This window comes from Vulpes lagopus, chromosome 7 (assembly GCF_018345385.1).
Source record: "Vulpes lagopus strain Blue_001 chromosome 7, ASM1834538v1, whole genome shotgun sequence".
Classification (NCBI taxonomy): domain Eukaryota; kingdom Metazoa; phylum Chordata; class Mammalia; order Carnivora; family Canidae; genus Vulpes; species Vulpes lagopus.
Genome location: NC_054830.1, coordinates 5,344,777 through 5,470,374, shown reverse-complemented (window position 1 = coordinate 5,470,374; position 125,598 = coordinate 5,344,777). Strand labels below are relative to the sequence as shown.

The following is a 125,598-nucleotide window of genomic DNA, read 5'->3' as shown; positions in this document are numbered from 1 at the left end:
AATGGTCAGCACGCCAGGGCTGTGGGGACAGGACCCGGGTTCGAATCCCGACCCCGACGTTTCCGCACTACGTGCCGTTGGGAAAGAGCTGACGTCACCTCGCCGGGCCTCAGTTTCCTTATCTGGTATGGTGAGGAGGTGGAGCATGAGACGTGGTCAGCCTTACATCCGTGTTGACTGTTGGAGCTAGCGGGTTCCCAGACCCTCATTAAAATTTTATTGAGCGTCTAGTATATGCCAGTCATGTGTATTGGGCAGCGAACGGGCCACAAACATTAGCCACAAATGTTAGGTGCATAATTTAAATTTTCTAGAAGCTGTGTTGCAGAAAAGTTAAAAAAAAAAACAAACAAACAGTGATGTTGCTATTAATGATACGTTTTATTTAACTCAACGTGTCCCAAATGTTATTTCTATGTGTAATCAATATAAAAAGTTATGAGATGTTTTACATTCTTTACCTTCACCCCCCCCTCTGATATCTGGCATGTCTTAGGCTCACAGTGCATCGCAGATTGGACTGGCTACATTTCAAGAGCTCAGAGGCAGAAGAGAATTCCACATCAAGTAGTGCAAAGGGGTAAGAAGGAAAGTAAATCGGAGACAGGGTGCCTGGGCGGCTGGGTTGGTTAAGCATCTGTGTGCCTTCAACTCAGGTCATGATCTCAGGGTCTTTGGGATTGAGCCCCAAGTCGGGCTCCCGCTGAGCGCTGAGCAGAGAGCCTGCTTCTGCCTCTGCCGTTCCCCCTGCTTGTGCTCTCTGGCTCTCGCTCTCAAATAAATAAATAAAATCTTTTATTTTTTTATTTTTTATTTTTATTTTTTATTTATGATAGTCATACAGCGAGAAAGAGAGAGAGGCAGAGACACAGGCAGAGGGAGAAGCAGGCTCCATGCGCCGGGAGCCTGATGTGGGATTCGATCCCGGGTCTCCAGGATCGCGCCCTGGGCCAAAGACAGGCGCCAAACCGCTGCGCCACCCAGGGATCCCTATAAATAAAATCTTAAAAAAAAAAAAAAAAAAGTAAGTTGGAGAAAGGGTATGGGGAATGTGAGGGTTGCAGGTTGAAAGTGGGAGATGGGGGATCCCTGGGGGGCTCAGTGGTTTAGTGCCTGCCTTTGGCCCAGGGCGTGATCCTGGAGTCCCAGGATCGAGTCCCACATTGGGCTCCCTGCATGGAGCCTGCTTCTCTCTCTGCCTGTGTCTCTGCCTCTCTCAATAAATAAATAAAATCTTTAAAAATAAATAAATAAAAATAAAGATTTTATTTATTCATGAGAGAAAGAGAGAGAGGCAGAGACACAGGCAGAGAGAGAAGCAGGCTCCATGCAGGGAGCCCAATGTGGGACTCGATCCTGGGTCCCCAGGATCACGCCTGGGCTGCAGGAGGCGCTAAACTGCTGTGCTGCCGGGGCTGCCCTAAATAAAATCTTAAAAAAAAAAAAAAAAAAAAAAAAAAAAGAGGGAGATGGGGAAGGTTGAGAAGATGGCATTTGCAGAAGGAACTGAGCAAGTCACTATGCCATTCATCGTTCAGTGCAGCGTTTGTCTGGTAGGACTTCCTGCAATGACGGGTGTGTTCTTTATCATCGCCGTCTAATTTAGTAGCCACCAGCTCCATGTGGCTTTTGGGCACTTGACATGTGGCTGGTGCCACTAAAGAACTGAACGTTTAACGTACTTAATTTTTACTTCGTTTGAAGTTGGTCACGTAGAGCTTGTGACTCCCACAGTGGATGGGATAGATTTAGTAGAATGGTGGCCAGAGCTCTAAATCCAGTGTGTACTTCATGCTTCATATTTTATGCGCGTTCTCCTGTGAAATCTTCACGGTAGCTCGGTGAAACAGGAACTATAATCGTCACCATGGGGAAAAATGAATTCCTTCATGTATTCGTCTATACTTTATTATTGTTCTCCTTAATAGACTTTGTCTTTTGGAGCACTCTGAGGTTTACAGAAATACTTGAGGGGCACCTGGGTGTCTCAGTAGGTAAAGCATCTGTCTTTGGCTTGGGTCATGATCTCGGTTGTGCTGGGATCAAGCCCCATGTTGGGCTCCCGGCTCAGCAGGGAGTTTGCTTCTGCCCCCTCTCCCTGCTCCTTCTCTCTCTCTCTCTCAAATAAATTATTTTTTTTAAGAGAAAAATATTTGAAAGAAAGTACAGTTACCATTTTCCCAGTTTTTCCTATTAGTAATATCTTTCTTTAGTATGATCTGTTTGTTATAATTAATGAATCATTACTGATATGTTATGAACCACAGTTCATAGTTTATTTAGATTTCCTTTGCTTTTACTTAATGTTCTCCTTCCCTTCCAGAATCGCATGCAGGATGCCACATTACCTTTAGTTGTCCTGGTTCTCTCTCTGTGTCTGTCTGTCTCTTTCTTTGAGATATAATTGACATGTACCATGTTAGTTTTAGATGTATAGCATGATGATTTGATATACGTATACGTTATATTTATTTTTTTTAAACATTTTTTTAAATCTTTATTTATTTATGATAGTCACAGAGAGAGAGAGAGGCAGAGACACAGGCAGAGGGAGAAGCAGGCTCCATGCACCGGGAGCCCGATGTGGGATTCGATCCCGGGTCTCCAGGATCGCGCCCTGGGCCAAAGGCAGGCGCCAAACCGCTGCGCCACCCAGGGATCCCCGTATATGTTATATTTAGTACAATAATTTAGTTAACACCCGTAACCACTCATAATTACAAATACTTTGTGTTTGTTGTTATGAGAACTTTTAAGATCCACTCACTTAGTGGTCCTGTTTCTTTAGGTTCTTCTCAACTGTGGCAGATTCTCAGACTTTCCTTGTTGTTTTGCTTTGTTGTTGTTTTTTTTTATTTTTTTATTTATTTTTATTTTTTTTATTTTTTTACTTATTCATAGAGAGAGAGGCAGAGACACAGGCAGAGGGAGAAGCAAGCTCCATGCAGGGAGCCCGATGTGGGACTTGATCCCAGGTTTCCAGGATCACACCCCAGGCTGCAGGCGGCGCCAAACCGCTGCGCTACCAGGGCTGCCCTGTTGTTTTTTAAAGGTTTTTATTTATTTGAGACAAGAGTGGGGTTAGGTACAGAGGGAGAGGGAGAGAGAGAGAAGCAGACTGAGCAGGGAGCCCAACATGGGGCTCGATCCCAGGACCCTTGGATCATGACCTGAGCTGAAGGGAGTCATTAACTCACTGAGCCACCCAGGCGCCCCAGACTTACTTGTTTTTTATGACCTTGATGGTTTTGAGAAAAACTGACCAGGGATTTTGTAGAATGCTCCTCTATTGGAACTTGTCTGATGTTTTTCTTTTGAGAAGACTGGGATGATGGGTTTGGGGGAGGAAGACCCCAGAAGTTGAAGTGTTACTCTCACCACCTCTTATCAAGGATACATACTAACCAACATTATCTATACCTGTTGATGTTGACCTTGATTGCGGGCTGAGGTAGCATTTGTCAGGTTTCTCCACTATAAAATTACTTCCTTCCCCTTTATATATTGTACACTTCGAAAGGAAATCACCATGTGTAGCGCATACCTAGTGAATGAAGATGTACGTTCTCTTCCTTGAGTGAGATGTCTTTGTAAATTGTGTGGAGTTCTTCTCCATGGGAGATTTCTCTCTTCTCCCTGATTTATTAGTTTACCCATCTTTTTTTTTTTTTTTTTTAAGATTTTATTTATTTATTCATGAGAGACACAGATAGAAAGGCAGAGACATAGGCAGCGGGAGAAACAGGCTTGCCACAGAGAGCCCAGTACGGGACTCCATCCCAGAACTCTGGGATCACGCCCTGAGCCGGAGGCACTCAACCACTGAGCCACCTAGGTGTCCAGCTTACCCATCATTTAATTATAGAAGTCTGGCTGCTGGATATTTATTTCATGCTCTAGGTTATAATCCAATACTACTTTTATCTTGTTATTCGAATTGTTCTAGCTTTGGCCATCGGGAACTCTTTCGGTTGGGCTCCTGTGGCCCTTTGACATACCCCCACCAATGTGTTTGGTTTGAGGTTTTTTGTTTTCTCGGGAGCACTTCCTTTCTGGTACTGTAAGATGCTCCAGGCTCATCTCATGTATTTTCTGTCCCAGTTCTAGAATCAGCCATTTCTCCCTGCCTGGTTCCTTTTATTAGAGAGTAGTGTTAGAAACCAAGATGTGGGCACTCGAAGCACTTGTTGCTACTGGGGTGTCATTTCTTTAGGTCATCAGTACTTCTTAATCAGCCCCAGCATGCCCGGTACCGGTGCTCAGCCCTGGGGATATAACAGTGACTATGCCAGATGGGACATCTGCCCTCACAGAAGTCACGGTCAACCTGTGAGAATGGGCTTAAGAGGGCAACTCCAATATTGATGAGGTGCACAACCTTGGGTAAGTTATTTAATCTCTCTGAGCTTCATTCTCCCCATCCATGAAATGGTGGTGATTATAATACTTCATGATGGCACTGGGAAAAATAAAGGAATTCACCCACCTTCAGAACCTTTGGAACATGAGGCATGAAGTGCTTATTAAATTTGATTCTTGTTTTTTTAAGATTTTATTTATTCATGAAAGACAGAGAGGAGTAGAGGCATAAGCAGAGGAAAAAGCAGGCTTCCTGCAGGGAGCCCAATGTGGGGCTGAATCCCAGGACACTGGGATCACAACCTGAGCCAAAGGTGGATGCTCAACCACTGAGCCACCCAGGCGCCCCTAAATTTGATTTTTGTTAATAGTGATCAGAAATTGCACAATTGCAATAATTATGAACTAACAAAATAGTAACAGTCTGCGGAGATTCAGAGTGCCAGCAACACATGTAGCAGGAGAACCTGACCTCATTTTGGAATAGCCAGGAAGGTTTCCCGAATCAGTGGGGTTGCCACTGAGGCAGGAAGGGTAAGTCACCAGACGAAGGAGGGGAGGGCAGAATGTTTCAAGCAGAAAGAACAGGAAGTGCAAAGGCTCTGAGGCAGGCAGGAGCCTGGCACACTTAGGAACTGAGGAAAGGCCAGTGGTGGAGATGGGCAGGAGAGGAGACTCATGGGATTGGAAGGGGCAAGTCACACAGGGCCTGGAGGGCCATGGCGATTGAAACTCAGTCTTTTTTTTTTTTTTTCTTTCTTTTTTTTTTAATTTTTATTTATTTATGATAGTCACAGAGAGAGAGAGAGAGAGGCAGAGAGGGAAGCAGGCTCCATGCACCGGAAGCCCGACGTGGGATTCAATCCCGGGTCTCCAGGATCGCGCCCTGGGCCAAAGGCAGGCGCCCAACCGCTACGCCACCCACGGATCCTGAAACTCAGTCTTAAGAGCAAGAGAGGTGACTTGTCCAAGAGCATATGTCTAGTAAGGACTGTCAGGATTGTAACCCAGGTCTGTTTAGTCTCAGAGATCTTTATTTTCTTGATCTGAATTTGAAATAGGAAGTTCTTGGATTTCAGGTGGGAGGTGGTTGTTTTGTTTTGTTTTTGGCAAGAAGCATAGTTTTAGTTCTTAGGGGTTGGAATCCGAGTACACTCCAGTCATCAAAATTCTAGGTGTTCTTGCTCTCCCTCTAAGCAAAAGCTCTAAGGGCCTGTGAGGTCAGGAGACACAGAGACGACTTAGCCTGCATTCCCACTCTTGAGCGCATCACTCCCCGAGGGAGAGGAAGACATGTAGACACATAAATCCAGCCAGGGTGACATGGGATAGGCACAGAGCACCGTCTCTCACGGAGGGCATTGTCCAATCTGGAATACAGCGGGATCAGGTGGGAGGTAGAGCTGCTCGACATAGGGGCCCAGCAGAGCGCAGGCTCGGATTTGTCTCAGGGGATCTGTTAGGAACCAGGAGCCATCAGGAGTGCTGGATGCAGATTGTGAGGTAGGACTTGCGAGATGTCTGTCTCCGGTTTCAAAGGGCCCTGGAAAATCAGGCAGAGATGCTGGGATTTTATCCTATAGACCAGGAGCTGGCAAATTACAGCTCGATTCAGCCCATACCTGTTTTTGTACAACCCGTTAGTGAGAATGAGGTTTGCTCTTTTTTTTTTGAAGAGTGTGTGAGGGGCACCTGGGTGGCTCAGCGGTTGAGCCTCTGCCTTTGGCTCAGGTCATGATCCTGGGGTTCTGGGGTTCGAGTCCCGTATCAGGCTCCTGCTGAGGAGCCTGCTTCTCTCTCTGCCTGTGTGTCTCTGCCTCTGTTTCAGTGTCTCTCATGAATAAATAAAGTCTTAAAAAAAAAAAAAGGAAGAGAGTGTACGAGTGCAGGTACATGAGGGGGCAGAGAGAGGCAGAGGGAGAAGGAGAGATAGTCTCAAACAGGCTCCATGTCTGGTGTGGAGCCCATTGGGCCTGATCTCACAACCCCTGAGATCATGACATGAGCTGAAACCAAAAGTCAGGTGCTTAACTGAGCCACCCAGGTGCTCCTGGTGTTTACATTTTTAAGTGGTTGAAAAAATAACAAAAGAAGGGTGCCTGGCTGGCTCAGGAGGTGGAACACAGGACTCTTGATCTCAGGGTCGTGAGTGCAAACCGCATGTTGGGTGTGGTGCCTACTTCAAAACAAAAGCAAAAGCAAAAGCAGAATAGCATCATGTGACATGAGAAAGTTATAGTTTAGGTGTCCTGTCAAGTTTGATAGTGACACAGCGTCATCTGTTGTCTGCATATGGCCCATGGCTGCATTCTGGCCACAGCGGCAGAGGCAGATTGCTCGGGCAGGGCCTGCTTCATGGCTGTGCACGCTGTGTAGTCTCACCAAGCCTTGCACTTCTGTCACCATTTTGAAATTCTTAATAATCTATGAATGAAGGCCCCCTCATTTTTTATCTTGCATTGGGCCCTGAAAATTACGTAGCTGGTCCTGGTGAGTAGAGGCCATATGGCCCACAAAGCCTACAGTATTTACCATCAGGCCTTTTTCAGAAAAAGTACGTGAGTCCTCTTATGGGGGACAGAACAGCAACCCCTCCAAACTGTCCATGTCCTAATCTCCTAGCATCTATGGGTCTGAGACCTTACCTGGCAAAAGGGACTTTGCACCGAGTATTCAGTTAAGGATCTGGAGGAGGGAGGATTGTCCTGGATGATCCTCATGGGACGTGTAATCACAAGGTTCTTGTAACGGGGGCAGGAGGCCCAGAGTTGGAGAAGATATGAAAGAGGTGATCCCATTGCTGGCTTTGCAGGTGGAGGAGGAGCCGTGAGCCATGGAATGCAGAAAGCCTCTGGAGGCTAGAAAAGGCCTGGAAACAGATTTCCTCCTAGCACTTCCAGAAGGCCTGTAGCCCTGCTGACACCTGACCTCTAGGGCCATAAGAGCATCGATGTATGGTGTTTCAGGCCACCAAGGGGGTGGTCATTTGTCACAGTGGCCTCGAGGAACTAACATACCTGCCGTGGGTAATGAGCACGTAAAAGAATTTGTCTTGAACCCAAAGAGAATTTTAGATGAGAGACTGATTTTGTGTATTTACTTACTTACTTACTTACTTACTTATTTATTTACTTGCTTGCTTGCTTGAAGGAAGAGAACCAGAGGCAAAGGTGGTGTACACACTTCAAAGGATGGAGACATATCGGCAGGAGGCTGTGAAGACAACCCGGGGCAGGGGATGGGGTCTGAAAATGGAGAGGAGGAGTCCAGATGTGTATGAGGTGGGATCAGTGGGAACGGGTGACCAGTCAGATGTGGAAAAGGAGGTGCCCTGATTTGTTAGACCCAGTGACGGAGGTGGAGGAGGGGGAGCGGCGTGGCATTTGAACCATTTCCAGGGCTCTGAATATGGGTGGGGGCTCTTCTGGGGGACACAAGAAATGGGCTTCACTGTCAGGTGAGCCGTTTGCTGGCCAGCTCCCAAACAGAGCTGAGGCATCAAAGCAGACGCTCATTATGAGGGCAGAAGCCGGGCGGGCCTGGACAAGCCCAGAGAGCCTTCTGGCACTCATGCGCTTTGCAGTCTGAGCTGCAATCTGATTCCATCTCAAGTGCCCAATAGGTCAGTTGTGTCAAGAAACAGGAAGCTTTATTTATTTTTCCTTAGGCAGAAACATGTATTTTCAGGGCAGCAGTTTGGAGTTCCTGTCCCCATGCCAAGGGGACTGGCCCCTTCCAGGTGTGGGTCACCTTGGTTCCTATTTGTGCACATCTCCGACCTGAAGGACCCGGCTCTGGAGGAGACATGGAAATGCAGGGCTTGCTTTCAGGTACTGCTGTGCTTATAATGTCGCTGCGCCTCTGTCTGCCTATTTGTGAAAGGCAGGTGGCACCACCACCTCAGAGACACGTGTAGAGCCGGCACCGAGCAGAGCGTCTAACGTGGTTAACACCCCAGAGAGCAGGAAGGGCTCCGCTTTTTTGTTGTTGTTGTTTTAAAGTTGTCTCTGTGCCCATTGTGGAGACCAACATGGGGCTTGAACTCACAACCCTGAGATCGATTGCTGAGCTGAGATCAAGAGTCAGTCGCCAAACCAACTGAGCCCCTAGGTGCCAGGTTCGCTTCTTAAACCCATCGCTCCTGGAATGCCACCACCAGAGATAACATGGGTCACTGACCTGGACAAGTGTGGCAAATTTTGCCTTCCAGGATGATCTTTCAGCAACTGACCCATAACCATTCCACGGCAGTATCTTGCTGGCAAGAACAGCACTGGGTGCTTTTATCTCTCATCAAGTCAAAGGTTAGGAAAGGCCCTGCTGCTCTGTTTCCTGGGGTCACAGAGTGGCCTGGCTTTCCTGGTCATCCTGGAGGATTATCAGGAGCCATCACTTTCACTTCCAGGTGTTCCTTCACTCTGTCACCCTCATTCTTACACTGACTGTAGTTGCCGCTGTCACTTTTAATTTTCTTTTTTAAAGATTTCTGGTTTTTCCATTTAATGACCTACACGTTCCCTTTCGTGTTTTGCTTATAAACATTTCACTGTATTTGTGGGGCTTTCTGCAGTGCTGTTTTTTAAAAGTTTTTTTTTTTTTTAAGTAAAAATTCAAGGGTTTCTAATATATTCACATAGTTGTGCAAACATCACCACTGTCTCATTCCAGAACTTTTCTTCACCCCAGAAAGAAAGAAACCCATGCCCATTAGCTGTCAGTTCCTAGCCTTTGATGATTCCATGGCTTTGCCTATTCTGATCACTTTGTGTAAATGGAATCATATAACATCGCCTTTTGTGTTTGGCTTCTTTCACTGAGCATCCCATCAGCAAGGTCCTCCGTCCACGCTGGAGTAGGAATTGGTACTTCATGGCTGAGTAATATCCCCTATAGGGCTATACCCCATTTTGTTTATCTGTTCATCATGTGCTGGATGTGTGGGCTATTCCTACTTCCTGGCTGTGGTGAGTAATGCTGCTGTGAACATGTCACAGACAAATTTTGTTGTTGTTGTTGTTTTAGAGATTAATTAATTTTGGGGGGGGAGATTTTATTTATTCAATCTTGAGAGACACAGAGAGAGAGAGAGGTGAGACACAGGCAGAGGGAGAACCGGGCTCGCTGCAGGGAGCCCGATGTGGGACTCAATCCCGGGACTCCGTGATCATGCCCTGAGCTGAAAGCAGGCGCTAAACCGCTGAGCCACCCAGGCGTCCCAAGATTTTTATTTATTTGAAAGAGACAGAAAGCCTGAGCAGGAGAGGCAGAGGGAGAAGCAGACTCCCTACCGAGCAGGGAGCCCAATAACAGGGCTGAATCCCAGGACTCCAGGATCTTGACCTGAGCCAAAGGCAGACACTTCACCGACTGAGCCACCCAGGTGCCCCACGGACAAGTTTTTATAGGAACATATGTTTTCCATTCTTTTGGGTCTGTAGCTAGGAGTGGAATGGGTGGGTCATATGGAACCAGTAGACTGTTGTCCCCAATCTTTTCTTTAGAAATGGCTTCCTGCTCATTGGTCATTGGCAGGCCATCAACTTGCTGTGACACTTATCCAGCCTTGTTCTTTATCCAGCCACTCACAGGAAGCAGGCCAGGGACTCCTGGATTTGCCGTGGTCTACTTGCAAGGTGGCTCCCACCTGCCCCTGATGTGCTGGGGCAGGAGCACCAAGGCCGAGTATTTGTGTTACCAGGTCCTGCCCCACCCTGCAACACCCATGCTCCCTGGATCGCAAAGGCTTCAAACCTCCCAGCTCCCCAGACAAAATAGCCAAAAGCACACCCAGCAGCATTTCTCAGAGCGCCTTGTGCACACTGAACTCTGCACATGTGCAACCGAGAACAAGTTGGGTAGATGGAACAAGACAGGTGTTATCAGTTTCTTAAGAGCTCACGCAAATTGATAAGAACCAAAGGAGCAAAGATCAGAAACAGTCCTCAGGAGGAGAGAGTCAACAAACCTCACAGTGGGTCTACCGAGTCATCAAGGAGAGGCCCAAGGGTAAGGGCTAGCCAAGGTGTAGATCATTCCAGTGCTGCTGGAACCCCCAGCACTGGCTTTCCTCCGGGGTGGCAGATGTGTTAAGTTGGAAAGACACCCATCAGAAGACACCTGCCCAGCACAGAAAAAGGTTCATCATGGTTGTACCACTGACAGTAATCCTGAGCCACCCATGGAGGGGCTGTTTGCTGGCAGATGTTTCTCACAGTCACCTTCAGTTTAGCACTGATCTAAATGCCCAGAGATGAGGCTGGCTTAATGAATCGCACATCCGCTAGAAAGGATGGGGAGGAGGTCACAGCCATATGGAGTAAGAATGGCTCCCAGCCTCCAGGCTGACCACCATGTGGATGCCGTTCGTGTTTTTAAGATTTTTATTTTTATCTTTATTTATTTATTTTTTTTAAGTAGGCCCCACTCCCAGCACGGAGTCCAGCACAGGGCTTGGAACTCACGACCCTGAGCTCAAGACCTGAGCTGAGATCAAGAGTTGGACGCATAACCAACCGTGCCACCCAGATGCCCCATGTTTGGGTGCCGTTCAGTCCTCATGGTAAGCCTCTGAGCTAGCCTGTTAGCCCCATTTTACAGGAGGATCAAGTGGGCCCAAGGTCACACATTCTCAGAGGATGGCAGGGAGGGGCCAGGGGATGGGGCCACAGGGCCAAACAGCTCCCACGGGCCCAGAATTGCACCTACAGGGCCCTCCCCTTGAGGGTGAAAGAATGCAGGGGGAGAGTGGAGAAAGGAGCACCCTTGCCAGCACTGAGAGGCCCCAGCTCCAGCCCCAAGGGGGTGGTCAGGAGGAAATAAGATGCAGATAAGAACTGTGGGGGTGGGTCTAGGAGAGAGGAGTGGTCCTAGGAGAAGGTTTGCATGGACCACTCTGGAGAAGGAGAGCCTGGCTGGCTGGGGGGTCATGGGTTCATGGTGGCATCTCTGGGGTGTTATTTCCACTCCCCCGTTCAACCCAGGGCCAGTGGTTTCAGATGGCTGACTTTGGAGGCAAGGGGCCACCCTCAGTGTGTAGTGGAAGCACTAAGTCCACATGAATGAGGGGAGAAACCAAGGTCATGTCTTGATCTTTGTTCCCTCCCCAGGCCCCTAGGCATCCAATACGCTACTATCTTACTCAGCTACATCCCTGGACGTATTAGTTTGCTCTGGCTGCCATCACAGAGTGGCCTGGTCTAGGTGCTTTAGGACAACAGAGATCTATTTGTTTCCTCACATCAAGGACATCAAATAAATGTTTGTTTATTTAAATATTTTGTTTTTAAGTCATCTCTGCACCCAATGGGCTCAAACCCACAACCCCTGAGATCTCCAGAGTCGCATGCTCCGCCAGCTGAGCCAGCCGGACACCCCTAAATAAACGTTTGATATTATACATATGTAAGGTACATTTTAAGTAAAATCATTTTTTTTTATTTAAAAAAATTGTTTCTTCATGGTTTGTTCTGGAAGCAGGGAGCCCAAGATCAAAGTGTCAGCAGGGCTGGTTCTTTTGAGGTGTCCCTCTGTGACGCGCAGACGGCCACCTTCTCCCCGTGTCCTCACACAGTCTTCCTTCTGTGTGCATCTGTGTCCTAATTTCCCCTTTTTATAAGGACACCAGTCATATTAGATTAGCCCCCCCCCCATGGCCTCATTTTAACTTGATCACCTCTTCGGAGGCCCTGTCTCCAAACACAGTCACATCCTGAAGCCCTGTGTGTAAGGGCTGCGACACATGAATTTTGGAGAGGACACAGAGTACAGCCCATCACGCTAGGTAGGTAAGCGTGGGATTTTTGCCACAGTTTGCAGAATTTCAGCAGGGGTGGGCCCAGGAGCTCTGGTGGCCCTCGTCACCCATGGGCACTGTCCAGCCTTCCGCAGTTAAGGAGGTAGGATTCTGGGCTTTGAACACCCCATTCTTTGGTGGATGGGGCTGACCTGGAGCCCTGATGGGAGCCTGGGGAGCCATACATCGGGGTTCAGGCCCAGGGAGGGGCCACATGAAAATCCACAGAAGCTGGCCAGATAAACTAGCCCGCACAGGGGCAGGAGAGGGGGTCCAGGAGCAGCTGCAGGGACTGGCCATCTTCCCAGAGCAGCCCTCTTACCCCCAGGAGCAAGGGTCTTCCTGGGCTCACCGAGGGCAGCCCCACTGGAGATGTGTTGTCCTGCCTTCCTTCTACTGCTGCACCAGGGCTTGCTCTGCCCAGACCCTTGCTTCCCTCCTTTCCCCTGGCCGGCATCCCCGGTCCCTTCCCCCAGAAATGCGTCAAGCCCCTTGCCACAGAAGAAAACGGTGGTGTGATGAGGAAGGTGGGGAGACCCCCGCCACAGGGTCTGGCTCAGTTCAGCAGTCGGTAGCATGAACCCTGCTCTCCCGAGTCACTGTGGCTGCTTGAGGGGCTGGTTGAGGCTTGTCATCCCCAGTGGCCAGCACAGGGCCTGGCACCCAGTAGGCGTCAAAGGTTTGCTGGCCACATGAACAAGAAGCAGGCCCTTCTGGGGAGGACCAACAGTGCTGAGACCCCAGCGTGGGTTTTTGGCATTCGGCAGGACCTGCCCCCGTCGCCCCCACCAGTGAATCAGACCACCTGTGCTGGGGTCTCTTCCATAGTTGGTGAGCAAGAAGGGTACTCCACTCCTGCCCCAGCCCAGTGGCAACGTAGCCGACTCCAGGGGTGTCACTGACATGGCTGTTGTAGGGCAATAGCAACAAGAACCTGGAGGGGGTGTCCCACTCCCAACTCCCCCCTCCTGTCATGGGTTCTGTCCCCTGCTGCCCCATGCTTTGTGAGTGAGCTAGCTTAGTCCCTGCCCTGTGACCAGTGTCCTTAGCATGCCATCTGCCTCACCTTTCCGGTGTGGGGACCCAGAGGCCAGAGTGGTCAGCCTTGGGCAAGGTGGGGCGGGGCAGGGTCAGGAGAAAGCACAGCTGTGTTTCCAGTCATCTCCCTAGGCCTTTGCATTCCCCAGTTAGGAGTGTTCAACACCCCCAGATGTACCCAGAGCAGGCCAAGGGTCAGGAGAAACTGAAAACTGCCTTTCCCAAGGAAGGCGGGACTCGCACAAAAGGCCAAAGGTCACTGAGCAGAAACCCTCCAAGGAGGTGGCGGGGAGCCCCTCAGGGTTTGGAGAGACAAGGCCAGGAAGCAGCTGTTGGGAGCTCTGCTGTAAGCAAGGCTTCTCGCTCTCAAGGCTGCAGACCTTTGGGCCGGAGGAGTCTTCCTGGTGGGAGGGACAGGACATTTAATAGCACCTCTAGCCATCCCTCCTCCCCTGCTGTGACAACCAGTTATGTCTCCAGTCTTTGCCAGGTGTCCCCTGGGGGCAAAATTGGCCCAGGTAAGAATCCCCCACTTTGTAGAGCCAAGCTTTGGAAAGGGGACTCCCTTGCCTGGATTCTTGGGCTCATGTCAAGGGCCTTCAGATCACATCAGGTCAGGTATTCAGGGAGCCTGCTGTTTGATATGCCCTGGTCCCTGGACCCAGAATTCTCTTCCACCCCCACGGTCACCCCCATGCCCTGCTTTCCAGAACTGGGTCCACATATCCCTTCCCCCCAAGATCCTATGCTATGGCAGGTAACAATGCCCTCCCCCCCAAGATGTCCATGTCTTCATCCCCAGAGAACATGTCACCTTACAAAGCAAAAGGGACTTGGCAGATGTGGTCATGTTAAGGCTCTGAGATGGAAGGTGATCCTGGATTATCCAGGTGGCCCAGTGTCATCACAAGGGTCCTTGGAGGCAGGAGGGTGAGAAGCAGAGAAGGAGAGTGCAACAGTAGCCGGGCATAGAGAGACTGGAAAGCACTCCACTGCTGGTTTTGCAGGAGGAGGACAGCCTTGAGCCAGAGAGTGCAGGCCGCTCTGGACTCTGGAGGGGGTGAAGGCAGATGGCCCACAGAGCCTCCAGAAGGATCTTGGCCCTGCCAGTAGCTTGGTTTTCAGACTTCTGCCCTCCAGAATGGAAAGATCATAACTTTGTGTTGTTTTAAGCCACCATGTGCTTGGGTGATTTGTTACAGTGGCCGCAGGGACCCGACACAGGCCTGAGTTGGGGAGGGCCCCTGGGCTCAGGCTGGCCTCTGGCTCTTGGGTCAAGAGCCGCAGGACTCTGTCTCTGTGGTCATCTGATCTCAGCCTGACCCCACAGAAAGGGACCAGGGACAGGACCGTGAGAAAATGCTCTTGTCTCAGAGATGACAGAGAGGAGAAGGGAAGGACCCAAGGCGGGGAGTGTCTCTGAAGCAAACGGAATTATCTCTGAAGCAAACACAGGCCGGAGCCACAGGGGAGCCACCAGGGGCCAGGGCAGCTGTCAGGCTCCCATGAAGCCAGTGGAGGAGAGTTCAGGAGCAGGAGGTGACTGGGACTGTAGGCAGGAAGGGTCAGGGTTGACAGGTTTTTTGGGATCAGGGAAACTGGCGAGGCATCCTTGGCACTTATCCACTGCCAAAGGGGGTGGCCACAGAACGAGGCAAGAGAGAAGAATGCATGGGGAGGGCAGAGAGGTGAGGAGAGGGTTGATTGTGGTTTTTATTTCCTACACTGATGCTTTGACATCATGGGGCTCTTGCTGCTGTGGGAAGGACTGCCCCTCCCAGGGCTAGTTGATTCCTAGAGGTAGGACACACCTTGCCTGCCCATGCTCCCACTCTGACCATCCCGTTAGCAGGCTGCCATGCTCCATGAGGCAATGTTCCCTTGCCCTGATGTCCCCCAGGGCCAGAGGGCCAGACAGCTAGGCCCCTACACCCCAAAGCCTGGAGAGATTATTCAAACTAGCCAGTCCTGAGCCTGCTGACCCCGCCTTTCTGTCCTGTAGAAACCACAATATGGGCTCCTGCCCACATCTCTGTCTTGCCTCTGCCTCTTGACCGACCCTGGTGCTTCCTCGTGTGGCCCCACATGGTGTGACATGCTCCCTCGTCTTGGGATCTGTGAGTAACAAACTAATGGCAATTGTCTCCTGATCTGTTAGCCTCACCATCCCTGAATAATAAAATCTACATCTTAAAGCACTGAGGGACAGATCTGTGGCTGGGGATGGGCAGAGAGGAGAAAATGTGGTACAAAAGAGGTGGCAGGAGTGGATGCATGGGTCTACTTGTGTGGTTATACCAGAAGAGGAGGGACTGATTGCTCAGCTAAAAGCCCACAAGAGCTCACGTGAACAAGAGGTGACCCACCAGGTCCTTTCATCTAGACTTGGCATCACAAGTTCTGCAGCACCCCGCTTGAGTCCTGCAAGGTAGCTGGCATTACCACCATGCTGGCTGGCACTGGTTGGCACCAGCAGCCCAGGATAAAGCCACAACTCCCCTCCAGATACAGCCCCTCCCCACAGCACCCAAACACACACCTGGTGACCAGCTGCCACCACTGCTCTGGCTTCCAGAGCCAGCGTGAGAGAGACGCACAACAGCTTTGGGCCGAGCACCACGCCACCCACCTAGTCAGCCCTGACACCCTGCTGCTGTCAATTTGGGTACAGCCTGGGGCCCCATGGGGCTTTCAGACTCCTCAGCTTCCCCATCCCCTCCTTTTTTTTTTTTTTTAATTTATTCATGAGAGACAGAGGCAGAGGCACAGGCAGAGGGAGAAGCAGGCTCCCACGTAGGACTCGATTCTAGGACCCCAGGATCACAACCTGAACCAAAGGCAAATGCTCCATTGCAGAGCCACTCAGACATCCCCATCCCTTTCTTTTAGCAGAGGCACCCCATAGCCCAGTGGTTAAGAGGTGCAAGAGTCCTGCAGTCAAGGAGGAATGTCACCACTGATTTTCCTCACCAACCTCACGAGGAGAGGGATGGTGCTGAGAAACTGCAGGACCCACAGGAAACCTTGGGGCAGCCTGGGTGGCTCAGCAGTTTAGCGCCGCCTTCAGTCCAGGGCCTGATCCTAGAGACCTGAGATCAAGTCCCATGTCAGGCTCCCTGCATGCTCTCCCTCTGCCTCTCTCTCTCTCTGTCTCTCATGAGTAAATAAATAAAAATCTAAAACAAAACAAAACAAAACAACAACAAAAAAGGATATCAGGAAACCAGACTGCAGTGGCTGGGAGAGCAGGCCAGATACAGTGGAGCATAGGTTATGCTGGGAGAAAAACATGAATTGGTCACAACGGGAACTGTACCAAGTGTCCACTGACAAAAATGGCCCAGTCATTCATGTAACTACACCGAATGGGCAAGTGAAATCCGTCAAAGAATTGGGTGACTACGTAACCAGCTCGCACAAGATGGGGTCCCAGAACCCCTGGATGGCAGAGTGTCTTTTTGACAAGGACACCTGGGGCCAGTGATGACAGCTGAGCCTTCGGTGGGCTTCCCCACCACCACAGGAGTGACTTCCGCACCAGGTGGTGCACACGAGTTGTGTTCACCATTCGCTTTTCTCTCAGTTGTGTTAGGACATCCACTTCACTTCTTTCACTTGTGCCATTGCTTCAAATAAAAGTCAGTTGTTAATGTCTTCCCCCAAAACCAAACGAAACAAAAATCCCTTGTTCCTGAGGACTTGTGTGCATCTGCTTTGACCTGTCTGGGGATTCCTTGATGGAATGATGCAAGGCACTGGCCCCTGTTTTGCCCACGTTGTAACTCTCAATGCAGGAAGGGACTAGTCTAGGGCATCCCTAGACTACAACTGGAAGGCAAATGAACAGGGTGCTGCCATGTGGGGAAAAGATTACAGTTGGGATAAAACAGTAGACCTGCTGAAAGTCTGAGAGGAGAAGCTGGGGGAGGAGTTACCTGGAGGAGGAGTTACTTTGGGGAATAATGACTTTGAAAAACCTCCCATGCCTGCGGCAGAATGCATACTCAGAAGATTTTAGAAGCCCCTAAGTGTTCACCTCTGGCTGATTTTTAGGCGTACCACAGGCAGGAAGTGAAGGCCAACACAGAGTTGTAAACAACCTGGCTTGGCGTCATGGAGTGTCCAACACAGTCTGCAAAGACTAGGAAAGTACTTTGTCTCCTTTCTTTCCTTCCTTCCCTCCTGCCTTCTTCCTCTTTCTCTCCTTTTTCACCTTTTTCATTCTCTTCCCACTCCTCCTCGCCTCCTTCTTCCTTCAGGCATTTAAATGTCCAACAACTACTGATCAGAAGCTAAAGGAACCGACACGTAAGAGACCACACACAAGAAAACAGTTTTTTAAATATTACAGAAAAGTCACTCAGATAACTGCAACCCACAGCCAACAACAATAGCAACAAACCCAGAGGGGGACAAATCTGATTTACAGAATTACTACATTTTTAGTAAATTAGGCATTATCCAAATTGCCTAATTTTCAACCATAACAAAAATGAAGCATGCCAAGGAACAAGAGTATGGCCCATTTGCAGGAAGATAAGAAACAAACAAGTGATCCCTAAGGACACACACACATTAGACTTGAAGACTTTAAATCAACTGTGTTAAATATGCTCAAAAAGCTAAACGGAACCACAAAGAACTAGGGGAAATTAGGAGAATGATGTGTCATCAAATAGAGACTGTCAATAAGAAATAGAAATTATTAGAAAGAAACAGAAATTCTGGAGCTGGAAAGTAAGACAAGATGAAAATTTCTCTGGAGAATTTCAACAGAAGATTTCAGTGGGCAAAAGAAAGAACCACTGAACTTGAGAATTGGTCAAATGAAATTATCCAGTTTGAGGAGCCAAAAGAAGAAAAAATGAAGAATAAACAGAACCTGAAACCCCTTTGGGACACCAGCAAATGTATAAGTGGATGTATAATGGGCATTGCAAAGGGAGAAAAAAAAAGTATTCGAAGAAGTAGTGGCTGAAAATGATCAAATTTAGTAACAACCATGAATCTATACATGCAAGAAGCTCCACAAACACCAAGCAGAAAAAATCAAAGGGATCTATACCAAGACATTAAAACCAAATTATTGAAAAATAAAGACAAGGAGGGGCAACTGGGGTAGCACATTGGTGAGGAATCTAACTCTTGGTTTCGGCTCAGGTAGTTATCTCAGGATCATGAGATCAGGCTCTGCACTCAGTGCAGAGTCTGCTTGATTTTTTTCTCTTCCTCTGCCTTTCCCCCCTCTAAAATAAATAAATCTTTTTTAAAAAAAGAAAAAGGAAGGGCAGCCCCAGTGGCTTAGCGGTTTAGTACCACCCTCAGCCCAGGGCGTGATCCTGGAGACCAGGGATCAAGTCCCACGTCAGGCTCCCTGAATGGAGCCTGTTTCTCCCTCTGTCTGTGTCTTTGCCTCTCTGTCTCTCTCTCTCTTTCTGTACGCATGTCTCTAATAAATAAATAAAATCTTAAAAAAAAACTCTATAAAAAAAAAAAGGAAAAGGAAGGCAAAAAGAACCTTTATAAAGCAGCAAGAGAGAAGTGACTCATTATATATAAGTGATCTCCAATGAGCACAACAGCTGATTTCTCATCACATATCACAGAGGCCAGAAAACAGTGAATGTTATTTAAAGTGCTGAAAGGAAAACCTTTCAACCAAGAGTTCTGTATCGGGTAAAACTAGCCTTCAGAAATGAAAGAGAAACTAAGATATTCCCAGATAAACAAAAGTTAAGAGACTTTGTAACTAGTACACCTGCCCTACCAAAAAAAAAAAATACTAAAGTCCTTCTCAAGAGCAACTCAAAGCCATATGAAGAAATAACACTGGAAAGGTAACTACATAAGTGAATATTAAAGCCAGTATTATTGTTTTGCAACTCATTTTCCCCCCAAGTATGATTTCAGAAACAAGGGCATAAAGTGAGAATTATAAAGGTATGTTAATGGCAATACAGTGTATCAAAATGTAATTTGTGACAGTAACAATATAAAAGGGAAGGGATGCAGCTATATATGAGCAGAATTTTGTATGCTGTTGAAGCTAATCTGTATTAATTTAAACTGCATCGTCACAAATTGAAGATATTAACTGTACTCCTAGGTAAATAGTAAGAAAATAATGAAACGTTATTTTCAGAAAATGAAATAAGGGAATCAAAATGGTATGCTATAAAAAATCAATGGAACACAAAAGAAAACCATAATGAACAAATTAAGGAACAAAATAGGTATAAGACATACCTTTATTTCTTTTAAGATTTTATTTATCTATTCATGAGAGACACAGAGAGAGAGGCAGAGACATAGGCAGAGGGAGAAGCAGGCTCCCCACAGGGAGCCTGATGCAGGACTTGATCCCAGGACCCTGGGATCATGACCTGAGCCAAAGGCAGACACTCAACCACTGAACCACCCAAGTGCCCCAAGACATACCCTTAAAACAAATAATGAAAGAGCCGAAGTAAGTCCTTTCTTATCAGTAATTACTTTAAAGATAAATAGATTAAACTCTCCAAAGAAAAGGCAGACAGACAGTGACAGGAGAGATAAGAGACGTGATCCAGCTGTATGCTTTCCACAGGAGACTCCCTTTAGATCCAAAGACAAATAGATTGAAATGAAAGTGAAGGGAAAAGATATTCCATGTAAATAGTGATTAAAAGAGAGCTGGGATATCTATACTAATATCACACAAAATAGACTTTATGTCAAAAATTGTTATGAGAAACAAATAAGAACATTACCTGTTTATAAGAGGGTCAGTCTATCAAGAAGATACAAAAATTATAAACCTATACCTACCACCACCTGGCCGGCTCAGTGGATGGAGTGTGCAACTCTTGATCTCAGGGTTGTGGGTTTGAGCCCCATGTTGGATGTAATTGCTTAAAAAAATTTTTTTCTTAAAAAAAAATTGGTGGGGGGAACGCTGGGTGGCTCAGTGGTTTAGCTCCTGCTTTCAGCCCAGGGCGTGATCCTGGAGTCCCGGGATTGAGTCCCATGTTGGGCTCCCTGCATGGAGCCTCCTTCTCCCTCTGCCTGTCTGTGCCTCTCTCTCTCTCTCATGAATAAATAAATAAAATATTTTAAAAAAATTTTTTAGAAGTATAAACATATATGTACCAAACTACAGAGCCCAGAAAATAGGAATCAAACATTGGCAGAATTGAAGGAAGAAACGGATTCTGTTACGGTCGTAGCTGGTGGCTTCAGTACTCCATTTTCAACAGCAGTCCTAACCAGACCTACTCTATATATTGGGAATATTCCAGCAAACAACAGCAGAACACACATTCTTCTCAAATGCATGGAGTACATCTTCTAGAAAGTAAATCACAACAAATATTAAAAGGTGGAAACCATACAAGCCATCCTCTCTGTCCACAGTGGGATAAAGCTAGAAATGAGTGACAAGAAAAAAAAAGCTGGAAATTTCTCAGGTATGTGGAATTTAAACACTACTTTTTTTTTTTTATTTCAGTTAACATACAGGATTTTATTAGTTTCAGGTATGCAGTATAGTGACTCAGCACTTCCCTACGTGACTCAGTGCTCAGTGCTGCAATTCCCTATGAATTTTAGAGTCTCTTATTCCATCTCTGCAGAAATGGGCATTGGTACTCGGAGAGGGATTGTACTGAACCAGTAGACCATGCTGGGGAGTACTGCCATCTTAAGAGTGTCAAGTCTTCCACAAGCAGGGAGATGCCTTTCCATTTCCTTGGGTTTTTAAATTCCTTTAAGCCTGTTTTGCAGTTCTCTGTATTTTATCCTTTTTGATGCTATTGTAAATGGAATTTTTTTTTTAATTTCCTTGTCAATTGCTCATTGCTATTTTGTAGAAATGCAACTGATTTTCTTGTGTGTTGAACTTTTATTCTGCAAACTCTACTGGCTTTATTAGCTCTTATTGTGTGTGTGTGTTCTTCAGGATTCTCTCTATATATATAAATGATCATGTCATTTGTGAATATCATTTATTCTTTCCCAACTTGATTGCCTTCTTTATTCCCTTTTCTTGCCTAATTGCTCCCACTCCAGCATTGAGCACAGTGTTAAACGGAAGTGGTGAAAATGTTAATCTTTTTCTTGTTTCTGATCTTAGGGGCACAGCTTTCAGCTTCACCACTGAGTGTGACATTCACTGTGGGCCTTTTTGTCTTTTTTTGTCTTTGTTTTTTTTTTTTTTTTTAAAGATTTTATTTATTTATTTATTTATTTACTTATTTATTTATGAGAGACACACACAGGGAGAGAGAGAGAGGCTCAGAGACACAGGCAAAGAGAGAAGCAGGCTCTATGCAGGGAGCCTGATGTGGGACTTGATCCCGGGTCTCCTGGACCATGCCATGGGCCAAAGGTGGCGTTAAACCGCTGAGCCACCCGGGCTGCCCACTGTGGGTCTTTTTGTAGGTGCCCTTTACCATTTGAGGTTGAGGAAGTTTCTTTCCGTCCCTAATTCGTTGAGTGCTCTTATCAAGAAAGGGTGTTGGAGGGATCCCTGGGTGGTGCAGCGGTTTGGCGCCTGCCTTTGGCCCGGGGCGCGATCCTGGAGACCCGGGATCGAATCCCACGTCGGGCTCCCGGTGCATGGAGCCTGCTTCTCCCTCTGCCTATGTCTTTGCTTCTCTCTCTCTCACTGTGTGCCTATCATAAATAAATAAAATTAAAAAAAAATTTAAAAAAAGAGAAAGGGTGTTGGATTTTGTCAAATGCTTTTTCCTGCATCAGTTGAGGTGATCGTGTAGTTTTTCCTTCATTGTATTAATGTGCCATCTTAAATTGATTTTCAAATATTGAATTATCCTTGCATTCCCAAGACACATCTACTTGTTCATGGTTTGTGATCCTTTTATTTATTTTTTTAAGATTATTTATTTATTTATGAGAGACAGAGAGAGAAAGAGGCAGAGACAGAGGCAGAGGAAGAAGCAGGCTCCATGCTGGGAACCCGATGTGGGACTTGATCCTGGAGCTCCAGGATCCTGCCCTGGGCCAAAGCCAGGCACCCAACTGCTGAGCCACCCAGGCATCCCATGTGATCCTTTTAATATACTTTTGGATTTCGCTTGCAACTCTGTGTTGAGGATTTTTTAAATTTAATTTAAATTCAATTTAGTGAACATATAATGTATTTTTAGTTTGTGGGGTATATGTTGAGGATTTTTGCTTTCCTATTCACTAGGGATGTTGGTCTATAGTTCTCTTGCCATGTCTTTGCTTGGCTATGGTATCAAGGTACTGCTGATATCATAGAATAAAATGAGTTAGGATGTGTTCCCTCCTCTTCTATATTTTGAGAAGAGTTTGAGAAAGATTTGTGTTCATTCTTTTGATGTTTGGTAGAATTCACCAGTGATGCCATCTGGTCCTGGATTTTCTTTGTTGGGTGGTTTTTGATTGCCGATGCAATCTCTTTACCTTCAATAGCCCTCTTCAGATTTTCTATTTCTTCCTGAGTCCATTTTGGTAGTTTGCTAGTTTCATTCAGATTATCTAATTAATTGGTATGCAACTGTTCATAATAGTCTAATCTTTTTAAAAAATTTCTGTAAGGGCAGTAGTTATGCCTCACATTTTAAAAAAATATTTATTTATTTATTTATTTATTTATTTATTTATTTATTTATTTATTTATTTTTAAGTGATCTCTCTGCCCAGTGTGGGACTTGAACTGATGACCCCAAGATCAAGAGATGCATGCCCTACAGACTAAGCCAGCTAGGCATCCCTCCCCCATTTTCATTTCTGAGTTTAGTTACTTGTTTTTTTTCTCTTTCCTGGGTCCCTGTTTCATGTCATCTCAGCATTCATCAGATGCTATTGTAAGCCCATTGTTAGAAAAATAAAACTAAAATATCTCCATGACAGTAGGGACTAAATCTGTCTTGTTGCTGTGTTGTAACTACCCAACCTGGCACATAGTAGATCTTGGTAAACATTTCCTGAATTATTTCTCGTTGCTGTAGAGCATGAAAGGGACTAGAAAGGACCTTCCAAAAAAAAAAAAGAAAGGACCTTCCTCACAGCCCCCGTAGGAAGACAAGCTACTATTCTTGAGTCTTCTCTTGTCTGGGCTAATGTCCCCACACTGCATCTTCTCATGACCTTGGCAGAGCTCAGATACAGACAGAACTGACCGCAACCCTCCCCCAGCTAACTCCGTCAGCAGCTCCCTAGCGCCCTTTTGATGAAGGTCACCCTTCTTGGCTCAGTAGGTGAGGCCCTGAATAGACCGTCTCTTCCCACCCCATCTTCCGCTACCCACCCCATCTCCCGCCCTAGCCATCCTGCACTTGGCAGTTCCCTCTGGCGTCGTGCTCTGTCTGACGTCTGCCTAACACCTGCTTGCCCTGCAGGTCTCCATTCAGTAGCTCTTCTCTCTGGAGACCTGGTGGGGTGCCCTCTGCATCCCCACAGCCTGCGTGCAGACATCCCTCTAGAATGTGGACCATGTATCCTGTGATTGTCCTCCCACCATCTGTGAGCCTCGCATGGGGAGTGGTACGTCGATTATCTGTTCTCTCTCCAGCTCTCTGCATATCCCATGGCACCCGCTTTAAAGCATAGCTTTTATTCCCTTTCAGATATGGTGAGGCTAACAGATCAGGGGGCGATGGCCACTAAAAAGATAGAATGCGGGGTGTGTGTGGGGGGGAGATAGAATGCGGAGGCGCCTGGGTGGCTCAGTCACCTGAGTGTCTGACTCTTATCTCCGGCTCAGGTCATGATCTCAAGGTCATGGGATCAAGTGCCACATTGGGCCCTGTGCTCAGTGTGAAGTCGGCTTGAGATTCTCTCTCTCTCTGCCCCACCTCCTGCTCACATGCGTATGCTCTCTCTCTCAAAATAATAATAAAAGGATCGATTGCTACTCTCAGATCTCAAGAGGAGGGGGCACACCATGCCACACAGGGCCACATGGGGACACAACAGAGTTGGTCAGGAGGCAGAAGGGGTGAGGAAAGAATGTGGGTGAGAGCCTGTACTCTGTATTCTGTGAGAGGGAGTGGGTGAGGCAGCACGTGCCGGCTCAGGCCTGGCTGGTTCGCATGACTTCAGCAGGCTCTGGGGTATAGGGGCCGTCCCTCAGTTGTCTAGTCTCTGGTTCTGGGATGATCAGGTCAGGGGACATCCATGATGTGAGTGAGTGAGGACATCCTATGAGTGAGATCCATAAAGGAGGGCGCTCAGGCGTGGGCTCTGGACCCGCTGGTTTGCATATGGGAGGCGCACTCATGAGACAATTACTATCTCTAGGAATCTGCTAGCCCTGGGAGGGGCAGTCCTTCTATCATCAAGTGGGCCCTGGCTATCAAAACATCATAAAAAAGACATGCTTGGAGCACAGAGGATTTTTAGGGCAAAATACTCTGTATGGTACCATAAAGATGGATGCGTGTTTGTTGAAACGTACTAACAGATCAGGAGACGATGGCCATCAATGGTACTGTAGAATGTACAGTACCAGGTGTGGACCGTGAGGTAGACTGTGGACTTTGGATGATAGTGATTTGTCAGTCAGGTTCACTGATAGTAACAAATGCACCATCCAGTGTGGGATATTGATAACGAAAGCTGTCCATATGTGGGGCAAAGGGTATGGTGTGAAATCCCTGTATCTTCCCCTCAGCGTCACTGGATGGATTAAACTGCTCTAAAAAAATAATAATAAGTCTTAATACAAAAACAAAACTGAAAAGAATCAGTGTAAAATTATGAACTGACAGGCATCTGTGGCGAGAACTGGCCAGCCCACCAGGTTAGACACTAGCTGCCACGTGTGGCTAATGGGCTGCAAAATGTACAATCAAGATTTACTATGCCAAAAAGGGTCAGGGCATCTGATTAACTGTTCTTATTTGATCATAATGGATCATATTAACATGTGGAAATGATAATATTGTTATAGATAGGGTTATATAAAATAGAATATTAAAAACTGTTTTAAAGACATGCTTTTTAAAAAAAAAGTTATTTATTTGACAGAGAGGAAGAGCAAGGGGGAGAGGCAGAGGGAGGAGCAGACTCCCCTGCTGAGCAGGGATCCCCAACTGGGGCTCGATCCCAGGATCCCTGAGATCATGACCAAGCTGAAGGCAACTGCTTAACGGACTGAGCCACCCAGGTGCCCCAAGACATGCTTAATCCAGCCCCCGATCAGTACATGCAGAATGAAGGGGTCAGAGCTGAGCTTGGAATCTGGCCCTGCTTACTTGGGGAGATGACTTAGCCTCTCTGAGCTGTAGTTGGTTGTGCTTTCCCTGTAAAATGGGGATGAATATTAATCCTATAGGGCGGTTGTCATCTCAGGCCAGTTTCTTCTGAGGAACCCAGCCCATCCCCAGTGTTTTCCTGTCACACCAGGATTTATAGCAGTGTTCCTAATCTCAGGGTATCTTGCTTCATATTTGCAGCTTGTCTTGTCTCTTGTACCCTGGGACCATCTGTCTCCTTCACTGCTTTTCCCTGGCTCCCAGCCCAGTGCCTGGCATACAGTAGGCACTTGCTAAGTGTTTCCTGAATGAATAAGATAACAAATGGCCCCCAACAGATGTTCAGTGAGGATATCTGTGACATCACTGTCATCTTTCATGGCTGGGACATATCTGCTTACTCACTGCTATCACCCCGGGGCCTAGCAAATGGCTGGCATGGAAGAGGCACCCAGAAAATCTGTGTGGAAGAGGTGAATGGAGTTCGGCAGCTTCACAGAGGGTCTCCTGGAGGGCCCTGTGGGCCTCTCCCCTCAGAGCCCACCACCCTTTCCATACCACCTCTGCCTCAAGCCCAGCCTGACAGGCTCGGCAATAGGCCACATTCCTAGCTGGGGCAGTCCAGCTGGCCTGTCCCCCACACGTCCAGTAGGAGCAGGAGGAGCACCAGGACAGAGGCCAAGGCTGCCCACAATCAGTACTGATGGTCCAAGTCCCTCTAGAGGGCCTGGCCCCCATCTGGATAGTCACTGCAGCTACCCCATGGAACACAGAGACCCCTGGTCAGCCTGAGAGGGGAAGCCCTTCAAAGCCAGCTTTCCAGGAGGCAGCAGGGTCAACCACATCAGGAACACAGCGAAAGGGGTCACACAGGGACAGTCTATAAATTAAGTCCCTGCAGGCCAGCCAGAGGCTTGCAAGACATCATGGAAAAACCCCTTTCCTCCCTCCAGTTGTCTGGTAACCACTGTGCATCTGGGCCAGAGGGAGAGGCCACTAGGCACAGCAGGAGTCCAGGCCTAGCACAACCGCAAGGTGTGGGGCAGTGGGGAGGTGAGGGGGAGAGGGCCCCTGGCTGCTGCTTTCAGAGGCCACCTGAGCAGGGACCTGGAGGCACCAGAGGTTCAGGAGAGCTGTAGGCAGCACAGGGATCTAATACGCGACAGCAATTGCAGGAGGAGCCTGCAGCTGGTGGCACTTGGCCAGTGCCCCTGTGCCTTCTGATGACTCTCAGAGCTTCCCGGACCCCCTGTCTCCTCCTCTGTGAAGCGGGCCAACGCTGGACACCTGGGAGGGTTCTCCAGCAGAGAAATGGGAGTCGGCCTCCAGAGGGCCTCACTCGGTTCCCCACCACAGAGCCCATCCTCCCCCACCCGGTTCTGCCTGGACCACCTGTGTGCGCTCACTGGCGGTTCCCTCCCGAGGAGGACTCCCCCAGAGCTGAGCTGGGCTCACGGAACGAAGGCTTTCGCGGGCCCTTCCAACCTGCAGGCCCTGGCAGGTGGTCAGTCCCTCAGCTTGGCTCAGCTGCAGGCTGGAGACCACCCCCAACGGCCCTCGCGGTCGGGGCTGGGGACCGGGAGTCCCCGCACCCCGGCGCGCCCCAGCTGCGCTCGCGTCACACCTGTAGGAGTCCACCCCTAGCGCCTCCAGCAGCTGGAGGAACAGAGGGGCGCCCTCCTTCCCGGTTCAGCCCCGGTCGTGAGGACCTGGCCGGCACACGCGGCAGCTGCGGTCGTCAGGACCCAGGGCCTGAGCGTCCCGTCCGCCTCCCTGACACCTGCGCCGGCCCCAAGACGGCGCCAACACCTGTCCGCCCGCGCCCCGCCAGGTCTGGGTCACGCCACGTCTGGGCGGCTGCGGGCAGGCCGGGGCAGTGGGCCGGAGCGGAGAGGCCGCCGGGCCCGCCACGCCGCGTCCCCACGCCCCCAGCCACGCGGAGCCGCGTCCCACCCCGCCGCCCCCACCCGGAGCAAGAGGTCGAGGGACTGGGGTCGCGCGGGGGCCCGGAGGGACCGCCACGGGACCGCGAGGCGCGGGAGGGGCGGGGCCAACAAGCCCCGCCCCTGCTTAGCCCCGCCCCGCGCTAAGGCCCCGCCCCCAGAGCCTCGCGATTCCGCGCCGCGGAGCGGGCCGTGGATATCCGAAGCGTCTAGCTACGGCTCCAAGCGATAACAAGTTACAAGTTCAGAGCCGTCGGCTGTGAGGTCTCTGCGGAGCCCCCTTCCTGCTGCGACAGCCCACTCCCACCCGCGGCGCCCCTGGCTCCGTGAGCCACGCTGACCCGGGGGAAGGAAAACCGCGCCTGCTAGATGGGTCGAGCTTTGCTTCGTGCCTCCGTGCTTACCCGGGGCGAGCATTTCTTTGTTGGGGTGGTTGTTAGCATTTTTCTCAAGAGAATATTGGAGAAAATTCACATACCTTACACTGCACCCCTTGGAAGTCTAAGGTTGTGGGGGCCCCCCCCGCCTGGCTGGCTCAGTGGGTGGGGCCTGGGACTCTGGGTCTCAGGGTTGCAGATTCAAGCTCCATGCTGGTGGGTTCCTGGCTGGCTCAGTCAGTTAAGTGTCAGACCCTCGATTTCAGCTCAGGTCATGATCTCAGAGTCTTGAAATCAGCCCCACTTGGGGCTCTGTGCTCAGTGGGGAGTCTGCTTGAGGATCCTCACTCTCCCTCTGCCCCTTCCGCCACTTGCACTCTCTCTCTCAAATACATATATAAATTTTTTTAAATAAAATATTAAAAAGGCAAGAAGAAAGTGGGTGCCTGGGTGGCCCAATCGGTTAAGTGTCCGTCTGCCTTTGGCTCAGGTCATCATCCCAGGGTCCCGGGATCGAGTCCTCCATGTGGTGGGAGTTGTGCTGGGTAAGAAGTCTGCTCCTCCCTTTCCCTCAACCCCTCCCCACTACTCGTGCTCGCTCTCTTTCTAAGTAAATAAAATCTTAAAAAAAAAAAAGAAAGGGTAAGGTTTGAGCATTTACTATATTCGCAGTTACAAACCCCTGTTCTCTCCCCTCCCAGCCCATGGCAAAGACTGATTTTATTTTCTGTTTCTGTGGATTTGCTGGTTCTCAAAACCAGGGCATTTCTGTAGAGCTGTAAGGCTTCCCATTGTGCAAGGCAAAGGGTCTGGGCAGCCTGGGGCCTTTGGCGCAAAGCAGATGTAGGCCCTGGTATGCAGCAGGAGAGGGAGTGAAGGGAGGTGAGAGGGTGCTCTGCGGAGAAAGCAGGGGCGCTGAGAGGACTGGACCAGGGAAGAAGTCAAGGGGAGGGGGTCCTCCGGCAGCCAGCCTTCAAGTGGCCTGGGTCTGTCTGTCTGTGTGGTTTTGCCTCTAATCACCGAGGGAGCCAACCCTTGTCTACATCCAAGCACTGGAGAGAGAAGAGAGCCAGTGTTTCCTGCCAGCTCTTTGAAGTAAGTCCCCTTGTCCCCAGGTGCCTACAACTCCCTCCAGGTGTACCTTGACATCTGAGAGAGGAGCTAGAAAGAGAAAAACCGGAGAAGCCCAAAGCAAAGGAGGTGGGAGGAGGGAAGGGGGAGGGTGGACGAGGGAGGGTGGAGGAGAGCAGGAGGCCACAGGGTGGGGCCCCATCTATAAAGGTTGTGAAGCCTGTTGCCCTGCTGGGCTGGAGAGCTTGGATATCCCCAGCAGGCACAGCTCCTGAGACCCCAAGAGGCTTTGGTGAGTCCTCCCCCAATCTTGGCTTGAGACGAGCCGTGCGCCCCACCAGCATGACTTGACCCTATTCTGTGCTGCCCATCTCCTTTGCAGAGGGCCCTGGGGTTGGACTTGAGGCAGTGGGGGTATCCCCACTGCCTGCTGCTGTCCATCTGGGGTCCTCATCACCCCTACCTCTCCCATATTCCTCAAGACACCCGAGGAGGAGGATCAGTCTGCGCTATGAACTTGTGGCTCCTGGTTTGCCTGGTGGCCAGCCTCATGGGTGCCTGGTCTACTGTCCACACTCAAGGTAACGTCTTGAGCCATACCTACCCTGCCTCCCCGGAGCCCTCCTCTCCCCATCCATCCTTCCTGCCCTCCTCCATTTGTCCCTCCTTTCCTCCAGAAGCCTCCCCCATTCCGTCTCCACTACTGAATTCTGGTGGACAACCCCCCCCCCACACCCAGGGATGTAGAACCTCCTGGCATTTGTGCAGCTCCCTGGGGATGCAGACTCCCCCTAGTCCCTTCTTCCAGAGACCCTGTGATGCCTCTTGCACGGTCCGTGACCCAAGGCCTCCCTGCCGGGACTTAGCCCAACCAGGGACTGTGGGGAGCAGAGACAGCTCCCAGGGGTGGCATAGCCGGGTACGGCCAGGGACACACTGCAGTGATGTGACCCAACAGGAGTAAGTCCCCCTCCACCCCCATAGACTACCCTGTGGTCTGGCTGAAAGTTACTACTCAGTCTTTATGAGCCCCGGTTTCCCCATCTACAAAGTGGGGCTCTGAATTCCCGCTGCAGAGACGGGACATGAAAATCCAATGGGCTGATATTTGCAAAATTCTTGGCCTAGGGCCCAGCAACAACAACGATAACCATTACTGTTATTAACAGGGAGTCTCTTCTCTTCTCCCTCTATTGGGCATATGAGGATTTGGTGACCAAAGGCCAGTTCTTGGTGTCTATCAAGAGCCCTGCCACTGTGTCCTATGTGCCCAGGATGTAGGACAGGGTCCCAGGGGAGGCAGCTGAGCCCCAGCACTGGCTGAGCAGGGTCCCTGGCTTGGTCAAAGCCCCATAGCCCACCCCACCCCCACCTGCCCTGCCTGCCCCACCTGCCCCTCACCAGGTCTGAGAGCCCTAGCCCTGCTTCCAGCTAACCTTACCTTTGCCCAGGATAGGGCTGGGCTTTTTTCCCATTGTCCTGCTATCAGAGACCCATCCCAGGAGCCAGGCCCAGCCCGGGGCCCTTTGATCCTGGGGGCAGAGTGGCCCCCTGGCCTGCCTGGTAGTGCAGCCCAGGGTCCCTCTGACACCACTGCCCCTTGCCCTCTGGGGCCAGGGCTTAGAGATGCAGGGGAGTGCTCAAGCCCTCCTGCTCCCCCATCCTTGCCAGAACTCAGGGGTCAGCAGAGGGATGGGTCTCAGAGAGCCCTGAAGGCCTCTGCACCACCTGCCACTTCAGGTTCACTTGCTTACCCTGCCGGGGGGTGGGGGTGGGGGTGGGGGGGGGCTGCTGACACCAGCAGCTCCTCCTCCAAGCATACCCTGCTCTAGGTCCCTGCTCTTCCCCCTCCCAGCACAGATCGACCTCTGGGTCTCCCCACCAGGCTGGGAGATCCCCATGACAGCCCTGGGTCCAATTCCCCTCTGAGTCTGTCTACACATCTAGCACCCAGCAGGAACTCGAAATGCTTTCTTCGACCAATGCCTAAAGGAACAGAGACCTCCTGGTTTCTGGCCTGGTGACTGAGTGGTCACTCTGATGGGGAAGAGAGGCAGAGGCAGATGGTTCATTTTAGAAGGGCCTGGGTGGGGAGTGCTGGCCCCTGCCCCCCCCCGCCAGGGGGTTACATCTATGCTCCTTGCCCTAGCACAGGAGTGGGAGTGGCTTTGGCCCCTCATTCATTTTGTGGTCCTGGGCCCTTCCCAGCCCATGGATCCCCTCCAACTCCTGCCAGCTGCCCCCCTATCAGGGGCCAAAGGTGAGCCGAATTGGCCTCCTTATCAGCTGGGCTGTCTCTTGGCCTCCGCTGGGCCTGGGAGGGCTGTGGTATGTCTGCGGGTGCCTGCGTCTGTGGCCGTCCTCGCGGAGCGCACGTGCACGTGCACGCGAGACACAAGCCCATGGGTCGTGCTTGCAGGTGTCTCCGAGGACTGCTGCTTAGCCTACCACCACCGTGCTAGGCCCCGCCTGCTCATGCGTGCCCAGGGCTACCAGCGCCAGGAAGTGAGCGGGAGCTGCAACCTGCCTGCTGTGATGTGAGTACGACTGTGGGAGCCCGTGTGGAGGGGGTGGGGTTGGGGTGTGTGTCTTGTCCACGACTTTGCTCCCTGCTCACACCCTAACCTGGGAACCCTCTCGCCCCCTCCCCCCACAGATTCTTCTTCCCGAAAAACAAGATGCTGTGTGTGAACCCAAGAGTCAACTGGTTGCCAGATGTGTTTAAGATTCTGGATAATCGGAACAACACCCACTCAAAGCAGCACCTAGGCTCCCGGAGAAACTTCCAAGGTGGGTGACACCCACACCCAGCATCTAAGAGGCCAACCCCTCCCTGCTGTGGGCTCCTGGGCTTCTCAACCCCCAAGGAGGGGACTGCAGTCCAGCGTGCCGACAGCTGCCTCCACCCCAAAGGGGGCCAATGGCTGGTGAGTGGAGACTGAGTGCATGACCGACTTTTTTAGCCAAGACTTTTTCTTAATCGTTAGAGGTGGCAAACTCAAGCAAATGGGAAACTCATCGGCTCAAGTAACCAGCCAACGGCTTCAGGCTTGGGTGGATCCAGGTGCTCAAAGGGTATGGGTAGAGCTCTCATCTATTTCTTTCTCTCTTGGACAGACTCCCATCTGGGAGGTAGGAGGTCGAACACTGGAATGTCCAGGCTAGCACACTCCAAGTCCAAGTCCAGCAGGTCCACCAGAAGCAACAAGAAGAAAACTTCCTTCCTGAACATGGCTAATCCAGGTAAGGACTCTGATCATCCCTGCTGAGGAATGAGAGCTTCCGATCAGCACAGACTGGGTGAGCACCTGGACTCCCTTCCAGGACCAAGGAGGTTGGGTCTGGGGTCAGCCCTGCAAGCCGACACTTGGGTGGCTGTTCACTACCCTAACCCAGCTTCACTGCAATCCCGGTCACCTGCCGGCCTCTCCAATCCCCCCTGCAGGACCGTGAGCCTGTGCGTCTTCAGGATTAGCCCCACATGAGATGGGCTGGACCTTTCTCTACCGCATCTGTTCTCTGGGGCTCCGGGTACCCCAGCCTCCCTGTCATTCAGGCCAGATCTCCGTGGCCTGTGCCTGAGCCTACAGCTGGCTCCCCCTGCTGTCACCCCTGGCACATCCTGCTCCTTGGGCAGCTGGAAGGACGGAGCTGACCTTACTTACCTCAAGCCTGCTCCAGGAACCAGTCAGCGCAGGGCAATTGGGTCTTGCCGTGGATCATCGGCAATACATGGCCCACCTGTAGCCCCTTGCCACCCACCCTGGGCCACGCCTGCCTGTGTCCCTCTCGGTCCTTGCAGAGCACCAGTCCGTCCAGGGTTTCTCCTCCCAGGCCGTGATTTTTTATGGTTTTTAAATAAATATTTGGTGAGATGCCACTCCTGTCTGTCGCGTCTCATTATGGGGTGTGAGGTGCTGCCCCAGTCTTTGTTGAAGCCCCCGGGACCATCCCACCCCTGGACCTGAGCTGGCAGTCCTCACAGCTAATGGCTCCTGGGGGGCATGCTGGCTGCAGGCCCAGGTGCAAGTCCAGCTGGTGACCCTGAGCAAACTGCTCACTCTTCTTGGTGCCTCTTTCCTCGCCTCTAAACCAGGGGTCCCTGCGCTTGTTCTGCTCAGATCCCTGGGCTATATATAGTGAGACTGGCTGCTGCAGAGGAGCCCTCTGCAAGCTCCTGACAGGAGTCCAGAAAAGCTCCTGTTAAGTCAAGTGGACCAGAACTGGGCTGAGAATAGAGCCCCGGCACCAGACTCTAGTGACCAGTCTGCAGGGGGAGACAGGGCCACACTTCAGGGGCCAGATCACTGTCCTGTCCTCAGGCAGCCTGTCTCCACCACAAGAGAACATTCCAGATGAAAACCAAATGCTCCATCTCTAAAGGACAAGAGGCGGTCTGGGGTCACTGGGTCACACCTGCGCCCCACTGGGCTCTGTAGACGACTCGGGCTGATTCTACAAACTCTCTAAGCCTTGCTTCCACCCCCTGTGAATGGGTGTTATTTCTCATACAAGTTATTGGGGACTAAGTACGCTAGTATCAGGGTGCACCTGGCTGGGTCTGTAGAGCATGTGACCCTTGACGTCCGGGTCGTTAAGTTCCAGCCCCACGCTGGGTATAGAGATTATTTTTAAAATGAACTAATTATTATTATTTTTTAAGTACTACCGTCTGTGCCACGCACAGCATGCGCATGCGTGGACCACACATCAACGGTTTCCTGGCATTGAGCTGGGCCGCCGGGTCAGGTAGACGCAGCCCAGCTGGGAACCGGGCAGGATGGCCCGGGCAGGATGGCCCGGCCAGGGGACAGCAGCGAGGCTGGCGCAGCTGCCCTATTTTGAACCCCGGCTCTGCTACCTGCAAGCTGTAGTCCCCTTGGCCAGCTTGCTTAACCTCTGCGAGCTGGTTCTCCAGTCTGTAAAGTGGGGATGAGCATACCAGCCCCTATTCCCCACCGTTGCGATGACAACTAAACCAGTTCGGCAGGAATGGTGACCTGGCACGTCGTGTGTGGTCAGGCAGCAAGAGCTGAGAGCTGTTGTCGTTGTCGTCAGTACTAGCAGACCCACGAGGGCTTGCGGTGGTGGCCACCCGCAGCCTGGCTCTGTGCCACTCATGGGTGGCAAGTCCGCAGAACCCGCCTGCACCCTGGGACCGTGTCCCCCACCTCCTCAGGTGGAAGGTGACCTTCACCTGTGTCTTACCTGCCCGCTTTCTCCTCAGAGCCCCGGGCTAAAGTCCAGCCTTCCAAAGCTCCCACCCCTGAGGCCTCTTGCTCCCTGACCCAGGGGCCCAACCTGGCCCTGCTGATGGCAGCGTCTCCTGACTTCCAGAATACGCCAAAGAGGCCGACGTAACCCAAAATAACTTTATTGTCGTCTCTGCTTCTGATATAAAAGCACCCTGGCATCCTAGCCCACCTGACCAGGGGCCTGGGGAATGACTGTGTGTCACCAACCCCAGCCGGGGCCCCACGGGCTCTTTGGCTCGGAGGGTCCAGCCCCAGGCCCACCCAGCCGCCCGTTCCCGGGGCCCACTGGCCCCTGCGGAAGAGCCACGGCGCAGTGCAGAAGTGAACGCCTGAGATTGACAAGATTTAGGGAATCTCAGGCCCCTCCTTGCCCCTGGTTGGCGGGGGAAGGTGCATGCTGCAGCTTCCGGCGGTCTCCAGGGAAGACTGAAGGTCGGGGTCCCCCTGGGCAGCGGCTGGGTTCGCCTGAGGTCGCAGAATCGTATGTTACTCTTCCTGAGTTTTGGGGTTCCACCTGGTCAGCGATCCCATTGCCGGTGGGATCAGTCCCTCCACTCCAGAATCTGGCACTCTGGAGGGGAGGAGGAGTAGGGGCCCTGGGGCACACCTCCACACCAGATGTGCAGCGAGCGGAGTGACCTCAGTTTCCCCAAAATCCCGCCGGAAGAGGCAAGGATGGGGCAGTGCCTGAGCAGGAAGTCCAGAGAGGGGGCTGCGGGAGGGACCTGGGTCCGGTGGCAGGTGCGGGCTCCTTTCAGCTACAGCAGCTGCAGCTGTACCTTTAGCCGCAAGGCCCCGCCGCTGGGCACCCGCTGCCCCTCCGGCCAGGTGCCCCAGGGCCCTGCCACGCTCACCACCTCCAGCCGGTAGGTTCCAGGCCCGGGCCTGCGACGCCCCAGCTGCAGGGAGCTGAGGCCCTGGAGGTGATGCATGCGGAAGAAACCTGGCCCGTTGCCACGGGCGATGACATAGTGGACCCGTCCTCCCAGGCTCTCCAGTGCTGGCCGCAGCTCCAGGATGTGCCCAGCGGGGCTCAGGCGGGAGAGGTTCAGGCCCAAGGTCAGCGGGGCCTCGGAGTCAAGGCTGGCCAGGCTCACCTGTGGGCAAAGACCAGGCAGGTGATGGTCACGCGGGGAGGATGGGAATGCAGTGGGTAGGGGCCACGGGGTCACGGCCAAGGGGAGATTTCAGCCAGTCTCTCAAGTGGAGGACAATCTGGAACCCTCTCTGCCCTGACTTCTGTCTAGGCCTCCATCTGCAGGCCGAGCCTCAGCTTGGGCCACAGACAGAGGCATGAGGATGGTGGAGGCTGGTCCCCCAGTGGAAAGCAAAGATGGGCAGGTAGATGCTCAGGCCTACACAGTGAGAGAGACCAGAGGAGCTGCTCGATAGCTTTCCGGTTCCCGGGGTGGGGGAGGGGGTGGGTTACTACGCTTCCTGCATCTGGGCTCTTTGAGAGCACCCTGTGTGTAGATGACAAACCCCTCTTTATGCGAGCGGCTCTGAGTGCGCTCCTGGTCCTGGCAGCCAGACAGGGCCCTGAATAAGCCAGTGGCCTCAATGGCAGGCCGGCCCCAGCCTGGGTGACGGGCTGGGTGACAGGCTGGGTGACGTAGCCAGTCCTACAGGAGGTGATCTGTTTTCTCCTTGGCTCTGGGCAGGGCTGGGTTTGTTCCCTGCCTCATTTACATGGTGAGGAGTGCTTGGTGTTTGGGCTCCTGTGAAAGCTCTTCCTCTTACCCTGCCCCTGGGTTCTAGGGCCTAGGCCCTGGCCCCAGGGAGTGTTGCTCAGACGTGTGCTCTTGCTGACACCTGCTGGCAGTTCGTGGGTATTGCAGGCAAAGCCCCAGGGCCAGCCCACCTCAGCCCAGATTCGCTGGGGGGGGCGCCCATCCCAGGACCCCCCACAACCACTGCATTCACTCACTACAGACACAGCTTACAGAAAACAGTGGTAACGATGGGGTTACAGATACGGCCACTCTTTTCCAGGAAAAGGGAAAAAAAGCAAAAGTAATAAGGAAAAGAAGGCAAAGTAATAGACTCATATTTCGTTAATAATGAGAGCTCCTCAGACCCACCATTCCTGTCTCACTCCTGCCTTCATTCTGCCCCACCTGGTGGTCACCATGGGTGCTGCGTCGTGGCCGGTCACGAGCAGGGAGGCCATTGATCTTGCATTCATAGCAGGCTTCGGATGAGAGCAGCTCTTCCTCATCCGGGGTCTCCTGGGGTCTGGGGCTGAAGCCCAAGCCAGAGACACAGTGCCTGGGCCAGGACAAGGGGTGGTGGGTCTTCAGGGGCAGGCTGGTGGGGTCTCCCCAGCCACCCTCTCCGACCCCCACTCTCCATTCAGAGCCACACTGCTTGTGGGGACGGGTGCTGGCGTGTAAATGAGCAGGTGTGCCTTTGCATGCACCGACACAAGAGATGTGTGTATATGTGCATGAACCCCTTAGCTTACTGGGCACAGATGTGAACCTGCAGGCACCCCAGGATGCGGATGCATGCCCACTGAGAGTGCCTAAGGGTGCCCAGGCGTGTTGGCATAGGTGTGAGTCGTGCATGTGCTCAAGGGTATTGCAGAGAAGTGTGCATCTACCACTGTGCACCTGCAAGTATACAGGAATACCATGAAGGCCATGACACCAAATTGGGGTGTGAGCCTGAGTGTGCACCGATACAAGTGCCGTGAGGCTCTGTGCTCAGGTCTCTGGGCACATGTGTGTAAATGCATGAGTACATGGGTTCATGTGTGTGTGTGCGTGCTCTCGCAGGGTTTGGGAACCCGTGGCCGCCCTGCTCAAGCCCCTTACCCTTGCCCAGCCCGGAAGTAGCCTTGGGGGCAGCCGCACAGGAAGCCGCCAGGGGTGTTGGCGCAGCCGTAGCTACAGGGGCCGCCCCGTGCGGCACACTCGTCTACATCCTGGCAGCCCCCCAGGGCCTGGTCAAAGTCAAAGCCAGAGGGGCAGACGCAGCGGAAGCCACCCAGCGTGTTGTGGCAGGAGGCGCTGCCGCAGGCCGTAGGTGACAGCACACACTCGTTTTCGTCTGTTGAGTGGGAGAGAGCCACAGAGAGAAAACGTGGGGTGCAGGAGGGTGGCCTTTGCACCCCCAGAGCCCCTTCCCGCAGCTCAGTCCACGCTCAGTTAACTCCGGCTCCTCCTTCAGAGCCCTGGGTCATCATCAACCTCCATCAGGTTCTCCACCAGCCTGGGGGGGTCTAGGGCGGACTAGGTCGGCTTCTCCCCCTACACTCCTTTACTCCCCCAGCCTTATAGTTGTCCTTCAAAGCATTTCTCCAAACTTCCCAGAAATCTGAAATGGTGGGACGATCTGGAACGCGGTTTCTTACTTGGCACTAGTGACATTTGGGACCGGGTCATTCTATGGTGGGGGCTGTCCTGTGTACCATTCAACATTGCGTGGCATCCTTGGCCCACACTCACTCAGTGCCTGGAGCACCCCCCCTCCCCGTCGTGATGAGCAGAATGTCTCCAAGATACTTCAACGTGTCCCCAAAGGGGCAGAACCATTCCCCGATGAGAACGACTGGCCTGATTAACCCCTGTCCCGGCCACTAGGGTAGACACCCCAAGAGCAGGGCTGGCGTCTGCTGCTTGGCCCACTTCTGCAGCCTCAGGGCCTGATGCAAGGCGTGTCCCAGGCAAGCCAGAGCTGACGGAGGGAGGGATGAGTGTGCAGCAGGGGAGGCCTGCCCACCAGAAGGGACGGGCGTGGAGGCCAAGGTCTGGTGGTCCCCTCCCCGGGGGCCAGACGCCAGAGGGCAAGGGAAAGACGGACAACTTAGCCTTGGACCCACCATCGGGGCAGGAGGAGGGACCAGAGAGAAGGTGGTGTCAGAGAGGCGGCTGGAGGGCAGGGACAGCTGCCCCAGAGAGGCGGAGGGAGGAGGGTGTCCGGGAGCAGCAGGCAGCGGTGGTGCCCGGGGCAGGGGAGGGGGGGAGGTCTCCAGAGAGCAGGCCCCACAGGGGCAGAGAGTGAAAGCCAGACTGCAGGGGAGGAGCAGAGAGAGGTGGTATGGATGAGGCTGCCCTCGGGAGGGCCCGGAGCACAAAGAGAAGCATGCGATGGAGAAGACGGGGTGCAGAAGGCCAGTCCCCCAGGCTGAGGGCCTCTGCAACGGCCGTGGCAAAGATGGGCACGCACGCTCCCGTTGCCCACTGCCACGCTCATGGCAGGCATCGCTGATCGATCCTGGCGCTGACTCAGAATCCTTCGCAGCTGAGCCCTCCGGGCCACCACTCCCTACAAACCGGACTTGAACTTTGCCATTGCCCTGCGGCCCCCGGACTCCCCAGCAGTGGGCTGGGGGACGCACTACCTCCCAGGCCGGCCCATCTGTCCTCTAGGTAGTTGTGCCTGTCACGGGGTCCTGGGTGGGAGTGGATCCCAGTTGCCTGCCCCGACAGATTCTGATGCCCGCCGCCTGCCCCCGCCCCCGGTACCTCCCAGTCCTGGACACTCACCCACACACTGGCTCCACTGGGAGTGCGGGGTGAAGCCCTGGGGGCAGCCACAGCGGTAGCCCCCCAGCTCATTCTGACAGCCGTGCTGGCAGCGATGGGGCCCGTCACACTCGTCCACGTCTGTGAGACACAGACAGGGCCAGCGGGCTCGCCGGGCGGCCCCCCACCCTGGAGCGCAGCCGGGGGTCTGGACCCCACCCAAAGCCCAGCTCTACCTTCACAGCCACGGCCTGAGCTGTCCGGGGCGAAGCCTTGGTGGCACTCGCAACTGAAGCTGCCTGGCGTGTTGTGGCAGCGCCCGCGAGGGCCACACGGGCCAGGCTGAGCCAAGCACTCGTCATTGTCTGCAGGGGACACAGAATGGGCAGGACGGCCTGGCGGTTAGGGGATTTGTGTCTGGCCCATTGCCTGATGGATGGTGTGGCTTTGGGCAAGTCACTGATTCTCTCTGTGCCTCGGTTTCCCCTTCTGTGAAATGAGATCCGTAACTGTCCCCGCCTCACGGAACTGCCCTGAATGGGTGAGATGACGCACATTGAGGACTTCACGTCTGAATCGCTCCTGCCCGCCTCCAGAGCTGTGTGAGTGGAGGGGGTGGGGGTGGGGGGGCTGACTGGCCCTCTGCGGGCCTGCTGCCCCAGCTACGGCTTCTCCTGGCTGCGTTTCCGTGACATTGACGTCATCGCATAAAGGACTTGGGATGGCACCGAGCACAGGAGTAAAAGATGAACAAAAACCCCTTTCCTGGGGTTACCAGTGCCCTCTGTCCTCCTGGAAACTCAATAATCATGAGATGTCGACCCGAGTTATCGATGGAATGTGGGCGCCCCCCCCCCTTCGAAGGCCTCGCAAATTCGTATGTTGAAGCCCTAACCGCACAGTGATGGTATTTGGAGGCGGCACCTTTGGGAGGTGCTTTAGAGCAAGTTTAGGGGAGCTCTTGAGGGTGAGGCCCTGAGGATGGCGTGAATGCCCTTGTAAGAAGAGACACCAGAGAGCTTGTGCGCTCTCTGCCATGTGAGCACACAGCGGAGGGCAGCTGTCTGCAAGCCAAGAGGAGAGCCCTTACCGGAAACCCACCGTCCTGGCCCCCTGACCTTGGCCTTGCAGCCTCCCGAACTGTGAGCGCTACGTGTCGTTGCTTAAGCGCCCCGGTCTAGGGTGTTCTGTTCCAGCCGGGCAAGCAGAGACAAGGCTGGTTACCCCACAACGTTGCTATGGTGGTAACGGCCCACGCTGGGGCTTGCGGGGGGGCGGGGGGGTGCACCACACATTCCTGGCGGGTGACCCTAGCTTTGGCCTTCTAGAGTATGAAGATTCCTGACACTAGACACTTCCCGTTGGGGACCTCCTGAAATCTCTCTTGGGTACAAAACACTGGCGTGCGGCTTCTAAGCCAGAGGGGTCCTGTATCTGCTCATGGGTTCATCCCTCCTGTCTGAGCTGTCCTTTGAGGGGCCACAGAGACCAGCATCTGGCTCTACTGTGGTTTCTTTCCCTTGCACGCAGCAAAGCAAACCAAGCGTCAGGTGGCCGGGTGCCTCCGGTGGTCCTGTCAGTTTGATCTTCTGGTTCAGTCATCAGCGAACAGAGGCCCTGAGACCCAAGTCTGGCCCATTGGCTGTTTTTCGTAAATAAATTTTATTGGCACGTGGCTACGCGCATTCATTTATGATGATGCACTGTCTATGGCTGCTTTTGATCTACGAATGCAAGGCTGAGGATTTTCAACAAAGGCTGCATGAATCGCAAGCCCGAAAATATCTACTGTTGGCCCTTTTATAGAAAAAATTTGCCGACCTCTGAGCTAGTTAGCCCAAGCCCACCCACGAGGAGTGCAGGCTATGCAGGTGTTCCTTATGGGTGATCTGGAGCCTTCGATCTGTGGGAGAGGAGACCCACGTGAGCTGGCCGGGTGCATGGGGTGAGTGCACACGTGCCAATGCCACGTTAGATGTGCTCCTCTTCGGAGACAGGGTAAATAACTTTACTGCGCAGAAAAAGGGAAACGCATCTCGTTTCAAGGCTCAGAAGGCTCTTCCCCACATGGACACACCGCTCGCTTCCTCACTTCCTTCAGCCCTTTGTAAAATGTCTCTTTTGATGAGGCTTCTCCTGATCCCGGGGTGAAAAATTGCAGCCTTCCCAATCTCGTTGCTCCGCTTTAGTTTTTCTTTCTGTCACGCCACACGTCACCTTCCAACACGCTATAGTGTAACCTTGTTGTCTGCTTCTGTCTGGATTCCCTGCTGGCGGTGACTGTCCGCGACAATAGCAAGCTTGCCTCTTGCTAGAGGGCAAGGCAAATGGCTTCTAGAAAGGGACAGCTAGGGGATCTCTGGGTGGCTCAGTGGTTTAGCGCCTGCCTTCGGCCCTGGAGTCCCAGGATCGGGTCCCACATTGGGCTTCCTGCATGGAGGCTGCTTCTCCCTCTGCCTGTGTCTCTGCCTCCCTCTCCCTCTGTGTCTCTCAGGAATAAATAGATAAAATCTTAAAAAAAAAAAAAAGTAGAAAGGGACAGCTAGGAAATATGTGTGACTTTGTTCCAACTACTTGGCTCTGGCTCTGCTGTTGTAGCGCAAAAGCAGCCACAGACCCTATGTGAACGAATGGCCGTGACTGTGTACCAATAAAACTTTATTAACAAAAAGCAAGTAGGGGGCTGGGCCCGACCTAGGGGTTGGAGTCTGCAGACCTTTGGCCTAGAGCCCTGCCTAGTGCACAGTAGGTCTCAGGAAGTACTGACTGAGTGGGTTAGTGGGAGCCTGAGTGGGGCCACCCGTGGCTGTGCTTGGCCCTCAGAGGAGATCTGGTTCTCTGAGGCCACCAGACACTAAAAAGCGATGGGAGTGGTTGATGCCCCTGTAGCCTTGGCTTCTGAACCAACTCCCCCTCTGGACCCTGTGAGCCCCTGGGCTTTCGGGAGCACCCTGGAGAGACCCTAGGAGAGAGACCCAGCAGGGACAAAGGTAGGTATCCTGGGCCAAGGTCAGAGGGAGTCCTCAGGGCAGGGCCCCATGTCCCCAGGGTAAGGAAGGAGATTGCTACCAGGACATGAGCACCAACAGAGCAAGGACTTTGTTCTGATCACCCCTGTGTCCCTGATGTCTGGCACATGCCAGGCACTTGCTACTTATTTGGGAAACTAGTGAAGGCCAGTGCCACGTGCCAGCTGCTGGGAGCGGGGAGGGGACTCACCAAGGCAGGCCTGGCGGTGCTGAGTGAAGCCGGGGGGACAGTGGCAGGTGAAGGAGCCGATGGTGTTGACGCAGAAGAACTGGCAGTTATGTTGCCTGGAGGAGCACTCGTCCAGGTCTGCGGCACAGACGGTCCCCGCGGGCTCAGGGCAGGGCCTCCCGGGGCTGGGGGCTTCCCAGGGGAAAGACCCCAGGGATGGTGTCCGACGCCACGCAGTGGGGAGGGGGTGAGCATCTGGGGACGCGCCTGGGGCATCCCTGGGGGGCCGGAGCCCCACAGGGCCTGGGGGGGACATCACCTCTGCAGGTCCTGCCATCCTCCTCCAGCAGGTAGCCTCGGGGGCAGGCGCACAGGAAGCTGCCCTCGGTGTTTTTGCAGATGAAGGCACACGGCGTGGGGGCCTGGGCACACTCATCCACATCTGGAGGGTCGGCAGCATGCAGGGGGTCAGACAGATGTTCCCAGAGGCTCAGGGCCTGCGGTCTCCACTCAGGCCCCGCCGCAGCCTCCTTCCCACGCCCTAACCAATCAGACTCTGTGGGCTTCCATGAGGAGTTGGCACTTTTTCCGTAAAAGGCCAGAGAATAGACACGTTTGGCTTTGTGGACCACGTGGTTTCAGTTCAAACTACTCAACTTGGCCTTTGTGGCAGGAAAGCAGCCGCAGAGGGAAGGAAAACAAGTAGGCAGGGCCATGTGCCAATAAAACTTTATTAACAAGAACAAGTGGAGGGCCAGACTAGGCCCCTGAGCGGGGGCTTGCTGACCCCTCACCTGGATGAACCTCTCTGACCCAGTGTAACTGAAAATCTTAGGAGGCACAAAATAACAGGAGGAGAGTTGCCCAGGTAGGGTAGGGGCAGGGGCAGGACCAGGGATGCTCTGTTCCAGTTTTGCAGGCTGCACAAAGGGGGCGGGGCCGGGCCAGGGATGGGGGTGGGGAGGCTCACCCAGGCAGGCTGTGGCAGCAGCGTCCGGCGTGTACCCCGCCTGGCAGCGACAGCGGAAGGAGCCAAGGCTGTTGATGCACTCGCCGTGGGGGCACAGGTGAGCGAGCATGCGACACTCGTCCACATCTGGGGATAAGCGGGGCTCAGCCACGCCGGCTGCCTCGGGTCACTGGGGCACACCTCCACCCTCCTGCCCACCAGCCCTCTGCATGGGGCAAGGCCAGCCTCGACTTCCCCTTCCTGACCTCGCAGCCCCCACCCTTGGGTGTGAGTCCTAGCTCTCCCGGCAGAACACACTAGCAAAGCTCCTTCCACTATGTAGAGAGAACACCTGCCAGGCAGGGAGGGGGGACACCCTCCCCACAGTCCCACCAGGGCACCCATGCACAGGCGTGGAAGCACAGACAGAGATACACACGCACTGCACACCAGTCACACAGTGACGCACAGAATCACAAGGACACACGCTCACGGGCTCCTCTGTCCCCCCAGACACAGCCTCACAAAGGCACTTCCTCCTCAGTCCTTGATGTCATGGCGGCTCACTTGGGATGACCTGTCTCACCCCCACTGACACGCTGGATGAGACGCACTCATGCAGAGAGACACTCACTCTCCCTCACACACGCACCTACCCTGGTGGACACACTTGCTAGATTCCAAAACACGCAGGTGGGCTCAGTCCCCCTCAGCCACGTGGCATGTACCCCTCATGCAGCCAGCACGCACAAAACACACACCAGCCCCTCCCCTCACTGGCACACACACACAACACATGCTCACTAACACGCTCACACACAAGGAGGACGCACACCGGCTCGCACACCTGCTCACCCCTTCACCCAAGTTCATGCACACGCAGGAACGAATGGGCTCTGGTTCACACTGGTGTGCACACGCCAGCCTGCACAGAGGTGCACACGGTGCGCACACTCTAGCACCCTCTGGGACAGGACACGACCGTGAACAAACTCCCCCCTCACCTTGGCCTTCGGCGGTGTAGCCCGAGCCGTGCGGGCACAGGGCCCTGTGGACAGAGGTGCCGGGCAGGGGACAGAGCTCGCAGCGGGGCCCCCAGGCCCGGCCGCCCCCACAGCAGCACTGGGCCCTCGTGACGGCCTCCCCGCTGCTCGACGGAGCCTGGCACACGGCCTGCAGCACCTCGGAGAAGCAGGGCCCCTGCCGGACATCTGCGAAGGACGTGTGGGGGGTGGTGGGCGGGAGAAACACGCCGTCCAGGGCCCCTGGCCCCTGGCGTCCGGCGGCACTGATTGTCTCCCGAGGGCTCCCACATGTCTCTGACACGGCTCTGCGGGGCCCTGGGGTGAAATCCTCCAAACCACCGTCACCCGGCCCTGCTAGATGCCCTCTCGGGGTCAGAGACAGGCCCTGTGGCTGCAGAGCCGGGCGGCTGCCTGAGGTCAAAGGGCAGCGGGGGAGCCAGGGAACACCGGGGAGGGGGCACGGGGTGCTGGTATGCCGGACAGTGGGGACAGAGCAGAGGGACAATACCCAGGGCCGGTGGGAAGCAGAGAGGACAGGACGGGGTGCAGAGGAGGCTGCTGGTGACTCCAGGGGCCTGGCCTGTGGCCCTGCCTGGCGCTGGGGCATCGCGGAGACAGGGCTTGTGGGGCAAGAGGCTGAGCTGGCTCTGGGGTGAGCTGTGTGGGGGGCTTGGCTTCGGAACTCCTTGGCAAGTGGGGGTGGCTGTGCCCGCCGTGCCTGGCCACACTCACCCTGGCACTCAGTGCCGGCAGGGCTGAGCTGGAAGCCCTCGTCGCAGTCACACTGGAAGCTGCCCACGGTGTTGACACAACGACCGTTGGCACACAGGCTGGGCTGGGTGTGACATTCATCCTCATCTGCGGTGGGAGGGATGAGGCAGGGTGCCGGGGAGGCCAGACCTCCCCGAGCCAGCCTCCCTTTGCCCTGGAGAGTCCCCTCCCGCCGCATTCTCTTGCTTTGACTTCCCTCCCCGCCCCGGGGGGGTCCCTGCACCCCCAAAGCACCCCCATACCTGTGCAGCCGTCCCTGGAGTTGGACTGCGGCCGCAGGCCTGGGGGGCAGACGCAGGCAAAGGTGCCGATGAGGTTCTTACACAGCATGCCCCGTTCGTGGCAGTCCTGCTGACCGTCCGCACACTCGTCCACGTCTGTGCATAACCAGGGATAGAGGGTGGCCAAGGTCAGGCGCCCCATGGCCTGGCCCTGGGCTGTGGGGCCTGGATCCCACCTCCCTCTGGGGCCTCACCTGGGGCTGGGGTGAGGTCCACGCAGCACTGCACATGCCTAGCCACCCCCCGCCACGCCCGCCCAGGCGTCTTGAGAGCTGAGGGGTCAGGACTGTCCACACACCCGCGTCCCCTGCCCACATCAGGGTCTGTGAACCTGTCCGGTTCACCACGGTCCCTGGAGCACAAACCCCAAAGGAGCCCTGGAGGGCCGAAGTCCCAGCCCAGAGCGTCTCAGCTTTGACACTAAGGACATTTGGGCCCCAAGAACCCCTCGTGGGGGACACCATTCCACGCTCTGTGGTGTATTTAGCAGCATCCCTGGCCACCTGATGCCTGTAGCAACCCCCATCCTGCACCCAACTGTGACAATAGGAACTGTCTCCAGACATTGCCACCTCCCCTGGGGGCCACAGTTGCTGTCCTCACTGTCCTACTCAGCTCTGGAGGGGCCACCTGACCTGTTAGACTCGGGACCCCGTTTTCAACAGAAGCACCTGTCACAGAAGGGCGCCCGCTGCACCTCACGGGCCTCAGGGCTCCGCTCACTTCATCTCACCCTCGGGAGACCCCTGCTCTTATGTCCCTGCCTTCTCCAGGATGGGGAGCCCTGGGGCCTGCCCAGCACCCACTGCTGCCCCTGCCCCTGCCCGTCCTACCTCGGCACATGGCCCCGTCCTCTCGCAGGGCGTAGCCGGCTGGGCAGGTGCACACATAGGAGCCCTCAGTGTTGCGGCAGCGGAAGGCGCAGAGCAGGGGGTTCAGGGAGCACTCGTCGATGTCTGGGGAGGCCAAGGCAGAGGCCAGCTGGGCCGGTCGGCCTCTGGGGTCCACGCCCACTGCCCCCCAGGCCAGCCCCCGGCGGGGCCCCCCAACCAGTGCACAGCCCAGCTCCTGGGCGGGCAGGGTCTTACCCTCGCAGGTCATCATGGGGCCAGGCTCAAAGCCATCAGCACAGGCACACTCGAAGCCTCCGATGACATTAGTGCAGGTGCCTTGGCCACAGGGATGCCCGACGGAGCACTCGTCTGTGTCTGGGGTCAGGGGAGGGTGGTCAGGGCCCACAGAGAGCACCCCCAAAAATGATGCCCCTGGCTTCATAGGACCAGGTCCAGTGGCCCTCTGCACTGGATGCAGGGTGGGCACCCCAATCCCTCCTTCCAGAGGACGCGAGTTGGTTACGCACCGATGCAGCGGATGCCCGTGAAGTCCAGGCTGTAGCCAAAGGGACATTCGCAGCGGAACGAGCCATCGGTGTTGACGCAGAGGCCGTTGGTGCAGACGCTGGGGCTCTCCGCACACTCGTTCACGTCTGCGGGAGGCAGGGGTTGCAGGCACGACATCTGTCACACCCAGCCACACCCAGGCTGCCTCCCTTCCCTCCGGGGGGCCCCGTGCGGTCCAGGGCCACCCACTGGCCAAGAAGGGAGCCTGACACTTGGGAACGGGGGCAGAGTACAGACAGGGCTGGGTGGCCGGGGAGGCAGGTGTGGTGGCCGGGAGGGGCCCTTAGCACATGGGTGAGGGGCTCACCTTCCCGAGAGTCATCCGGGCCTGGGACGGCCCCATGGCCGAAGGGGCAGAGCTCCTGAAAGGCAGCTGGACATCAAGAGGGGAAGGGGGTGAGGGCTGGGAGCCAGTGCAGCCCCCAGGAGCCCCCTGAGCGGGTGTAGGAAACCAAAGGGATGCAGGCAGGCAGGTAAAACCCAAGGGGAGACTAGACAGGCGGGGCGGGGCGCTCACCGCTGCCCTCCTGAGGACACAGCTCACAGGGGTCGTCCCAGCCCTCGCCAGGCCTCTGGCTGCAACAGCACCGGGTCTTGGTGGTGTTGAAAGCTTTGGGCACAGAGCACTTCCCAGCCTCAAAATGGGTGAAGCAGAAACTCTGCCGCGTGTCTGTGGGGCGACCCCCGGGGAAACATTTGAAGGTCACCCGGTCCCCGAGAACGGGGTGCCCCGACCCTACCAATGGCCAATCAGAACCAAGTGCAGGCCCTTGACCGTGGTGACTGGCTCCAAGATGGACGTGTGACCCACCCTGGGCCAATGCGGGTCAGTCCTCGGGGCTTCTGCTGGACCCCCAGACACCCCTTCCAGTAACGCCCCACATCCACAGCTGTGGGGGTGCCCCCGAGGCAGGAAGAGCAAACTCAGCCATGGTTATTCCTGGCTCAGTAGCCCCTTTGTGGAGAGATGAAGCATCTGATCCTAGAGAGCCAGAGGACCTGGGACTTTGGACCCCAAATCCTTGTCTTGAGCCCCCGGTCCTCAGCCCGGACCTCTCATCAACCTGAGAAGTCCTCCAGGGTAGGTTAGGGTCTGAACAACAAATACTGGTGGAGTTACCCTGCCCTCCCCCGCTGTTGCCTCTAACCTGGGAGAGAAGAGGCTGGCTCGGACTGGTGGAGGCTAACCAGGAGACGAAGCCAACCCAGGTAAGGCAACTGCAGCCACTACAGGGCGAGCAAAGCCCAGGGGACCAGGTTAGCCCAGACTGGACCGGGATAGCCCTTTGTAGAAGTGACGAGTCTGGCCAACAGGTTGCCTGGACTAGACTAACCCCACTAACGCAGAGAAGCATCTCAGCCCAGACAGAGCTCTTGGAGATCCATACAGGAACCTGCAGCCCCCCGTATCTGGGTGACCCGACTCTTCTCTCCCTCTCTAAGCCCTGTGTGCTTCTTTGGGCCACACACTCACCAAAGCAACGGTGCCCATTGTCCGAGAGGACAAAGCCAGGTGGGCAGAGGCACTGAAAGCTCCCGGGGCTGTTGGTACAGGTGCCAAAGAGGCAGAGGTTGGGCTCCTCCAAGCACTCGTCGATGTCTGGAGGGGCAGGGACATGAGCTGGGTGGAGGGCACGCAGGACCTCCGCCAGAGTGGGACAGCCTCGGCTGTCAGGAGGGGCAGACAGAGCGGGGGCCGAGCCCGGGAGGGTCCAGCAACTGAGGCAGGACAGGTGCCCTTGGGACTCAGCATGAGCTGGAGCACCAGGTGAGTTGTGTCGGAGTGAGTTGGTGGTGGTGGTGGTGGTGGTGGTGGTGGTGGTGGTGGGGGTGGTGGGGGTCTTTCCTAGAAGGTATCTCCAGGTCAGGGGTCATGGTCAGGGAAAGTTCATCTTTATTTTTATTTTTATTTTTGGAAAGTTCCTCTTTAGAGACCAACTTTGTACAAAGCTAACCAAGATTGGATACACTTAGCTTACGCTGGATGAGGTTAGCTCCAGGTAACTGGTAGCCCAGAGAGAGCAGACCAGGGGAGGCCAGGCCAGGCCGATCGAGGTTAGCGCACCTGGTCCCGGGCCAGCCCATCTGCTCAGGCCAGACTGGTCCAGGTTAGCCAACACAGTACAAAGTCACCCAGATGCGCAATTACACCAGCGGAGCTCGGGCCAGACTGGTCCTTGACCATCATTCATTGAGTAAAGAGTTCTAGATTCACCACGACCCCACACCCATGCCCCTTTTATAGGAGTCATGAGGAAGCCTATGGGCCCCAGAGAGTGGCCAAAATGATCCTAACAGCAGTAATCGTGTATGGAGCCGTGTTGGGTGCTGTGCTGAGTACACCTCCACCCTCACCATGACCCCAGCTGGCCTTCCCATATTACAGATGGGGAAACAGAGGCCCGGAGATGTCTCCCCAGCCCCAGAGTGGGAGTTGGGGCTGGACACTCACCGACACAGCGGTCATTCTGCACCTGGAAGCCAGGAGGACAGATGCAGCGGAAGGAGCCCTCGAGGTTCTGGCAAGTGCCTGGCAGGCAGGTTCCTGTGAGGCTGAAACACTCATTGGTGTCTGTGGAGAGGAAGAGGAGGGGTCTCAGCACCCTCACTTCAGAAAAGGTAGGTTTTTAAAGACAGCCTTACCCCTACACCACAAACCCTGTGAAAGCCTGGGTGTGACGCGCTAGTTTTCTTTCTTTTTATACCTTAAAATAAATGCACGATTACGAAACGGAACCGTGAGGACTTGGAAGTACCAACCGCAGGTAAACTCGGAGCAAGTGCTGGCAGAGACGGCTCCCACTGCAAGGCGGGACTCACCCACGCAGTTCTTCCCGTCGGCCGTGAGCTCGAAGCCATCCTGGCAGAGGCAGTGGAAGGAGCCGGCTGTGTTGAGGCACTGGCCAAATCGGCACACCTGCCCCGCCAGAGTGCGGCACTCATCCATGTCTGCAGAGGGGGTATGGGCAGGCGGGGTCACCCACGGTCCTGGGGCTCTGAGCCTCCCTTGCCCTTCCACCCACAATGACCTGACGTTGATGGTAGTGACTTTAATTTATCATATACCCATGTCCTAGGCTCTGTGCACTAACTATCCAAGGAGGCAGATACCAGTATTGTCACACTTTAAAACAATTTTTTTATTTGAGAGAGAGCGAGAGAGCACAGAAGGAGAATAAGAGGGAGAAGCAGATTCCCTGCTCAACAGAGAACCCAATGAGGGGCTCGATCCAGGAACCCTGAGGCCATGACCCGAGCGGAAGGCAGACGCTTGACCGACTGAGCCACTCAGGCGCCCCAGCCAGTATCGTAGCACTTGATGCTATGAATTTGCCTCTGGCTACTCCATTAGCTGAACCCCACAAATTTTGCTGTTTTCATTTTCATCTAATTCAAAATATTTTCTTTTTCTTTTTTTTTTTTAGATTATGTATTTATTTATTCATGAGAGACACACACACACAGAGGCAGAGACACAGGCAGAGGGAGAGGCAGGCTCCCCGCAGTAAGCCCGATGTGGTGCACAATCCCGGTATTCCAGGATCATGCCCTGAGTCAAAGGCAGATGCTCAACCCCTGAGCCACCCAGGCGTCCCCCCCCTTTTTTTAAGAAATTCAAAATATTTTCTGATTTCCCTTATGATTTCTCCCTTGTGCTCTGGATTCTTCTATAGCAGTATGTTTTAAATCTTTTTTTTTTTATTTTTTTAATCTTTATTTATTTATGATAGTCACAGAGAGAGAGAGAGAGGCAGAGACACAGGCAGAGGGAGAAGCAGGCTCCATGCACCGGGAGCCCGATGTGGGATTCGATCCCGGGTCTCCAGGATCGCGCCCTGGGCCAAAGGCAGGCGCCAAACCGCTGCGCCACCCAGGGATCCCTATAGCAGTATGTTATTTAATTTCCAAATATTTGGGGATTTTTCTGGATGTCCTTCTGTGACTCATTTCTAATCCCCTTACATTCTGAGGACCCGCTTTGTGTGACTTCAATTCTTTTAAATTTGTTAAGGTTTGTTTTATGGCCCAGGCTATGGGCTTTCCTGGTAAATGTCCATGTGCACTTGAGAAGGACATGTGTTCTGGAATGTTCTATAAATACTGACCAGGTCTTACGTGATTGACAGTGTGGTTCAGATCTTCCCCAGCCTGACTGATTTTCTCCTTGTCCCTCTCTTATTGAGGGAGGAGTGTTGAAGTCTCCAACTATATCTGTGGGCTTATCTGTTTCTTTTTATAGTTCTGTCCATTTTTTATGTCATCTGTTTTGAAGCTCTGTTGTTAGATGCATATGAATTTATGGTCGTCATGTCTTCTCAGAGAACTGCCCCCTGAGTATGTGATATCTCTCTTTGTTTCTGGTAATATTCCTTGTTATTACAGTCTATTTGGTCTCGTATAAATTAGGTGGGTACTACTACTAATCTCCCTTTTTGAAGAGGAGGAAACTGAAACCTAGAGAGTGGATGACTTGTCCGGGGTCACGAAGCTGGCAGGTGCCAAAGCGAGGATTTGGAGTCTCGCTGCCTGACCCTGGAATGCATGCTTTCAACCACTGCACTCGACTGCAAGCATCACCCAGATCTTTGTCGCCCTCCTTGCACTGTCTACCTGCTGCCACCAACCTGAGTGTGAGAGACCCCCTGGCAGCTGACAATTGAAGAGGTGTGGGAACTTTTGTGGTTGACGCATTTTTTAGAGGGAGCACCAACCGTTGGGGTTGTTTTACTGAAGGGATCCCTGAGGCCAGATCCTTTATTTCAGAGAGGGACCCTCAAGACAAGCCAAGGACACACTTTTCCCGCCAGCCCAGGGGGCTCACCCACGCAATCTCCGCTGTGCGTTGCCACAAAGCCGGGGAAGCAGAGGCAGGTGTAGGAGCCGACTATGTTCTTGCAGGTCCCGTTTCCGCACGGCTGCCGGTCACACTCGTCGACGTCTGCCGGAGCAAAGCCCGCAAGCCCCATCCAGCTCACCCAGGGCATCGGGCAGCGCAGGGAATGAAGGCCTGGCTGGACCCAGCCTGCCTCCCCTGCATCTAGCCCTGGCCAAGTGGATGGGCAGCGACACCCAGGGTGGGGGGTGTGGGGGTGTGGCTAAGAAGTGCCCCACAACTATTTATTGCTATTTTGCAAACTTAGGCTTAAGGAGGTGAATAAGGCATTTACCCCACTTACCCTTAAGTGCACGGACTCAAACCTGGTCTGTCTGTGAGCCAGGTGGATGAAAGCACTGTCATCACCCCAGGGGAGGTGTAGACTGTGCCCCTCTCCCCCACTTCGCAGCCTGGCTCTCCGGGAGGAAGCAGGCAGGGACTCTCACCTATGCACAGGGTCTGGTCCGTTGAGGCCCGGAAGCCACGGTGACAGAGGCACGTGTAGCTACCCTCTGTGTCCACGCAGTCACCGTGGCTACAGACGTTTGGGATCTCCTGACACTCGTTCCGTCCTGGGGGAGGGCAGGCAGTGTGGCGTCCCTGGGACCCCACCTCCACACACACACACACACACACACACACACACACATACATACACACTGTGTTTGCTGAGCCCTTCCGTGCTGTGATGGGGAAGCCAGAGCTGCCTGGAAGCTCCGTATTCAAGCTGCTGCCAGCACATGATCTCATTCCTCTCCCAATCCCCATCAACAGGTGCTCGGCACCCCCACCACCCCATGGATGTGGCACCCCACAGCCACGGAGAAAGGCCCAGACAGAGCCATGCCCTACTCAAGTCACAGGGGACAGGGCCTAGCTTTGCCCCAAACCCCACACCCTCAGCCCCCTACCTGCACCCTGCTGGGGTCCCCACTCACCCACACAAGCCCCGCCGGGCGATGGCTTGTACCCTCGGGCACACACGCAGCGGTAGCTGCCAGGGATATTGATGCAGTCGGCATTCTGCTGGCAGGGGCTCTCCCCGCTGGCACACTCGTTCATGTCTGCGGGACACAGCCAACGGGCAGGAGTGCAGTGGAGGCTCCCCTGCCGGAATCCAACCCCAAACCCTGCCCCAGCCTTTGAAAGCAGGGAGTCTCTCTGGGAAAAGCCGGAACTAGAGGGCGAGCAGTTATGTGGGAAAGGCATTAGCCCCATTGTACAGAAAGGGAAACTGAGCCCTATGGCGCTGAAATGATTTGCCTAGAGAGCACGGGGTGGGGGAACAGCTTCCCATCCAGGGCTGGGGAGGCCGGGCAGGCGGCACCTTCGCAGACCAGCAGGACGCTGTTGTAGCTGAAGCCTGTGGGGCACTCGCAGCGGAAGCTCCCGATCTGGTTGATGCAGATGCCACTGGCACAAATGGCCGGGATCTCTCCACACTCGTCGATGTCTGGGGAGGGCGTCAGCCGTCAGCAGGACAGCCCAGCCCCAGGGAGCATCTGGGGACACTGAGCCAAGGGGCCATGCAGTCTGGCCGCAGACGAGCACCTGCTTGAGTAATTCTGCGGTGGCCAAAATCTTTCTGACACCAGGGAAGAGATGGGGATGCGGGACGAAGGGCAAAGAGCAGAGGGAGCGGGCGTGTCTCCACTGCAAACCCACTGGCTCGGCCCAGCAAGGCTGCCTGTGCCTCGAGGGGTCTGCTGTAGAGCAGGGAGCCGCGTGGAGGGTCCTGGGACCACGCGGAGCAAGAAACTGGAAGGAGAACAGCGGTCGTCAGGGGCGTGACTGCTCACGGGGGACCGGGTTTCTTTTTGGGTGATGCAGATGCTCTCACTTAGACTGCGGGGATGGCTGCAGCCCTCCGTGAGCACACGAAGAACCACGGCATTGCACCTGAGCCGGGCGGAGTGTGTGGATGTGAGTTAGATCCCGGGAGAGCTGTTATGTAGACAGTTGACACTTAAACAACGCAGGTGCGAATTGCAGGGGGCCACTCAGGCATCTATATTTATTTTTTATATAAAAATATAAATACTTTCCTTAGGTGTAGCTTCCCGATGATTTTCTTAACGTTTTCTTGACGCTAGCTTACTTTATTGTTAGGAATGCAGCCTCCTATTCACACAATGTGTAAAATTTGTGTTAATCTACAGTTTGCCTTTTCAGTAAGGCTTCTGGCTGCCAGTAGACTACTAGTTAGGTTTTGGGGGAGTCAAGAGTTTTATGCAGATTTTTTGACCGTACGGGGTTTGGTGCCCCTAACCTTCATGCTGTTCAAGGGTCAACTGTATAAAAAGGGAATCCAAAAAATCAAAAAATCAAAAAATCAATAAATAAAAAGGGAATCCAGGGGCGCCTGGGTGGCTCAGGTGGTTAAGTGTCTGCCTTCGGCTCAGGTCATGATCCCGAGGTCCTGGAATCGAGCCCCAAGTCGGGCTCCCTGCTCAGCAAGGAGACTGCTTCTCTCTCTGCCCTTCCCCACCACTTGTTCTCTCTCTCTCAAATAAAAAAATAAAATCCTAAAAAAAAAAAAAAAAAGGAATCCAGTGTCCAGCCATAGGGGACCAGGACAGGTCCACATGCGGTACATATACTATAAAGCAAGGCAAGAGGGATAGCACGGCAAGCAGTAACCTGCCTGGATCTCCACAACCTGTTGCTGGCTGAAAAAAAGAGGAGTTGCAGGCCAACGTGTAGGGAATTAGAGAATTTTAAAGTTTCAAACTCCTCAGAAAACAGTGCCATACGTTTTCAATAGGCACCTCTACATGTACTGAAATGCACAAAGAAGGATCCAGAAATCCTTGGGACAGCATGGGAATCTTGGGAGAGTGAAGGGGACTTCAGTTGGACACGGTGACTGCAGGGGGAGTAGATCTTAAGTGCTGTGCTTGTTTATTTTATTTTTATTTTTTTTTAAGATTTTATTTATTTATTCATGACAGAGAGAGGCAGAGACATAGGCAGAGGGAGAAACAGGCTCCCTGCAGGGGAGCCTGATGCAGGACTCGATCCCAGGACCCTGGGACCATGACCTGAGCCGAAGGCAGGCACTGAACTGCTGAGCCACGTAGGTGCTCCCCCTTTTTTCTGCCATGCTTTTTTTTTTAATTTTTTAATTTTAATTTTTTTTTTTTGCCATGCTTGTTTTAAAGAAGGAGAATATGCCCGTGAGGGGAAAACACCTGGAAATGGGTTCTTTAGTTCAACGCCACCGGCTGAAATGTGGCACACAAGGATCAAATCGAACAAAACCTTGCTTAGCTTAGAACGGAAGTGTTCTGACCCATGTTGCAACACGGATGAACCTTGGGAGACATCTCGCTCAGTACAAAAAGCCAGACCCATAAGGACACCTCCTGCAGGACCCCACTCCCAGGAGGTCCCCAGAGGAGGCCCATCCACAGGGACAAAGAGGAGATGGTGGGAGCCAGGAGTGGGGCAGGGGGTGGGGGGGTCAGTTCTTCCTGGGGATGGGGTCTCTGTGTGGGGAGATGGAAGGTTCTGGAGATGGGTGGTGGGGGTGGCTGTGCAACCACATGAATCTGCTCAATGCCACTGAACTGGACACTTAAACATGGTTGAGATGGTAAATCTCACGTTATGTGTATTTATCAGAATTTTTAAAAATGAATGACAACTTAATAAAAATACTTTTTTTAAAAAAATAAAGCAGAAGTGTTTGGCAACAGGACTCCTGGACCAGTCTGGGGAGTTGGAAGTGCCGGAGCATGGGGTGGGGGTGCACGGAACGGAGAGGTCAAGGCTCTGGGGACAGATGGACATGGGGACATGGTCACTCACCAAGGGGCTTCCCAGTGTGGATGTCAATGACGAAGCCAGGGGCCTGGTTTCCGCACAGGATCTGGTAGTCCACTGGGCAAGGAGGAACAGGGCAGAGGGTGCTGGGGCTGCAGACTCCCGGGGAGGACACCTCCTCCTCTTCTTGGTCCCCACTCATCGCCTCCTCCAACCCTCGCAGCCCAGCCTGCATGTGGCCTCCCGATAACTAGTCCCTCTCCCTCCCTCTGCTTTGACCAGCACCGGAAGGGCTACGGGCAGCCCATCCACCTGGACAGCGTGATTTTCCAACACAGAGACACAGAGATGCAGCCTCTCTCATCTCTTGGCTACACGAGTGCCACCAACCACTCGTGCCCTCACCATAATAGGTAGACTCCTCACTTTGGACCTTGAGACCTTTGCCCCCTGGCCCTACCTCTCCGGCAGTCAACTCCCGCCCTCACCTTACACCGATTTCATTATATGTCTGGAGAGGCCCTGCTCCATCCTGTCACCAGAACTTCGCATATGCTGTTCCCTTTGCTATTTCCTAGCAGAGCCCGGTTCAGCCTTGAGGACTCAGAAGCCCACGGGGAAGGCCCCGTTGGGCTCCCTGCTGACCCATCACACTGCTACCAGAGAGTTGATGCCATCACCCTTGGGGTCCTCCGGGGCACCTCATGCTTGTTGCATCCCGTTGGCTGCAACTGAGAGGCTGCCAGGCAGCCCAGGTGTCTCCAGGCACACAGGACAGACACAGGCAGACATTCAGGCAGTGCCCCCTTGTCACCTTCCCCAAGGTGCCTGCCCTGGCTCTCACTTGCTCTTCTGTCTGCATCGTGATCAGAATGGCCCCTTGGCCGGTGTGGATTTCCACCTTGTCATATTCTACATGTACCTCAGATTCAGGTACATGAGATCTGGGCAGGTGCCTAAGTCCCAGCGTCCAGCCCAAGGGTGACATGTGATCTGTCCCGACAATCTCCTGGCCAGAGCTAGAGGTTTGTGGCTTCCTCCCAGCCTGCCCAAGCTTGGGTCTGTCCAGTTCTGTTTCCTAGAACCCAGAACAGGCTCACCTGTTCCCCCAGAAAAGCCCAACAGTGATCCCTGCTCCATCGTCCTGCACCGGATGGACGCTCACCACCCCCTAAGCTGGGGTCCACCCAGAACCACCGAGTGTGACCGTTTGGGGGAAATAGGATCTTGGCAGACGTCATCAAGAAAAGATGAGGTCATCCTGGATTAGGGTGGGCCCTGAATGCAATGACCAGTGTCCTTTAAGAAGAGACATGCAGACACTCGGGGATAAGCCCGCATGGGAAGATGAAGGCAGAGATTAGGGACAGAGCTGCAAGCTGGGGGACACAAAGATGGCCCAGAGCTAACCAGAAGCTGGAAGATGCAAAGACTGATTCTAAGCTAGAGACTCTGGATGGAGCATGGCCCTGCTGACCCTTTGGCTTCTGACTTCTAGTCTTCAGAACTGGGAGAAAATTAATTTCTGGGGTTAAAAAGCCACCAAGTTTGTGTCATTTGTTGCCGCAGCCCTAGGAAACAAACTGTCCTAGCCAGCTCGGGCGCTATAACAGAATGCCACAGACCAGGGTGGGGGTGGGGGTGGCTCTCATGCCTGTTCCTAGCCTGGTCTGGGGCTCAGTGCTGCCTCCAGGCCTTTGCTCATGCTGTTCCCTGCCCGGAACCCCTTCTTCATCCCAAACAACACTTTAGCTGTCCTCCCCAGAGCTTCCCGAGTCTGCTCCTTCCCCTGCTCATGGGGCCCCTGGTTCCTCTGACCAGTTTTGCTTTCCTTCCTGGCCCCAGGCACTCACTGACCCTGCCCCCCTCCCCCAAAAAAATCCGTGAGTCTTCAAGGATCTTTACCACAAATACAAGCTTCGCTGACCCACTTTGAATTCCCCAAATCCACAAAATAGAAGAAAGGGAGCTTTGCCCACCCCAAGAGTGATGATTTCCGTACATCGACAAGGACATAACTTCAGCCCCTCAGACCTCACCAGAGCAATGTAGGATGAGAGCTCATCTGGGTGCCCTGAGCAGGGTGTACCTTCTTAAATATTGCACTAAAAAGGACCAAGCTGGAAAGAAGGTTGGGGGGGTGCACTCACAGCTGGCAGGGGTGGGACAGGCCTCGCAGGGTCTGTTCCAGGCCTGGCCGATGTTGTACGAGCAGCAGCACATCTTCCGGGTCACATTAAAGGCCAGCTCATTCCGACACGTGCCGTTATAGTGCCGGAAGCAGATGCTCTTCCTCATGTCTGCAGTTGGGTTAGGAAGAGGAGGGAGGATAAAAGATAGTTAGCCAGAGGAAGAGAGAGCCAGATGGATGGGAACTCATTCATGTAACCACTTGAAAATAATTGGCTTGATGATTCCGTCCCAAGACACATGGGGTGCCATCTACTTTCAAGTTTTTGTTGGGCAGTGCACATCCTGAACAACCATTCATGGCAGCCCTGAGTCCCCGAATCCTGCATCTTGTTCTCTACTCTGACCAGCAACTCAAATACATATACCCTCCCTCTCTCTACTCCCCTAAACACGCCCCTCCACATTCTTCCAAGGCACGGAGACCCCTAGAAGTCCCTTCCACACCCAAGTGCTTTTCCCACAACTGTCTGTCTCCCCAGTCACCACACTTCATACCCATGCAGTTGTTGCCACCGTTGACTTGCAGGTACTCTGCAGGGCAGACACAGGTGTAGTTCCCCAGGGTGTTGTAGCAGGTACCAGGGCCACAGATGCCCGAGTGTGCAGAGCATTCGTCGATGTCTACAGGGGAGGGAGGGGCAGCATCCAGGAGTTGTCTGGATAACTCCCCGCGGGGAGCCTGCTTCTCCCTCTGCCTGTGTCTCTGCCTCTCTGTGTCTCCCATGAATAAATAAATAAAATTTTAAAAACATGCAGGCATCTCAGTGGCATGGAAAGATCTGACGTGGAGCTAAGTGGGGGAAAATTTACTATGATCTCACTTCTATTAAGAAAAAAACATAGGGATCCCTGTGTGGCGTAGTGGTTTGGCGCCTGCCTTTGGCCCAGGGCGCGATCCTGGAGACCCGGGATCGAATCCCACATCAGGCTCCCGGTGCATGGAGCCTGCTTCTCCCTCTGCCTGTGTCTCTGCCTCTCTCTCTCTCTCTCTCTGTGACTATCATAAATAAATAAAAAAAAAAAATTTAAAAAAAAAAAAAAAAAGAAAAAAACATGACCTCAGCCCATGAGTCAATTACATTATCACCAGGAGTGGGGCAGCCATGTGGTTCCTAATGTGAGGTGACAGGAAATGTGAAGTTCATGTATTTTTCACATATTGCAAAAATCTTCTTCTTCTTTTGATTTTCTTCAATCATTTAAAAAATGTAAAAAGCATTCTTAGCCAGTGGGCTGCACAAAAACAGGTGGTGGGATATTAGCGTGCTGGGAGCGGCATCACCAAAAATGGCAAAGTAAGGAACGCCAGGCTCCATTCCTCCACAAAAACTACTGAGCTGGCAAAAACTGACAAAAATCAACTTTTGCAGAACTCTGGACTCCAGTCAGGAACTTAAAACAACTGTGGAATCTGATATGGGAGGTTTCCTAAAGGATGCACAAGACAAAGGGGCGCCTGGCTGGCTCAGTCGGTAGAGCACATAACTCTTGATCTCGGGGTTGTGAGTTCGAGCCCCATGCGGGGTGTAGAGATGACTTAAAAATAAAATCTTAGGGGGATCCCTGGGTGGCTCAGCGGTTTCACGCCTGCCTTTGGCCCAGGGCACGATCCTGGAGTCCGGGGATCGAGTCCCACATCGGGCTCCCGGCATGGAGCCTGCTTCTCCCTCTCCTCTGCCTGTGTCTCTGCCTCTCTCTCTCTCTATGTCTATCATAAATAAATAAAAATAAATTTAAAAAAATAAAATAAAATCTTAAAAAAAACAAAGGAATCCACAAAACCAAAACTGTTAGAGCCAATTAATAAGTGAGGTCAGCATAGTTGCAGCATAAAAGACCAACATACAAATATCAGCTGTATTCCTGTATCCTGCCAGTAAGCCATCAAAAAGAAACTTTAAAAAATTGTGCTTAGGACAGCCCCACTGGCTCAGCGGCTTAGCGCCTGCCTTTAGCTCAGGGTGTGATCCTAGAGACGCGGGATCGAGTCCCATGTCGGGCTCCCTGCATGGAGCCTGCTTCTCCCTCTGCCTGTGTCTCTGCCTCTCTCTCTCTCTCTCTCCCCCCCTGTGTCTTTCATGAATAAATAAATAAAATCTTTTTTAAAAAATTGTGCTTATAATAGCGTCCAAAAAATTAAATGCTCAGGAAGAAATTTAGCCAAAGAAGTGCAGGAGTTGAATACCAGAAACTAAAAACATAACTGCAAAAAAAAAAAAAATTTAAAGAAACCTACAGAAGTGGAAAAACTGATCCTAAATTCATATGGGATTGCAAGGGAACCCGCTTACCTAAAACCATCTTGGAAAAGGAAAAACAACGTCGGAGTGCTCACACTTCCCAATTTTGAAATGTACAATGCTCCAGTAATCGGGACAGTGGGGTGCTAGCAGCAGGGTAGACATATAAATCAATGGAATATAATTGAGAGTCCAGAAATAAACCATATGTCACATGAGCTTTGGCACGGGAGCCAAGACCAGTCAATGGGGAAAGAAGAGTCTCTTCACCAAATGGTGCAGGGACAACTGGATGTCCACAGGCAAAGGGACGAAGCTGGATCCCTCCGTGACACCCTACACAAACAGTAACTCACAATAAATAGAAAACCTAAATGTAAGAGCTGAAATGATAACATTTTTAGAAAAAGACATAGGGGTAAATCTTAATGATCCTGTATTTGGCAATGGATTCTAGATGACACCAAGGGCGCAGCTATGGAAGAAAAAAAAAAGATAAATTGGTCTTTATCAGAACTAAAACCTGTTGGGCATCAAAGACCACTATCAAGAAAGTGACAGGAATGGGAGGCACTATCACAGTCTGATAAGGGTCTTGTATCCAGAATATATAAAGAGCTTTCACAAATCAACAACAAAAAGACAAACATCCCCATTTAAAAATGGGCAGAAGATATGAACGGACACTACTCCAGTGACATACAAATGACCAACGAGCACGTGAAAAGATGCTCATGAGTCATGAGTCATCAGGGAAGTGCAGATCAAACCCTAATGGGATGCCACCTCACACCCACGAGACAGTATAACTTTGAACAACGGAAAATACTATTGTTGATGAGGATGTGGAGAAACTGGGACCCTTGCACACCACTAGTGAACACATAAAGTGCTGTAGCTACTGCAGAAAACAGTTTGACAGTTCCTCAAACAAAATAGAACAGTCAAGAAATAGCCACACAACCCAGCGATTCCAGCAGTGAAACAAGCCATTCAACAAGGATCAGCGACCGCTACAGAATTTGCCCAGTGCCAATGAAGACTGGGGCTTCCTTATTCAAGATACGTGAAGACTTTCAAGATGGTAACAGCAAAATATTGAGGCACAGGTAAGCCCTTTGGAGAACAGGGTCCTATGCTACTGTACAAGTCCCATCCCCAGAGTGACTGCTGGGAAGGGCTGAAAGGACTGCAGCCCTCAAGAGCACCGCTGGTCCTGAAAGGCTGCTCATCCAAGGTCAACATTCAGGTTGAAGTCTCCCTACCCTGTGATCTGTATTTATTGATAGGACCTGCTCTTTCTCCCTTGATATCCTAAGAGGTGGGGGAGGCAGAGAGGAATCTTTCAAGTATCTTTCAAGTATTTGTGTTCTGATTCTGGTGCGAATGCTTCCACCTCCATGTACAACAGAAATCGGTGTTTTGATCTGAGATCCCTCTCTCTTCCTTCCCCATTTCCTTGAGTTTCTAAATAGTGCTGCTCCAAGGAAAAGATTCTGTCCTTGTGTGTCGGTGTCGGTGTCTGGCTGCATATAGGTGTTCAATTAACAATGTTGAAAGGGGGAGAGAGATTGAATTTATGGATGGATGAATGGATGGATGGATGGATGGATGGATAGGTGGATGGGTGAATAGCTGGAAGAATGGATGACTAGGTTGATGGAGGATGACTAGGTGGATGGATGGATAGAGGAATGGATGGATGGATGGATGGATGTGGATGGATGGACGGGTGGACAGACGGACTTGGTATAGTGCATTGGAAGAGCTCAGACTCAAGGACCAGAATGGCGGGGTTTCCCTCACTTACTACCTGGTGCCTCTAGACAAGTCACTTAATCTCCCTGAGCCTTACTCTGCATCTGAAAAACCGTTTCTTAAAAGGAACAGGCCCCTCATGGGGCTGTTGTGGTGAATGAACAGATGAGAACGGAAGGTGCTTGGTGCAGTGGTGACAGTCACAGACACCAGGAACTTGTTGGTTGTAACCACGATGCACAAAGGAGAGCAGGAAGGAGGCACGTGAAGCGCTGCTTGAAGGAACGGTGTGGCTATTCCCTCTGTGTCTGTCCCTTCCCATTCCCAGCATGGGTCCTCGAGCAGCATTTGCCCAAAGGAGGGAGAACGTGGCTTCTCTAGCAAAGCCAGGCCATTTCTGAGTGGGGAGGAAGTCAGAGCGAGGTAGTAGAGCAGAGGGCAGCCAGAGAAGCCTTCTCTGCCCTTCTGATGCACCCCCTGCTCGCCCCCCACAGCAAAGCAGATGGGCTGGCCCCTAGGGGCACGTCAGGCCCCAGTACCTGAAGAAGAGGTGCAACTAGGGAAGAAGGCAGGGGGGATGGGCCAGGTACATACTCACCCTCACAGGTGCGGGTGTCCCCATTGAGGTGGTAGCCGGGGGGGCATGCACACTGGAAGCTGCCAAAAGTGTTGCCACAGTCGCCCCCCTGGCACAGCCCGGGCAGCTCCTGGCACTCATCAATGTCTGTCAGGAAGTGAGGAAGCCGTGCTTAGAAACAAAGCCCCAACAGAGGACTCTGGGAACACGGACACTGCCCTGAGCTCTCCAGGGTCCCGGAGGGGCCAGTCCTGCTTCGTCGAGAATACCTGAGAGCTATTGGCTATCTGGAGGGTTCAGGAGGGCCTACCTTGGAGGCTGTACCTAGACTCTTTGGGGCCACCCTGAATTCATCCCCTATCTCTTCATTTTCTAGTCCATCCTCCCATCCATCCATCACATAGTTCCCTCTGAATGGATTCTCCAATCTTACTACTCCCTGTACCTAAAAGGATGGAGGGATGAGGGGCACCTGGCTGGCTCAGATGGTAGAGCACTGACGCTTGATCTCAGCGGTCATGATTTCAAGCCCCACTAGGGCATAGAGCTTACTTTTAAAAAAGGATGGATGGATGGATGGGTAGATGGATGGATGGACGGATAGGTGAGTAGATGGATGAACAGATGGATGGGTAGATGAGTGGATGGATGAATGTATGTATGCATGGAATACAGGAAGGGGGAGAGGGAGGGTAGAGGGAGAAAGGAAAGGAAGGAGGAAGGAATAGAGGATGGAAGACTTATGAGTGGGATGAGTGGGGAATGGATGGATGGATGGACAAACAGATGGAGGGAATTATGTGTGTGGATGGATGGAGGGAAAGAAGGGTGGATGGGGGATGGTGGACAAATGGATGGATGAGTGGGTGGATGGATGAGTGACGAATGGATAGACGGGTGGATGGGGGATTCATGAAAGGATGGATCAACAAACCAACAGATGGAAGAAGAGGTGGATGAAAGAAAAACCAAAAAATTCAGCACATACTAAGAACAGTTTGGTCTCACTGCCTGGCGTCTGGGCAGGAAGATGTGAGCCCCCCGCAACTGCGCTTTGGTGAGGCAGGGATGAGAGAAAGCTCAACCAGTGGGTACGCAGGTGGATCGCCTGCCAGGGACTCACCTTCCAGGATGACAGTGATGGGGTTGGGCCGGAAGCCCTCACCACCCGGGCACAAGGTTCTGTACTCGGCTGCAAGGGAAACAGGCTCTTCTGAGGGGCCGGGGGTGCATTTAGGTAAAGCCCAGTGGAGGCAGGTGGATCGAGGTCCCCTAAAAAGGCTCCAGGATGGGCCCTGCATCCCTCTACCACACCAACCACATCCCCTTACCTCCTCAGCCTCTTGGGGCCAAGAGACCTTGGCCAATCTGGGAGGAGGGGGCAGTGTGTGTGTCTGCGTGTGTGCGTGCGTGCGTGCGTGCGCACGTGCGAGTAAACATGTTCACATTCAACATGTGAATAGATGGACTGTGCGCTAGTAGTTGGGGGTTGAGAAGGGCAATTTCTTCTATCCTCAAACCAGACCAGTGTGACTGCAAATTTCCCCCACTGAAAGAAAGACCCTGGACTTGACACACCCACAAAGACACACACACCTGGATAGGTCACAGGTGTGTGAACCTGAAGCCTTTGCACATGCTATTCCCACTGGAATCACACAACCATCCCCTTGATCTGCCTGGAAAACTCCTACTCATCCTTCAAAACCTCATTCAAGCCCTTTGTCCCGGGAAGGCTTCCCTTACCCCCTTCCCCTCCACGGCCATCACTGAGCCTCAAACAAACCCTTAGGGCCGCTCTTCTCCCACAGTCCAGGGACCACTGGTTTATGGGTGAGAGGCAGTGTGCAGGGCTGTGGTTCATCCTTTTCTGGGCCCCCAGCGCCTTGCACAGGGCACAGAGGAACTCAGTGTTTGCTGACTGACTGAGGAAGGGAGTGATCGGAACACACCGAGAATGTGCAGGAAGGGATGGCAGAAGGAGACCCTCAGGCACAGGCAATGAACTGCCAAGAATATGCTGTGTGACCCAGGGCACCCCCTCTCCCTCTCTGGTTCTCAGGCTCCCTCCCATAGCAAAGACGATTCCCCGAGTCCTGGGGAGTGCTTGCCTGTGTCCCCCCCACCCACCCACCCAGGGACTCACTGGTGTTGGCCATCGGGCACAGTTCACAGGGGTTGCCCCAAGCACGCCCCAGGGAGCAACAGCAGGATGCTCGGGTGATGCCAACCCCGATCTCAGCAGTGCAGGAAATGCCGCCGTCCCCTCGGTCATGCGTGTCCAGGAAACAGTTCCCGACCCGGGTGTCTGAGCAGGCAAAAAGGGGCGGTTAGCAAGTGGCAGGAGAGAAATGGTACGTGTGTGTTTGCACCTGCGTGTGTAACTGTGGGGGTAACTGTGTGTGTGGCCGTGTGCACGTCTGAAACCCTGTACACACGTATCTGTGTACACATGGGACTGTGTGTGTCTGTGTGTGTAGCCTCGAGACAGAAGGGTGCGTCCGGGGAGACGGACAGGGAGGGGAGCTGTGGGTGTGCACCCCGAGAGTCGAAGGGTGTGCAAGAGCACTGAGCACAGCGTCCCGACAGGCAACAGGCTCAGCGGCTCTGACCAGGGACCAGTGCGCGTCCTGTTTGTCAGGAACAGGTGACTGTGAACAGGCCACAGCTCCGCCCATCACCTGCCATCAGAACCCCGGCTGGCGCCGAGGCTTACTCACCCACACAGCCCACCCCGCTGGGGTTCAGCTCAAAATCCTGGGGGCAGTTGCAGAGGTAGCTGCCGGGGGTGTTGACACACAGGCCATTGATGCAGTTCACGGGGTCTGCACACTCGTTGACATCTGTGGAATTGGGGGGGGGGCGCCATCAGTGGGGAGCCTTCCCTTGACCCACTTCCCTCCCGCCTTCTTCCTGGAAAGCTGAAGCCCTCAAGGTTGGATGTGGGGCCTGGGGTGAGGCCATATCCTCCCCTGGGAAGACACCCAAGGGGGCAGCGGCCTTTAGGGGCGACCCTGCCCTGACCAACCCCATCTCCTCCGGGCTCTGTTCCACTTGGCACAGACGTCTGCCCCTTGAAAGTTTCCCGGGCCCTGGGTTCCATGCAGCTATCACACAAAGCCAACATTTAGGTCGTGCTTTCAAACCAGGGGTTGGTTGGCAGACTCTTATCTGTGGGCCAAATCTGGCCCCCTGCCTGTTTGTGTAAATAAAGTTTTATTGGCACACATCCACGCCCACTTATTTACATACTGCCTGTGTCTGCTTCCAGGCTACAAGGCACTTGCGTACAGTAGACTGTGAGGCTGGAAGGCCCTATATTTTCTATCTGGTGCTTTGCTGGAAGAGTTTGCTGACCCCATTTTATTTTTATTTTTATTTTTTCCTGACCCCCATTTTAAATACGTAAGTAGATCATTTTGACGATCGTACTGGAGGGAGCACAGCTGCATTCATTCACCGCATTTATTCAGGAGATGATAGACGATAAGAGCGGAGGTTGAGGGGAACAGGGATCAATGGGGGTGCGGCTGGAGATGGGGGGTCAGACAAACCCCCTACCCCCTGGAATGGGGCATTCGGGAAGAGGTCCAAGGGCAGGGGGCCACGAGCCTGGTGCCCTCCCGTACCCACCGCCCTGCCCACACACCTGTGCAGTTGCCGCCGCCGCGGTCCAGCTCGTAGCCCCCACTGCAGACGCAGCGAAACATCCCGGGCAGGTTCTCGCAGCTCCCGAACACACAGAGGTTCCCGAGAACACACTCGTCCACATCTGTGGGGACCCCAGGTCAGCCCGCCTCGCCCGGCCGCCTGCTCCTGCCGCGCCCCCCACCCCGGGACCCACCTGCGGCGTCCCCCAGCCCCGCAGCCCCAGGCCTCACCCCGGCAGGCACGGTGGTCCTCCGTGGGGCCAAAGCCCATCTCACACTCGCAGCGGTACCCGCCGGGGGCATTGAGGCACTGCCCGTTCTCGCAGAGGTCCACGTCCTCAGCACATTCGTCCCTGTCTGCGGGACCCCAAGAGGCAGGGGGCTGGGGGCCCCACTGGCCAGGACCCGCGCAGGGTGGGTGGGTGGGCAGTCAAACACTTCGTGACCACCCAGGGCTCCAGGGAGCGGGCGAGCAGCGCTGGCAACTCAGACCCCGACTCGGGTAGACAGGGGACCGGGTGACGCAGGCCCCGGGTGGAGGGCCCCCAGGAAACAAGCAAGCGTTCCTGCTCCCCAACTCCAGAGCCCAGGGGAGAAGCCTGCCCCCACGCTCTGGGCCTGGCCTGTGGCCCCGCGGGCCAGAAGTGCATCCTCTCCAGCACCCCAGGGTGTGGTGTGCGGGCTGGATCGGGGCAAGTCGGGAAGCCAGCTGACCACCATGACCACCTCGGAATCCAGCCCCCGGGGTGTCCCTCTCGGGCCCTCCCGCTCTCACCTTCACAGGAGAAGCCGTCCCCCATGAAGCCCTGGCGGCAGACGCAGCGGTAGGAGCCGGGAACGTTCAGACAGTCGGCTCTCAGGCTGCACCCGTGCTCCCAGAAGGCACACTCATCCAGGTCTGCAGGACACGGAGCCCAGGGCCCCCAGGTGTGTGCATTGGGGGGCTGCAGGGAGGCAGACCCTCCGATCTCGGCCCTGACCGGCGCCCACCCCCACCCCCGCAGACACCCCTGGGCCCGGCCACCCCCACCCTGCCCCCCACCTGCCCCCGACCTACCTCAGCTGCTCTGCCCAGGCCGCCTGCCCCCAGGCACTCACCGTGGCATGCGAAGCCATCCCCCACCCAGCCTGGCTGGCACCTGCAGCTGAAACTCCCAGGGACGTTGAGGCAGGAAGCGTGACTGTCACAGCTGTGTCCCCCAAGCTCACACTCGTCCACATCTGCAAGGAGAGGACCCCGGTCGCAAGAAGGGTTGGGAACAGGAGAAGGAAGGCGGACACAGCATCCCCACAAGGCTGGAGCCTAGCAGAGATGGGGCCCCAGGAGCAGAGTGGGGAGATAGTATAGCCTCCTGGGGGAGGGCTGGCCCAGAAAGCCCCCCCCCCTCCAGTAGCTTCCACCTTCACCCAGGGCCCAGGAGAAAACCCCCACCCCCAACCCCAAAAGGCATGACTCCCAGCAGCCCTCTGAAGTGGTCTGAGATAGCAGCAGGAGAGGCTCAGGGTAGACCTTAAGCATAACCGTCCTAATGCATATGCCCTTGCTCTGAAAAGCGGGATTTCTCCTAAACCTGAGTTTCCGATCCTCAGGCGAGTCTGAAGTCGGCTTCACCCTTATACCCTCTGCAGTGCCCACCCACCGCCTAAGTGAGCTACTGGGCACTGCGCATTTCTTCACACTACTTCCACTGTTACTCGCCCAAATGTTATTTTACAAGCTAATCTTACGTCAATGACAGTCTCTAAAAAGTCATGGATCTGAGGCTGTCTTGCGACGTATGACCCTCACACCCATTAAAATAAACCGCCTAACTGTATATTTGCATCCTCCAAAAAGGTCATGCTCCAGCCCTAAATCCTGGAACCTGCGAACAGCACCTTATTTGGAAATAGGTCTTTGTGTCTTTGTGGATGTAAACCAAGTTAGTTAGGACAGGAGCCTCCTGGACTATGGTGGCCCTAATCCAATGGCTGGCATCCTTGTAAGACAGGAATTGGGACCCAGAACCCACGTGAGGACAGAGTGGAGTGACACATTTACAAGCCAAGAAGTATGGAGGACTGATGGCCCTGTCACCAGAAGGCCGAAGGACAGATTCCCACTCTGAGCCCCCGGGAGGGAACCCATCCTGCCCACACACCCTGATTGCATTTCTGGCCTCCAGACCGCTCTGGAGAGGAAATACATTTCTGCAGTTGTGAGCCGCCAGGCTGGGAGGAATTTGTTATGGCAGCCCTAGGAACCCTAGCCGACGACTGCTGAAATGTTCAGCCCCGTATCACTTAAAGCCATCAGGTTGGCATGCTTTGGGGACACTGCCATGGATGCCTTGGGGTGCAGAGGTCTCGCTGCGGAGCTGTGTGCTGAGAGGAGCCCCAGCGGCACCTGACGGGGTCCTGTTCCCACTTTAACACAAGACCCCACCTGTGGAAATCTGGAAGAATGAGGTCTGGCTGTGTTCAGCCTTGAGGGATGGGGCGGGCCCCAGGACCCCTGAGTTGGCTCCCAGAGCCCCCTGCACCAGCACCACACCGCCGACCGCCAGCTCACCAGAGCAGCCCGTGGCCCCCTTCCTGATGACGTAACCCTGCTGGCAGTGGCACACAAAGGAACCTTTTGTGTTCTCACAGTCCCCGTGGAGGCAAATGTGGGGGTTCAGGTCACACTCATTCACATCTGTGGGATGACAGGGGAGGGAGCAAGTGAGGGTGGAGGGGATGTGCAAGCGAGCATGGCTCTCGGCCCTGCAGTGCAGGCACCCCACATTGAGGCTCTCTTTGCCCAACTCCAGGACGGGGGAAGCTCCTTCTGGTTCCACCACGGGGCGACCAGGAGCATCAAGTCAACATTTCACAGCCCATATTCTGTGGTATGTATCAGGCATGTGTTCCCAAAAGGATGTTGAAGCTGAATGCATTTAGACCACATGGAGCTAAGCGAAGCTAGCCAGGTTTTTCTCTTACAGACCTTATCTGAGCCTTTATGCCAATGTGGATCTGTAAGAAGGGGATGGAGAGATAAAGCAGCTCCCTATTTGATCTGATCTGAGGCGCTGAGCACTCACTCCCTCAGACTCCTGCGGTTCAGAAGGCTAAGCGTCTCTGGAGTTGGATACGTCTTTTGGGAGTCACGCTTCTACTTCCTCGAACTTCCCCACTCTGGCCCCAGCTCTGCCCTGATGCGGCACCCAGCACACATCTGCTCCCTGGGCCTTGTGACGCCCTGCAGCCAGGACAGGACAGTGACCATGGCCTGAACATCCCAGGGTCCCCAAGCAGGGCTCAGGTAACACAGTCCAGAGTGCCTTTCCCGTCTTGCTCAGCCTCTTATGCAGAAAACACCTCGGCGTGCAGTAATCTTAACATGTAGCCCTGGGAGCAGGGTGTGAATCTGTGTGTGCATCAGGTACACGGTGAGCGTTGGGTGGACGTGCTTAAAGAACAAGGTTCAGGGCATCTGCCGCTAAGAATTAGACCCCACAGACTCTGGCACATGGCGGTCCGTTCAGGGCACTGGCGGCCATGGGCGGACTGCCACACTGCTGCAAAGCCGGTCTCCCTCGCCCACGTGTGACAGGGAAGGAGCTTGGTGTCTGTCTTGCCCACATGCCTCCTTGCAGAAGGTCTGTCGTGTGAGTTCAGATGCTGTCACCCCCACCCCACAGTCCCGGCTCCTCACCAACGCATGTCCTTGAGTCCGGCGTGGCCATGAAGCCATCATAGCATAGGCAGTGGTGACCCCCTGGCACGTTGGCACACTGGCCCCCATCGCAGATGTCTGGGTTCTCTGCACACTCATCCACGTCTGGGGGTAGGGGGCAGAGGAGGAGACTGGGCTGTAAGCAGGCAGGGACAGAGGGGGAGCCCCAGGGACCCTGCCACAGGGTCAGTGGCCTGTCCCAGGTCTGGGTGGCTTCACCTGGGCCAGGTGAGGTTGGTTCCCCCATCCCACACACCTGCACACGCCCTCCCATTGGGCATCAGAGAGTAGCCGTGTCCGCAGCCGCACCGGTAGCTGCCCTCCGTATTTGTGCAGTGTACGTCACACCCACCGTTCCCAGAGCGGCATTCGTTTATATCTGCGGGGGGCAGGGCAGAGGTGGAGAAGCAGGGCCGAGGGGCAGGGCCGGGCCAGGCATGGGGCTGATGGGGGCAGAGAGGATGAGCCACTGAGGCTGGGGCCCCCATCAGGATTAGGGGACGGCGGGCTGGCCCCGTATGTGGCAGGGGGGCGTGGGCTCACCCATGCAGCCCTGGCGGTCAGGTGTGCTCTGGAAGCCAGCATGGCAGGAGCACTGGAAGGCCCCAATGACGTTGACACAGTGGCCGTGGGGACACAGGCTGTCGCTCAGGGAGCACTCATCGACATCTGTGGGGGGAGCATGTGGATGGTGGGGGACGGGTGTGAGCAGGCGGGTGACAGGGACCCTTCTGCCATCTACGTGTCCCTGAGACACTCGGACACACATGCACACCGATGCATTCACACACACACACACACACACACACACACACACACACACACACTCAAATACACACTCACATCCCTCTGTCCACTCACCAGACTCACAAACGCACCCTATACGCACACATTCACCCTTGGTGGACACACATCCACACCCAGACACACACGCCTGACACTCGCATACCAGTTGCACACTCACCCTCACAGGCAGTGCCCTGGGCTGTCAGCGCATGCCCGGGAGGGCACTGACACTTGTAGCTCCCCTCCACGTTGATGCAGGTACCTCCCCGGCACAGCAGCGGGTCCCGCACACACTCGTCCACATCTGGGCATGTGGAAGAGAGCAGATGTAAAGACGCTGGCCGGGGTGGCTGTGCTGTGGCTCGTGTGGAAGCTGCTCCCTGCGGTCCCCGGCCTGTCCCCCTGGCTCCACTCATGAGAGCCTGGAGGCTTGGGGCTCAGATGACCCCAAGGAGCAGAACTTGAGCTGAAAGGAGCAGGGACAAGTGAACCCAGGAAGGAAGCTGGAATTCTCAGGGGAATCAGGGCCACCAGGCTGACGCTCCTGGAGTCACTGAGGGAGCCCCTGAGAAGCAACCCTGTAGGACACAGGGGAAAGGCAAGGTCCAGCCTCCAGGCATCAGTGTGGGGAGCAGGCTGTCCCAACACCCTCTTCGAACTCATGTCCTTCACTTCCTTCCACCCCTCTGACCCACCCTAGGGCCTTTGCACCTGCTGTCCTCCCTTCAGGCTGACCTTCCAGCCCCTCTGCACCACATAGACTCCCAGTCCCTCAGCCACAACCTCAAGCCCCCCAGCGCAGGACATCCCCGGGGACCACACTCCACCCCTCCACAAAGCGTTTCTCACAGTGACCATTTTGCATTACTCTGGGGATTAATCTTACTAACGCCTGTCTCCCCATCAGGTCATGAGCTCAGAGGGACTGGTCATCTGCTAATGAATGAGCTCTTGGCGGTTCCCTCAATAACGGGACACAAAATGTTTGCTGAATGAATAAAAAAAGGAAGGAAGGAAGGAAGGAAGGAAGGAAGGAAGGGGAGCTCCTCTCTCCAAGGCCCTTCTCTTCATCTACCGCTACACCTACCCTGGGAGAACTCACCCAGACCTTGGTCCCTAGGCCTCCATTCTGCAGGACAGACCTGACGTCCGGCTGCCTTTGGGGACACCACCCCACAGCACACGGATTTGCTGGGTCTCGGCTTCTCCCCACACCTGCCCCTCCAACACCGTCCATCAAAGCAACATCCCCACCACCCCTCCCCTCAGCCCCAAGACCCACCAGGCATCACCCTGCTGGGGGTCCCCCACACAATGGCCCAGTGGTCACCTACCCATGCAGTTCTTCATCAGCATGAAGCCGCTCTCATAGCCACGGAAACACTCGCACTCAAAGCTGCCTGGGGTGTTGACACAGGTGCCCTGGCCGCAGAGGTCAGGGGAGATGTGGCACTCGTCGATGTCTGGGGAGAGAGGGGCAGGGGTCGGCCTCCACATGTGTAGACACTTCAAAGGAGCCTGAGATGCCGAAGTGGGCAAGGGGTCAGGGGTAGGGGGCAGGGGTGAGGTGGGGAGGCAGGGGGCGCTGAGATGCTGTGACTGCACCCCAGACAAGAGCAGGGAGTTTCTCCCTGGAGGTCACCTTTGTCAGCCCCTCCTTTTACGGTAGGGGTCCCCTAAGGGGCAGAGAGGGTGGCAACCTGCCCTGGGTCATACAGCCGGCTGGCAGGCAGGACAAGACAGGCCCGCGGAACAGGTCTTGACTCCACGTCTGCTTCGAAGCCCCCGTCCCTTCAGGCGCCCCCCCAACCAGAGGTCAAGGCGGGCCCATACCTGTGCAGTTCCTGCCCTGGGTATCCGGGGCGAAGCCCCCCGCACAGGAGCAGCGGAAGCTGCCCACCGTGTTCCGGCAGGTGCCATGCACGCAGAGGCCGGGAAACGCCTTGCACTCATTCACATCTGCGGCAGGAGCAGAAAACGCTGTCGGTCAAACGCGTCCGCTGTCCCTGGGTCTGCTCCCCAGGTTTCACACCTCGAACTGCATGCACACCCTCCGCTCTCCCCCAGACACACTCCCCGCCTCGGGGCCCCGGCTGTGCTGTGCCCTCTCCCCGGCCTCCAGGCTCCCAGCGCCCCAACACACCTTTGTAGAAGGGCTGGCCAGACAGGAAGTCCCGGCTGGCGAAGCCCAGCCCCCGGGGACACAGGCTGGCAAATGCGGGGGACCCAGGCTCTGGGCACGCCTCACACGCGGCCCCCCAGGCGGCCCCCACTGAGCAGCAGCAAACGTCCATCCGGTATTTGCCGGGCAGGGCGGCCCCACACTCGTCCTCATCCCAACGTAGGAAACACGGCTCCAGGCGCATGTCTACATGGAGGGACAGTCATCGGGTCGCCCCCTCCCACCTTGCCGTGGTCTCCCTCAGCAGCATCTGTCCGCACCGCCCTCCCCAGCAGGAAGGAGCACGAGGGGAGTGACTTCCTCGTGCTGACACTTGACGTCACCCAACAGTGACAATAACTCGCCCTGTTGAGGTGCTTGCTAGGTGCCGGGTGCCATTCTAAGCTCCTCAACCCACTTCATCTTCAACCCACTCCACTCAAGACTCCCTCAGAACAACCTGATGGCAGGGGCACCTGGGTGGCTCAGTGGTTGAGCATCTGCCTTCCGCTCAGGGTGTGATCCCCGGGTCCTGGGATCGAGTCCCACATCAGGCTCCCTGCCTGGAGCCTGCTTCTCCCTCTGCCTATGTCTCTGCCTCTCTCTGTGTGTCTCTCAGGAATAAATAAATAAAATCTTTAAAAAATTTAAAAAGATGTTAACAGTGGCAAAACCAGGGAGCCCTCATCCAGCAGGGAAAACATCTCAGATCTCTGAGCCTGAGGGGAGAGCCATTCGGAGGGAATGTTGGAGCCCCAGATGCTGAGGGAGATTCCCGGGCATGCTAGGGGTGCTCGGTGAGCAGATCCGCCCCGTGTCAACACTCTCCACTTAATGAGAAGGAATAAATAAAAGTCACAGACGCGGCAGCCCGGGTGGCTCAGCGGTTTAACGCCGCCTTCAGCCCAGGGCCTGATCCTGGAGACCCGGGATTGAGTCCCACATCAGGCTCCCTGCATGAAGCCTGCTTCTCCCTCCGCCTGTCCCCCCCCCTCTCTCTCTCTCTCTCTGTCTCTCATGAATAAATAAATAAAAATCTTAAAAAAGTCGCAGATGCTGTTTCACAAGCTCTTATTGTTTGCAACGAGCCTCATTAAAGCGAAGTGAAAGGGTGAACCCCCAAAACAAACAAGGCCCTCTTTTGAGACATGTCAGCAAGAAATGAGTGCAGAAGTAGAGAGGCTCCCAGAGGTCTCCCCAAATCCCTTCTGTCCCTAGGAGGGGTCTCCAGGCACTGGGGCAGGGGCAGTGGAGGGAGGGCGAGGTGGCCCCGCGGACTCACCCACGCACAGCCGGCCCGTGGTGTCCAGCGTCAGGCCCTCGGGGCACTCACAGCGGAAGGAGCCAGCCGTGTTGAGGCAGCGTCCATTGGGACAGACCCCGGGGAAGACCTCGCATTCGTTCACATCTGGGCAGGGAGAGAAAAGGAGACTGTTGTCCTTGGGGAGGTGGGAAGGAACGGTGCCAGCCCCAGAGGCCGGGGAGTCTCAGGCATGACCCGGGTATCAGGGAGGGGGATCTCTGTCTCAACCTCAAAAGACTTCAGGACCCCAGGCATCCCCCATGGCATGCACCTGTCCACATGCAGCTCAGAGGGAGGAGTGAACCACAGAGTGGGGCAGGGAGTTACCTTCACAGGTGAGCCCCGTCATGCGAGCAAAGCCACGGGCACAGGCAGGATCTGGGGTTGAGAGAACCAGAGTGGGCACAGGAGCCACGCTCTCTGTTCAGACCCCCGTCCTCTCAATAGGCGTCCAGGCAGCCGCAGTGGCCAAGCCTGGGAGGTCCCCCAGAGCTCACCGGGGAGCTCCCAGGGCATTACCGGGCTCGCAGCGTTCGCAGGGGCTCCCCCAGGCAGCCCCGAGGGTGGCACAGCACTCGGACCGCAGGGAGGCTCCGGGCAGGTTCGCTTCACAGCGGCCATCCTGGACCTTCAGCCAGCACGTGCCCTTGATGCTGTCTGCAGGGGAGGGGGTCACCCGTGTCACCTCCAGCCCCCACATGAGCGCTGGCCCACAGAGACCCAGCCTTCCCCAGGGCGGGATGCAGGGCTGGGCAGCAGGGGCCCTGCCACTCCGTGGGACTCGGGGCCCTCTCACCTAGGCACATGGTGCCGGAGGGCCCCAGCCGGCTGCCCGGGGCGCATTCACAGGCGTAGGAACCGGCCAGGTTCCGACACGCACCATTTACACATGGGTTGGACAGGCACTCGTCGATGTCTGCAAAGACAGCCCCCCACTGGGTCCTGAGCTGTGGGAGGGGGAGCCCCAGCTGACCAGGGCCCCCTCCTCCCCAGGAGCTGTTGGGGTACAGTGGCAAAAGTTGCACACAGGTGTACACATATATCCACGCGTGTACTTGACCAGACAAGGCATGTACACGTGGGCCGGGTGGATAGGAGCGGAGTGGGCAGATGGGCACGCACATGTGCTTGCACGGAGTTGTGTTGGGCACCCAAGCAAGTGCACTGACACACAGGATCCTGTGAGCATGCACACGTGGCCAATGTGGGGGGGCACAGACACAGTGGGGAGCAGTGACCCTCAAGGGGGTCACAGTATGAGAGAGGGTGAGAGTGAGAGGCAGGAGGGAAGCCCAAGGAGATGGAGGCCTGGATGTGGCTGGGGAGCGGGCGGCAGGCAGCTGCAGGGCCTTGACCAGAACAGGGCCTGAGAGGGACACGTGGGGGACAGAGGTGGCTCAGGAGTAGGGAGCGGTGGGCGTGAGGACGGTGCTGTGGAGAGCCTTGGCCGTCACGGGAGGGAGAGGTGACAAAAGGCCCGGGCAGAGGTGGAGTCATGCAGAGGGAGCAGCGGTGCCTGAGTGTTGGGGAACAAGGATGTTGCTGCAAAGTGTGTGTGTGCCTGAACACGTGTGTGCATGTATCCATGGATGTGCAGGCACAAGGGCACAGGTGTGTGAATACACATCTAAGTGTGTGGCTGTGAGCTTAAGTATGAAAATGTGAGAATGTGGGCACACACAGTTCTTTGGGGGTGTGCTCCTGAGTGTGTGTGACCATGTAGACATGTCCGTGAGTGTGAATATGGGGGTGTATGTGTGTATTGAGTGAGCACCAATATGTGTAACTGAGTGTCTGATCGTATGCACACACGTGTGAATGGCTGAAGGTCTGAATGCATGAGTAAGTGTGTGACTGTGTGTGGCTGGGAGTATGAGTGGGTAAAGTGTAAGAATAAGTGGGTGTGGGAATGTGGGTATATGTGGGTTTGAGCGCACACGCTGGTGAGTGTGCACAACCGTGTGAGACCAAGTGTGAATAAATCTATGTCCGTGAGTGTGAATGTGTGTGTGAATGAGTATACACACCACACGCAACATGCGCACGTGTCTGCCCGTGCAGTACACAGCACGTGCAGTGTGCAAGGTGTGTGTGTGCATGTAACATGCACTGTGTGTGCACACACAGCATGCATGTGTCTAAGAGTGCAAGTGTGTACGCAGGGTGCAGAATGCATAAGTGCTGGAATGTGTGTGTGCCTGTGCGGGGACAGCACAGGTGTGTCTGTGTGCACGCCCGTGTGTGTGCGTGGGACCCTGTACCTTCGCAGGTCTCCATGTCCTGCCGGAAGCTGAAGCCCTGGGGGCAGGAGCAGCTGTAGCTGCCCGGGCTGTTCCGGCACCACCCGTTGTCACACAGGAGGCTATTGCGAGCACACTCGTCCACATCTAGAAGGTGGGGGTGGGAGAGGGGGGTGAGGGCTGTGCAGGGGGGCGGCCCGTGCACCTGCTGGGGTTCCGCTGGGCACGCTCACCCACACACTCCTTGCCACCGGCTCCCGCCTCGTAGCCCGGGCTGCACACACAGCGGTAGGAGCCACGCAGGTTCTCGCACAGGCCGTGGGTGCAGATGTCGGGGTCCAGTGCACACTCGTTGATGTCTGCAGCAGGAAGAGGGTGTAGGCGGGCTGCCGAGGCTCCAGAAGCCGGGTGCCCCCTGGGGCCAGAGCTCAGGCCCAGACCCTGCCCCATTTCCCTCTAAACCCACCATCTGGGCACAGTGGACCTTTGGGGCCATCCTTTGCCGTGGAGTCCGTCCTATGTACTGTAGGATGCTGAGCAGCATCCCTGACCTCTACCCATCAGACGCCAACAGTACCCTTCCCAGTTTTTCTCCAGACATTGCCAAATGCACCTGGATGGGGAGGGTGGCTGCAAAACTGCCCTCAGTTTGGAGCCCATGGAATAAAAACTGGTACAGCAGCAACACAGTAAAAATAAGAGCCATCGTAATTGCTAACATTCCATCTTTACTCCTCTGATCCTCTAACACCCCTGAAACAGGTCCTCTATGATCCCCACTTCACAGACAAGGAAGCGGAAGCAGAGAGGGTGAGTTGCCCCAGGTTATTCAAGCAGTAAACAGTGGGACCAGGATTGGAACCCAGGCGTCTGGCTCCAGAACCTGTGCCCTTAACTGGGTGAGGGCGTGGTCGTGCCCACATCTGTCCTCCCCTGATGGCCCAGCAGTCAGTGGAAAATCAACTGCATCCTAAGTCCTTTTGTTTCCACTCAGGCAGAAAGGCTGATTGTGTGTGCGTGTGTGTGTGTGTGTGTGTGTGTGTGTGTGTGTGTTCAGCCAACAAATGAGGAGATGCACACATGGGGAATTTCCTTTCAAGTTTCAACTGTACAGATCAGGCAATTTGGGCCGAGACCCGGTGGCCACAGGAGACCAGCCAGGGATCCCACGGTAGGGACTGTCTGGTCATGGGGGGCTGGCGGGGGGAATGAAAAGAATCACAGAAAAAAAAAAAAAAGAATCACTCAGGTTGCAGAGTGAGTGGGGCCGAAAACGCAGCTCGGGAGGGAAACGGGGCGTGGGAGAAAGCACAGCTTTACACGTCCACCATCTCTAGCTCTACGGCTGGAAGGGGGTCCTCCCCAAAGTCATATGTTAAAGTCCTAACCACGTGGCCTCACGTGGAGATCGGGTCTTTACAGAGCTGATCCAGTTAAAACGAGGTCATTCGGGGAGCCTCCCGACCCATTCCGATACGACGATTGTACACTTGTAAAGGGGGGGAATTTGGACGTACACACACGTGTACACACCGGGAGGGCCCCACGTAACGATGGAGGCGGAAATCGGGGAGACACTTCTACAAGCCGAGGAACACCACCAGAAACTGGAAGAGAAGCAAGGAATGGCTTCTCCCTCGCAGCCTCAGAAGAAACCAACCCTGTCTACACCTTGATCTCAGACTCCGAGCCTCCAGAGCTGCGCAAGAGCACATTTCTGTTGTTGAAGTCTCAGCAAACTGACACAGTGCCCGCCCCCCGCACCCCTGCAGCCCTCTCCTGACACTGGCTGCCACTCACCTCTACCATCCGCGGTGATGCCCAGACCGCTGCTGCACAGAATCTGGAACTCGGCTGGGGGCGCAGGGACGGGGAGAGGAGCGGTCAGTGGGCATTGCGGAGCCTCGGCCACTCCCAAGGATGTGGCTGGCCCCTTGGTGCTGAGCAAGGGTCTAGGACCAGGATCCTCCCTCCCCCAGTGCAGAGAGCGATTTTCCACGGTCCTTTCTCGAGGAGAGTCACCAGCGGAGAGATGCCCCCCTACCACCCCATGGGAGCCAAGAGCCCTGTCCCTTCCCACCCCCAGGGTGATGAGCTGGAGGGTGTACAGGACAAAAAAGGCAGGTAGGGCCAGGCAGCAGGACGCTCACCAGAGTTCTTGGCAGGACACGGCTGGCAGGGCTCCCCAAATCCGTGGTCTGGGCTAGCACAGCAGCACTCGGATTTGGTGACCGCGCCAGGGAAGGGGCGGGCACAGGAGCCCAGCTCCAGGGCTCCATAGCAGGTGCTGCGCACGTGGGTGTCCACGCACACTCGGCCGTCCGTGCCCACGGCCAGCCCCCCCAGGCAGTGGCAGCGAAAGGAGCCTTCAGTGTTGGTGCAGTGGCCGTTCACGCAGATGCCTGGAGTCTGGCACTCATCGATGTCTGGGTGCGGCAGGACACAGGGGCTGTGCAACAGGTCCCAGCGCCACCACCCCCGCCCCTCCCCTCCCTGCCCATCACCGTCCCTTCCATCCCACCCGTCCTGTCCAGCCTCTGGCCTCACCCACGCAGTAGCGGCCACTGGGTGCCAGCAGGAAGCCAGATTTGCAGAGACACGTGAAGCTGCCATCCTCGTTGATGCACACCCCGTTAGTGCACATGGTGGTGGTGGCACACTCGTTGTGATCTAGGGACACCGGAGAGGCTGGATCCCATTCCGGTCCCTTGCTGGGCCAGCCCTGCCTGCAGACCAGCCCCTTCCTCTCACTTCTACAGGGCGCAGCAGAGCGAGGGACCGGGGGCCTGACCACCTCCATTGAAAACAAAGAAAAGGGGAAACCAGCTGCCAAGAAGATAGTCTAACTGAAAGGAAGTGGTAGGGCACAGAAATGAGTATCAAAATATCAGTTTTGCACTAAAAAGTCTGCACCCAAAGGAGGAAAAGAAATGAATGAATGAATGAATGAATGAGGGGCATCTGGCTGGCTCAGCGGTTGAGCATCTGCCTTGGGCTCAGGGCATGATCCCGGGGTCCTGGGATCGAGTCCCTCATCGGGCTCCCCGCGGGAAGCCTGTTTTTCTCTCTGCCTGTGTCTCTCATGAATAAATAAATAAAATCTTAAAGAAAAAAAGAAATGAATGAATGAATGATGCACATAAAAATCTGCACATGAATGTCCATGGCGAGATTCTCCATAATCGCGAAAAGTGGAAACAGCCCAAACGTCCATCGGCCGAGGAGTGAGGAAACAAGATGTGGCCCTCCAGCCACCGTCGGGGAGTCCTCGGCCACCAACAGGGGCGAGGTGTCCACACATGTTGTGCGGTGGAAGACCCCAAATCCCGCAGGGAGCCTGAGAGGTCACCCCCACCCCCCACCTCCCGCGGTCCTGATCCTCCTACACGCTCGGCCACACTCTCGCTGTCCTGTGACAGTTCCCAGGACGGGCTTAGGTCCCGGGTCAGACAGCTCTTGCTGGGATTCATGGCATGAATTCGGGGGGTGGGGTTCAGGGGGAAATGAAGGAGTGAGTCCCGCCAACAAAGCCCCAGAAGATCTCAGGCAGGTGGGCTGGCTTCAGGAGAAGGAGCAGAGGCTTCATCTTCGGGAGGGAGGTGGGTGATGCCGCAGCGGAGACGGGCAAGGTGGCCCTCAGCCACTGGGCACCCCCCCGGCTCCCTGCACGCCCACCCCCCCAACTCACCCACACAGTTCTTGCCGCCGGGGCCGAGCTCGAAGCCCGCATTGCAGACACACCGGAAGCTGCCCTCGGTGTTGGCGCAGCGGCCGTGATGGCAGAGGCTGCTGCCCACGAGGCACTCGTCCACGTCTGCGGCGGGGGGACGAGGGCAGTCGGTCGGGGGGGATTCAGGCCGTGGATCCGGCCTGGCAGCCCGGCGTCCCCCCTCTCGGATGCACAGCCATACCCACGCACTCCTGCTTGGTGGGCGTCGCCTGGAAGCCGTCGTGGCACCGGCAGTGGTAGGAGCCAGGTGTGTTGACACAGTCTCCGTGGTGGCAGGGACTGCTGGCACATTCGTCCACGTCTGTGGGCAGAGGACCCTGAGCCCCCGCCCGGCAGGTGCAGGTGCGGCCCCCGCGGCCCCGCCCACCGCCCTGCTCACCGATGCACTCCCCCCGAACGTCCTGAGTGTAGCCCGCGTTACACTCGCAGCGGTAGCTAGAAGGGGTGGGCAGGCAGCGGCCGTTGAGGCACAGATTGGTGAAGTGTCTGCAGATGTCGATGGTCTGGTTCAAGGTGGCTGTGCCTGAGCGCGGGGACAACAGGTGCACCTGAGCGGAGGCCTTACCTCTGCGTTGCAACTCCCACTCTGAGGCTAGAACCCTGCCCACTTCAGCCTGGAGTCCTGCCCTAGAGCTGCAGATGCCCACATTGGCTGAGACCCCACTGTGGGCCCAGAGAAGCCCAGACCCTCACCATGGGGTGAGACCTCCACCCCCCAGCACCAGACCCCTACCTGAGGCCCAATCCCTGACTTTGAGACCCAGATCCCAAATCTAGCCCCACCCCCAGACCACTGTCAGTACCTTCATCTCTGCTGCCCAGGCCAGAGCCCCCACTCCAAAGTCCTGACCCTCCCTCTGAGGCCTGGACCCCCTCACTCAGGTCATGGATCCCTCCCTCCTTCCGAGTCCCAGGCCTCACCAATGTGGGCATTGCCGATGCCCAGGCTGGGAACACCACGCCCATTGGAGCCATGGGGGCTGTGCCGAGCAGGCCCAGGGCCAGGACCCACACCATTGGACCCAAAGCCAGGGAGACCAGGGAAGGGGCCAGGGTAGGAGGGGGGCAGCAGTGGGAGCCCCTGCACACACAGTCGCTGGAACTCATCTGCAAGGAAGCAGGGTTTGAGGCCAGGCCCTCCGTCATGCCCCAGGACCCCTCCTCTGCAGGGAGTTCTGGGGGGGAGAGGAGGGCAGGGGCAATCCCAGGCCACTCACCAGAGCCCCGCAGAGGACACGGCTCAGGGGCTGGGCCAGCCGCCCAGCACCTGCCCCTGTCACAGCAGCACTGCCTCTGAGTGTAATGGCCAGCGAGGTCTCCAGCACAGCGGCCCACAATCAGTGTAGAGAAGCAGGTGCCAGCCCGGTGGTCTGCGACAGGGAGGGGAAGGATCAGTTACCAGACCTGGGTCCAAATCCCAGCTCCACCAACACTGGCGGCAGGACAGGATTCCTTGCCGCCCTGTGCCTCAGTTTCCCCATCCGTTGGAATGCAAATGCTCAGAGCATTCACCTCACCTCAGAAGAATGTTGCCAAGATAAAAAAAATAAATAAATAAGTGAAGCACACGATGTCTGGGACATGGCCCATTCTCAGGGAGAATGATCCCAGGGAGATAGATTTGGGCTCATTCCAACACTTATGGCTGGCATCGGTAGTAAGCTCCCTGTCACTCTGGGCATTCAACCACACTTAGGAAGACCCCTTGGTTTTGGGGGCTGCCCTGGCGGGAGATCAGGCTGGACGCTCAAGCAAGGACACTAGTATCTGTAGCTATGTGCCCCCATCTGCCAGCTCTGGGCATTTGGGGACACCTAAGAGGCTGTGAATTTGAGGAGAGGGCCAAGGAGCAGATGGCTGGATTGATGACTACAGTCCCCGGGAATTGAGGCAGAGGCTCCCCAGCTACAAGAACCACGGACACCCCTCCACATCCCACTCTGCTCTTGCGTCTAACAGCTTGATGCAGTGATCAGATTTCTCAGGCTCAAAGAGTGTATTTTTAGCTTAAAAATGCACAAATCTTGGCCAGTGGCCCACAATGAAATCTCTCCCACCAGCTGGAAGGGCCCCTCACAGCAGCCCCTGCCCTGCTCTGCCCCGGGCTGAAAAAACATGCAAATATTTCTCTCTCTCTCTCTCTCTCTCTCTTTGAGAGCACATAGCACGTGCACAAGCAGGCGGAGGGGCAGGGGGAGAGAGAGAATCCCAAGCAGAGCGGAGCCCACGTGGGGTTTGATCTCGTGACCCTGACACCACAACCCGAGCCGAAATCACGATTGGGCACTCAACCAACTGAGCCACCCGGGCTCCAGGTGCACGTGCAGGGGTTGGGGCTCTGTACCCCCAGCACCATCCCAGGCCCTCCGCGGTGGCCAGGCCTGCCCAGATGAGGAGAGGTCGACAAATTCATTCAAGGTCACCCAGGGACGAAAGAGGGAGAGGGGATAGGAACTCAGATCCCCGAGCCCCAGGGGAATCTGGCCAAGCAGCTGCCTCTCAAGACGGAGACAGAATGTTAGAATTCTAACAAAAATGATGCTGCCTTTGCTTATAAAGCACCCACTGTGATCAGGCCCTGCTAAGCACCCCAACCGCACCACTCTCTTGTCTTTGTGAATGAGTCCTGAGCGTCCACTGAGTCCAGCCTCCGGCAAATCATTCCAAAATTGTGCTTAATCCTCTCCACGACTCCAAGAAGTAGGCATGGCCACGATCCCCAACTTATAGATGCAAAAGTTGGGGCACAGAGACGTTAAGATGCTTCTTGCCCGAGGCCACAGGGTTTGCAGTAGTTGGGACCCAGGACTGAATCCCGAGCCCATGTTCAGAGGCAACCTGACTTTGGTTCACATCGAGGCTCCACTGCTTGGTAGCCGGGAGAGGCCCCCTTATTCCAGGGGACTTGCCCCGAGGTATCTCCCGTGCTGGTCACGGTGGCCCCCAGGGGTGGAGCAACAGAAGGCCCAGCGTTGGCCACAGCACGTTGGCAGAGCTCCAAACACAATATTCCCAGCCCTGCCTGGTAGAGGCCCAGCCGGAGGGGCCCCCCGGTGGTGCTGGGGAACTGCCAAGCCCCTTCTCTCCTCCTGAAACCAGGACTCTGCCCACCCCACGCCACAAGGGTCCATATTCCTGTCCGGCCCCGTTAGCCACTGGCCACAGCTAGAGTCTAATGACGAGCTCATCAACATAGCAGGGCGGGGAGTGAGAGCCCGGGATCCTCTGCCTCCTGGGTGGGGTGTGGGGATTATAGGAGGGTGGGCATCCAGGGGGAGGCATGGCCCTGAGCACCTCCTCCTGGCTGGGCAGGGGGTCTGGGTAGGGCCTGAGTATGGGCAAGGATCTGTTCTGAACTTACCGAGTTGGCTCCAGCAAACCTCCCCTCTCTGGGTCTCAGTTTCCCTATCTCAAACAGAGGATCTAGGGGAAGGTGGGGTGCTCTTAAAGTGTGGGAGGGCCACCTGGGTGACTGAGTCAGTTAAGCATCAGACTTCGGGTTTCTGCTCAGGTCGCGATCTCAGGGTTGTGAGGTGGAGCCCCCCCCTTGGGCTCACATTCAGCAGAGAGTGGGCTTCTCTCCCTCTTCCTCTCCCTCTGTCCCTTCCCGCACCGGCACGCGCTCTCTCTCTCTCAAATAAATAAATAAATCTTTTAGAAAAAAGTGTCTGGTAGGGTTAAGAGGAATACAGACAGAGAGCTAAAAAAAAAAATAAATGCGCACCATAAGGGCACAGAGATAGAGGCTGGAGAAGCAGGGGGCCAGGGAGCCAGGAGGGCCGGGTCCCAGGGGCTGAGGGGAGGGGTGGGGGCCACGGGGGGAGGTTTGCAAACTGGGGTCCGGAGGGCACAAAGGCTGATGGGTAGGGAGCGAGAATGCCAGAGGGGATGGAAACCGTGCTCCAGAGACGACGACGGAAAGACACGGAGCCCCGAGGGCTAGGGGAGCCCACAGGCCAGAGGGTTGCAAAGCTAGAGGAGCCAGGGCCTGTCTCTCAAGGGCCCCCCTCAGGCCCCAGCTCACCGAGGCAGCGGGAGCCGTCCAGGCTGCTGACAAACCCACGCGGACAGGTGCACATGAAGCTCCCCACCGTGTTGCTGCAGTCGCCCCCAGAGCAGAGGCCCAGCACGCTGACACACTCGTCCACATCTGTGGAGACGATGCCCCGTCACAGGGCGGCCGCCACCAGCCCCACCCCTTCTCCTCGCAGGGGGGCCTGAGCTGCCCAGAGCACAAAGGAGTCACTAGTCCTCCCCCTCCCCTGCGCCCACCTTCGCACTTGGCACTGTTCTCACTGGGCCGGTGTCCACTGGGGCAGCGGCACTCGAAGGAGCCCACCGTGTTGATGCAGCTGCCCCCCTGGCACAGGCCCGGGACAGTCTGGCACTCATCCACATCTGCAAGGGCATGACGGGCCCATCGGAGGGAAGAACCAAGGCTGCGAGGGCTCCCACCCGGCCCTGGGTCCCGGGGCCTCCCTCCGACACGCTGACTCCCTTACCTTGGCAGGCCCCTGTGCGGACATTGGGGATGAAGCCTCGGCGGCAGGGGTGTGGCTGTGCGGGGCAGAGCTCGCACGGGATGCCCCAGGCACGGCCCACGGTAGCACAGCAGAGGGCCTTCGTGCTCGCCAGGCCTGTCAGCTGCTGCCGGCACCCCTCAGGTCCCACTTGGCCAAAGCAGGGGCCCGTCCGGTAGTCTGTGAGACAGACGGATTGGGGCAGCTGGCCTCAAGCTGCCTACCCCCGCCCCAGAACCTTCTGCGTCTCCGTCTCTGCAGCCCCAGCTCTGGCCTCTACCTCTCTCGCCTGGACCACGGCAGTAGCCTCCTTCCCAGCCTCCCTAAACCAATACACCAGCCTTTACTCGTGCTGTTCCCCATCCCTAATCGGATAACCTCCCGTTCACCCTTCAGAACCCCTTCTCCCCAAAGCATTCTGCAACCAGCCTCCAAAAAGGAGGCCAGGATCTCCAAGCTCAAAAAGCCCAGGAAGGGCATGTCTGGAGGATCCGACCACTTCCCCAGGCCTACCCGCCCTTGAGGCCTGGGCAGAGACCAGAGACACCCAGCAGGAGAGCCTGTGTCATCCGTGCGCGCCCGTCTGGCCCTGCCAAGTCTCCCAGACTCAAGGAGGGACCGCGCGTCCGCCCGAATGCTCTGAACCCACAACACTGCAGCCCTGAACCCTGAACCCGGCCAAAGGTGGTCTCCTTGGTGCTCCCACCTCTGGACACAGGCTCAGATGTGGCTTCCTGGCTCCCTCCTCCAGATGGTTCCAATCTAGGGGCTGGCAGTGGACCAAGGGAAGCCCCTCCCAGAAGGAGAAGCCGAGGCCAGCCCCTAGACTGTGTGGAGGAGGAGGCGCACAGACAGCCACAAGGGTCCTGACTCCCTTGAGTCCAAACGATCCCAGAATCTCACCTAATTCACCCAGAACTCTGGAATCCCCCTCGCTCCTGCCTCTCTGGGGCCCTCACCATCCCCCACCCCTCTCACCCTGCCTCCCCTGCCTCCCGCTCAGCCACCCTGAGCTGCTCCCCTTCCATCAGCCCAAACTCCAGTTTCTAAAAGCACCTCCCTCGTGCTGGGGAGCCCTCCCAGCCCCAGCTTCTGACTCATAGCTACACCCTCTTCACCCCGGCTTCAGCCACAGATGGGCCTCCACCCCCAGCAGCACCTCCCAACACTGAGGTCAGTCCGGGGTCCCCCCATCTCCCCCGACCTGGGCTCCTGGGCCTTACGGGGCGGTCTGATGGCCCTCACGCTGCCCACTCTTGCTGGCTTTCTCCTCCCCAGCTTCCCGTGGGCTCCATGCCCGTGCACCCTGAGCCGCTCTCCCTTATCTTCCGCAAGAACCTCAACCACCCGTTCAGCTTCGGGCCCACACATGGGCCCCCCCATGGGGCCTGGGTGTCCAGCTGTTTCCACCTCCCCCACATCAACTTTCCACAAAACGCCGTCGCTTCCGTCATCTGAGTTTTGGCCAACAGCTCCCAACAGGTGACCCCGCCCACCTCAGCTGTGGGGAATATTCTGAAACTGGGGGAATATTCTGAAACAGTAAAAGGAGGCTTGCTCCTCTCATGAACTCTGACTTATCACTTCCTCCAGGAAGCCCTTCCTGATGCCTTTGCCTGGAGCAACAGTTTCTCTGCCCTTCACAGCAGTAGGGCCAGCATCAGGGCCAGCTGGAGCTTTCCAGGGCCTGGTTGCCAGGAAGCCCCTGTCCATCCACCCAGGCCCCTACCCCATGCCCAGCTTGGTACCTCTCTCACACTGAGGTCCCATGAAGCCATACACACAGGCACAGTGGTTCGGCCCGATGCAGCGGCCCCCGTTGTGGCACCCACGGTCACAGACAGCTGCGGAAGAGGGGAGGGTGGCCTGAGGTCCCCTAGCAGCAGAGGGAGCTGGGGAGGCTCAGAAAAGCCCATTTTCACCCAGGAATCCGCACTGTTAGGGAAAAGTACATCCCTCCAAACCCTGGTCCCAGAAGAGTGACCTGTGGGTGGTGGGCAGGTGGCAGTCGAGACCCGCCCTCTGGGATCCTAGGCCCAGGTGTGCCGGGGGATACTCACGCTGCCCACACACAGTGCCTGTGTAGCCTCTCTGACACAGGCAGGACTCCCCTCGGCAGCTGCCTCCATTCATGCAGCTCACGCTGCACCCTGACCCTACGGACGAGAAGGGGGGACACACGGGGAAGTGGTGACCAGCCCCGCGATGCACGTCAACAGCAGCAGGAGCAGGCCCACCTGGCCCAGCTCTGGTCCTTCCACCCTGTGCCAAAACCAGCCTGGGCCCCCAGTGACATCTGGAAGCCTGTAACCCTCTCCTCCCGTCCCTGGGGTCATCCCCCCCAGCTCACCTCGGCTCCCCCCGCAGCTGGGGGCCAGCTTCCCATCAGCGCAGGCACACAGGTTGGGTCGGGAGCAGAAGCCCTCGCCGCAGGCATGCCTACAGACGGCTGGCATGGGCAGAGCAGGTGACAGTCAGGGCCAGGTCCTGAACCCCGCGCCATCCCCACCCCTCAGTGCCCACGCAAGGCTCTGGGTTTCTGCTGGGGCCATGGGGAGAGGGTCTCCTTGGGCCAGAAATGCTGAGCAGCAAGGACAGAAGCTGAAGATGCTGGGTCCTAACTGTGCTTAGGGTAGAGGGCTCTCCTGGGAGTGGGGTCAGATTCTAGACCCCAGAGGTGGGGGGTACAGGCTGACAGAGAGACAGAGAGGCCGGCAGAGAGACAGAGAGGTAAAGGGCAAAGGAAATGAACGTGGCAGGGTGGCCTGGGAGCCTGAGGACAGGCAAGGGCCAGTCCTATGGTTCAACTTGATGTCCCTGGCCAAATTCACTTGTAAGCAGGGCTGGACTTGCCAGCGGGCCGGAGAGCTGTCCCAGCGTCCCCTGCCTGAGCCCCCCACCTCCAGATGGCAGTGGCACTCACGGACGACACACTGGTTCCCGCCTGGCAGTGTCCTCCAGCCAGGGCAGCAGTAGGCATGGAAACGGGAGCCACACACATTCGGCCTTGGGGAAAGCATGGCACAGCTGGTGAGCCCCTGCCTTGCGGGACATTCCCTGGGCTTTGTCCCCTCCCCCACCCAGTAGGACAGCCCAGCCCGGCCCAGCCCACACCCCAGAGCCTCTCAGCATGCCCTGTACCACGCACCCCTGCAAGATGCCTGGGCTGCCACGCCTGCGCACACGTCCGGGGCCCGCAGACTCCAAGGCCCTGTCCCAACGGCCCTGGACATGCACCACGCACAACAGGGCCATCCAGGCCAGCAGGAGCCGAGCCAGGGGGCCCCAGGCCATGGTGAAAGCACCAGCCCCTCTCCTTGCCAAGCACAGACCCTTCAGAACCATGATGTGTCCCTCAGAGGCTGCAGAGAGGAAAGAGAGGAAGCAGAGTCAACTCCAGCAGAAGCTCTTGGCCACAGACCACTCAGAACCAGGAGCACCCGGACAGCTGCTGCAGGGCTGGGGGAAACAGGGGAGGGGGCGAGCCCAGGGAGGTGGTGGTGGGGGCGCCACTGGAGCCCAGGGAGGCATCCAGCCCTCACCCAGAAGCAGGTGAACAGCCAGGGCAGGCTTCTTGGAGGAGGTGTGATGTCTCAGAGATGGAGTTAGCCAAGAGTAGGGTGCCTGGGCAGAGCGCGGGGAGGGGTGTGGATCGTTGAGTAGAGGGAGAGAGGGATGGGGTGGGGGGGGGGCGCAGGAGCGCACTGTGTCGCAGAGCTTCTACTTGCAGATCAAGGGTGATAGAGAGCCCTTGGGGGGCTCCAAGTAGGAGGAACAAGAGCAGAACGGGTGTTTGGAATGTGGAGCCTGGAAGGAAGCATGCAGATGAGGAGACCTGGGCAGGGGTCCAGATGAGAGGGCTGAGGACAGAAACCGGGGTTAATGAGGAGGTGGAGTCACCGGGAGTTGGAAGCTGGTTCCAAAGGAGGCAGGAGGCATTGAAGAGACTCCCAGAGTCCTGGCTGGAGGGCTGAGGGGGATGGGATGGGTGGGGAGACAGGTGGCAGGTGCACAGCCCAGGGGGGGGCATTCCCTCCACCCAGCAGGGAACGGATAGCTTTTGTGCCCACTTCATGGATAGGCAAACTAAGGCCACCACGCAGTGAGGGGCTGGCAGTGGGTGAGTGCTGAAGCCTAAGCAGAGGGAAGGGAGGGGGAGAGGTTGGGGGTGCTCCCCCCAAGAGGTGGCTGGCTCTCTCCAGGACCTGAAGGATGGGAGGGAGGAGATGGAGACAGGGCCACTCCGGGTGTAGATGACCAGGTGAACGGCAGGAGGAAGGAAGCTGAATGTTTGGGGGACAGAAGGCAGACTAATGGCCTTCTGGGGGGCCCTCTCAGGTCCTACTTTCCAGACCAGGGAGAAGAATTGGGCCTAGGTAGCCAACGGGCAGGGAATATGCTGTGCGCCACTGGGCAAGCGGCTGCCCTCTCTGGGCCTTGGGGTGACAGGAGAACCTGGCCAGGTGGTTCCAAGGTCCTCAGGGAGGGGAGACCCTTGTCGACTTGGGCGGAGAGGCAGAGGGCAGTGGGCCCGACTGGGGAGGAGCACCCCCTTTCTGGCTTCCGAAGCTGTTCCCCGCCAGTCTGCGCCCCGGTGAGCGCCCCGGAGGGCGCCTTCCCCAGGCAGCCGCAGGGCCCGCGCAGCCTCCCTCCCCGCCTCCTCCAGCCTCCGGGGGCCCCGGCCGGGCCCGACCCGGCGCCCCCCACCCGCCCGCCCCGCGCCCCGCGCCCGGGAGGCGCTCGAATGAATGAGCGGGGAAGGCGCGCGCGGCGCGGGCGGGAAGCGAGGGTCCCGGGCTCCGCGGACCAGGAGGGGCCCCGGGCCGCGCTCTCCACCCCGCAGCGCCCACGGCCGGGGCGCCCCGGGCCGACCGCGCTCGGCTCCGCCCTCACCTGCGGGTCGGGCCCTCCCGCCGCCCGCGCCCCGCCGGTGCCCGCGCCCGCGTCCCGCGCCGAGAGGGGAGCGGGTGGGCCCGGGGCTGCGGCCGCGAACAAAGGAATCCCCTCCCCCGCCCCCTGCTCCCCTCCCCGCCCCCTGCTCCCCTCCCCCGCCCCGCCGCGGGCCCCGCGCTTCCCCGACCTGGAGCGGCGCGCGTGGAGGCAGGCACGGCGGGCGCACGGGGTCGGCGCTCAGGGCCGGTGGCGCGGCGCCGGGCGCCCGGGGCGGGAACGCGGGCCGAGAGGCCGACCCCGCCGCGGTCGCAGCCCGGAGCCGGAGCCGCCGCTCGGGGGGAGCGGGGGGCGGGGGGAGCTGGGGGAGGGCGCGTTTGCACCTCGGAGCTCCCGGGGCGGGGGAGGGGCTGGGGCTGCGGGGGAGACTGGGGGGGGCCGGAGCTTGGGCCGGGGCCGAGCCGCGGGACGGGGGCGCAGGGCGCTCGGAGGAGGGGCGGGCGGGCCGCGGGGACCGCGTTTTCCGAGAGGCACTGATCTGGAGGTAGCCCTGAGGTGGGGCTCCGATTTGGGGCGGCCGGGAGGAAAGCCAGGCCCCGGAGGTCCGGGGGCTCCCCCACGAGGCCCCCCTTGGTCCCCCCGAGCCCCCTGCCTCTCCTCCGGGCAAAGAGAACTCCGGGAGTGACGTCGGAAACTCACCTGGCGGCGCCGGAGCCTGGGAGGCCCCAGAGAATGTAGGCAGAACCTGGGGCAAAGCTGCCTCTCCTGGGGAGGAGGTCTGCAATTTTCATCTGAGGCTCAGAATGAAGCGTTTAAGAATCCCAAAGGTCTGGAGCTTCTGGGCCTCAGTTTCTCTCAGGGACCAGATTCAGAATTTCAGCTCCCAGTTTGGACTGTACACCCCAAGGGAAGTTGTCTAGCTTCCATCCTCCACTTTATCACCTCGGAGAACAGACACCACCAGTGGCCCTTAGGGTGGGCATCAAGTCTGAGCTGTTTGTTGGACCTGAAAGTTAGTTATTCCACCCAGCAAACTCCTATGCACCTGGCAAAACCCAGTTCTAAAAAGCCCCTCCCCGGAGCACCTGGGTTGGTTGGACGTCTGCCTTGGGCTCTCAGGTCATGACCTCAGGGTCCTGGGATGGAGCCCCTCCCCCCCCACTGAGCACCCTGCTCAGCGGGGAGCCTGCTTCTCCCTCTCCCTCAGCCCTTCCCCTCCTCATGCTGTCTCCCAGATAAATAAAATCTTAAAAAAATAATACAATCAGAAAGGGAGACGGAACATGAAGACTCTGGGAAACGAACTAGGGGTGGAGGGGGGGGGTGAATGAGTGACAGGCACTGAGGGGGCACTTGACGGGATGAGTACTGGGTGTTATTCTGTATGTTGGCAAATTGAACACCAATAAAAAATAAATTTATTATTAAAAAAAAACAAAACAAAACAAAACAAAAAAATAAAAAATAATACAATCTTAAAATTAAAAAAAAATTTTTTTAAAGCCCCTCCCTACTGCCAAATTGTTAGTTTACCCTATTGAATTCCCAGAGCTGATCGTACTGATCTTGCCGCCATCACAGCACTTCTGGAATGTAATGAATAAATGTAAAAATCATCTCTGAGTTAGTATTTATTGGTTGCTTATGTGCCAGGCTTGGTGCTAAGGGTGTCACACCCACTCCTCTCTCACTCAATAACTAAAAACCCTATGAGGGAGATACTCATAATCTGATGTGGGTGCTGCCAGGAGACAGACCTGGACTCCAACACTCCTGGGCTGGAGAGAGGGACTCCCCGAGGGGGGAGGGGGGAGGAGTAGCGTTGGGGGCCGGGGATGGGAGGCTTGAGGATTCAGCAGAAAATTGCAGATCAGAAAAAGAGAAGGACAAGCAGCAGGAACAGCTCAGGCAAAGGCCTGGAGACAAGAGGGTATGGGAAATGCAGGAATTGAATGAGGCTGGAGTTTGGGGGGAGCAGAAAAAAGGAGAGAAGGGGGTCTGGCCAGGTGAGCGGAGCCCTCAGGAGGTTCCCCCGCAACAAGGCCCACTCCCAGGAAAGGGAATCACTCCAGAGCCTGTACTGTGGGCGTTGGAATTGAGTCTGAGAGCAGCCAGGGATGGCGGGGGGGAGCATGAGGCAGAGGGAAACTTCGGGAACCAGCTTCAGGTCATCCTGGCAGAGGGAATGGGGTTCCCCGGGGAGAGGGTGCACTAGAGATGGAACCCCAGGATCAATCAGGACAACAGCAACAGGTGGGCTTCAAGTGCGGGAGGGCCCAGGGGCTGTCATGGATGAGCCAGCTTCCGGGGACCCTCCTGTCACCCCGTCCCAGGCTCCTCTGCGAGGCGAGGCCCACCCTGGTCTGCTCTTCAGCCAACAAGCGTGTCTTACGTGGACCCAGGATAGGCACCGCGTGCCCCAGAAGCAGCCCTGCGTGTGTGCAGGTGGGGAGCATCAGTCCCCTACCAGGAAGGCAGTGTGGCCGGAGCTTCGATGGCTCAGCCCGCAGGAAGTCTGGTGGGTCAGGCCGTGAGTGATTCAGTTCTAGAAATCTCCCTGTCTGCTCTCTGGAGGCCGTGGACGAGGAATCTGTAGGGTTTGGTGAGACAGAGGAGGCTGGGGAGCTGGGTGGAAGTTCTCAATGACAGCCAAGAGCAAGCACAGCTTGTCACCGCGCCTGCCCCCCACGACTGCCACACCGTCCTGCTTTGGTGGCACCACCGCCTGGATCTTTTATGCGGCTGCCCGTTACCCATGTGGTCACACCGGGAGTGTTACCTCTGCTGTCACTCCATTACATCACGCTGTCCTGAAGGGGCAGGTCGGCTGTCACCCGCCCCCTAGCATCCCAGTGCCACGTGAGACTGTCATAAGGCCAGAGGATGTCACTAGGGCAGCAGCCCCAAATCCCTATTGCAAGGTAACCTGTCACTGTCACCCATCAACGGAAACCTTGTCATTTTCCGGTTACTCTGCCGCCTGTCACATCATGTTGTCTCCTGTCCTCTTTACACCTTCACCTTGCTGCTGCAAGGTGTCACCCGGGAAGGATTGTACTGTGACCCAGAGTGCCTGGGTTTTTAAACTGCAAGTGACAGAAACCACCCTCCACAGAAAGGGGGCTCGTGGCTGCAGAGGCCGCAGCCGGCAGGGGGACTCCCAAGGCACCCGCAGATCTGGGCCCACAAAGACACCTTCCTTCCGTTCCCTCTCTCTTCCCTGGGCTCAGATGATGCTTATGATCCCAGACGCCGGAAATCAGTGCCACCCTCGGCAAAACGGAGTCCAGGGGGCCCCAGCCTTTTCCACCAGCAGCGTCTGTCACTTTTTGGGGCGAGGGTGCCTGGCTGGAGGAGTGTGTGCATGTGTGTGTGTATGTGCGTGTGTGTGTGTTCCCTCCTTGCCATGAGGGGGTCAGGCATGGGGGATGCAGTGTCTCGAGGTCCTGTCCTGGGAGCTGTCTTGTGAGGGGTGCGTTTCCCAGACCCAGGGAAAGGTCATTTGAGTCACCTGCTGGCCAACTAGGGGGAAAGGTCCTGTATGCTGTGTTGCTCCTAACTTGTCACCGGCCACATTCTTGTCACACCTTCCGACTCCCTCAGAGACTGTCTTACTACTGTCATCTCTCACTGCAGTACTGCCTCCCCACTGCCACCTGTCATCTTCACACACTGCCTCATTGTCCTTTACCCCCGGATCCCAGCCTCCGTACCAACATTCCACCAATCCCCGGGGGGGTTTCTTTTGTTTCAGTGTCATCTGCTGCTGTCAGCCTGTCTCCTCTTCGTCACCTGTTGCTGTCACACTGTGTCCTCTTTGTCACCTGTTGCTGTCATGCTGTCCGTCCATCACTCCCAGTTCCTATTGTCACCTGTCCCTGTTACCCTGAGCACCCCACACTGCTGTCCCCTGCTGAGGTCATGATGAAATGTCTGAGTCCCTCCAGCCCCACTCTTTCTTCCCACACATACCCTTCCCTGTGACTTTCTGTGCAGTCCTGAAGTCCCCTCCTGCAGACATGACCCCACTGTGTGTGTGTGTGTCCTGGGCTAGAAGACCCCCCCCACCCTGAGGTCCATTAGTTCAGGCCTGAGGAAGGGATGGAGACAGGGTGGGCAGACCATGCCCAGGAGCACAGGGCCAAGGCTGGAGACAAAGGCACATGGCAGGGGGGTGTCTGCAGTCTGTGCTGTGTGGGGCGCTGCGCCTGCCCAGGCTGGGTGACCTGGGGACAGAGCTCTCTTTGTCTGAGCACAGGAAGCAGCTGAGCCAGGGAGGATGGAGCACATGGGCCAGGAGTTTGGCCAGATGCCTGGGAATGAGGCTGGGAGGTGTGGGTCCTGGAGATCCAGGGGAAGGCCCAGAAGAGGTCAGACCCAGGCCAGGAGGAGCAGAGAGAGCAAGCAGCTGGATCCCGAGGGCTTCCGCATCTGGTTCTCTGAACATGACAAGACCCCCCCAATTCACTGTGTGCCTGGCTGGACCCTCTTAACAGACCCCCAAGGCGGCTTCGCTATCTCCCCCTTTGCACAGGTGGGAAAACTGAGGCACAAAGTCCCCGGGTCACTCACCCCAGCCCCACAGCCAATAAAGAACACAGGCAGATTTGAACTCAGGTCACAAAGCCCCAAACCTCAGTCTGCTGGGCAAGGGGAGGTAGCCGAGTCCTGTGTCTCTGACACATAGACTTATGTTCTTTTTCCTTTAATGGGAAACACAAATGTTAGCCCCTATGTACATCATTCTGTCCTTGATTTTTTTTCCTCTTTGTAAAAACTTATTTTACTTGTAAACTAAGTGCTTCCTAATGATTATCTTTTTTTTCTACTGTTTTTTTTTTTAAATTAGGGTACAATTCACATAACATAAAGTTAACCTTTGTAGAGGCTCCTGGCTGGCTCAGTCAGTGGCACATGCAACTCCTGATCTTGGGATCGTGGGTTCAAATCCCACATTGAGTCTAGAGGTGACTTTATTTTTTTTAATTTTTTTAAACATTTTTTTAAAGATTTTATTTATTTATTCATAGAGACACACACACACACACACACACACACACACAGAGGCAGAGACACAGGCAGAGGGAGAAGCAGGCTCCACGCAGGGAGCCCGACGTGGGACTTGATCCTGGGTCTCCAGGATCACACCTCAGGCTGCAGGCGGCACTAAACTGCTGCACCACAGGAGCTGCCCTAGAGGTGACTTTAAAAAAAATCTTAAGGAGCACCTAGGTGGCTCAGTCAGTTAACTGTTGGACTCGTGATCTCAGTTCAAGTCTTGATCTGAGGGTCCTGAGTTTAAGCCCTGTGTTGGGCTCCACACTAGGCGTGGAGCCTACTTTTTAAAAAAATCATAAAAATAAACAAATAAATGGAATCACACAAAATGTAGTCTTTTAATCTGGCTTCTTTCCCTCTTCAGAATGATTTCGAGGTTCATCCACATTGCAGCAAATAAGGGTGTTTTGTTTCTTTTAATGACTAGATGATATTCTCTTGTATGTGTGGCCCACAGTCTGTGTGTTTATTTGCCACTTGACAAACTTTTGGGTTGTTTCCTTCTTTGGATGATTGTGAATGGTGCTGCAATGAATGTACTTGCTCTTTCACTTCTTTTTTTTTTAGATTTTTTTTTAAAGTTTTTTTTTAATTTATTTGAGAGAGAGCAGAGCAAGAAAGAGAGAGAGAGAGCATGGGTGAGAGGAAGAGCAGAGAGAGAAGCAGAGTTCCCAGTGAGCAGGGAGCCCGATGCAGGGCTTGATACTAGGACCCTGAGATCATGACCCAAGCCGAAGGCAGACGTTTAACCAACTGAGCCACCCAGAAGCCCATTTTATAAAGATTTTATTTTATTTATTTGACAGAAAGAGAGAGCCAGAGGGAGAGGGAGAAGCAGGCTCCCTACTGAGCAAGGAGCCTGATGAGGGGCTTGATCCCAGAACCCCAGGACTATGATCTGAGCTGAAGGCAGATGCCTAACTGACTGAGCCACCCAGGCGCCCCAAAGCTTTTCTTTTTCTTTTCTTTTTTTTTTTTTATGACTTTACTTAATTATTCATGAGAGATAGATACAGAGAGAGAGGCAGAGACACAGGCAGAGGGAGAAGCAGGCTCCATGCACGGGGAGCCCAACGTGGGATTCAATCCCGGGTCTCCAGGATCACGCCCTGGGCCGAAGGCAGGCGCCAAATCGCTGAGCCACCCGGGCCTCTCAAGCTTTTCTTTTTAAGTCATCTCTTCAACCAACATGGGCCTCCGACTCACCACCCCGAGATCAAGGGTCGCATGCTCCACCGACTGAGCCAGCCAGGCGCCCCCAGTCTTTTTACTTCTTAAGACATCTTGGTACTATTTCTGTGTCAGTTTGGAGAAAACTTGCTCATCCTTTTTTATGTCTACAGTGGGCTCCATGGATGAGCTAAGCTGTCATTTATTTAGCTAGTTCCCTACTGATGGACACGTGGGGAACTAATTTCAGACAGCATTCCCGGAAATAGGCTGGCACAGGTGTCATCTCACACAAGATGTCATGCTGGCTTTTTAGAAATCTTTTTGTTATGGAAAATGTCAAGCCCATGCAAAAGTAGAGAGACTATACAGACGGTGTGGTGAACCCCCATGGGTTCATCGTTCAGCTTCGATAATCACCATTGTCACCTTCCACCAGCCTGTCTGCCTGTCTGCTGAAGGGACAACCAGCCTGTCTGCTGAAGGGACAATGGACAGAGTAGAGAAGCCTGGGAGATGACAAATCCCAACAGGACCAACCATCGGGGAGCAGAAGCCCAGGAGGCACCCGGGACACCTGTCCCAGGCAACTGCTAAGAAGCCAGGGTGACAGGACGGGAACAGCACGTCCACGGGGCAGGATGAGGAGCTCTACGGAGAGTATTAGGAATCATCTCGGGGCTGCTGACCCGGCTTAGCCATCGTGTGGCCGAGCTGTCACTCAGCCCAGGGGAAGGAAGGATGGCCACTGCTGATGCCAGACTGCTGGCCGGGGGGTGACAGGTGGAAGTAAGGCCGCCCTGCAAAGACACTTAGAGGTCCATGGCAGGGACTTCCAAGCGAGAAACACTTTCCGACGCTCCCATGACAGACAAAGCAGACAGAGCCGTGGGACAGTCATGGGCAAGCATTTCCTGAGCTGAAGACAGACCTGTGTCTCCAAAGGAAAGAGCTCCTGATTCTCAGACTCCCCCATTACACACCCCAGAGAAGGGACACACACCTGCCACATCTGGAATGTCATGACTCGGAAGATGAAGAGGAAGGCCCAGGAGAGTGCTCTCATCCGAAATTGCCAGAAGCTAGGAGACAACAGACAGCCGCTCTGCGCCTTTGAGAGGCAAGCAGGGATGATGCCAATAAGATGCCACCTCATCCCGTGAAGAAGGCTGTTTAAAAACCAAGGAAGAGGGATCCCTGGGTGGCGCAGCGGTTTGGCACCTGCCTTTGGCCCAGGGTGCGATCGTGGAGACCAGGGATCGAGTCCCGTGTTGGGCTCCCTGCATGGAGCCTGCTTCTCCCTCTGCCTGTCTCTCTCTCTCTCTCTCTCTCTCTCTATCATGAATAAATAAAATCTTTAAAAAAAGAAGAAAAAAAAAAAAACAAGGAAGAGACGCTTGGGTGGCTCAGTGGTTGAGCATCTGCCTTCGGCTCAGGGAGTGTTCCCGGGGGCCTGGGATCGAGGCCTGCATTGGGCTCCCTTCCCTGCAGGGAGCCTGCTTCTCCCTCTGCCTGTGTCTCTGCCTCTCTCTGTGTGTCTCTTACGAATAAATAAATAAAATATTTTAAAATAAAATGTGGAGGCCGCAGTTTCACCTCTGGGCTCTTCCAAACCTCGTCTGACACGAGCGTCCTTCCCTACCTGCGGCCTCTGTCACTGGAGGGGTGGAGCTGGCCAATCTTGTCCCTCAGCCACCATCACTCCCCAGGGCAGGCCCAGAAGCATGAAGTCATGCCAATTCACTGAGGGCTCAGAGGTTTTCTTGTTGTTTTTTGTTTTTTTCTCACTGGAGAGAAAAGTCTGGATGTTTTATGAAGCTGTAGGACAAACAGTTGCTGGCTGTTATTTCACAGATCATGCATTTCCCGTACTTCTGACAATTGTCACATTTTCGAAGTTACGATCTCCTCTCTGCCGCCAGGGGGGACAGACTTGGCCATTGGTTTCTGGGAGGCAATTGGAGCGGCAGGGCTGGTTGTACCCGCAACGCGGGGCTTAGAAGGCTGAGTGGACGGTCACGCAGCACCTGTCTGATGCCTTCTGCTTGCTGACCTGCTGGAACCTTCCCTTCAGGTTGAAGGGTATATATGGTTCCTGTGGATGCTGTGGCAAGCTTGACGGCTTTAAGAAAACACAAATTTATTATCTTACAGTTCAGGAAGTCAGAAGTCGGAAATGGCTTTCACTGGGCTGACATCAAGGTGTCCTTAGGCTGCAATCCTTCTGGAGGCTCTGAGGGACAATCCCTTTAATCGCATTATCCACCTTCTAGAAGCTGTCTGCAGACCTTGAATCATAGCCCCTTACTCCATCTTCAAAGCCAGCAGTGTGTCACCTTCCAATCTCTCTCTGGCCCCCACCTCCTGGTTCTGAGGATCCTTGTGATGACATTGGACCCCCAGGTAATCCAGGATCTACACCCTTCTCCAGACTCCTACCAGAATCCCATCAGCAAGTGTGTTTCCCTGTTAGGTGATCTATCCACAGGTCCCAAGGATTGGGATGTGAACACCTTTGGGGGGCTGCATCCCTCAGCCTACCACAGTGAGCTTCCCTGATGGAGAAGAAACTTCACCATTAGCTCCAAGGAATGAGTAAGACATGGAGTCTGAGTTGTGTGTCCAAGCTGTGCCTCTCAACCTGCAGACCCTGGTTCCCTCGTCCTCAAAATGGGAAAGAAAATCTCTCTTGTGGTCATTTCCCTGCAAATATCAGGTGAAATCAAGCAGGTGGAAATGTGCAGTGTCCACATGGCCAACCCAAGACACAGGTGACCAATGACCCAGGCCCGAGGTTGGCATTTACTTCTGCAACAAACATTTCTTGATCGCTTACTGTGTACCAGGCACTGATGATAGGAAGACAAGCAGAAATGGATTCAGACCCTGACCTCCTGCAGAGCCTGGGAAACATTCATTTAAATAAATGACATTTATTGAGTCCCTACTGTATACCAGGCCCTGTTCTAAGTGCAAACAAAGCACAGATTCCTGGAATTCGCATTCTAGTAGCGGTAAGTGCCACAGAAGGGAGGATCCTGGGTGCCCAGAACCTGACGTAAGCTTGGGTGGGGGTCAGGAGAGGCTTCTTTAAGGCAGTGACATTTGCTCTGAGATTAGCCAGACAAGGAGGAGTTAAATTGAGACAAAGGAAAGGTAGACCCAGAAACTCAAGCATCACTGACTGTCAAGATATGCATGTGCCAGGGTAGCCCCTGGGTCTTCAGTGAACATTTGCTGAATCAATGGATAAGTGAATGAGTAGAATGAATGAATGAATGAATGGTGGACAAGTCCTATGTGGCTGGAGGGGAAGGAGAGGATGCTGCCTGTGGAGAGGTGAGCTGGACTCAGATTGAGGAAGAGAGGCCTGGAAAGCCAAACCTGGGCACGTGGACGAGGAGGGAAGCAGGGAGCCATGGAGGGTTCCAGGCAGGGAGCCACACAATCGGCTTTGAGGATTAAATTGCCGAGAAGGGTGGTGTTAATCGAATCTGTCACTAGGGGGCACTCGAGTCTTCCTACAGATTGTCTTCAAAGCAGCACTGTGCAGATGGTGGCTACTGGCCCCAGGTGGCATGTGAGCACTTGAAATGTGGCCAATCCGAATCCAAATGTAAGTGTAAAATATGCACCAGATTCCTAAGACTTTGTAAAAAAAAAAAAAAAAAAAAAAAAAAAAAAAGAATGTAACATGCCTCATTAATGCTTTTTAAAATGAAGATGTTTGGGGCACATTGGGCTAAATAAACTACATTATTAAAGTTTCTTCAGTATCTTTTTACTTTTTAAAACATTTATTTATTTACTTTTTTAGTAATTTCTACATCCAACACAGGGCTCGAACTTGCGATCAAAGTCACATGCTCTTCCAACTAAGCCAGCCAGATGTCCTTTTAATTTCTTATAATATAAGACTGTATACACGAGTCACATTTATATTTCTATTGGCTGGAGCTGTTTAGAGAGAAGTTATTATTTTTAACTGTGATAAGGGCTAAATTACCCTCTTTTTCTCTTATTTCCTCTTATGCTAGTCATCCTTCAAGTTAACCATCTACAGTGTTTCTGACTAGGCTGTTCTCCTTGCTCACCGAGTAAAAGTCCATATTCATAGGCCAAAAATAGAGTTGGGGTCATATAAATATGTAATCATATTGGATACACTATTTTCCCCAAGATATCTATGGAAACTTCTCAGACCCCCTGCGAAGGTCTTAATTCACTCCTTTTAGTTTCTTGATAATCTTCCACAATGTGGATGAACTATAATTTATTTAACCACATTCCCATGGACAGGTCTCTCTTTGGTTTATGGGTTTTATTCCCATCGCTACCAAAAAGAAAAAGAAACAAACAAAAAACCATTGCAATAGATAATTTTATACCTATGCCTATATGTGCTAGGGATTCTATTTCTTTTTTTTTTTAAGGATTTTTATTTATTTATTCATGAGAGACACAGAGAGAGAGTCAGAGACACAGGCAGAGGGAGAAGCAGGCTCCCTGGATGGAGCCTGATGCGGGACTCGATCCCAGAACCCCAGGATCATGACCTGAGCCGAAGGCAGAGTCTCAACCACTGAGCCACCCAGGTGCCCCAATGATTCTATTTCTAAGGGAAAGATTTCGAGGAGCGAGATGTTAGGTGAAGGGCTTGTGTGTTTTTAATTTTAATAGATGTTGTCAGGTCCCAGATATCAACGAATGGAATCAAAAGTTTATGGAGCAAGGCAAAGATCTAGACTAGCTAACACAGTACTAAAGAAGTCAGAGAACTGACACTACCCAATGTCAAGACTTTCTCTTTTTTTTAACATTTTATTTATTTATTCATAGAGATACAGAGAGAGAGAGAGGTGGAGACACAGGCAGAGGGAGAAGCAGGCACCATGTGGGGAGCCCGATGTGGGACTAGATCCCAGGTCTTTAGGATCACGCCCTGGGCTGCAGGCAGGCACTAAACTGCTGCACCCCAGGGGCTGCCCACGTCAAGACTTTCTATAAAGCTACAGGAATAAAGACTATGGTGTTGGCAAAAGAACAGACAAATAGATCAATGAAGCAGAACAGAAAGCCCAGAAATAGATCTGCACAGATAAAGTCAATTGATCTTTGACAAAAAAGCAGAGGCAATTCAATGGACAAAGGACAGTCCTTTCAACAGATGGTGCTTGAAGAATTGGATGTCCATATGCACAAAAATGAGCCTAGATACACACCTTACACCTTTCACAACAGTGGACCCAAAATGGATCATAAGGAAGTATGTTGAATGAGCAAATTCAGACACATAAAGTAGAATCCAGGTTACCAGGGCCTGAGGGGGAAGGGGGTAGAGAATTATTTACTGAGTACCATTTCTGTTTGGGATGACGAAAAGTTCCGGAAATAAACCGTGGTGTGGTTGCACAGCCTTGCAAATGTCCTGGATGCCACTGAAGTGTACACTCACAAAAGGTTAAAATGGTAAATTGTGTATTATATATATTTGACCACACAAAGGATCATAGACTTGGATGTAAAATACAAATCTATAAAACTTGTAGAAGGAAACATGGGGGGAAAAATCTAAGTGATCTTGGGTTTGGCAATAGGCTCTTAGATTCAACATTAAAAGTATAATCCAGGGCAGCCTCAGTGGTGCAGTGGTTTAGTGCTGCCTGCAGCCCAGGGCATGATCCTGGAGACCCTGGATCAAGTCCCACGTTGGGCCATCTGCATGGAGCCTGCTTCTTCCTCTGCCTGTGTCTCTGCCTCTCTCTATGACTATCATGAATAAATAATTTTTAAAAATCTTTTTAAAAAATTAATAAATAAAAGTATAATCCATTAAAGCAAATAAAAAATTAAGTTGAACTTTAGTAAAACTAAAATTTGGAGGGGTGCTTAGCTGGCTCAGTTGGTAGAGCATACGACTCTCTTTAAGATTTATTTATTTATTTGAGGGAAAGAGAGGGCAACAGAGTGAGCTCGGAGTCGGGGAGGGGCAGAGGGAGAGAGAAAGCTAAGCAGGCTCTGTGCTCAGCATGCAGCGGATGCGGGGCTCCATCTCATGACCCTGAGATCACTACTGAGCAAAATTAAAAGTCACCTGCTTAACTGCATATGCCCCCCAGGTGTCCGGTATATATGACTTTTGATCTTGGAGTCATGAGTTCGAGCTCTACATTGGGTGTAGAGATTACTTTAAAAAAAAATCACCATTTCTGCTCTGTGGAAGCTGCCCTTGACAAGCCATAAATGGAAAGAATTAGCATCCAAAATTGATATTGTCAGGGTGAAGAATTCAAATCCTTTCGGGGAGCACATTCCCGCCCACCATGCATCAGTGCACTTTTCCCCACAGCCTCACCAGCAATAAGTATTAGCGCTTTTAAAAGTTTTTTCTGGGCAGCCCCGGTGGTGCAGCAGTTTGGCGCAGCCTGCAGCCTGGGGTGTGATCCTGGAGACCCGGGATCGAGTCTCACATCGGGCTCCCTGCGTGGGGCCTGCTTCTCCCTCTGCCTGTGTCTCTGCCTCTCTTTCTGTGTGTCTATGAATAAATTTAAAAATCTTTAAAAAATTTTTTTTAAATTAAAGTTTTTCCCAGTTTAAGAAAGCAGTATCTCACAGTTACCTCAATATGCATTTTCTGACTCCCAGCCCCGTTGAACACCTCTTCGTATGGTTTTGAATGACTTGACTTCATTTCTCTTCACACTGCTTTTCACATTCTTTGTCGCCTTTTTTTTTTCATTTGAATTGTCTTTTTCTCAATTTATTCGTGCTCTTTGCCATCTGATTTATTGACTTCAAAATTTCGTGGTATCTTTGACCCCTCAGAGTTCCCATTCCTACTAAGGAAACTCTCTCTTTAAAAAAAAAAAATTATTTATTTATGATAGTCACACAGAGAGAGAGAGAGAGAGGCAGAGACATAGGCAGAGGGAGAACCAGGCTCCATGCACCGGGAGCGCGATGTGGGATTCGATCCCGGGTCTCCAGGATCACGCCCTGGGCCAAAGGCAGGCACTAAACCGCTGCGCCACCCAGGGATCCCAGGAAACTCTCTTTTGTTCTCAGATTGTATATGTAGCCACTTAGATTTCCTAGCAAGATTTTTATTCTTTGATATTTGAGTTTTGCATCTACCTGGAATATATTTTTGCTTATTGTATCAACAATAAACAGAGGCTTTACTAAGGTTTGACTTTTTTTTTCCCAAATGAATATTCAGAATTGGGCCAATATCATTCTTAAAATAAATCTTCTAGGGACGCCTGGGTGGCTCAACAGTTGAGCGTCTACCTTGGGCCCAGGGCGTGATCCTGGAGTCCTGGGATCGAGTCCCACATCAGGCTCCCTGCATGGAGCCTACTTCTCCCCCTGCCTGTGTCTCTACCTCTCTTTCTCTGTGTCTCTCAGGAATAAATAAATAAAATCTTTTAAAAAATTGCCCTATTCCTTGAGAATTAAAATACCACTTTTTTCATATATAGATTTTCATATATGCTGGAATACATTCCTGGATTTCTGCTCTTTTTCTACTGAGCTACTTAACTAGTTCCATTCTAATACCTTATCAATTCAATTTTTTAAATTCTTTTTTACATTTGTCTTGACATTTCAAGAAAAATAATTATTCTTTCTCTGGTGGGATGCTGATGCTGTTGCATTAAATTTGTAAGTTAGACTGTTGGGTAATTCCTATTTTTTTTATGTCAACCCAACAAAGTGTCTTTCCATTGCTCTACATGTTGCTTTATCTCTTTCAATAAGATTTTATAATTTTGTTTGTATTGTGTGAAAACAGCACACTGTTTTCATTAAATTCATTCACAGGTAGTTTGCCATTTGTAAATGTACTGTTCCCTCATTTCCAAGTCTTAAATATTAGAGAAATTCAATGTTTTGGCACAGCATTTCTATTCTATGCAGTCATCCTGCTCAATTCTTGCTAAAAGCACTTGATTGACAAGCAGGGTTTATCTCTTCTTTTCAAATGTCTTAGTCTTATTGTTTTCTTGTCTTATTGCATTTGTTGGAATCCTCAAGACAAAGTTAGATGCTGACAGTAATAGTTGGCGTGTTGGTTATTTCCCAATTTTCATTTAGGTTAATGTTTACTGTTGATTTAGGGAAATTGCTTTTATTACATTTAAACCATTTCTCTCTCTCTCTCTCCCTCTCTCTCTTTTAATTAAGATTTTATTTATTCATTTGAGAGAGAGAGAGAGACAGAGAGAGCACAAGCAGCGGGAGAGGCAGAGGTGGAGGGAGAAGCAGACTCCCCGCTGAGCAGGGAGCCCAATGCAGGACTCGATCCCAGGACCCCAAGATCATGACCTGAGCAGAAGGCAGACACTTAACCCTCTGAGCCACACAGGCACCCCTTTTTCTCTTTTTATATTTTATTTTTTCAAGTTTATTTATTTAAGTAATCTCTACACGGGACGAGGGGCTCAAACTCACAACCCCAAGATCAAGACTCACTCACTCCTCCAACTAAGCCAACTATGCACCCTCAATTTCTTTCTCTCTTTTTTTAAAGATTTTATTTATTTATTCGTGAGACACACACACACACACAGAGAGAGAGAGAGAGAGAGAGAGAGAGAGAGAGTCAGAGACACAGGCAGAGGGAAAAGCAGGCCCCATGCAGGGAGCCCGATGTGGGACTCGATCCTGGGACTCCAGGATCACGCCCTGGGCCAAAGGCAGGTGCTAAACCGCTGAGCCACCCAGGGATCCCCAGTTTCTTTCTCTTTTTAAATTTTTTTCACTTTTATTAGAAATAGCTGCTGAGGGGCTCCTGGGTGGCTCAGTGAGTTAATCATTTGCCTTGGGCTCAGGTCATGATTCTGGCCACTCCCCCTGCGTGCTCTCTCTCTCTCTCTCTCTCTCTCTCAAATGAATAAATAAAATCTTGAAGGAAAAAAAAAGAATGGCTGCTGAATTTTATTGAATGCTTTTTGGTCCATGCTAATAGGACCGGGTGGTTTTTCTCATTTGATAGAATGCTCTGTTTTGGTTTTTTTTCCTCGAGTTTTTATTTATTTATTCATGAGAAACACAAAGAAAGAGGCAGAGACACAGGCAGAGGGAGAAGCAGACTCCCTGCAGGGAGCCCGACGTGGGACTCGATCCCAGGACTCTGGGATCGCGCCCTGAGCTGAAGGCAGATGCTAACCACTGAACCACCCAGGTGCCCCAGGTAGAGTGCTTTTTATTGGACCTGTCTGGAATTCTGAAAATAAAGCTATGTCGCACCACAGCTCTTTTTCGGGTACATTACTATCAAATGACAATATGTGGTAACATTTAGAGTTTTTCCACGGTCTTAAGTGCGACTGATCTGTACTCGTCGGTCCTGGCAGTGCTAAGCTTTGGAACCGAAGCCATGGAATGGAATTCATAAAATGATGTCCCAGATGCATCAGGGGATCTCCCAGAGCGTAGCTGACCTCATCGGATGCTCCAAATGGGTCAGTGTTCAGAACGTGACTTTGTCTCCGAAATCATTTCCTCTAGGCTTTTCAGGATGTTGCTGGAGCTACATGTAGAGATCTCCTATTTAACCGTTTACACCTAGACTGAGACCTTTTTCCTAATCTTGTCTATTTTTCTGTCTTTTTTTTTTCTCTTTTTTCTTGAGAGAGAGAGAGAGAGCAATCATGAGCTGGGAGGGGGTGTGTCGAAGGGGCAAAGGGAGAGGGAGAAGCAGAAGCAGACTCCTGGCTGAGCAGGACTTGATCCCAGGACCCCGGGATCACAAACCATTGAGCCCCCCCCCCCCCCGGGGCGTCCCCACATCATCTACTTTCTTACTTACGTGCTTATTATCTTTCTTCCTCTCTTTGATTCATTTTGGTTTTTCTCACCTCTAATCCATCTTCCTACGTTTGTTTTTGTTCTTTGCCCGATTTGTTCAGCCAGGTCTGTGGTTCCTGCATGGTTGCTTTCTTTAATAACTGGGTGATTGAGGCTCTGGACATTCCTCCAAGGCTAGTTTTATCAGTTTCAGGGGTTTCTATATCAAATGTTCTTTTGAGGGCCTCCAGGCTGGGCTCAAGTCCGAAGAGCATGTGACTCTTGATCTCGGGAGGGGGGTTGGGAGTTCGAGCCTCCTACTGGGTGTGGAGGCAACTTAAAAATAAAACCTTTAGGGAAAAAAAAAAACAGTTCCTTTCACTGTTTTCTCAATAGTTCACAAGTTCCCTCTTGGCTTCCTCTGTCATTCAAGGTCATGTATGCCCGGTTAGGGGAAGGGAGGTGGCCAGGGGATGGGGGCAGGGCATGAAAGGTATGGGGCGGCGGGATGTGGTGCTCTCCCTTGGTTTACCCACTTTATCTCTTCCACTGGAGAATCCCAGGTGATCCCTGGGTGGCTCAGCGGTTTAGGGCCTGCCTTTGGCCCGGGGCACGATCCTGGAGACCTGGGATCCAGTCCCACATCAAGCTCCCTGCATGGAGCCTGCTTCTCCCTCTGCCTGTCTCTGCCTCTCTTTCTCTCTGTGTCTCCGATGAATACATAAGCAAAATCTTTTTTAAAAATTTAAAAATTAAAAAAAAAAATTTAAAGATTAAAAAAAAAAAATCCCAACCCTTGCAGAGAGTTTGGGGTGTATCTTTCTCTTTGTTCCTGAATCTGCCAGATGCAAATCATCCTTCGCGCCGTGTTTTACCCTGACCCAGATAGTTTTATCTCCAGCTCTTGTTTCTTCCTGTCTCAACGGGCAATTTGGGGTTTTTTGTTTGTTTGTTTGACTCAGAAGCTGCATGTTTTTATTTATGTACTTTCTTGAGATCCCAAACCTGCGTGTTGTTATTTATTTTCTTGAGATTCAAAAGCTGCGTGCTTTTATTTATTTATTTTCCTGCGGTATAACTCACACACCGTAAAGTTTCTCTTTTGTGAGTGTGCAACTCGGTGGTTTTTACCCCCATCCACTAGGTTGTGCAACCAGCACCACGATCTGGGACACCTGGGTGGCTCGGGGGTTGAGCGTCTGCCTTCAGCATCTTTCAGCTCAGGGAGTGATCCCGGGGTCCCAGGATCGAGTCCCACATCGGGGTCCCCCCAGGGAGCCTGCTTCTCTCTCTACCTATGTATCTGCCTCTCTCTGTGTGTCTCTCTCAGTAATAAATAAAATCTTAAAAAAAAAAAGCACCACGATCTAATTCCAGAACATTCTCATCACTCCAAAAGACACCTCATTCCCCTCTTCCCATCACCCCTGAACTACTCATCTTTCTGTCTCTATGGATTTGCCTCTATGAGGCAAATGTCCCCTCTATGGGGACATTGCATGTACACGGAATCATACATTATGTGACTGTTTTGGGGTCTCCCTTCTTCCCCTGTAACCCTCAGGACCCACCCACATTGAAATGTCTCAGTGCTCCTTACCCTTTATGGCTGGATAATATTCCAGTGTATGGAAGGGTGGATCCCACGGCGTCATCCATTCATCAGTTGATAGGCATTTGGGTCGTTTCCATGTTTTCGCTGCTATGAGGCACTTTGTCAGGAAGATCCTCCTACATGGCTTCCTGGGAGGGCGGTCGGTTCCCCCAGATGCCCACAGGCCCCCTGGCCCTGCCTCCCATCACCCCGTCATCCACTCCCTCAGCGGGGGAAGCCCTGGCCCCTCTAAGCCTCCACCAAGCAAAACCATGATGCAATGAACTTGATGGATCCTCTTTTTTTTTTTTAAACCAGTATTCTGTTCTTACATTATTGATCTCCTCAGTAGATCTTTTGTCATGTCTCTGAAGATACTAACTGTGGGGTTGTATTGCTTTTTCTCTCTATATATATTTTTAAAATTTTTCCTGAGTTTGTTTTTTCTATGTTTATTCTGGCTTCTGCCTTTATTTATTTTTTTTTTTAAGATTTTATTCATTTATTTGAGACACAGAGAGCCGGTCTTTTTTTTTAAGATTTTATTTATTTATTTATTTATTTATTTATTTATTTATTGGGGGGGGCCAAGGGAGAAAGAAGCTCAAGCAGACCCCCTGCTGAGTGTGTAGCCTTATGTGAGGCTCAATCTCGGGACCCTGAGATGGTGACCTGAGACGAAACCAAGAGTCAGAGGTTAACCGACTGAGCAGCAGGCACCCCCTCTCCCATCCCTTGTTCTCAACGTGGCATCTCTTCCTCCCTCCTCACACCCGGTTGGTTCCCTCTGGGGTAGGAGCTAATTCCACCACAGAACCAACTTTCTACCTGTTATTTCTTCAAATACTTCTTCTCCTCAATAGTCTTTTCCTGAGCACCTGCTAACTGACCATTCTAGCCAGTGCCTAGAAGCACCATTCTAAAAACCGCTGAGTTGCACACTCAGGGCTCATTGATAGCACTGAACAAATCAGGCAATTCAGGCCACTTGGAACTTGCCCATTGGAGTTCTTCCTGGAACCTTCTCTACTGACCACTATATTTCTTTCAGGAAACTTCTCTACGGACCATTCCAGTTCCTCCTGGAAAGTTCTCTACTGACCATTCTAGTTCCTTCTGGAAACTTCTCTACTAAAATACCTCCAGTTAGCTTCCAAGTCCCTTAGAACTTTTTCTCCCGTAATTCTTCTCATCTCTCATTAACTAGCCTTATCTTTATTTGGCTCTTTTTCTAACTACTTTTTTTGTTTCATGATAGTAGACATTTTCCCATGTCAATAAAGGCATACCTAGCTCCTCCCTTTTTTTTTTAATGATCATTTAGTACTCTACTGGCCATAGCACTATATTCTTTTTTTTTTATAAATTTATTTTTTATTGGTGTTCAATTTGCCAACATATGGAATAACACCCAGTGCTCATCCCGTCAAGTGTCCCACTCAGTGCCCGTCACTAGTCACCCCCCCCCCGCCCACCTCCCCTTCCACCACCCCTAGATCGTTTCCCAGAGTTAGGAGTCTTTATGTTCTGTCTCCCTTTCTGATATTTCCCCCTCATTTTTTTTCTTTCCCCTTTATTCCCTTTCACTATTTTTTATGTTCCCCAAATGAATGAGACCATATAATGTTTGTCCTTCCCCGATTGACTTCTTTCACTCAGCATAATACCCTCCAGTTCCATCCATGTTGAAGCAAATGGTGGGTATTTGTTGTTTCTAATGGCTGAGGAATATTCCATTGTATACATAAACCACAGCTTCTTTATCCATTCATCTTTCGATGGACACCGAGGCTCCTTCCACAGTTTGGCTATTGTGGACATTGCTGCTAGAAACATCGGGGTGCAGGTGTCCCGGCGTTTCACTGCATCTGTATCTTTGGGGTAAATCCCCAGCAGTAGCACTATATTCTTAACCAATATTCTATTATGGGACACTTAAGTGGCTTCTGATTTATTACTATTATTATAATATATATTACTATTCTTTTAGATTTTTTTAAAAGATTTTATTTATTTATTCATGAGAGACACAGAGAGAGAGAGAGAGAGAGGCGCAGACACAGGCAGAGGGAGGCTCCATTCCATGCAGGGAGCCTGACGTGGTACTCGATCCCGGGTCTCCAGGACCACACCCTGGGCTGAAGCTGGTGCTAAACAGCTGCCCTATATTACTATATTTTATATATAACTATACTGTGTACATATTATTTTTAAAATATTTTATTTTTATTTATTCATGAGAGACACAAAGAGAGAGAGGCAGAGACACAGGCAGAGGGAGAAGCAGGTTCCCTGTGGGGAGGCTGATGTGGGACTTGATCCCAGGACCCTGGGATCATGACCTGACCCAAGGGCAGATACTCAACCACTGAGCCATCCAGACGTCCCTGTACATATTATTACATATAATTTTATATAGCTATATAACTACATTAGATACATATTTTATATATATGTACAGTATATAAATACATTATATGTAGGTGATATACATATGTATATTACTGTACATTCTATATTCTATAAATTACAGATGTTGCTAAAACTTTAAGTCTTTAATTTTTTTCTTAGCTTTGAGACCTAAAAGTAGAATTTCTGGGTCAAAGGCCAGTTTTTAGACTTTTGGATACACGTTGTCAGTTGCCTTCCGGAAGCATCCATCCCCAGACGGGCCAAGTGGGGACTCCAGCAAGTGAGTCTCGCAGGCCCCTAGAAGTCAAATATCATCCTGGGGAGAAAACTTAATAGAAAATCTACAAGTGGCAGACAAACTGGCCAGGAACATAGCCCCTGTGCTGGAGACTGTGTGTGGCCCCAAGCAGGAAGGATGGGGTCTGGTGGGATTGGAAAGTAGCTGTGGCCCTACTGGGGTCATTGACATGCTGGCATGGGACACCAGGAACCCTCTTCCCATAACCCAGAAAAAAAGCAAAGAATTCTTACTGGAATTAAGGGGTCCAGCCATGGCTTGGGACTCTGCTCCAATGGACTCTACTCCACTTACACCATTCCCATGCCTGGTTTCCCTTTGGTGTCTGGGGCTTTAACTGGGGTGAAGAGAGGGACCCTAAGTCTGGAAACGTGCGCAGGCTGGATGAAGTCTCTGCTCTATTAGTGTCTGCTCTATCGCTCTGGCCTCTTGGATTCAATCTCCCTGAGCTCTGATCCCCCATCTGGAAAATGGAAATGATAATCAGTGGCCCCCAGGATCTCTGTAGGGATTCGAGGTTACATATGAGTGTGGGATGTCCAATAAAAACAAAAACAATTATAAAATAACAGTTGAGTCAGAATATGCTTTTCCTATGCCAGGCACTGCCTTTCTTCTTTACATGTATTATCCAGTTCCCAAGCAGCCCCCACACACTGCTGTCACTCTCGTTTTGGATAAGAGCAAACTCTGAGGTTGAATAACCCGCTCAAGGCAGCCCAGCTGGCACAGTTGAGATTTAAACCTTGTTCTGCAACCCCACAGCCCACGCCTTTGGGGAGGTACAGCTTCTTGCAACCTACACAAAGCTGCCGTAGGTTATTTACTTTTTTTTTTTTAAGATTTTATTTATTTATTCATGAGAGATACAGAGAGAGAGAGAGAGGCAGAGACACAGGGAGAGGGAGAAGCAGGCTCCATGCAGGGAGCCTGATGGGGGACTCGATCCCGAGACTCCAGGATCACACCCTGGGCCGAATGCAGGCGCTAAACCTCTGAGCCACCCAGGGATTCCCTATTTACTTATTTTTATTAAGTAATGTCTATGCCCAATGTGGGGCTCAGCTTCACCCACCAAAAGATCAAGATCAAGTCGCATGCTCTAGGACAGAGACAGCCAGCAGCCCAAAGACACCCTATCTTAGAGCAAGGGCCTTCTTGTACCTTCCACTGGGGTGCCTGGGTACATTATCACTAGTCATATTGTGGTCGTCGAGGACTATTAGCTCTAAATTCCCATAGACCCTGATAAGGTCCAGCCTGTGGGCTCGCTCCAGGTGCCTTTTCTGGTCTCTGGAGATCTCCCTTTGCTCCTGGGGGCCAGCCCTTCCACACCCCACCCCCTGCCATGCCCACTTGCTCACCTGTGCCTGGGCTTTGGGATTTGGGGGTTGGTTTTCTGGCCAAAAAAAAAAATTCTCCTTAGTTTGCCCTGCGGGAGATGAAAGGAAGGCAAAGATGGGAGAGGAGCTGTCACAGGCAAAACTCCTCCCTGGGAGTGTGGGCCCGGCCTCCTGGCTCTTCCTCTGACCAGGTCACTTTTTTTTTTTTTTTTTTTTTTTGAGACAGAGGTGGGCAGGGAGAGAAGGAAAGAGAATCTTCAGCAAGCTCTGTGCTCAGCGTGGAGCCAGACACAGGGCTCGATCCCACGACCCCGAGATCAGGACCTAAGCCAAAATCAAGAGTCAGAAGCTTAATCGACAGAGCCACCCAGGCATCCCCTGACCGGGTCCACCTTATACCCCGTTTCAGGAACCGCAAACTGCTTTCCTTTCCTCGTCAGGCTACTTGCAGCTGTGCCAACACTGAGGTTTCTCTGTCGTGGCAAATCCGTGCCCGGGGAAAAGAGCTGTGTGTGTGACCTGAGCGCCAGCTGAATTGCATGAACCCGGTGTCTTAGAAGTCACCCCCTTCTGTGCCCAGCAACCCCCGCCCACCCCCCAACATCAACCAACAACCACTGATGCCCTAGTAGATAATGTCATTGGCAAATATGGACCGATGCTCCCAGGGATGGAGCCGACTCCGGGGCAGGAGGAACATTTTTTCAGTGCACAGCTGTGTGGCACTAAGTACATTCATACGGTTGTGCAACTGTCACCCCCATCTGTCTCCGGGGCTCTTTAGGTCTTGCAAAACCGAAACCATCCCCGTTCAACACTACCGCAGCATCTCCCTCCTCCGGCCCCTGGCTCCCACTATCTCCTTTCTGTCTGGGGGATGTCGCTCCTCCAGGGACCTCATAGAAGTGGAATCCGACAGCGCTTGTTCTTTTGTGACCGGCTTATTTCACTGAACATAACGTCCTCTAGGCTCATCCATGTAGCAGGTGTCAGGATTCTTTCTCTCCCTTTTTTAAGGCTGAATAATACTCCACGGTGCGGCTGGACCACATTTTCTTTGTCTTCTCATCTGCTGATGGACTCTTAAGTGGCCTCTGCCTTTGGCTACTGCTGCTATTTGGTTATTGTGGACTCAGGGGTACAAGTGTCTCTTAGAGACATTTTTTCCTCTTAATAAACTTTTTGTTTTGAAACAATTTTAGGTCTACAGAAAAAGGTGCAAAGACAGTGAGGAGAGTTCCTGAATCCCCTCCACTCATCTTTTCCTAAATGTCAACATCTTTTTTTTTTTTTTTTTGGCTGTACCATTTTATTTTATTTTATTTTTACTTTTATAGCAAAATTATTTTATTTGAACAGCTATAGATTCAGAAGACAATTGTTCCTATTTCTATTAGATTGGATGAAAATCATTATAATTTGTTTCTAGTTATTATTTTTTTCTAATTTGTACTATCATTTATTTGTTTTGTTTTTGTTTTTGTTTTTTGCTTTTTTTAAATAATAAATTTATTTTTTATTGGTGTTCAATTAATTTACCAACATACAGAATAACACCCAGTGCTAAATGTCAACATCTTACAAATGTGTTCCTTGCTTTTGAAACGAACAATGAGGGCAGCCCGGGTGGCTCAGCGGTTTAGCACCATCTTCGGCCCAGGGCCTGATCCTGGAGACCCAGGATCGAGTCCCACGTCGGGCTCCCTACATGGAGCCTGCTTCTCTCTCTGCCTGTACCTCTGCCTCTCTCTCTCTCTCTCTGTGTGTGTGTCTCTGTCATGAATAAGTAAATAAAATCTTTAAAAAAATTAAAAAAGAAACAAACAATGGATGCTGATGTCCTTCAGATTAGGGGGCAGAGGTATCCTAGCACAGGGATTCTTTGCATTCAGTTTCTGGGTCTGTGGCTTCTCCCTCCCCGAATCCAGCCGGGTCACCTAACCCTTCAATACCACCTCAGTTTCCTTCCTTGTCCTAAAGGGAGGGGGGAGAGACAGCACCTACTTTCTAGATACAAATGTGACGGGCATTTCAGTTCATATGAAGCATAAATGCAGGTAAAGCATTCATCACAGTGCAGTGCACCTAAAGTGCTTTGGGGCCACCTGGCTGGCTCAGTAGGTGGAGCGTGACCCTTTTGATCTCGGGGTGATGAGTTTGAGCCCCACGCTGGGTGTGGAGATTACTTTAAAAAATAAAAGAAATTTTTGATTGACAAATAAACTTTAAATAAATAAGTAGATAAACTGCTTTATTAGCCAGTCCCGACCTGCCTCCTCAAGCGTGGCATCAACAACAATGGCCACACAGGGTCCCATTTCTCAGAGGGGGGCCACAGGTTTTATTTAGCTGGCTCCCGAGGGAGAGACATTTAGGTTTTGCCACAAGGATCATGCTGATCCCAGATCCACCTCCAGTGAATTTGTGTTGCAAGTTTCTCAGCTGGATATGGTCCCCAAAAGACAGGCGCATCTCCCCGGTTCACGGCTGGAGTCCAACCGCCCTCCTCCAGATTGTTCCCAGGGCCCACAGGGTGGGCATCACCCACACTGGGCCGCTGCACCAGGGTCTGGTGCGCACAATAAACTAAGCGTTTGTCGATAGCGTGAATGAGGGTAGGCAGTGCGGCTGGGGGGTGGTGGGCAAGAGGGGCTTCTGGAAAATATTAAGGAGGTGAAACCATCAGAGCTGGATGGTCAACCGGCTGCAGGGGTTGAGGGAGAAGCGGCATCTGGGATGTTGCTCAGGCCCCTACCTGGAGGGGTGGACCATGTCCAGATGGGGTCCGGGGAAATGCCTAGGGGAGCAAATGGACCCATGATCGCGGGCGGGGGGAGCTGAGAAGCCCCTGCTGCGGACAGACAAGACAGGGAGACAGAAGGCCCAGGATGGGTGTGATGAGTCAGGACCCGGGCCAGGGAGCACGGGCCGGCCTCGGGGGGACGAGTGCGGAGATACCGGGGAAAGGGTGAGCAGGTTACAAGGTGGAAGAGCATATTCACCATGACATTTTGTGTTCTGTGTTTTCTGGGGCTTTGCCATCCTGGGCCCTTACGGGCTCCTCCTGGAGGCACCGCCCCTGGCGGGATTAGCTCCTTCCCAGCCACAGTGCTAGGGCTCCCACGGGGCTCACCTTCCCTGCCCAGGTCAGCCAGGGTAGGACTCACACCACCCATCCCGCCTCTATCTGGCTCTGCACCCCTGGCCAATATTCCCCTGGTCCAACCACCCCAGGGCCCTGTACACAGGCAACCAAGAAACAACACCTACACTCCGGAGTCTTCTGAAATTATTCAAACTAGCCAACCCTAAATCTTCCCCTGCCCCGACTTGCTCTTCCCTCGGAAATCGCAATAAAGGCTTTCTCTACTCTTTTCCCCCTCAGTCCTTCTGCCTCCTGCCCGACCCTGGGGCTTCCCCCCACCCCCCGTGGCCCTGTGGGGCGTGCCCTGCGTCCCACTCCTAGGGGACTGCAAATATAAAGTTCTCCCTTTCCCTGTCCCCATGTCTCACCGTGCCCAGTTACACAAATCTGGGTACATGTTCAGACAAAAGGATTTCCAAGGGTCCAGAGAGTCAGCAAGGACCTTCTGTAGCACCCGTCCTTGCTGACTCTCTGGACCCTTGGAAATCCTTTTGTCTGTTTTCACTTTGGGTCTCCAGGGGAAGAGATGGTGAGATTTTAGGGAGGGGGGTGCTGAGATGAGCAAATGGTAGAAGATCTGATTAGGGAGAGGGTTGGGGTCCAGCCAACCCAGACTGTGCCCCTCGGAGCAGCTGTTGGCCGAATGGAAGGGCTGGTGACAGCACACAGGTAAGGTGTGGTGGGACAGGATGGGCAGAGGGGTCATGGAGGGGGGTCCCTGAGGCCCAAGGATGAAGAGGAGGGTGAGGCTCATGCTTTAGGAAGCCCTGTTGTGGGCCAAGCTCTGGGCCAAGCACCTTATGACCATTCACAACCCCACTAATGGGGTGGGCTCTATACAAGGCCCAGCTACATAATTTGCAGCCCCTGGCGTGAAATGAAAATGTGGGGTCCTCTGTTAAAAAACAGAACATGATAAAAAAAAATACTAATAATAAAATGAAATAAAATAAATAAAAATAAAAAATAGGGATCCCTGGGTGGCGCAGCGGTTTGGCGCCTGCCTTTGGCCCAGGGCGCGATCCTGGAGACCCGGGATCGAATCCCACATCAGGCTCCCGGTGCATGGAGCCTGCTTCTCCCTCTGCCTGTGTCTCTGCCTCTCTCTCTCTCTCTGTGACTATCATAAATAAATTATAAAAAAAAAAAAAATTTAAAAAATAAAAAATAAAAAATAAAAAATAAAAATAAAAATAAAATAAAATAAAAAACAGAACATGAGGGCAGCCCGGGTGGCTCAGCGGTTTGGTGCTGCTTTCAGCCCAGGGTGTGATCCTGGATACCCGGGATCAAGTCCCATGTCGGGCTCCCTGCATGGAGCCTGCTTCTCCCTCTGCCTCTCTCTCTCTCTCCTCTCTGTGTTTCTCATGAATGGATAAATAAAATCTTTAAAAAAAACAAAACAAAACAGAACATGAGAGACTCCTAACTCTGGGAAACAAACAAGGGATGGTGGAAAGGGAGGTGGGCGGGGGGTGGGGGTGACTGGGTGACAGGCACTGAGGGGGGCACTTGATGGGATGAGCACTGGGTGTTATGCTATATGTTGGCAAATTGAACTCCAATAAAAAAAAAAAAGGAAAAAAGTTTTAAAAAAGAACAACAGGAAATGCAAAGCTTTCCCCCTTTTCCTCCCCTAGTCTCTCCCTTGACTTATGGTACCTGGCATGTCCCACGCCATCCTAAGTAAACAGGCAATCAAAACATTAAATTCTTAGCATGGATTCTACAATTCATCTCTTATGGCCTGATAGCAACGTAATTATTTTTAAATGCAAATAGAAGAGCATGGTGCTTGTTCGCAAAATCCCCTACATTACAGGGTTGGGCTCCTGGAGGGCGTTCACCCCTTGCACCTCGTTCTGGCCAGAAGCGCAGGAACACCTGCCAGCCGGTCCCTCCTGGCTGCAGGCGTGGGTCCCGCTAACACCCTCCACCCACGAGCCCCGGCGAGGCAGCCCGGCCTGGCAGAGAGGAGCCAAGCTTGCCCTCGTCTCTGTTCTGTGTCACCATCTTCAACACGAGTCGTTGGCTAGCAGCCATGCCGGTGACAAAGGAGACTTTAGGGTTTCGTGCTTGTTTCTTGGAACAGGGTTGCTTGCTTTCAGAGTTGGAGGCCGGTGCTGGTTCGCAGGCGAGGTGCTGAGCAGGAGGCGGTGAGCACCCCCCCTTGCTCAGTCTTACACCCTTAATGCTCAATTTGTTTGTTTGTTTTTTAAGATTTTATTTATTTATTCGTGAGAGACACACAGAGAGAGAGAGGCAGAAACACAGGCAGAGGGAGAAGCAGGCTCCACGCAGGGAGCCCGACGTGGGACTCGATCCTGGGACTCCAGGAACACGCCCTGGGCTGAGGGCGGCGCTAAACGGCTGAGCCACCCGGACTGCCCTTTATGCTCAATTTGAAGTGTCGGTGAGTCGGCATATGCGGTGGGGTCAGCGGAGTTCTGTCCCTGTCGCCAGGGCTGGAAGCAGGCCTCCCTGGCCAGCGCGGGCTCCACTGTCCCACCCACTTCATGTCCAAAGTGCAAGCTCAAAAGTAAAATGCTCAAGAACTTCCAGATGGAGGCATTCCACTAGGTGGAATAAGTCAGAGAAAGACCAATACGCTGTATGATCTCACTTAATATATGGAGTCTTGGGACGCCCGGGTGGCTCAGAGATTGAGCATCTGCCTTCCGCTAAGGGTGATCCCGGAGTCCCGGGATCCTGTGTCTCTCATGAATAAATAAATAATGTGTTTAAAAAAATATATATATATATATGGGACGCCTGGGTGGCTCAGTGGTTGAGTGCCTGCCTTTGGTGCAGGGCGTGATCCTGGAGTCCAGGGATCAAGTCCCACATCAGGCTCCTTGCAAGGAGCCTCCCTCACCCTCTGCCTGTGGCTCTGCCTCTCTCTGTGTCTCTCATGAATAAATAAATAAAAATATTTTTAAAATAATAAAATAAATACATATATGGAGTCTTTAAAAAGTCAGAAAAAAAAAAAAAAAAAAAAAACAGAGGGAGAGTGGTGGTTACCAGAGGCTGGGGATGGGGAAAGCTATTGGTTACAGGGTAGAAACTTCTATTTACAATTTTATTTTTTATTTTTTTATTTTTTTTTCTAGTTACAATTTTAAAAGCTTGAGGAGGGCAGCCCCAGTAGCCCAGTGGTTTAGCGCCACCTTCAGCCTGGGGTGTGATCCTGGGGACCCGGGATTGAGTCCCACGTCAGGGTCCCTGCATGGGGCCTGTTTCTCCCTCTGCCTGTGTCTGTGTCTCTCTCTCTCACTCTCTGAATAAATAAATCTTAAAAAAAAAAAAAAAAAAAAGCTTGAGGAATCTAATGTACAACCTGGCTGATTACAGCTAGCATATGTTTGAGTGTTGCCAAGGAGTGGATCCTCAACCTTCTCACCACAAGAAAAGAAATGGTAAGTCTGTTGTCACAATGGAAGCCGGTAGCTAAGGTTATGCTGCTAATCATTCCGCAGCGTTTACGTGTATCAAACCAACACATGGTACCCCTTAAATCTACTCAGTGTTATGTGCTGATTATATCTCAGTAATTGGTGGGGGTGGGGGATTCCAGAAGGCACCTGCAGAGCATCAGACCAAGCGCAGGGCCCTTCCGACGGCAGGGCTGGCAGCCACCGCACAGATCACACATGCAAAGCTGTGTGTGATCTCGGGTTTACAGAGAGCGCCGACTTGCCTGAGCGCACCCAGCTGGGAAGCCACAGAGCCCCGCCACCTGTCCCTCATCAGCGCCCTACTGGGCTGCATCTGAGAGGCTAGAATAAAGTCCTGCAGTCCCCCCGGGCACCCAGTCCCTGCCAGCAGACTCAACACCATCAGCTTCTTCTCCTTACCTGGGCTTTGCTTTTCGTAAATGTGAATTGACTGTTTGAGTTGATGGGGAGAGGGCGGGTGTCAAAATAACCTAGCAGGGGTGGTTCACACGTGTATTTTTCTCCTAGCACTTTTCACAGTTAAAGAGAAGTCTGAACAATATACGAAAGATCTTATTTAAAAAGAAAAAATGGGACGCCTGGGTGGCTCAGCGGTTGAGCGTCTGCCTTTGGCTTGGGGCGTGATTCTCAGGGTCCTTGGATCGAGTCCCGAGTCGGGCTCCCTGCATGGAGCCTGCTTCTCCCTCTGCCTGTGTCTCTGCCTCTCTCTCTCTGTCTTTCATGAATAAATAAAATCTTAAAAAAAAAAAAAAAGAAGAAGAAAAAACTGAAGAGCTATAAAAATGCCTTCTTTCACGGCAAGTAGTGGCTGGATTCTGTGGCTGTTTTGTGTTGGGTTCTGTGGGTAGGGTTCGTGGCTGCATTCGACAGCTGGACTCGGTGGCTGAATTTGTGTTGGATTCTATGGCTGAGTTTTGTGTTCGATTCCATGGCTCTGTTCATGGCAGGGTGGTTGTTGTTGCTGTTGTTGGGTTCCACGGCTAAGTTTTATGGCTGGGTTTTGCATTGGGTTCCATGGCTGGGTTCCATAGCTGGATTCTGTGATTGGGTTATGTGTTGGGTTCCATGGCTGTGTTCCATGGTGAGGTTTCATTTCTTTTCTTTTCTTTTTTTCAATATTTTATTTATTTATTCATGAGAGAGAGAGAGAGAGGCAGAGACACAGGCAGAGGGAGAAGCAGGCTCCATGTAGGGAGCCCGATGTGGGACTCGATCCCAGGTCTCCAGGATCATGCCCTGGGCCGAAGGCAGGCGCCAAACTGCTGAGCCACCCAGGGATCCCCATGGCAAGGTTTCATGTCTGGATTTCATGGTTGGTTCCATGGCTGGATTCTATGGCTGAGTATTATCTTGGGTTCCATTGCTGGGTTTTGCATTGGGTTCTGTGGGTGAGTTTCATGGCTGGGTTCCATGGCTAGGCTTCATGGCTAGATTTCGTAGTTGGGTTCCATGGCTGGATTCTATGGCTTAGTATTGTGTTGGGTTCCATGGCTGGATTTTGTGTTGGGTTTTATGGCTGGATTCCATGACTGGGTTTTGTGTTGGGTTCTGTGGCTTGGTTCTATGGCTTGGTAGGGCTTTGGGAACTTTGACGCCTTCTGCTCTCTTGCCTGGGGAAATTTCAAGGTGAAGACATTGCAAAGACATTTTGCCCTACTCTGAAGCAATAAATTAATAAAGGACATGCACAGGTCAGATCAGATTTAAATTTGGTTAAACGTGGTCTTAGAAACAAATGCCTTCACCTCAAAGGAGGAAGCAGGCCTTGGGTATTTGAGCTTGGAAAAGCTCAAATGCCAGGAAAGGGTTCCCTGGGGTAGGCGTTTGACCAGGACGCCAGCTGGTTTTATTAGCGCTCTGAGTACAGAGTGTCATGAGTTTTGCTTTCTTCCCTCAACCCCATTTCCCCCCAATTATTGTTGTTATGAAATATAATATTTAGGGGATCCCTGGGTGGCTCAGCGGTTTAGTGCCTGCCTTCGGCCCAGGGCATGATCCTGGAGTCCCAGGATCGAGTCCCACAGGGGCTCCCTGTATGGAGCCTGCTTCTTCCTCTGCTTGTGTATGTCTGCCTCTCTCTGTCTGTCTGCCTCTCTCTCTGTGTCTCTCATGAATAAATAAATAAAATCTCTAAAAAAATAAAAAATAAAAATATTTAATTTATGCTTAATATATGTATTGTAATTAATATCCTGTCGTAATGTAATATATTATTTATAGTATAATATATAAATATATACATAATATCCTGTCATTTTTGAAATGTGAGTTTTCAGAACACAGGATTTTTCAGGAAAGCATTAGAATGTTTCAATAGAAGCACCTGGAGGGATCCCTGGGTGGCGCAGCGGTTTGGTGCCTGCCTTTTTGGCCCAGGGCGTGATCCTGGAGACCCGGGATCGAATCCCACGTCGGACTCCCGGTGCATGGAGCCTGCTTCTCCCTCTGCCTGTGTCTCTGCCTCTCTCTCTCTCTCTCTCTGTGACTATCATAAATAAATAATAATAAAAATTAAAAAAAAAAAAAAAAGCACCTGGAGTGCTGAGCACCTACTGTGTGCCAGGCACTTTCTAGGCCCTGAGGACACAGCAGTGAACCATTCAAACCCTCTCGAACATGACATTCCGGTGGCGGATGGGGCAGATTGAATTCTCCAAAAACAGCTGTAACAATCTCTACCACGCTACTTGCTCTTCTTCAGCGTGAACTTGACACCCCCTTGGCAAGAGCCGGGGTCTAGGTCTCCTCCTCTTGAAGCAGGGCAGAGCTCTGTGTCTACCACAACCAACAGAGTGTGGTGGAAATGACGCTGTACCAAGGCTGGCTCATAAATGGTGTTGCGGGTCCTATCTGGGTCCCCCTTGGGGCGCTCCCTCTGGGAACCAGCCACCATGACGTGAGGAAGCCCAAGCCACACGGGGAAGCCACAGGTAGGGAGGTGCAGTCGACAGCCCCAGCTGAGCACCCAGCTGGCAGCCAGCATCCATAGCCACACAGATGAGCCAGGAAGCCTGGAAATCACTCCAGTACCACCCCGACTGTCAGAAACCTCAAGCAAGAACCGCCTGGCTAGGGGATCCCTGGGTGGCGCGGCAGTTTGGCGCCTGCCTTTGGCCCAGGGCCCGATCCTGGAGACCCGGGATCGAGTCCCATGTCGGGCTCCCTGCGTGGAGCCTGCTTCTCCCTCTGCCTGTGTCTCTGCCTCTCTCTCTCTCTCTGTGACTATCATAAATAAATTTAAAAAAAAAAGAAGAACCGCCTGGCTAAACCCTACCAATCCCTCAAATTGTGAGAGATAATAATAAGTTTTTTTATTATTCTCTAGAACCAGGAGAGACAGCTATCAAGCTGACAAATGAGAGAGTTTCAGCCAGTGATATGGGCACATGAAAGCAGAGTGATGTGACTGAGTGGACTGTTTTAGTTGGGAGCATCAGGGAGGACCTCTTAGAGGAGGGGACATCTGAGCTGAGACCCGAAGGATGAGAAAGAGTGAATTACAATAAGAACTAGGATGGACACATGGGTGGCTCAGTGGTTGAGCTGTTGCCTTCAGCCCAGGGCATGATCCTGGAGTCCTGGGATTGAGTCCCTCATCGGGCTCCCTGCATGGAGCCTGCTTCTCCCTCTGCCTGTGTCTCTGCCTCTGTGTGTGTGTGTGTCTCTCATGAATAAATAAATAAAATCTAAAAAAAAAAAACTAGGAAACAGGGTTCCAGGCAGAAGGAAGAGCAAGTGCAAAGGCCCTGAGGCAGGAATGATGTTGGGTGTCTGAGGAATAGCAAGGAAGCTAGTGTTGTTGAAGTAAAGAGAGCAAAGGGATGAGTAGCAGGGAGGTGTTAGGGGCCTTGTTGGCTACACTCTGAGTGTGCTGGGAAGCTACAAGAGGGTTTTGAGCAGGGGGCAAGATGAGCCCCTGTCCCCCTAATGGGGTAGGGAGACAGGTAGGGCTGGGGCTTTCCTGGGAGGAGAGCCCAAGGGTTGTAGTATGACTCTTGTGGGTCATAGGCACTTTCACCCTCATGGGTCCCTTCGTTATTTAAAAAAGCAGTAATTTTAGAGACCCGGGGTGACTCAGCAGTTAAGCGTCTGCCTTTGGCCCAGGGTGTGATCCCGGAGCCCTGGGATCGAGTCCTGCATTGGGCTCCCTGCAGGGAGCCTGCTTCCCCCTCTGCCTCTGCCTGTGTCTCTGTCTCTCTCTCTCTCTGTGTCTCTCATGAATAAATAAAATCTTTAAAAATATATAAATAAATAAAAGTAGTAATTCTAATGAGACCTGCATGGGTATAAAAATGAATGTGATTCAGGCCACATTCATTATTTTGTATTCATTATTTTCTATGCACATATTTACTTCTGATCTTTAAAAAAAAATGAAGATGAAAACATTTTCATGAGCCCCTAAAAGTATCATGGGCCTTGGGCCCAGTGCCTAAGGGACAGACCAGCCCTGCAAAGCCATCCAGGTGACTGAGGGCTACACGGTGCCAGAATCCGTGCCCCTTGGAGGACCCACAGCTGGGCATAGACTGGACCAGATGGGCAGTCAGCCAACCTGCCAACAGTCACATCCTCAGGGGATCCCTAGTCCTGCCAGATGCTCCCACTGATGGATGCATTAATGGAATGATCCAGACTCAGCCAACTCAAGAGAGGATAGCAGTGACATACAACCCTGTGTATGTCTCATACACACTGTTGAGAAAGTTCCAGGGGAGCCTCTAGGCCTCCACAATGATCAGAGTGAGAGGAAGCTACCTATCCCTGCCTTCTAGACTCTCAGCTCCGGAGAGCAGGGCCCTCACTGGTCCTGTCCACTGCTGTCTACCTTCTGGATCCTGACATTTCTCTCTGCCCAGGAAAATTCTGCATTTCCTTCCGTGGCCATCTGAGAGCGTTGGCCACCGCCAGAGCCACCTCCGGTCTGCTTGGGGAAGGGTAGGGGGTTCACAGGAATTATTATTCTCTCTGGGATTTCAGCAGCCTCCCAGGACTGGCAGAAGCTGTTTGCCACCCCTCGAGTCAACTCTAAGTGAGAATATTGCCTTCCTGGGGCAATGACACCATGACAAGGAGGCAAGATCACGTAGAGTTAGTCTTCAGAGTTGGGTGTCCAAGTTTGAATCATGTGTCTGGCCCTTTATAGCCTCATGACACTGGGCAACTTAGGGACCTCAGGGTTCCCATCTGTAAAAGGGAGGAAATAGTAGTACCTATTTCCAACACGGGTTGGGTAAATTAAGCCAGACAGTGGTGGGGTAACCCTTTGCACAGCGTCTGGCATGATCCACTGCAGACACCATAATAGTCGAGAAAATAAAACCAGTGAGAGAAAGTGACAGCTGACCTGCACCAAACCTGAGAAGCTGTCCTTAAATACTGACTTAAAATATTGTGGGGCAGAGGTGGGGGCGTTGACACCTCAACTCAAAGGTCCCAAGAAGGAGAGGCACCTGGCTGGCTCAATGTGGGCTTAGTCAGTAGAACATATGACTCTTGATCTCAGGGTTGTGAGTTTGAGCCCCTCTTTGGGCATAGAGATGATTTAAAAACAAAAAAAAATTTTAAAGATTTATTTATTTATAAAAAAATAAATAAATAAAGATTTATTTATTTATAAAAAAATAAATAAATAAAGATTTATTTATTTATGATAGACACACACAGAGAGAGAGAGGCAGAGACACAGGAGGAGGGAGAAGCAGGCTCCATGCCGGGAGCCCGACGCGGGACTCGATCCCAAGACTCCAGGATCACGCCCTGGGCCAAAGGCAGGTGCTAAACCGCTGCGCCACCCAGGGATCCCCCTAAAAACAAAATCTTTAAAAACAAAAAAAAAGTTCCCAAGAAGGATAAAGAGGTGAAGACAAATTGAAGTAAAATGAAAAGGAAGAAGGAAGCCTTACTGGACATGAAAACACAACATACAGTGAGAACCATGAAAACAATATTGCTCTAGCCAGTAAGATTGGAGACCAAATCCGTGTGTGTGTGTGTGTGTGTGTGTGTGTGTGTGTGCGTGTGTGAGTTTTGCATAATACAGGTGGTATCAGAGATCAGTAAATGGTGATAAAACAATTAGTTAACTATCCAGGAGAAAAAAAATCCTTACGCTACATCAGAATCACACTGGAATTGCATGCGGCTATGCATGATCAAAGAGAAAAATTAGGATCCCTGGGTGGCACAGTGGTTTAGCGCCTGCCTTTGGCCCAGGGCGCGATCCTGGAGACCCAGGATCGAATCCCACGTCGGGCTCCCGGTGCATGGAGCCTGCTTCTCCCTCTGCCTATGTCTCTGCCTCTCTCTCTCTGTGACTATCATAAATAAATAAAAATTAAAAAAAAATTAAAAAGAAAAAACCTGGCTGAAATAGAGAGGGAGAAGTTTGTTATTGCTCATATTACATGAAGTCTGGAAGGCAGGAAGGAGCCCAGCACTGTTTTGGAGGCTCCGTGATGCCTGCTGGGACCTGGGTTCCTTCTATCTTTTTCCATCACCATCTTTAGCCATGTGGCTTTTGTCCTCCTGGTCTCAAAGTGGCTGCTGTGCTTCCAGGCATCATGATCATTTTTCCATTTTTTTGGGAAGCAGCAAGAAAAAGGAAAGATTGTGTGCTTCCAAAAAAAAAAAAAAAAAGTTTTCCCTCCTAATCGAAAACAAGAGCTTTCCAGAAGTTTTCCAGACACTTCCTATCGTCAACGTCCCTGTGCATCTCATTGGCCACAAACAGGTCACGTGGCCACCTCTAACTATAAGGGAATCCGGGGACACTTGTGTTTTACACTGAGCATATTGCTGTCCCAGACAAAATCGATGTCTTTTAGTAATGAAGAAGGGAAAATAAATAGGCAAGCAGCTGAGCATCTTTGAAAAAATACCCGCAAACAAATCCCAGGCATGTGGCAGGTCAGCCTCCATGGTGGCCTCCCTGTGATTGAATGTCACCTCCTGATATTCGAGTCTCTCCTATATTAGATCAGAGATGGGGTGACCGTGTGGTCAATGGGATTCTTTTTTTTAATTAATTTCTTTTTTAATTTTTAATTTTATTTATTTTTTTAAAGATTTTATTTATTTATTCATGAGAGACAGAGAGAGAGAGAGGCAGAGACTCAGGCAGAGGGAGAAGCAGGCTCCATGCAGAGAGCCCGACGTGGGACTCGATCCTGGGACTCCAGGATCACGCCCTGGGCCGACGGCAGACGCTCAACCTCTGAGCCACCCAGGCATCCCTCTTTTTAAAATTTTTAAATTTACATTCAATTTGCCAACATATAGTCTAACCCCCAGCGCTCAATGGGATTCCATGGAAGGGCAGTAGGTGAGTTCCACGGCTAGGTCTAGGTCACGAAAGTCATTGCAGCTTCTGCCTCGGTCATTTGCAGAGCGAGGCAGATTTTTCCTGTAAAGAGCCAGACAGTAAATATTTCATGTGTCACGAGCCATGTAATCTTGGTCACAACGACTCCACTTGCTAATGCATTGCACTTGCAGTGCAGAAGCAGCCACAGGCAACGTGTCAACACGTGGGCGTGGTCATGTGCCAACAGAAGCTTATTTATAAAAACAGGCAATGGACCAGTTTTGAGCCATGGCCTATGCTTTGACCACCCCTGGTTTTTGGATTGCTTGACCTGTTCAAGCAGCGCCGTGGAAAGGCCCGTGTGATGGGGGGGCTGAGGCCTCCCCGCCAACAGCCAGCACCAGCTTTGCCAGCCACGTGAGCGTGCCATCCTCAAAATGAATCCTGTCCCAGGTGCCATCTGACTGGAACCTTCTGAGAAAACCCTCACCAGGACCTCCCAGCCAAACCGATCCTAAATCCACCCACCCTCTCCACCCTGATCTGCAGAAAATCGGGAAAGTAATTAAAAAAAAAAAAACTGTTGCTCTTTTCAGCCACTATGTTTGGGGTCATTAGTTAAGCAACAATAGCTAAAAAATACAAAGTGGTCTCAAGAATTAAATATCTAAAAAAATAAAAAATTAAAAAAAAAGAATTAAATATCTAGGGACGCCTGAGTGGCTCAGTGGTTGAGCATCTATCTGCCTTTGGCTCAGGTCGTGATCCTGGGGTCCTGGGATCGAGCCCTGCATCTGGCTCCCCGCAGGGAGCCTGCTTCTCCCTCTGCCTGTGTCTCTGCCTCCCTCTGTGAGTCTCTCATGAATAAATAAATAAAATATTTTTTAAAAAAGAATTAAATATCTAAATATCAAACTACACACTCCCATGTGACTGGAAGAAAACAGAAAGGAATAAAAGTAATGGATTTCCAAGCTCTTTCTAAGCTTAAGAGCAGTGGAAGAAACGGGAAAGGAATGTACTGGGTTGTCTCTCTTTAAAATTTAAAGAGCTCACACAAATCGATTCATATTAATATTCCAGCCAGGAGATGGAGAAGACCATGAAGTCACAAATATCCTGGTGAAACAAGCGGACCGGCTGTGCCAACACACGAGGAAAACACGTCCAACCACTGAGTGATCACAGCTACCCGGCGCTGGTGAAAAAATGAGACAGCTTGTTGTCTGTTTTAATAGTGACTTTTTTTTTTAAATTTATTTACAGAATCTCGCTTTGGCTTGCTGCTTTCAGCATAAATTGCAGCCTTCTGGAGAGCATTTGGCAACGTGTACCAAGAATCATAAAATGTTTGCCTCTTTCAAGCCTGTATTTCCACTTCTGAGAATTCACTCTGCAGAAATATGAGAAGTAGGCAAATATTTACCCATAACAATACTCGGTGGTAGTGTTATTTTCAGTACTCAGGTAGCACAAAGCCTGGG

At 53.1% G+C, this 125,598-nt stretch overlaps 2 protein-coding genes across 7 annotated transcripts; one reads left to right on the top strand and one right to left on the bottom strand.

Moving 5' to 3' along the window:
* Positions 1–28,993: 28,993 nt before the first annotated feature.
* On the top strand, positions 28,994–32,681 carry CCL25 (C-C motif chemokine ligand 25). Its single transcript, XM_041761225.1, has 6 exons — positions 28,994–29,093; positions 29,284–29,382; positions 31,221–31,338; positions 31,458–31,591; positions 31,919–32,044; positions 32,247–32,681. The coding sequence occupies exons 2-6, from the start codon at positions 29,313–29,315 to the stop codon at positions 32,252–32,254; spliced, it is 456 nt and encodes a 151-aa protein (XP_041617159.1). The 5' UTR covers positions 28,994–29,093; positions 29,284–29,312; the 3' UTR covers positions 32,255–32,681.
* Positions 32,682–34,175: 1,494 nt separating this feature from the next.
* On the bottom strand, positions 34,176–88,854 carry FBN3 (fibrillin 3). 6 transcript variants are annotated; one of them, XM_041764601.1, is made up of 65 exons: positions 88,729–88,854; positions 86,797–87,010; positions 86,572–86,654; positions 85,999–86,097; positions 85,709–85,804; positions 85,397–85,492; positions 83,631–83,828; positions 83,401–83,526; positions 83,153–83,278; positions 80,346–80,498; positions 80,050–80,235; positions 79,508–79,651; positions 79,310–79,429; positions 79,087–79,212; positions 77,946–78,068; positions 77,549–77,824; positions 77,199–77,252; positions 75,632–75,757; positions 75,420–75,545; positions 73,955–74,074; positions 73,678–73,815; positions 73,486–73,536; positions 73,138–73,263; positions 71,838–72,062; positions 71,528–71,653; positions 71,029–71,157; positions 69,873–69,998; positions 69,452–69,577; positions 69,165–69,287; positions 68,888–69,013; positions 67,760–67,885; positions 66,307–66,429; positions 65,984–66,106; positions 65,440–65,565; positions 65,208–65,330; positions 64,279–64,401; positions 63,705–63,866; positions 62,682–62,750; positions 61,580–61,705; positions 57,479–57,604; positions 56,941–57,090; positions 54,836–54,907; positions 52,353–52,478; positions 51,964–52,089; positions 51,472–51,597; positions 50,972–51,088; positions 48,970–49,098; positions 48,602–48,721; positions 47,624–47,749; positions 46,667–46,819; positions 46,457–46,522; positions 46,110–46,235; positions 45,838–45,957; positions 45,583–45,705; positions 44,711–44,845; positions 44,430–44,555; positions 43,677–43,883; positions 42,694–42,819; positions 42,043–42,165; positions 41,745–41,861; positions 38,762–38,890; positions 38,547–38,666; positions 36,873–37,107; positions 36,138–36,324; positions 34,176–35,153 (listed from the first exon to the last, which is right to left on the bottom strand). In XM_041764601.1, exons 2-65 carry the CDS (start codon positions 86,991–86,993, stop codon positions 34,815–34,817), a joined length of 8,622 nt encoding a protein of 2,873 aa, XP_041620535.1. In that variant the 5' UTR covers positions 86,994–87,010; positions 88,729–88,854; the 3' UTR covers positions 34,176–34,814. The 6 variants fall into 6 exon arrangements, with proteins under 6 accessions (XP_041620535.1, XP_041620536.1, XP_041620540.1 ...); XM_041764602.1 differs by having other exon boundaries at positions 36,174–36,324; XM_041764603.1 differs by lacking the exons at positions 34,176–35,153; positions 36,138–36,324; positions 36,873–37,107; positions 38,547–38,666; positions 38,762–38,890 and adding an exon at positions 40,406–40,805.
* Between the last annotated feature and the right edge of the window lie 36,744 nt (positions 88,855–125,598).

Bases quoted from the DNA above. Each gene is read 5' to 3' on its own strand.
- CCL25 (XM_041761225.1), top strand. From the start codon at position 29,313: ATGAACTTGTGGCTCCTGGTTTGCCTGGTGGCCAGCCTCATGGGTGCC. The intron at 29,383-31,220 runs GTAACGTCTTGA...TCGTGCTTGCAG, and splicing joins GTCTACTGTCCACACTCAAG to GTGTCTCCGAGGACTGCTGC. The intron at 31,339-31,457 runs GTGAGTACGACT...CTCCCCCCACAG, and splicing joins TGCAACCTGCCTGCTGTGAT to ATTCTTCTTCCCGAAAAACA.
- FBN3 (XM_041764601.1), bottom strand. From the start codon at position 86,993: ATGGTTCTGAAGGGTCTGTGCTTGGCAAGGAGAGGGGCTGGTGCTTTC. The intron at 86,655-86,796 runs GTGCGTGGTACA...GCTTTCCCCAAG, and splicing joins AGCCCAGGCATCTTGCAGGG to GCCGAATGTGTGTGGCTCCC. The intron at 71,654-71,837 runs GTGTGTTGGGGC...CTCCTGCCGCAG, and splicing joins TGGCCAGCCCTTCTACAAAG to ATGTGAATGAGTGCAAGGCG.